The 144,179-nt window shown below is 42.5% G+C and overlaps 2 protein-coding genes and 2 long non-coding RNA genes across 11 annotated transcripts; 3 read left to right on the top strand and 1 right to left on the bottom strand.

Annotated features, from left to right (window-relative positions):
• Positions 1-10,038: 10,038 nt before the first annotated feature.
• LOC134296431 (uncharacterized) lies at positions 10,039-12,245 on the top strand. Its single transcript, XM_062971388.1, has 2 exons — positions 10,039-11,037; positions 11,161-12,245. The coding sequence occupies exons 1-2, from the start codon at positions 10,843-10,845 to the stop codon at positions 12,211-12,213; spliced, it is 1,248 nt and encodes a 415-aa protein (XP_062827458.1). The 5' UTR covers positions 10,039-10,842; the 3' UTR covers positions 12,214-12,245.
• Positions 12,246-30,960: 18,715 nt separating this feature from the next.
• rimklb (ribosomal modification protein rimK like family member B) lies at positions 30,961-85,794 on the bottom strand. Of its 8 annotated transcripts, none has more exons than XR_010003173.1 (9): positions 85,181-85,442; positions 83,269-83,667; positions 79,047-79,267; positions 63,811-64,041; positions 57,354-57,440; positions 47,272-47,475; positions 31,820-42,689; positions 31,426-31,481; positions 30,961-31,153 (listed from the first exon to the last, which is right to left on the bottom strand). XR_010003173.1 is itself a non-coding variant. In XM_016991160.2 (8 exons), the coding sequence occupies exons 4-8, from the start codon at positions 79,219-79,221 to the stop codon at positions 42,226-42,228; spliced, it is 1,161 nt and encodes a 386-aa protein (XP_016846649.1). In that variant the 5' UTR covers positions 79,222-79,267; positions 83,269-83,667; positions 85,181-85,433; positions 85,573-85,794; the 3' UTR covers positions 30,961-42,225. The 8 variants fall into 8 exon arrangements, 2 of the variants coding, with proteins under 2 accessions (XP_016846649.1, XP_062827456.1); XR_010003169.1 differs by having other exon boundaries at positions 35,776-42,689; XR_010003168.1 differs by having other exon boundaries at positions 31,426-42,689.
• A 136-nt stretch (positions 85,795-85,930) lies between these two features.
• On the top strand, positions 85,931-89,164 carry LOC134296430 (uncharacterized). The gene is made up of 2 exons (XR_010003174.1): positions 85,931-86,284; positions 87,988-89,164. It is a non-coding gene; the product is annotated as an uncharacterized LOC134296430 (long non-coding RNA).
• Positions 89,165-117,093: 27,929 nt separating this feature from the next.
• Positions 117,094-143,493, top strand: LOC134296429 (uncharacterized). The gene is made up of 3 exons (XR_010003167.1): positions 117,094-118,306; positions 119,183-119,275; positions 143,246-143,493. It is a non-coding gene; the product is annotated as an uncharacterized LOC134296429 (long non-coding RNA).
• Positions 143,494-144,179: the final 686 nt, after the last annotated feature.

The following is a 144,179-nucleotide window of genomic DNA, read 5'->3' as shown; positions in this document are numbered from 1 at the left end:
GGGGGACCTTGTCTAAGGCCGTACTGAAATCCAGATATGCTACATCTATGGCGTTCTCTGCATCTACCAAGCTCGTAACTCCAACATAAGCAAAACAGCCCTTTTTGTTGTTTTTAATGTCTCTGGCAAGCCAGAGCTCGTTTTGCGCTTTAGCCTTGCGAACCTTTTCTCTACAGGAGTTGGTTATTTGTTTGAATTCTTCTTTGGTGATTTCTCCCTGTTTCCACTTCTTGTGCATGTCTCTTTTGAGTCTTAGCCCAGTTAGAAGTTCTTTGGACATCCATTCTGGCTTCTTTGCACTTCTTTTTTTTCTTCTTTGTACCATAAACTGCAGGAGCACATGGTCACTTGCCCCTAGGGATCCGACCACTTCAACTGCATTGATCTGTTCCTCCACATTGGTTAGGATGAGATTGCCTCTTCTACCTTCTGAACCATAAAATTGTCTGCAAGGCAAGCGAGGAATTTTTTGGACTTTGTACTCTTGTCCAAGTTTGTTTTCCAGCAGATATCAGGATAGTTGAAATCGCCCATGACTACTATGTCTCTTCTTTGTGCCTGTTTGGTCAATTGCTGACAAAAGACTTCATTGATTTCTTCACCCTGGCTCGGAGGTCTGTAGTAGACATCTACGACGAGATCTTTTTGAGTCCCGGTTCCCTTGATTCTTATCCAGATGCTTTCAAGCTGGTTTCCCGGATTGCAGTCTTGCATCTCTTTTGCAACATATGAGTGCTAGTGATGTCTCTGCACATACAGAGAAGCCTAGCAATTATGTAGCGTCCACTGTTTTAAAATATAACATAAATGCTAGGTACTTTTTGGCAGGATATGAAAACAGTAAATCAAGTTCCCGTAGAACCAATAATACTAATTGTGGGAGCCTGCAGTTTCAGAACAATATTTTTATTTCATCAGTACAGTAGAGTCTCGCTTATCCAACCTTCACTTATCCAACATTCTGGATTATCCAACGCAGTCTGCTTCCCACCCAGATCCACAGCTGTTTCTCTAGGCAGCAAGGACGGAACTTTTTACAGATTTAACTTTCGACAATGTTGTTATTGTAAGTTCAATTAATGCAATTCTATCTTTATTTGTAGTCAATTTTTCAGTAGCCAATGTTTTTGTAGTAAATGTTTTCTATACATTGCAATGTTTTGGTGCTAAATTAATAAATACAGTAATTACTACATAACATTACTGTGTGTTGAACTGCTTTTTCTGTCAATTTGTTGTAAAACATAATGTTTTGGTGCTTAATTTGTAAAATCATAACATTTTTTATTTATTTCGTGTCAAAAGCACTGCATAAAACGAAAGCAAATACAGTAGAGTCTCACTTATCCAAGCCAAACGGGCCGGCAGAAGCTTGGATAAGCGAATATCTTGGATAATAAGGAGGGATTAAGGAAAAGCCTATTAAACATCAAATTAGGTTATGATTTTACAAATTAAGCACCAAAACTTCATGTTATACAACAAATTTGACATAAAAAGTAGTTCAATAAGTAGTAATGTTATGTTGTAATTACTGTATTTACGAATTTAGCACCAAAATATCACGATATATTGAAAATATTGACTACAAAAATGCTTGGATTATCCAGAGGCTTGGATAAGCAAGGCTTGGATAAGTGAGACTCTACTGTATAACATAATTTGAGATTTAATCAGGTTTTCCTTAATCCCTGCTTGTAATTCAACATTTTCGCTTATCCAACATTCTGCTGGCCCGTACATACTTTTGGGCCCATTTTATGTTACTGATCAAATTTGAAAGCAACTTTAATTAATTTTAGTACAGGATATCAACATCCATTTACACAACATCCGTTCATTTTACATTTGAAACACTTGTCATTGAAAAATCTTGAGATCTTCTTCACTTCATTGTACAATCAGACCAATGTATGGCTACAGATGGCAAAGATTACTGCCTTGTGCATACGACTGCACACACCCATAGATGAAATTCCAAAGCCTGACAGCTGAAAAAACGTATCCACTTCCTTTCTTCCCCCCTTCGCTTCCACAGGGCCTCTTTTCTCGACTTTCAAGCTTTCCTTGCTTTCGGTCTAAAGTTATGTGACAAATAGAGTCTGCAGCTTAAAAAATCTCTCAACAGTATATCCCATATACAACTTATGTATTCATTTTTGTATGATGCAGGGTGTGTGTATGTTTTCTCATATTTTTTCTGGGTTTCTTCCTGCTTTCTTGTTACTTTTGGTTTTACTTGGATTGTTTTTAATTGGATTTAATTGGCTCGCCTTTCATTATTTGATTGTTGTTGTGCTTCATTATTTTTATTACTTTGAAACACTTTAAAATCCTTTTTGGAGGCTATATAAATGGAAAATAATAATGAATGCTATTTGCTGTGACATAAATCGCTTTGTGTGAGGGCTATCACAGTGAATTACTAATTACTTGGTAAGACGCTAAGTTTAATTATTCTGCTACTCATCCACCTCCAATGTTTTCCCAGACTTCAGACCACTTTAAGAAATGTGATAAAATTGTGTTCACAATTTGCAGGCTATAACAGCAAATTACTGACATTCTAAAACCCCACTTTACACGTCTACAAGAAGCATGACTGCAGCTCTTTCCCAAGTGTTTTCATCTCTAGTTCCATGAGAAAAGTAACACCATTTCCACATGGATGGAAATCTAAAAGATACATGATCTGTGTGGGAGGAATTTCTGGGGTTGCAACCAGTTATAGAAAGCAGATCAAGATGGAATGCCTCAGGCCAAGAGAAACACTGCAGTTCTTTTCACACTGCTAAATTATGACATTTGATCCCATTTTAAGTGCCATAGCTACATCCTATTGAACCTTGGGATTTGTAGTTTGGGGAAGCACTATAACAGATAATTTTAAACACTGTGCAATTACAATCCCTAGAATTTTATAGGATGGTACCCTGGCAGTTACAGGGGTTTGAAAATACTATTCATGTAGTCCCTGAGTTACAAACATCCGACTTACAAATGACTCAGGAAGGGAAATTCACTCATGAAAAAGCTATCACGGGGAAAAGGTGTCTCAACTGAAGCTTTCCCACCAATCCTTGTTTCCACAACAAGCCATTTTTTCCAAAATCCAATGATCACAGAGACAGAAAGTGAGGTGAAATCTGTCTGAACAGGGGCACAGACAGCAAAACAAACACCACAGAGGTGTTAACACTTCCCAGTGCCATTCACAGCTTATATATATGGTTGGAGTTTAACTTAAAAATGTACTTGTTCCGGACTTCCGGTGTGTGCTTGATGGCGGAGAGCTGGGTTCACTGAAAGCTCTGTGGGTGAACTTGCCTTAATAAGCGACTGGGTAGAGCAATCTGCTCCCTCTCCCCCATGGATCTAAGCAGGGAGACAGTGTAACCCACAGCACCACCCGATGGCCTATACAGGGGGGGGGGGTTGCTAAAAGGGGGGTAGCTAAAAAGGTCTGGGAAAAGGTGCGCCAGGGTATGGCGAATCGATTTAAGACGAACCGGGACTGAGTCGCAGCACAATCTCCGGCCACACACATTTTAAAATCAAGAATCAAGACAAGACAAGAAAGACAAGAGAGGGACTCAACCTCAGTGGTAAGAATCTTATATATATACTATTCTCCAAGGAATTCAACTTTTCAGTTTTTCCGGATGGTCCTGCACCACTGAGAAGGCACAGACTAGACTAGATTAAATACGAAAAATAACCAACTCATATTAAATTAGACCAAACAAGCTACCTATCTTCTCTTCATTTCTCCCTAGCTAAACAATCTAATATTTAACAATTATATAACCAAAAAGAAGCCGCGAGAGTATAAAGGGCCTTTTGGGATGGACGCACAAACATGAGAAATGGCGACATAAAGTTGGACTGACCTTGAAGTCGCCATTACTGTAGATAGGAGACACTCAGCCAGCTACCTGAGGCTGACTTTGATAAACAAACTGGACATTGCAGGGGAGTATCTGAGAGGGATTCCCAGCTGAAGGTCACTGCACCTCCAAGTGCCAGGAGGATCTAGCGAGAGCCGGCGAGTGCATGAACAAGTGAGAGGGAAAGATGAGACTCCAAAGCTTTGCGCGAGCAGCGCACTGCCGTGAGAAATCTCGAGGCTTTCAGAAAACTTCAGAGTGATACTGCGAGATTTCGTACAAGATCAGGAAGGGCCAGGGAACATAGATCTATGGATCCACGGACATACACTAAAGGAGGCATATAAACAGAGACAATACGCCACAGCCAAGTTGAAAGGGGTAAAAAAATAATAATTAATAATACAGCTGAGAGGGACAAGAAAGCATTCCAGATAGTGAGCAGTCAGGGAGAAAAGGGGGGAAACGGTTAAAAGCGGATTTGCCAAAGACTGAACAGGCAGCCTTAAACAAGGAATGAGATAAGGTTGAAGACAAAGAAAGGAGGGGGAAAGCACCAAAATAAACAGGGGAGACAGAATGCTATAAGCACACACCTCCAAACACACATAGTTAATCCATAATTTTTAGTTACCTCCCACCTCCTTGGACCTATTATTTTATCCCTTTGAATTTAGATACTATAGTATACTGAATTTTGAAAAAGACCAATTTTTGATTGGAGAGTCCAACTCAGTATCTAATATTTAATATTTAATATCGAAAAGACAATCTCAATGTCTAAAAGTAAAACACAAAGGTTAACAGGGACTGGAAAGTAGCGACATAGACAAAGAAGGAAACTGCCTGAGAACTAATAAAACAATCAACAGGAGAAAGATGGCATACAGATTAAGAAGCAAGAAAGACCTTAAAGAATATAAAGGGCTCCAAAAGAGGGGCTCAATCTCTGAAGACTCACAAACTAAAGACATGATGGAAACAATATTAAAGGAATTACAGAAAATGCTAGAAAAGCAAGATGCCTATCAAAAATTAGCTCAAGAACAGATGCTAGATTTTAAGAGAGAAATTAAAGAAGACTTAAGAGACACGAGACAAGATATAAATACGATAAATCAAGAGTTGAAAGATCTAAAGAATGACAAAAAAGAACATAAAAAAGCACACAAGAAACTTCAAAGAGAGATGAAAGCCCTGGAACTCAAAAGTATAAGGGTAGAAGAAAAACAAGAATGGAGAGAAACTAAAGACCTGGAATATCAACTGAGGTTTAGAAATGTGTAGGAAGACTCAAGAGAGAACATAAAGAAAATAATGATCGAAATTATCTCGAATCTCCTCCAATGTCCAATAGAAGAAGCTGATGATAAGATCGACCGGGTGTATAGAATTAACTCTAACTATGCAAAAAGAAATAAAACCTCCTTGGATGTGATAGTAAATTTTACAAAAGAGACTTTTAGAGACGAAATCCTCAGAATCAATAGCAGTAAACCAACAATGTACAAGGAAAGGAAAATTGATATTTTGAAAGAATTCCCAAACGAAACCATAAACAGAAGAAGAAAATATATGTTCTTGGTAGAGGAACTAAAGAAAAGAAGTATAAGATTTCCTTGGGAAACTTATAAAGAACAGAAATTCTGGATCACATCCGAAGATAAAACAAAGATATTCTACAAAAAATTGAAAAAAGACCTTGATGAACAGGAACTAAGCGGAAAGACAGAACAAGAGGCTAGAAGAAAGAGGAAAAAGGAAATCTTAAACAAATTTCAGAATTAGATTCACATAAAATCATCCTAAAGGAAAAGACAGAACAAAACATACCTGAGAAGACGAGCAACAAGGAAAACTTTGAAGCAATTTATCAAAATCAAAAAGCCAAAATACTGATCAATGGTCGGAACATAGAAAAAATAGAAATCAAGAAGGGAACAAGGCAAGGTTGTCCCTTGTCCCCCCGATATTTATAATGCTCCTAGAAGTCTTACTAAATAAAATGCAAAATAAATATTATTTTATAAAAAATGTACTCATTCCAACTTACATACAAATTCAACTTAAGAACAAACTTACATGTTTGCAACTTGGGGACTGCTTGCAATTGTAAGGTGTGTAAGAAATCATTGTCCCAAATCTTGTGTTGTCTGAAAACGTCAGCAGGAACAGAAATCAATTTATTCACCAATGGTCAAAGTGGATGCTAGAGGATAGCAATTCCCAAATCCAGCATGTATTTCCAGTTATAAGCATGCATATTATATAGAGAATTTACATACTTTTGGGAACATGGAAAACAGAGATTTGGTTTGGTTCTTTGGGGAATTCCATAGTTGTGACCAGAAGAACTCCTTTTTTTGTGCCAGTAGTGACTTGAGAAACTGCAAGCCGCTTCTGGTGTGAGATAATTGGCCGTCTGCAAGGACGTTGCCCAGGGGACGCCCGGATGCTTTGATGTTTATACCATCCTTGTGGGAGGCTTCTCTCATGTCCCCGCATGGAGCTGGAGCTGATAGAGGGAGCTCATCAGCACTCTCCTCGGGTTGGATTTGAACCTGGCAGCCTTCAGGTCAGCAACCCAATCTTCAAGTCACAAGGCTTTAACCCACTACTCCACTGGGGCTACAGAAGAGAAGAACTCCTAAGCCCTGGTGGTGGCTTCAATTTTATTTTAGACGGAGGAAGCAACTTCCTCAAGCAGCAGATTTTGGATGTTATGAAAAAATAGCTGCTATTCTCAGGTGCTTTTACTCAGGTGCTTTTACCACCTGAGTAAGGCATGTTTCTAGCATTTTAGGAGTCATTTGTCTTGACTGAGCTGTGGGGGCACTGTTGGCTTCTGTTTTAGGCAGTAGATTTCCTTCTGCAGTCAGGATTCCCCCAGTATCAAATGCTGAATAAAATCTAGAGGTCTTGACAAAGGAGATCTGGTGAGTTCTCGAATTGCCAAACTCTCCTACAGCCTTCAGTTTACCTCAACAAAATTTGTCTGATTGCAAAACTTCCCTTTCAGTGGTTGATACCAAGAGAAACACCCTCCCCACAAATATCCGACAAGCCCCAACACTTCTGGGTTTCAGAAAGGCTGTGAAAACATGGCTGTGTGCACAAGCTTTTAACGAGTAATATGATAACGTCGACATGGTCCGATTGAAGGCTGAAGCATGAGGTTTTTAGACAAATGGATCTAATTTACTTATGTTTTAATTTTTATAATGTATTTTAATGATGTATTTTTATAGTTTTAATTGATTATATGTACTGTTTTTTGTTTTATTATTATGTTCTTGGCATTAAATGTTGCCAACTGTGTAAGCCGCCCTGAGTCCCCCCGGGTGAGAAGGGCGGGGTATAAATTCTGGAAATAAAATAAATAAATAAATAAACTTGGCAAGAGTCATTGGAAAAAGGGGAACCAGTAGGGTAGGGAAAATAGGAACACCAAATATGGGGACTCCAGCAGATTGAACAAAACTGTTCATCTCTGGGAGATCTTTTTATAATGCCCCCAAGCTCCTCTCTGCCCCCTTGTTAAGTAGTTTATGCTGTCCCCAGCAGATTAAAAAGATTACCAGGAGGCAGTCTCAAAAGTACATGGGACTGAGTTATCAAGATGGTGCACAGACTTTCCTATTTTTAACTAGTCACTGGCTTAATGATTAAAAGTATGAACAGAAGAAACAATTTTGAGTTGTTTCCTGTGCTTTCCCTTCAGAAGGGGAGCAATTCCTGATGACAGAAAAGGCAACTTCCTGGTCATGCAGGAAGAATACATCATGAAATACAGAGGGAATCTGTATGGTATTAGCCACAGACAAGCATTATGGCTTAGGTGGTTGGCTCATAGAAAGCAAAATATCCGCAAGCTGCAATCATAGCAATGTTCTAAACTGGGCTTAGGCTTTATCCAAATACTATGATGAATCTAAAACTTGGGATGGGTGAGCTTACACTGCTCAACTGTCAAATGAAATCTTCCAAAACACAGTAAGCGCAAATGACCCACGATCACAAAAGTTGAAGGCTGTAGGTCATTTGTTCTAGGCAATGTACCAGTTTTTAATTGAGTATTATGATATTCTCACCTGTCAGCATCACAGAGGGCTATCTCACTTGGACGGGAAAGGGAAAAATTATACATGGTCCAAAGGTGCATGATTGTGTTTTACCCTTGCACCATCAAGGGAATCAGATTAATAGAAAACAAGTGACTCCCTTTTGGGTAAGTGAAAATATCAGTGAGGGACTTCCCCACTTTTTCTGATGGTGAACAGCTCATTTTCAAGTCTTCAAAATGAATACGTTGAATCAGCAGACTTTTTTTGGTAAATGACATCTTGCTCAAAAATTACAAGCAGCTCAGACTGTGTTCTGTCAAGTTCTGCCAGTGTCCCCTTTCTCCCTGTACTGGAATGCTACACTTTTTATCTTCTCCTGCCTCCTTCTCTTATAAAACTAGTGGTTCTCATTCATGAGAAAAATAATCTGTATGTTTGGAACCAAGATGACAGGCTACAATGCAAAAGATTTGTTCTGTACCTTTACAAGTATACATGGAACCAAAAGATTAAACTGTTCTGTCATTGTGTACCTATTCCACCCTTAGTTCGTTTATCTGCTGATTTGATGGCACACCTGCAGGAGTGGGTGGACAGATGGTCTGTGGCTGGTCTAAAGGTAATTTTTAGGAGTAAATCTCCACATGGGGGGATTGATAATTTCTTTTGCCTCATAGAAAGCTGTTTGATTAACAGGCCATTACTCCAGACCTGCCCAGAAAGAACTGGACTGACAACCTTCTCATAAAGGTCAGGCAAAGCATCCTGCTTCACCACCGGACAGAGGGTGCAGTTTCCTCATGGCATTGGAGCCAGCACAACACGGACAGGCTCATGTGTTGTGGGAGAAGTGTCCAAGGATGCTCCCACCCCAGTTGGGGCGGAGCCTCCACCAGAAATCACACAACCGGGGTAGAAACATCCTAAGATCCTAAAAGTTTCTTGCCTGATGAGATCCAGAGTCTTTCTGCCAAAATTTGATTGGTGACATAGGCAGATGTAACTCTCGGTTATGGTGTTAAAGATATTTTAAGATAATTGTAAAAGAAGGTATCCATTATCACTTTCCACTGCACCCTGAGCAAAACTACAGCTTGACAGTGCCTTGATACACTTCAGTTAGGACTTCATCCTACAGCTTTAGGGCTCTGTTTCCATGCACTTTGGAAACAGATCCCCACGGATTATGGCACTTCCAGTGGGACTCTGTGAACTTGTTTCCACAGATCATGAAAATTGAGAAAATAGCAGAAAGCGAGGGAAAGACGGACCTCAATGTGGAAAGGACATGGAATGGCTGGCCATCCCAGAAGATGGAAAAAGATGGGTGGGCGTGGGGTAAGATGGTTCCCTCCGCTTTCACCCGCTTTCCCCTGTTGGTGGGATGAGGTCCTCAGTAGCAGTCGAAGGAGGGTGGGTAGAGAATAACTTCTGGCCAAAGATACTGTGGAAATGGGCATGAGGAGAAACTGTGGAAGATAACTTAAAATTTAGTAAAATTGGAAATGTTGGGGAGACAGTAACATTTTTCATGCGCACATAGATAGCAAATTGGGCTCAGCAAATATTGTGGTTTTCCAGTATTCCCACTAGAACTTGCATTCCATACAGCCTACCTGCAGCATACGTGACAGAGGGGGAGTTTTTCTGTTATTGGAACTAGTGGAAAGCTCAACAACAACCCACGTGAAGTGTTATTCCACTGTTGCCTGGGCTTGTCCAACAAGACTCCTGAGCCATGACATTTCACCTTTACTCTGTTTTGGTCCTGCTGGTTCTCTCAAGTCCCTCTCCCCTCCTGTTTTTTTATTCTGTGTTAGTGTACAGACATACAAAGACCTTTCATCCTGAGCCAGTAAGTCTTTGTGCCAGCTAGGGATGAATGGGGAAAAGGGTGCACAAACTTTAAAGACACTGCCCCCCAAACCAGACTTTCTTTTTCTATTTATCCACAGATCTTTTTTGCTTGAAGATGCAGGGAGACTCAACACCACAATATCTGATAATCCTAAAAGTTTTTAGTGGTATTGTAATGGTTTGTAATGGTTACTTCCAGAACTTTAAACTAGTGGGTTGCAAACAATTAATTACAAGTAACCAATACAATTTATAATGGACACTTGTAATTATTCTATCTTTCTAAAAACAAGCAAATACTTATAATAGTCTGATGATGAGTTTATAACCTAACTCCTTTTCCAGTTAAACTGTAACATTGCCACTTACACTCTGTTGAGGTGACAAATTGGACTGGTGGAGTGAATGAACAACAGCCCAGCAATCTACAGCAGGGGTCCTCAAACTTTTTAAGCAGAGGGCTGGTCCACAATCCTTCAAACTATTGAGGGGCCAAATTATCATTTGAAAAAAAAAATACAAACAAATTCCTACGCACACTGCATATGTCTTATTTGTAGTGCAATACAACAATACCAATTAAAGAACAATACAATATTTTAAAATGAAAACAATTTTAACCAACATAAACCTATCAGGATGTCAGGGTGCAATAAAGAACAGCATCATCAAAGCTGGTCTTTTCGCAACCTGACTACAAGAGGACAGAGGAAGGAGACCATTTGGCGGGATAGGCTGATTTATGACAGGGTCTGGTCTTCAAACGTGGGAAAGGACAAAAGGAAAGGGAGGTGTGGATGGAGAAGGAGGAGGGGGGAGGCAACAACCCCATATACTGAGGGGGAAAGCGGAAGAGGGGCAGTAAAAGCTTTTGCAGTCATCTTGGCAAGGCGGATTCAATAAAGTTTTCCATTGCGACCAGTGGTGTGAGCCTATTTTTTGGGTCCTACACCTTCCAGGAACGGACATTAAGCTTTTACTCCCTTTTTTTTTTTCCGGCTCATCCCGTGAGGAAAGGTCTCTCCGGTGAGAGCATGAACCCTGATGGAGGAGAAACCATGAAGGAATTCCTCTTCCTGGAAGAAGAACAGGCGAACCCTCGAGGTGCAGAGGAGTTGAGAGAGGAAAGGAACCCATCGCCCGCGTTGAGCGAAGGGGGGACAGACCCCTCGGACCCGTCGTGGAAGCCGCTGACCTCCACCCAGTTACCCGCAGGCAGGGGAGTGACGGTGAGACGGAAGATCCAGATGGGAGGCGATTGGCAGCGAGACGGAGAGGGAGCCCCGGAGATGAGAAGGATGGAGAGGAGATTAGATGCGATGGAGAAAATGTTTGAAACTTTCTCTCGACAGATGGATCTGATGCAGCGGCAGGTAAACGAGTCCTGGAGGGCGACAGTCGAGCAACGGGAGCAGAGGAGAGGGCTGCCCGGGAGAGGCACTGAACCCCGTCCCTTTGCCGGGGAGGGTCCACAGGACTATGAGGACGAGATGCCTCGGCAGGGGGCATCAGTTTTCCCCACGGGCCTGTCGGGAAGGAGCCAAATGCCTGGGAAGGGAGAATTTCGGGTGAAGTTCAACGGGGACCCCAAACAGCTGTCTTATTTCATTACAAACGTAAGACACTTCATGGAGGATTTTGGGGACCAATTCCCTTCAGAAAGCGCAAAAATCCACACGGTGGGGGCAAACTTGAAAGAAGCAGCTGCAGACTGGCTAATGCAGATGTATGATACTGGTGCCCGGGAGCTAGCCTGCCTGGAGGATTTCCTAAGAGCCCTCCGTGAGAGATTCGAAGACCCTTTGGCAGAGGAGAGGGCGAAGGCCCAACTCAAAAGGATATACCAGGGAGGAAGGACAGTGTCAGAATACGCCCTGGAATTTAAAGCCACAGCGGGGAAGATTAGGGACTGGTCAGACACCACCAAGCTGGAATATTTCAGGGCTGGTTTACGCTCTGAGGTGCTCGAGTGGGCTTTACACAGAGGAAATCCAAGAGACTTGGAGGACTGGATTTTGCTGGCGGGGCGCGTGGAGGTGGACCAACAGCAAATCTCTCGTCGTCCAAGGGAGAGCAACAGAATCAAACCCCCGACAGCAGCAACACGGCGCTTCTCCCCTCGTCGCGGAAGGTCGACCAGCAGGGAGAGGAGAGCAGGGAGGGGGGCCTGCTTTGTTTGCGGCCGCGAGGGACATCGAGCAGCAGAGTGTCCGAAAGGGACAGGCGTGGAGACAAAAGGAGAGAGGCTTCACAGCCAGAAGCCGCCCCACCAGAACTCCAAACTAGCAAAAGGGAAAGCTGCCACGGCAACGGAAACGGCTCTAGCCCCAAGGCAGCTTCAAGCGGAAGAGATGGAGGAAGCGGAGGACCTGGAGTTACCAGGAAACGACCGGGATCTGTTTTGAATGCCCGGAAACAGATCGAACCACCAGAGGGCGACGGGGGTGAGTTGAGAAGAGTAAATTGTGACATTGTGAGAGTCAGAGTGAGGCTGTTGAACCCAGAGACAGGGATCCAGGTAGAGGCAGATGCTATGTTGGACTGTGGGTGCACGAGATGCCTAATTACTCCCGAACTAGCAAACAGGTTGGGGGTGGAGCCAAACCCACTAAAGACACCAGTAGTCTTCGCACAATTGGATGGAACCCCAGCATACGGAGTCCCAGTAACAGAAAAAACAGGGTTTTTAAGAATGACTATGGGTTCTCATGCTGAGACATTGCAATTTGTGATTTCAACAATGGCACATCAGCCAGTCATTTTGGGCGTTCCTTGGCTGAGATGGCAAAACCCTCAGATTGACTGGAAAAGGGAGACATTTACTTTCTGGGATGGAAATTGCAATTTTGAGAGTACCCCGAAAGACATAGAGGTACTGGAGCCAGAGGGGGCGATAGCAGCCACGTCACAGGGGGTACCATTGGAAAGCGTTCCCAGAGTCTACCATGAATTCGCAGAGGTGTTCAGTGAGAAGGAGTGTGACCAGTTGCCCCCTCATAGGAAGACGGACTGTGCAATTGAAATAGACCCCAATGCCAAACTACCTAAGCCAAAACTCTATGCAATGTCGGAACCAGAGAAAAGGGCACTCAGAGAATTTATTGACAAAAATATAGAGAGAGGCTTCATCGAGCCATCTCAGTCCCCCATGGCAGCGCCAGTATTTTTCAGGCCAAAAGCAGACGGCCTAAGATTGGTCGTGGATTATAGAGGTCTTAACGCAATATCCACCACAAACCAATACCCGCTTCCCCTAATGTCAGAGATGTTGGCGCAATTGGGCGAGGCACGCATCTTTACCAAACTGGACTTGCGGGAGGCTTTTTATAGGATTCGAATCAAAGATGAAGACTGTTGGAAAACGGCTTTTAATTGTCACCTTGGGCAGTACCATTTTAAAGTTTTACCTTTTGGCTTGTGCGGAGGTCCAAAGGTGTTCATGCAGTTCATAAATGAGACCTTTCGTGATATGCTATATAAGGGGGTTATTATATATCTCGATGACATTCTTTTGTAAATCACTGTCCGAACACATTAGGCTGACTCGAGAAGTCTTGCGGAGATTAAAGGAGAATCAGCTTTATGCTAAACTCTCCAAGTGTGAATTCCACAAAACGGAGTTAGACTACTTGGGGTTCCGCATCTCCACAAAAGGCATAGCTATGGACCCCGCCAAGGTGCAGGATGTATTGGCGTGGGAGCCTCCAAGGACTCGAAGACAGCTGCAGGGATTTCTAGGCTTTGCAAATTTCTATAGACAGTTCATCAAGGCCTTTGCCAAGCTGTCTCTGCCTTTGACAGAATTACTAAAGACTAAGGGAGTGGGGGAGACTCGTAAGACTAAGACGCCGGGTGCGAAACTGAACTGGACGCCTGAGTGCCAAGAGGCGTTTGAGGAATTAAAAAGGAGGTTCACAAGTCAACCCATATTAGTTCATGCCCAAGGGGACAAACCTTTTGTGGTTCATTGTGATGCATCAGAGGCGGCCTATGGAGCAATACTGTTGCAGGCCGATGATGAGGGTGCTCTAAGACCGTGTGCTTATTTATCAAGAAAGTTCACGGAAACGGAACGGAATTGGCGGGTGTGGGAGAAGGAGGCCTTCGCAGTGAAGTCTGCCCTATCCCATTGGAGGCATTTCTTGGAGGGAACCGAAGCCCAATTTGAGGTATGGACTGATCACAAGAATCTGCAAGCTTTACATACCCCTCAAAGGCTGAATGCAAAACAACTGCGATGGGCACAGTTCTTTAACCGTTTCAATTTTAAGCTGAAGTTCTTTCCGGGGACACAGAACAGGATGGCAGATGCCCTATCTCGAATGCCCGATGCAAACTATTCGGCCCTGGGTGAAGTCGGAACTGTGTTCACGAAAGAACAACTGGGTTTGATGGTGCAGACAAGGGCCACAGCGAAGGAAAAGCCCCCACCTAGTGGTCAACCACACGAACTGTCCCAGGAATTGAGGCTAGCTGCAGATGCAGACCCCTGGCTCCAGTCTCATAGGGATGAACTGTCTCAAACAGGGGGATTGTGGACTCACGGTTCCAAATACTATGTACCGGAGGAACTTCGGGGGAGGGTGCTGGCCCAAGCACACGACTCCAAGCTCGCTGGTCATTTTGGGTTTACAAAAACTCTGAAACTGTTGAATAGACAATTCTGGTGGCCAACCATACGCAAGGATGTAAAGGGTTATTTGCAGGAATGCCCAGTGTGCGCTATGGCAAAACAAAAGGTAGGCAGACCGGAAGGATTGTTGCAATCAGTAGCAGACCCCTCGAGACCGTGGACGGATATAGCTATGGACTTTGTGGTAGACCTGCCCAACAGCAACGGTTTCAACACAATCTGGACTATAATTGACCTGTTCTCCAAACAAGCTCACTTCGTGGCCCTTAAGAAACTTCCTACGGCACCCGAGTTGGCCAAATTGTTTCTGCAACACGTGTTCTGCCTGCACGGGTGTCCCAAGCGGATCATAAGTGACAGGGGCTCTCAGTTCACATCGAGGTTTTGGAAGTCTTTCCTGGGTATTTTAGGAACTGAAAGGGCCCTGAGCACAGCCTTCCATCCAGAAACAGACGGAGCCACCGAACGGGTTCAGAAGACCCTTCAGCAGTTCCTCCATTGCTACAGCACGTACCAGCAAGATCAATGGTCCTCGATGCTACCACTTGCCGAATATTGCATTAACAATTCGGATCACGCGTCCACTGGGGTCTCTCCGTTTAAAGTTGTGAACGGCAGAGATTTTCCGCCATTCCCCGCACTGCAAAAGGAGTTGCCTTCTGACGAGAAGCCAGGGAATTGGGGCGAGAAGATCGCTGCCGCTTGGCCTTCGGTTCAGGAGGCCTTGCGCACCACCAAAGTGGATTACAAGAAATATGCAGATAGAAAGAGAACAGCACCACCGGACTACAAAGTGGGGGAGTTAGTGTACTTGTCGACAAAGCACCTGAAATCCACACAACCATCCCGGAAGCTGAGCCCACGATATGTTGGTCCCTTTCCCATTTCGGCCGTTGTGAACCCAGTGACAGTACGGTTACAATTGCCTCATAGATGGCGCAAGGTGCACCCAGTGTTTCACGTTAGCCTGCTGAAACCAGCGCCAAACACTCACAGATGGAGTAAACCGGGGGCAGATCCGGTCCCCATTATGGTGGGGGCACACACCCATTTTGAAATCAAGGATATCCTAGACTCCAAGAAGTCTCGGGGGAAACTGTACTACTTGGTCCAATGGTCTTCACAGACCTTACACCCGGAATGGGTAGCAGCAGAGCATGTTAAAGCCCCAAAGTTGAGAAAACAGTTTCACACAAAGTTTCCCCATAAACCTGGACCATGATCCCGAAAGGGGGGGGGGGGGTTGGACTCTCTCTCTCCTTCTTCTTTCCTTCTCCTGGCTTATTCTGCTGCTGTTGTTCTTAGATTGTCGGAACTTTGTCTCTCCCCGCAGGGTCGTCGTCCGAAGGGGGGAGTCATGTCAGGGTGCAATAAAGAACAGCATCATCAAAGCTGGTCTTTTCGCAACCTGACTACAAGAGGACAGAGGAAGGAGACCATTTGGCGGGATAGGCTGATTTATGACAGGGTCTGGTCTTCAAACGTGGGAAAGGACAAAAGGAAAGGGAGGTGTGGATGGAGAAGGAGGAGGGGGGAGGCAACAACCCCATATACTGAGGGGAAAAGCGGAAGAGGGGCAGTAAAAGCTTTTGCAGTCATCTTGGCAAGGCGGATTCAATAAAGTTTTCCATTGCGACCAGCGGTGTGAGCCTATTTTTTGGGTCCTACACCTTCCAGGAACGGACACAGGATTTCAATGGGAAGTGTTGGCCTGCTACTGGCCAATGAGATAGGTTAATTAGGATTGTTGTTGTTGTTGTGTGCCGTCAAGTCATTTCAGACTTTGGGTGAGCCTAAGTCTAAAATTATTTATTTATTTATTTATTTACATTTATTTACTACATTTATATCCCACCCTTCTCACCCCGAAGGGGACTCAGAGCAGCTGTATGTACATACATTATTAGCACAATATTAGCATCATATATTACTATATTGAACTATACCACTATACTGTAATATTATATGTAATATATAACATATAATCAACATTATCATATGGTATTATTATTAGTATTATATTGTATAACATAATATTTTTATCAATATTATATGTATATACAATATATTATATTATTAAAACTGACATAAAAATATTATATTATAAAACTGAGGGCGGGGGCCAGGTAAATGACCTTGGAGGGCCGCATCCAGCCCCCGGGCCTTAGTTTGGGGACCCCTGATCTACAGCATTATCTTAGACACAACGATTCCAGTTACAGCAAAAACAAAAACTTGGAATGTAAAGAATTATAACTGCAACACTTAAATAAGGGCCTCATCAGAAAGGGGCAATTTTAGCATCCTAGGATGCTTCCATCTTGTCTTGGGGACAGAGCCAAACACCGGTTATCGCATGATGTTGCCCACTCTGTCTGGCAACAAAGCCAGGCAGGGTCACTTTGCCTGGCCTTTGTGATGAGGTTGTTAATCTGGACACTTGAAAGTATAGTTGTGACTATGAGACCTGTAACTCTAGACCTGGGGTTTCATCTGATATGTGATGATGTACTTTCAAGTCACATGGCTAACTTGTTGAGACAAGTTGTTTGAAATTTAAGGAAACTCTTAAGTAATCCTATCATGGGGTTTTCTTGCAAGATTTGTTCAGATAGGGTTTGCGTTTGCCTTCCACTTACAACTAATATTGTTATTTTTCTTTTTGTTTTTGCTTTCCTGTTTTTATTATACCATAACATTATTGTATGTAGCTGAAATCCCTCTTGAATGTAAATACATGTTTTTAAAATAAAATAAAATAAAACAAAAACAATAGAACAAATGCAGAGAACATGATCAATGCAGTCGAAGTGGTTGGATCCTTAGAGACAAGTGACCACGTGCTCCTGCAGTTTCTATTTGGAGGAAGGCTGAAACTAAGACAAGTCAAACTTGCATTCTTTACTTTAGGAGAACTGACTTCCGAAAAATGAAGGAAATACTAGCGGCATTCTATGGATGCAAATACTAAAGGTTGAGTGGGAGTTTTTCAAGAGTGAAATACTCAAGGAACCATTTCAAACAGTGCCAACAAAGAGAAAAAAAGAAGACAAGTGCAAAGAAGCCAGAATGGATGTCCAAAGAACTTCTAACTGGGCCTAAGACTCAAAAGAGACATACACAAGAAGCAGAAAAGGGGAGAAATCACCAAAGAATTCAAACGAATAACCAACTCCTGTAGGGAAAAGGTTCGCAAGGCTAAAGTGCAAAACAAGCTCAAGCTTGCCAGAGACATTAAAAACAATAAAAAGGGCTTATTTGCTTGCGTTGGTAGAAAAGAAAAAAACAAGGAGGCAATAGGGCTTCTGCGAGAGGAAGATGGGGTAATGCTGACTCTGTGATTCTATGATTCAATGAATCTGTAGCACTATTGTTCGTGTTGTCATAATGCATAAAATACTTACCTTTGAATTGTTTTAGTTATTTTTATTTATCAAAAGGTTTTGAGATTTTTTAAAAAGAAGACACTATTTTCCACTTTGAATTATTTACTGGTGTTACAAGCCATTTATCAATGTTTCCACCTATAATTTTCTTCCAACTCCTCCAGTGTTTTCATCACCTTATTTATGAGCATGGAATTTTCAAAACACATTAGACAAAAAACTTGCATTTTTCCTGATTAATAGTGTGCTGCTTACCTGCTATAGAATCATCTCCCTCCTTTCCTATTACCTGTGAATGTAGGAGATATTATTTGGTGCTCTTGAGTTGAGGATCATTTATTTCCTAGAGGATTCTGTAACCCTATTCATGTGCATATAGATGTACAATACGGGTCCATGGAATGCTGCTCAGTATTTCCTTCATTTTTTGGAAGTCAGCTCTCCCAAAGTCCAGAATGCAGGATTGACTTTTTTTTTTGTTTCGGCCTTCCTTTGTATCGCAAACTGCAGGAGCACATGGTCACTTGCCCCTAAGGATCCGATCACTTCAACTGCATTGATCAGGTCCTCCACATTTGTCAAGAGATCGAGAGTAGCCGGTCCCCTTGTTGCCTCTTCTACCTTCTGGACCATAAAATTGTCTGCAAGGCAAGCAAGCAATTTGTTGGACTTTGTACTCTTGGCCGAGTTTGTTTTCCAGCAGATATCAGGATAGTTGAAATTGCCCATGACTACTACATCTCTTCTTTGGGCCTGTTTGGTCAGCTACTGACAGAAGGCTTCATCAAGTTCTTCACCCTGGTTCGGAGGTCTGTAATAGACACCCACAACAAGATCTTTTTGAGTCCTGGTTCCCTTGATTCTTATCCAGATGCTTTTAAGCTGGTTTCCCAGATTGCAGTCTTGCATCTCTTCTGCAACATAAATGTTTTTGACATATAGGGCTACTTCCCCTCCTCTCCCCTTTGTTCTGTTTCTGTGAAAGAGGTTATAGCCTTCAATGGCTACATTCCAGTAATGGGAGTCATCCCACCACATTAAAAAAAACCCCTCTAAAATCAGGACAATAAAGAACAATACTCTGAAAACAGGAGAAATCCAGACAGTAAACAATTAGGGACAGCTAACACCTCTCAAAAAAAGATTCTCCAAGGCAAGAAGAAAGCAGGCCTTGAAGCCACAGGGCCAATAAATACTAATCAAGGTGATTAATTAGTTCTTTCTCCCACCCTGGACCTTCTACAGATATATAAACCACTTACCTCATAATCTCTGAAGGCCCCAAAGATTGGCCCAGCTTGGGCACCGGGAGGCCCAATGTGAGCACTGGAAGGCCCAGCGTGGGCACTGGGAGGCCCAGCGAAAGCACTCCGGCAAGCGCTGGTTCACCCAATGAGTGCTGGGCTGCCCGGTGCTCGCCGGAGCGCTGGGCGGAAGGGGAAGGCCTCACCAGAAAGGCATTTGGCGGTTTCTCTGCTCTGCAAAGCCCCAAACACCTTCCTGGCAAGAAGGAAGGCACTTGGGGCTTTGCGGAACAGAGAAACGCCATTTCTCTGCTCCCCAAAGCAGCGACCTCAGCTCCTTCCTTGCAGAGGGAGGCGCAACGGCAGAGGCAGGCCGCAGGAGACAGGAGTTGCCTCGATGGCGCCCCCAACAAGATGGCATCACAGGCAACTGCCTAGTTGGCCTGGTGGTTGAACCGCCTCTGTGAGTATCCCTTATCCATACATACCCGTATGTATGTGCATGTGTGTGTGCATGGGATATATATGGAAAATTTTGGATTGTGTATATGTGCAAGATATATATATATATATATATATATATATATATATATATATATATTGCTGTGAGTTTTCCACACTGTATGGACATGTTTATACACACACACACACACAGCTGTATATGGATAAGGGATGCTCAACATACACCATATATAGGTGTGAGGTACATACATACATGGCATATATATAGGCAATTTCAGATTGTGTTTGTATGTGAGAGAGATTACATACACACACACACACACACACGTGTATATGGATGAGGGATGCTCAACGTTCTACATATGAAATCCTTTGTTAACCAGCTTGAATACAATTGAATAGCCTTGCAGCTTTAAAGCTTGGCTGCTTCCCCTCTAAGGTAAACCTTTGTTGACCACCTAGAATTCCATTGAATAGCCTTGCAGCATCAAAGCTTACCTCCTTCAGACTTTAAGTACTGATGGAGTTTCTGGGGGTTAACCAGGCATGATGTAAGTTGTAGTTCACACACAATCTTATTCATTTTGTACATATATACAAGCATAACATATATACCAAATACCACCACTTCCTTGTTACTTTATTTTCCACACCACCACATTTCTCCACAGCAACGTGTAAAGAACAACACTCTGAAAACAGGTCAGTTGCAGACAAGAAACAATCAGGGCCAGCTAACACCTCCCAACAAAGGATTACCCCAGGCAGGAATCAGCCAGGCTTCGAAGCTACAAGGCAGGAAACAATCAGGGCCAGCTAACACCTCCCAACAAAAGATTCCCCCATGCAGGAAGCAGCCAGGCTTTCAGACTACAAGGCCATTAACTGCTAATCAAGGTGGCAAATTGAATATGCCACAGCAACGCGTGGCCAGGCACAGCTAGTATGTGTGTATATATGCAATATTTCAAATTGCTGTATCTCTTATTCTAATCAACCTTTTTTAAATTTTGAAGTTATTATGTTTCATTAATTTTTACCCATTTAATTATTTTCACTAGTTTTTAAAATACAAAAACACATGAAACTAGTCACGTCATTGCACTCTTGCTCTTCCCCCTTCCAGAGCTCTCTTATGTTTACCTTCTTCAAAGCAGCTGTGGGTAATTCCTTACTGTGCAATTTGTCTGCTTGATTTGCTGTTCTGAGACTTAAAGCCCTGTTAGCCGCTATTAGTGTTTCCTGTTATCCACCTGACTCAAGAAGATGCCAAAACGTCTATCAAAGCAACTGGTCTATCAAAGTAACCAGTGCATCTCATTTCTGAAAGTACTGGGTTTAATTATAGAAATGGAAATAAAAAAGTTTCTTGTTAATGTTGGGAGATTTCAGGTAATACTTCAATATGAAAAAAATGTCACAAGGATCTTAAAAAAACAAATTTAGTTAACACAGGAATAAAACCATAAAATCTGGCATTTTCTGAAGCTTTCCTCCCATCTGGAGGCACCTATAAGCTAAGAAGCCCAGGCACTGCACAGCTGGAGATGCAACCCAAGACGTAAGGGGGAAAACAAAGATGCTTGGTCAAAGACAAAGTGAAATAAACAGGGCAAAAGTTCAATCTGAGCTGGAGCAAAGATGAGCCAAAGAAACAGAGGATACCACAGCTGTCTGGTTACATCATCGCATGCCACAGATTACTTGGTTTGGCCAAGATGAAGCAATTTTCCAAAGTTCAGCTAAATCCAACTGAGCCATTTGCACGCCTTTGTGATGGAAGCTGCAGTAGAGCCACATATCTTCTGTCTTTTCAACTTTCTATGAAATCTACTAATTAATTTGAATGGAACAGTTCTCCTGGTGGCCATGTTTACTAGGGGTCCCAAGGGCTTTGGTCCCAAAATGGCACTTTTCCAAGATCATTCTATCAGATGTTTGCATGATTGTAGTAGCAAACTCAACTACAAATAGGTTTTCAACCATTACTATTTGCAGAGGATACGTCTACCAGAAAAGCTTTAACCTATATTTGTGTGTGCGTGCTATGCATTGATTTGAGGTTTGCATAGAAATGTCTTTGGAGAGCATGAACTAGCACCGTAAAATACCATACACACTCGCATATAAGTTGTCCTCATGTTAAGCAGAAGGCCAATCTAGGGGCCAAAAATATGACTTTTGATATGACCAGTGGATAAGTTGAGAGTAAAATTTAGGGCATCTAAACAACAAAGCAAAGGAAAACAATGTCAAAAACTTACAAAATTCCAAGAGGTATAACCTTTTGAGTTCATCATGAAGGCTGAATGGACAAGGAGGGAACTATGGTAAATGGCTGTACGATGTGTAAGGGAGACAACCAGGCAAAGACAGGGCTAAGAAAACACAGATCCATTCTGTAGAGTTAAAACACCAGCCACCCCTGGCCACTGCCATTTCCCCACCTAGGCATTTTAAAAGGCTAGAAGAAGTGCTATAGCAGGCCTCCACAACTTGTCAGCAGTAAGAGGACAAAGTTAGCTTTATTTAAGGTTTGACAACAAATCAGTGAATTGGGGCAACAGTGGAGAGGATTTTGTGTGTGCCCCGTGTGTGTGCGCGTGTGTGAGAGATGCAACTGGTAATAGCAGGGGGGTTGTCTCTGTTCCCCTTTACTCTCTAGAACCCCACAGTGCAATTTGCTTACTAAAGGGACAGTTTAGAGCAGGAGGAAAAAGAAGGATGGAGAGGCGAGAAAGATGACAATGGAAAACTGAAATCCTTAGCATTGCTAAGCGAATGGGTTCGGCTGTCCTTTCTTGACAAGGACACTTGACATGTTTGCCAGCTGCACAGCAACAGATTATCTCTCTGACACACACCTACACACACCTTTTGCATGGCAGGAGGGAAACAGTTTGCTGTGCCACTGGCAGTCCCAATGCTCTTCACACTGTCACTGAAGGCTTGCTGGGCAAAAGAAATGGAAGTCGGTGGCAAATGGGGTTGCCATCCTGCCCAGGCATTTCCATCTTTCCAGTGTCCCATGAAAAGATTGTAGTGGGGCTGTTGGGACTACCAAAGACTGAGCCAGAGCAAAGTGGAGAGTGAAGATCATATAATCATAGAATAGTAGAGTTGGAAGAGACCTCACGGGCCATCCAGTCCAACCCCCAGCAAGAAGCAGGAAATCGCATTCAAAGCACCCTCGACAGATGGCCATCCAGCCTCTGCTTAAAAGCCTCCAAAGAAGGAGCCTCCACCACAGTCCGGGGCAGAGAGTTCCACTGCTGAACAGCTCTCACAGTGAGGAAGTTCTTCCTGATGTTCAGGTGGAATCTCCTTTCCTGTAGTTTGAAGCCATTGTTCCGTCATTTGATGCTGCCGCCGCATCATGCCACCAAAAGCACAGATAGGTGGAGGCAGCCAATTGTGAAAGGGCAACCTTTATACGACTTGGGCTGGCCTAAACCTCCTTGCTTGGTGCAAAGTGGGAGACGCTAGTCATTTCAATGGCTGCTATGCTTTTTAAAAAGTGGAGCTGTGTGTGTGTGTGTGTGTGTGAGGGAAGCAGGGACTTACTGGTCAATCTAGACTGAGGTAGGAATAGATTTTACGGAAGTGCTGCTGGCCAAAGGGGAGAGCAAGTGGAGAGGCAGTGCAGGAGGAGGGAGCTGATCGCTGATTTGGTGGGTGGCAGTCTCCCCACCATCCTAGAAAGACAGGTGGAGGCCAGTTAAGATATGGTTGCTTACCTGTAACCGTGTTTCTTTGAGTGGTCATCTGTGGAATTCACACCTTTGGTATCTCCATGCAGCTGTTTCAAGTGATTTATTGAAAAGCTTTGCTCAGTTGAGGACTCCAGCCCCGCTTCTCCTATTAGCAATAAAGCCAGGCTGCAGGGCTTGAGGCCTTAGTTCCGTACTGCAAAAAGCAGCCGCAACAAGGCATGACGGATGTGGGGAGGAGGGTGGGTTGTGCGAATTCCACAGGTGACCACTTGGAGAAAAACGGTTACAGGTAAGCAACTGTATCTTCTTCTTACATGGTCACTGTGGAATTCGCACCTGTGGTAGACTAACAAGCTGTCGCACGGATGGTGGGCATCATTCTAGTGTGGAAAAAAGAATTACTCTTCCGAAAGCCGCATCTCTCTTGGCGAAGTTGACCAAATAGCCGCACGACAAATATCATCCAAGGGCACTCCATGCAGGAATGCTATTAATGCAGCTAATGCACCTGTAGAATGTGCATGGATCTGAACAGGTAAGTCCAGTCCTGTTATTTGATAGGCCAAATGGATAGTCGAAACTATCCAAACTGCCAATTGAGTGGATACCAGGAGCCCTATGGCATCATTTCGGAACTCAATGAGCAGTCTTGGTGACTTCCGCAACTGATCTGTGCAATGAACATAAAAAGTAAGAGCCCTACGTACATCAAGGAGGTGTAGCGAGTGCTCAAGAGGTGGAGAAGAATTGGGGAATAGAGTTGGAAGCACAATGTCCTGAGACATGTGGAACTGAGATGCAGCCTTAGGTAAAAAAGAACTGTCTGTCTGAAACATGACCTTATCTTTATGAAATTTAAGGTAGGGATCGTCAACCTGAAAGGCTGTAAGCTCGCTGGCATGACGAACGGAGGTAATAGCAACCAGAAAAGCGGTCTTCCAGGACAGGTAACGTATGTCTGAAGTGGCCATAGGTTCAAAAGGCAGTTTAACCAAAGCTGACAAGTTCCAGTTTCCAAGAGGGAGGCATGGGACTGACTTGTGGCCGAAAATGCTTGAAGCCTTACAAGAATCTTTTCACCAGGGAATCCAAAAAAGGAGAATGTAGAGAGTCTTCTTTCTTAAACTTTCTTAAACTTCTTAAAAAGATAAACTTTGAGTGATGACAAGGGTAGTCCAGAGCCAGACAAAGACATTAAAAACTGGAGCAGAACAGGAGTAGGTGCCGACTATGGTTCAACTCCCTGTTGTTGAGCAAACAGAGAAAAATGGTGCCACTTGCAGATATAGGAATGTTTAGTGTTAGGCCGAAGAGCAAGATCCAAAATGTCTTTCACTACCTGAGGGAGAGATGTGGTTGGATTCACCACGCTGTCAAGTGCAAGCGTGTAATTTGGGAATACAGGACTGTGGTGGTTCCCAAAGTCAGTAAATCTGGTCTGAGTGGCAACTGAATGTAGTTGTTGCCTGCCAATTGTAGGAGCGTGGCAAACCACGGTTGGCGGGGCCACCACCGAGTTATAAGAATACAGCTGACCTGCTCTGCTTGAAGACGAGATATCACCCTGGACAAAAGTGGAAGTGGTGGGAAGATGTGCAGGGTCGCTGACGTCCAGTCCAGGAGGAACGCATCTCCCAGACACCCTGGATGTTGCTGATGAGGAAGTTGTGTCCCATAAAACTGGCATTTCATGTTGGAAGGGGAGGCAAAAAGGTCCACTAGGGGAGTCTGCCATGTGCGAAAAAGTGCTTGAGCTTGGTCGGGATGAAGGGACCATTCGTGGTTGGCATAGGTTGTTCAACCGAGACTCTGCAAGTGAATTCTCGTCGCCGGGGACATGGACAGTTATGATCGTGATGCCCCTGGCTACACACCAATCCCAAATTCTGAGAGTAAGAGACACCAGAGCTCAAGACCACGTGCCTCCCTGCTTGTTGATATAAAACACCACAGTCATGTTGTCGATGGTGAGTTGTACAACTTGTACCTGAATTAGATGGCTGAAAGAATGGAGTGCTCTCTCTACTGCTAGAAGTTTTAAGTAGTTGATGTGTTTGGTTCCCTATGCCATAGACCAGGGACCATGACTTGTCAAGTTGCCGAGATGAGCTCCCCAACCAGTCAGGGAAGCACCGGTTGCCAGTAGTATTGAAGGCTTCACAGGGTGAAATGGAAGTCCGATACACAGGTTGGATCAGTGAGTCCACCACTCAAGGGACTGACGTACAGCGAGAGGTATGAGCAAACATTTGCTGGGGCTATTTTGAAAGGAATGAAAGACCCGGATAAACCAGCTCTGAAGTGAGTGAAGATGTAGTCGAACAAAAGGGGTCACTTCCGTAGTAGAAGCCATATGCCTAAACAGGCACTGGATGTTCCTGGCTCAAATGGATGGTTTTAGCATTTGAAGAAGTAATGTACATAAATTCCTGAATCTGTCATCTGGCAGATATGCTCTTGCCCGCCAAGAATCCAAAATTTATTATTTATTTATTTCTATCATTTCTACCCTTCCCTTTTCACCCGAGGGGACTCAGGGCGGCTTACAGACTGGCAATTTATGCCGATACACCATAGTACAATAAAATAAAAATTAAAACAGCTAAAACAATTATAATATACAATATACAAAATTTTAAATAGTGCAAAGTGCTTATGCCATTTGTCCACCAGACCTTGTATAAAAACCTTATTCCAGACCAAGACTTATTCTTTAAATGCTTGCGCGCCTAGCCAGGTCTTCAGTTTCTTTCTGAACCCCAGAAGGGATGGAGCCTGCCTGATGTCACTTTTTGTGTGTGTCAGAAGCAACCTGATGTCACTGGGGAGGGAGTTCCACAGCCAAGGAGCCACCACTGAGAAGGCCCTGTCTCTCATCCCCACCAGCCGCACCTGCGAAGCGGATGGGATCAAGAGCAGGGTCTCCCCAGATGATCTTAAAATTCTCGTAGGCTCATAGGGGGAGATACGTTCAGACAGGTAAGTTGGACCAGAACCATTTAGGGCTTTGTAGGCCAAAACCAGCACTTTGAATTGGGCTCGGTAGCATATCGGCAGCCAGTGGAGCTGGCTTAACAGGGGAGTAGTATGCTCCCTATAAGCCGCCCCAGTTATTAATCTGGCTGCCACCCGTTGTACTAATTGGAGCTTCCAGGACGTTTTCAAAGGCAGCCACACGTAGAGCGCGTTGCAATAATCCAGGTGGGATGTAACCAGAGTGTGGACCACCATAGCCAAGTCAGATTTCCCAAGGTATGGCTGCACAAGTCTTAGTTGTGCGAATGCTCCCCTGGCCACCACTGAAACCTGGGGCTCCAGGTTCAGCAATGAGTCCAGGAGAACACCCAGACTGCGAACCTGTGTCTTCAAGGGGAGTGTGACCCCGTCCAACACAGGCTGTAACCCTATACCCTGTTCGGCCTTACGACTGACCAGGAGGACCTCTGTCTTGTCTGGATTCAATTTCAATTTGATAGCCCTCATCTAGTCTGACACAGCGGCCAGACACTGATGAACTGAGCAGTTTGACACTGTTGGAGATAAGACTTGTCCTTGTTGATAATCAGCCCCAATTTCTGTAGTAACGATAAAGTAAACTGAAAATTGCTTTACAATTGTTCACATGCTTTAGCCAACAGTAACCAGTCATCAATGTAGGGATAAACCACTAAATCGTGCTCTCTAAGGTGAGCTGCCACCACTACTATCACCTTTGTAAACACCCTGGGAGCTGTCGAAATGCCAAAGGGGAGTACACTAAAACAAAAAGCATGGTCGTTAGTAAAAAAAAGGACAAAAATCTATGGTCTCATTGTCTAATTGCAATGTGAAAATAAGCATCCTTAAGATCAATGCTTGCAAACCAAGCATTGCTGGGCAAGAGGGGAAGGATAGTTGCTAACGTCACCATCCAAAAGCGATGGTAAATAATGTATGCATTTAGCCCTCTAAAGTCCAAAATAGGATGGAGTCCCCCATCTTTTTTAGAGATCAAAAATATTTAGAGAAAAAAGAAAAGGGAAAAATCAGTTGAAGAAACAGTAGGTAACTGAAGAGAATGAGCCAAACGAAGAATTAACGATGAGAATGAAGAGGTATAACTGCATTAAAGTGTCGTCGTCGTCATCAGAAGAATCAGAATCTAAATCAGAGTCATTATTTGGTACCTGAGGCACACGAGGGGCAGTAAAGTTACTAAATGGGTTAGATTGAACAAAAGGGCCCCCAAAATTATGAGAAAAATAGGGAGGAGCTGGGGGATGAGGCAATTAATACCAGCCACCTTGATGGGTGGCTGGCCAAACAGAATGGGAAGGAACAAAGGGAGGCATACTTGCAGTTTGCTGAACCAAACCATGAGGTACTGCTCAAGGCGGCCGGGGGGGGGGGAGGCAACCAGAGGGACTCTCCAATTACTCATCCTCTAGCAGCTGAGCTCGTGCAGGTGGCGTGGCTGCCAGAAGTTTGCTCTCCTCAGTGGGAGGCAGAAGCATGGCAGGGAGCAGCCTGCCCCCTGCCTGCTCAGGCAAATGGGGTGGTGAGAGGATAGGAGGCTCCAAGGTCCGTGCGCCCGCTGGGAAGGGAATGAAGCACTGCATTGCAAGGCCTTGTCCCGCAGTTGGGACAGAAACCGGAAGACGCTTGGACTTCCGGCAGCATTTGGCTGGTGCTGGCTCCACCCCCTCCTGGGCATCTGCCAGAGGGACGGAAAGCCTTTTTGCTGGTTTCTTCCCTCCCATGGCAGCTGAGGAGGGAGGTGAGTCTCCAGCTGCAAAGGCTGTATCCAAAGGGGCCTGCGCCTCCATAGGCACGATGACATCGCGAGAGGTAGCCGTATGGTTTCCTCGGCAGCACAAAACACAAAGAGGATGGGGGTCTCCCTGGGGCAGCTTTTCCCCCACACCCCATACACTTGAAGGCCGAATTGGCTGCCATACTGACCTTAAATGATAAAGAGAAGTCCAAAGCAAAGTCTAAAGAATAGTCAAGGAGTCCTAGGTTGAATCACATAGAAAAACATCTGATGTTGCTGCTTTCGCGGACAAAAGGAAGTAAGGCCTCAAGTCCTGCAGCCTGGCTTTATTGCTAATAGGGAGGGGCGGGGCTGGAGTCCTCAATTGAGCAAAGCTTTTCAATAAATCATCCCAAACAGCTGCGTGGATGCAGGAGATACCACAGGTGCGAATTCCACAGTGACCACGTAAGAAGAAAACCCTTCGGCAGGCCAGATGCAGCCCACGGGCCGTATGTTGTGCAGGCCTGTGCTGTAGAAACTTAAGTGGAATGACTTGGTACTTTATTAGGTTCTCCTAGGATGGACTAAACTCTTGCCTTTCCCTACTCTACTCAGAGAAGGGGATGGCTCCTTTGTTTTCATGTAAGAGTTAAAGTATAGATCTCACACTGACCCATGGCTAAGTTGGCTTGAAATTTTGACTAAAATATTTAGATCAGTACTTGCGTTTTTGTGGTATGTTAACAGTCACATTAAGTGATATAGCCCATTAGCTAAATTATATGAACCCACTGAGCATGTAGCTTTGCTCTCATTCTATGGCTGATTGTTCCCTAACACTGCCCAAGAATTCTCATATATTCACTCTGCCAGTATAAAAACTTCACTTATGTTGGCTATGGGCCACGCTAGAGAAAACCTGATACTTATGATTCAACTACACTTAAGAGCTATTACCAGGAGGAAAAGGCAAGACCTGGTGGTGGAAATGGGAGTTGTGTTAGACTGCAATGACACTGGTGCCATAGCACTTGGTAAAATTCTCCCTTAAGAGTGGAAGAACTCTCTTAGGCACTAGAGACTTTGTATAGTTCTTTGGCAGTGGGAATCAATTGTTCCAAAATAAGCCAGTAACCTTCTGACTCTTTTAACACTGGTACCCCTTTGCTCAATGTATATTTGGATTTACACAAGAGATGTCTCTTGAATTTAGGCTTTCATTATTGTTCCACAGCATTGCCAGTTTTGGTGTGTTCTGCCAAGAAAAAAATATGCTTTCTTGGCTCAAAAGCCCACTCCCAAAGCCAAGCGACCTGGCCCTATTTTGCTTTGCCTTTCTCTCAAGCAAATTTGTCTGTTCAATTTCATTTGTTCATGAAATTGGCAGATATTTTCTTTTCTCTTTCTCTAGGCCTCACTAGCATTTAAGGGATTTCAGATGCAGATATAACTACACTTGGCTTTATGGACTGCATAGAAATCAAGCTTCCACCCTAAAAATATCTTCCATTAGACTTTTTATTAGTGAGATTGTACCTGACATAATTTGCCCCTTATTAAACTCACTGGGCTGATTTTCTTGGGCGACATATGCAGCCTCCTCTACTGGTTTTGTGACCTGCAAGCTAATGGCCCCCAGTATCTTTTTAGCATGTTTTTTAAAAAAATTCCTGTAACCCTCCAGAACCAGCTTTTTGGGCTAAACAGAATGCAAGCCAAGTCCCCCCACTTCATATTGATGCTGGATGCAACCCTCCCCCCCCCCTGCATCCAGATATAAATCTTTGCAGCTCTAGGTGATATTTTTCTTCTTAATCACACTTTCATTTTAGAGCTATGCCTGTTTTTGTTGTTGGCGTTCCAAGAGTTACCTGGTTGCCTCTGAAAAAGTAATCTTTGCATTGGTGCTTTATACAGGCTAACATGCGTGTTCCACAGTGTACCTCTTTCATTTGGCATCCTCAAAGTCACACTCCTCCCCCATCAGGTTGAGTTCTGTGTAAAAAAGAAGCCTATTTAGAAATGCCCTTTTCAATAAAACTGTTTAAAGTGAGAGCAAGGATGAGCCCACTGCCCCTCTCCCTTTCATCATATCTTCAACACCTGCCTTTGTAGTTCCTATGTTGGAGGGTTCATCCCTGCAGTGACAGGTTTCCTCAACTTAGGTATGGCATCACACTTTTACTGTATTCACTGCAGAGCCTACGTGAATCAAACCAGCTCCCTGGCAGAGGTCTTTAGCCTCAAATATGCAGATGGGTGTGGGGACGAGCAACAGTGATGTGAGAGATTGGATCCAAAGGTCCATTCTCACTCATGAGATATTACTTAAGTGTACATAAGTGAGGTGGGGGGAGGGGTGAAATTCCAGGTAAGGCTAGAAGTGTATCTCTTGCTAGAAATTTCTGGGATAAAAATTTATCTTTGCTGTTTTGCTCGATGCCATACATTTGTCTCAGTGATTTCAACTGTTTTGAATGTGGTAATAGGACCGCTTGCACAACAAATAGTTGTAATTATACATTGCTTTAAATTCCACCATAAGCTGCCCTGAGTTCCATACTGGGAGAAATGTGGGATGAAAATAAAATACCAGAACTAAAAAAAACAGACACATTTTCAATATGTGAAACGCGTGACTTGGGAAACGCCTTAACATTCCACAGCAGGAAGTAGAAAACATACCATTTGGAAGACATGGAGCTATAACAACACTGGGAGGTGGATTTGAGTAAAGACATAGTGGGTCCAACTTGCCTAGCCAACGTGTTTGCCTGCAGTGGGATTTCAGGCAGGGTGAAATAATTACCAATATAGACTGATCTTTCCAACATTGGTGTGATCTCGGGTTGGATTTTTGGAGTTGATACTATAAAAAATAGCAACACAGTAGTCAGTTTGCGCTGTTCTGTTGCTTGCAGTTCTATAGGCCAGAAACATGTTATACAATAGTGTTGTAAGAAAGAGCACACATCCACATAAATTTAAACTTTTCAATTTTATTAAATATCTCTTTCATTAAATGGATGCATTATTATCACTACTGCCATTTCATCTCAGCCTCTTGGGATTGTTCCACCTTCAAGCATTCCCTTCATAACTGAAGAAACCAAAGGAAATGACCAGACCCCTGCCAGGAAGATGATGTTCAGTCTCTTGATGTTTCATAACTCTAAAGAGGCAAGTCAGACAGAAAAATGGTCATGGTAATAAGACTCAGAACTGTGGGAGAAGAAAGGGGTGGGGGCAAGGATGAATACAAGCATCACAAAAACCGCCAGAATACTTGGTTTCTTCATTGGTAGCCACCAGACTCATCAAAGATACTGACTAGCCTTGAAGATGGTCCTTCATTATTGAGGGAGAAAGAGGCACAGTACAGATTATGAGCTCAAATCGATTGGTAAAGCATGCTGCTGCCATTACCCCCCAGCCATGCATTACCTGTCCTGCAGTAAAATAGCTCCAGTCTCTGAGGCTGCTGACCTAGCATCAAAGTCCTGTGGAAATATTTCACAAAAAGGAAAAATATATATAAGCAGTTTCATCAAATCTGAATGGTAATTATTTCCATACCCAAAGCTTGCTTCTGAAATTATCATTTGGAACAAAAACATTTTGCAGCATTCATAGGTCCTTGAGATGGACTATACTATTAGGAAACTGCTGAGGTAAAAACTAGAATTCTGTCACTTTTAAATGCAAGATCAGTAGGTTTATGACAACTGGAAATAAATTATACAAAATTATACAAAACACAAAAAACAGTTTCTTAATGTGAAGTAAAGCATATCCAGAAATCTAGACTCCTCTCCTGCTTTAGAATCACAGAACTTACCTGGCTGCACTCCAGTTGCTCCTCAGCTTAGCTCACTTCTGCTACCACAGCTAGACTGGGAGAGAAGTGCTTGAAATAATAAAAGTACAGGAATGAGGATAATAACTAACTGGGGACTGATTTCCTTTCTTTTGCCCATTCCACATTCCTCAGAACCCTGGCTTTGTATGTCAAAAACATTCTCTTGATTGTCCTTTCTCAACATTTTTGTTTGCATATGTCAAAAGCATAGACTTGTCCTTTCTCAACATTTTGTTTGTCCCATGACAACCAGTTTAATGATTTCACCTTTTGCCAATGAGTTGCCTGGAAAAGCTTCACCCAAAAATGTGTGCTATTTAGTAGGGGGAGGAAGAATGAGTGCAGTATGAGGAATCAAGAGAACCCAGGAAGCAAACTAAATGAGGTCAAAAAGGCACGGAAACAAAGATAACTGAAATGCTATTATCAGAGATGGTATTATTTATTACATTCATAAAATCTTTCCGCTAGGACGGAAGTCAAAGGGGTATGTGGCTTCAACATGTCTCTCATTCAAATACTATTCAATACAGACTTGCTTAGCTCCAGTAAAGTGCCCGCATTTAACCTTTAAAGACTTGTACACAGAAGATCACAAAAAGTTAACGGGTATAAAATAATGAGGAATTTGACAAAAAAAGCATCATATAGAAATGTGTATTTCAGAAAGTATGCAGTGTGAGCAGGACAGAAAATTTCACATTTAAATCGTTCAGTTGCCCATCTTTAACTTAGCAGGAGGAAAATGTCTGAAATGTGTTCTTGCAACCTAGAATGAAATAATGAAGAGTCACTTTACTTTTAAATCTATCAGGGATGAGCTTTTCTAACCACATCAGATTCTTTATGTGACATCTTTTTAGGGGGCTATAGCTCAGAGAGTAGCTGCTTATAGGAGACCAAATATGAATACCTGGCGACTCCTTTTGGGGGGCATTTTCTACAATGATTCTACTCCTATCTAACATACCAGTTCCAAGGATTTCTGTTCAGCTCCATGGCTTTCAAGCTCTGGAGTGCCACAGGGTTCTACCTTATTTCTCTCCCTTCAATGCTTCCTGAGTGATGCCATTGAGGCTTTAGCATCGAGTGCCATCAGTATGCTAGTGACACTCAGCTCTATTTTATGTCATCAATTAGCTAGGGCTATGCAGGATCTGACCCAGTGCCTGGATTCTATAATGGGTTGGAGGAAGGCCAGTAAACTGACTATCAATAAGAGGAGGCCCTGTGGGTTGGTGGCTCTTGAGTCTAAGAAATGGGCAAACAACCTGTCCTGAATGAGGTTGCACTCTGCTTGAAGGAACATTCAATAAATCAGGTTTAAAAGAACACTGAACTTCAGGATGGATAAAAAGGTTTCATCAGACTAATAATAAGAAAACTTTATTTATATACTTTTCTATCTCCCCAAAGGGACTCAGGGTAGTGAAGGAAAAGGGTAAGTTGTAGTGCATGAACTGGATGCTATTATAGAATCATAGAACAATAGAGTTGGAAAAGACCACATGAGCCATCTAGTCCAACCCCTTGCCTTGCCATGCAAGAAAAGCACAAAGTACACTTGAAAGATGGCCATCCAGCTTCTGTATACAAGCTTCCAAGGAAGGAGCTTCTACCACACTCTGAGGTAGAGAGTTCCACTGCTGAACAGCTCGTATGGTCAGCAAGTTCTTTCTAATGTTCAGGTGGAATTTCCTTTCCTGAATGTGTAATCTCCTTTCCTGTACTAACAGAAAACTTCCACTGACACCAATGGTCTCCCCACTACCTCACTCAGAAGCCAATCTGTTGCATGGAGAAGGGCAAGGAGGATGGAGATATCCAGAAACTACATCTAGTTTGCAAATTGTTGGTTTACCAGTTATATGAAACAAAATTGTCACATTCCAAATGGTTTTGGCAGAAAATAATTTTTCCTTTATTATCTTCATCTCAAAATTGCATCCCAAATTAGCTATATCCTGTGGGCAGGTGGATATGCCCTGTATTTACATTGCAGCAGTTGTTTAATCACACCAGCATTCCTATACTTGTGTACATGGATCTGTGTATGTTTTTATATTTGCCCTTAAAAGTGTTATTTCCTTGTCAAGCTTTTGTTTACAATTTGAAAAGAGAGATGCAAGTATTTAATTAATTTGGGTTCTACCTTGCTCCTGAAACCAGGCTCAATGGGGATTTTCGAAAGAATAAAACAAATGGCAAATGTATTAGTGAACATTTTAACATGACAATTTAAACCCCTCTCCCGTCCCAGCCCAATCATTCTTTAGCATTGCTCCAAAGGTTGTTGGACCCATGGAGTTCCTGCTCTTATAAACTGTGTGCCCATCTTGCAACCTGGAAAGAAAGAGGAATATTGTAGATAAAATAAAACATAAAGCAGTACAGACATCCACAGAGCAAGCAACTGTGGCAGGTCCACCCTCTTGAATCCTCCAAGAGAGTACAAAACGCTTCGTGAAAATCCCCCGTAAAATAACAGAATTCCATTTCAGTTTCTGAAAAGGCAGGCACTGTACCAACAGTGCAGGGAGCCTTGTGACCAATTTAAAAGATAGGCCACTGCTCTTAGGGGCTTTCAATAGAGGCAGGCTTGGGAATTTGGAACTTTCAAGGGCAACAGAAACAACTTTGGAGACCAAACTTTGCTCACCTATCACACGCCTACCTAAAAATGAGTAACAGGATCTCTTCTAAGGTGCTCCAATACATTACATGCATTGTGATCAAAGAACTCAAGTGAAGTTACACAATAAACTGCACAGGGCTGTGCTGTCATAAGATTTTTAGAACCATTAAGAGCAAATAATTTCTACCTGAAGACTTGTTCTCTGAAGCATATTCATAATTTCGTTATATCTCACAACCTGACCTAAGGCATGCTAATCAACAATGAAGAGCTGGAGAACCACACTGTGCTTTTCAGAGGATCAACACCAATCTTAGCTCAGTTTATCTTAGACGATGTAAAGAAATTTCAAGGGGTACCTTGTTCTAATCATAAATATAGTCAGGCTCATATATGTCTCAGCATCACTAAATTGCTTTCACTAACCTATATTTTCCAGGAGTGAAATCAATCCTTTTTAATATCATAGCATCCATTTATCTAAATGAAAACTAAACGAAATATACAAGGATGTCTTCAAATGACAGACTATGGCCAGACCATTTCTAAGACGTATTTTTCTTATGGTAGAGACTCTTAAAAATAGTTAAAATCTTGGTGGATTGACTCTGATGTGGTATCATGCAGTAACTATAATTAGCCAGTAATTAAAAACCCTCTTGTAGCAATTGTTTGCACATCTACTAGTTTTCAATGTGTGCCATGCTTGGTGTTTCAAGGGATAATAGTATAATTATCTGTATGAAAAATCAGAGAACCAAGAAAAAGTAAAAATTAACAAGTGTTGAAACCACACATACTTCTCATTTTCCAGTTAATGAAAGATTCTTCCCAATGAGCTCTATTTTGTTCACTAAGCATTGCTCTCCATAAGTGAGTTGTCAGGGGTGGGGTAATGGTCTGATGGTGCCAAATCTTCCTTGGAATTTTTGAGAATCTGGGCCACAAGGTCAAATTACTCATTTTGTTTATATTTATATTCAAATTTCTCATATATATATATTTTACCTCAAAGCAAATGAGATGTGCTTTTTGGAGGAAAAGTAACCCTCTAATGAATTAAAGGAAGTAATAGCATTTTTGGTATGGAAGTGTTTCATATATTTAGAACAAGAAAGTGGTGGCTAATACAAAGCAAGAGTGGGATGAACTGCTTAGTACAGTTCCTTGATGAATAAGTGTCACAACATTAATGAACAGCTCTCCATAGTGGCTTTTAGTCAGCATTCAAGATTAAACGGTTAGGTGATGTTAAAACATCCATTATGGTGGATAAGAATTGACCAAGAATCAGACTCACCAAGCAGATTGACAAGTCAGGGAAGCTGCCTCTCATCTTTGCACGTTACATCAGCTAATGTTTTGGAATCCATCTCTCCCCACATGGCAGCATTCTCAGTTCACGGGTGCCCATCTGCATTAGTATCTTCTTCTGCTGCCACCTACCAGTTTTATTACTCTGTTGCAGCACAAGGGTATATAGAGAAGTTCTTGTTCAGCTCACAAAAATTGATACAATGGGGATCCTTTTAAGGCACCAAGGTTTATTCCAAGATTTTCCCCTGCATCCTCCCCCATACCCATAACAAAAGCAGTGGACAGAAGAAAACTGAGTCTTTTGGAAGTCATCCATGTGGATAGAGCTATATGGATAAAGGAGTGATTACATACGAAGATTCAAATGCCCTCAGGTATCTCTATGACATTTCAGCAGGAAAAAATGTGCAACAATGTTGGCTGAACTGAATTAATCTAATTTTGAATGTAGTACTTCTAGTGGGCTATTTAATTCTGTCTTCTGCTCAGGTACATAGACATGAGCCAAGAAGAATAAAAGACCAAACAAGCTGTCTGAATGCACAGGTCTCACAGCCATAATCCTTTGGTAGTTGTGGTGATGGGGAGTGACAAAAACACATAAACAAAAAAAACCCATCCTTTGTTTTCAAAACTGCTAAAGGATTCCTTTACAATATTTCTCAAAGTATCCGCTGCTTCAGTACCACGTTCCTCCCTCTTAACCAGACTAAACACAAAGTCTGGCACCAGAAACAATAGAAGATGTCACCTTTACAGATGTAAAGAAAGAAGAACACTGTATCCAGAGCTAGTCACATGGCTATACCAAAAAGGGAGGGGGAATGTGAGAGATCTCACTAAGGATTACTTTCTTCAATTGCCAGCTCACAAGAGATTTATCAAATTAACAGCAGCACAACATTTTACCTTTTTAGTCTATTTGCAAGCCAAAAAAGATTTCACCAGTCTCCATGAAGTAGAAAAATGATTAGTGGGAAAAGGGAACCAAGACATAGAGTCCCCCACCAGCAGAATTAATGCAGATGTTTTTGCCCTTTTAAACATGTTATGCCTGTGTTGTGTACAGAGGAAAATTACAACAGAGATGACTGCACCTAAGCAACTCCCTCACCAGATGAATCAAACCAAATGTTTTACCCTTTTTTGACAATACTGTATATGTGGTTACATATAGAGGCAAATCACAAGGGGGAGTGGTGCATTTGGTGAAAGACTTGCAAAATTGATCATTTCTTCAAAAAGCATCAAGTACCATTTGGTATAGCAGTCAATGCACAGATATCAACACAAAGAAGCCTTGCCAGTGATTTGAAGAAAAAAATCTCCCTTTAGTATATCGGAGAAAGAATTTTGCTTTGTTTTAAAATATATCCCCATTAACAATTTTAAAACTTAATATTGCATTAAACTAGCTGAGGAACGTTTTTGCTCAAGATAGAACACGAAACAGAAAACAATTTTAGGCTTAACAACATGCTAGAATAATGATCTTTTGCGGCATTATGAATACTTAAAATAATTTGGGAATTTTTATCTGAAGCATTTGTGGTTCCCCATGAATTCTTTCAACTTAGTTCTTGTATTTCTACATAAAACTCTCTGCTAATACACTGTTTTCTAGGCATAATCTTAGTCACCAAAATATTATTTGCAAAGTACTATGCTAGGCAGCAGGTTAGAAATTCCTCAAATATGCTCACCTTCACAATCTTGACAAAGAAACCACCATACTCCAACCTGTCCAACTGTATCTTTTATATACATTTTTACACCTAGTTTTTCATACCTGTTATTAATTGATGTCGATTAGTTTTGTGCTGTGCCCCTGGAAAGCACCAAAGCCCTGTAGAAACTTAAGCCAAGAGTGTATATTTTGAGTGCGGGCGGGATAAATGAAAAGGGGGAGAGAGGAACAGAGAAGAGTGGAGATGGTAGTATTTATGGAATTACATACCATCCCTTCACCCCTTTCTAATAATACATGCAGTTTAATTTCATCCTTGCCATGAACACATTTGAATATATGAATCTAGAAGTTTTATTAAAACCTGACTCTAGCAGAACAAAAAAACACACACACAAAAGAGGGAAAGGGGGTCAATGTACTTCCTAAGACTCTTTATTTCAATAAAGCAGTCTTATTAAGATCAGAGAAGAGAAGAAATTAAAGTTAGAAAACACGGGATGATCAAAAGAGCTGAAAGTTACCTGCCAACAGGTCGGTACTGGATGCCACCAATCTGCTGCGTTTACTGTTTTACCACAGGGGGGAAAAGTTTAGGGAAGAACATTCTCAAGGATTTTTCACAAGGTTTCTCTCTTGCCATCAGAAAGGGGAGAAGGGAAGTTTTTCTCTGGATTGTTTGACTTTTTTTGACTCCTGAAAAGTTTTGCAAAGAACAGCAAGAAAGTGTGAATTGTTAGAAAAATATGAAAAAGGGGATAGCAGTATATTCACATATTAGAACAGTTTTCATTAAGTTACAAACTCCCATGGCCCCAAAACATCAATTTATTAGCAGTGCATTAAACAAATAAAAGACATTAAACTGAAAACTGTAACATGAGCTATGGAATGTTCGAACAGTGATCCATACCACCATCAGAGCATCCCAGAAATCACCCTTCAAGGTCAGAGAAATTCAAATAAAAAACAGAAAACAAAAGAGAAAAAGTAATGTTTGTTATAAATCCTACAATACTTTAGAAATTCCAAGAACAGTGAAAAATTAAAAATAAAAGAGACAGTAGCAGCAGAGGTTACCTGTCCGAGCACCTACAATTCCATAGAGAGAACAGGAGTGGGTCGTGAGTCTCACACCAGCCAAATAGCTCAAAAACCTTCTCAAAAAGAGTGAGCCATGAGAAAGAATTGTACATGTTGATACACATTTCAAAGTTTAAGCCCATACACATTTAACCAACTTGGGCTCTTTTCATCTGGAAGGCTTATAAGTTTAAAATAAGTCATCCTATACGAGGAGTCTACTGAGTGTCCAGTGCAGCAGTAGTGTCTTTTTTAAAAAAGCATAGCAGGTCCAGAGCACTCTTCATCGTAGATCTTCTGTGTGATCCATTGCTGGGAAAAGTCAGTATGATACAATCACACAATTTGGACATGGAGTGCAAACCAACAACAGAAGTAGTCCAGGACCATGCTGTCTTTTCCATCATGTATTACTGATTATCTATCACAATATTCCAGAATGGCAGGAAGATTTATAAATGTTTTAAACACATTACACCATTAAAGATCTGAAAATATACAAAGCTATAAACACAATCTGCAATTCTGTACAATACAAAATTCATATATATCATAATTTGAACTGCAAAATTTGTCATATATATATATAAAAAAGATACATGGAACTCGATCAAGCTCCATCATTATCCCAACCCTGAGGAGCAGCTTCCAGTGTAATGATGTGTTCCAGCACTGCTTGTGGTGGCACTATGGTTTCTGGCTTAACAATGGTTTATTTCAACATAATGTTCCAAACGGTGGTGAGCAATGTTGCTTCGTAATGTATGTGAGTGAAGCCAATATTGTTGGGGACATGGCAACGTACAGCACTACTGTGCATGGAAGCTATATTCTGTTTAAGAGAACAATATTTTCCTTACCTATCACAGTCCTCATGTTTTAAAAACTTTCTTCCACAACATGATTCAACAATAGCTACAACTGGGAAAGTAAGAGAGATCTATTATCCCTGTATGGTATCTTCTGTGAACTTTTGGTAAGAATTGGCAGCTTCTGCTTACATAAAATGTGAGTCTAATCTTCACCCACAGATTATCCAATCTTTTTAAAAACACAATCAGTGATCATCTCATGAGAAACAGATAAACCAAAGTATGAAAAGGATTTCACGTTTTGTTGTTTTTCAGTAAGTGGTTGTTTACTTTTTAAAAATCATTCATTGCAGTATAATGCTGTAAAATAATTCTAGGAACTGGGTGTGGGAGTCTGAAGTAGAAATGACAGTTGCCAAAATCTGTTTTGTTTCACCTATGTATTAACATAATATAGCCCAAAATTAGAACTGTCAGGGTTATCAGCTCCTTCTTCGACTGAATTTGTGTGGCTTTTGTGTGTGTTTTGCTAAAACAGGGTTATTTGTTTGTTGACACTCCTAAAGGATGCTCAGTGTTTAATCATGGTAAAAAATATCCAGCTGGATTTTCATGGAAACTTGTATTTAAGACACACATGTAGTTAGCAGATAGCTGAAGCACCACCAAATCATCCTTTGCATCTTACACTTTTTCCTTCACCAGCTAATGCCAACATTCAGCCTTCGGTTGGATTTTAATAATGATAGTAATAATAGTATTTTTACTTTTACAAAAAAAACCCTGCAATTACACTTTTAAACAAAAAGCTGTACAAATAGGCATAATCAAACCTTCGTGAGAACAGGTTAACATTTTTCTGTTTATTGTCTCCTGACGTCTTTGCATAGTGTCCACACGCTGTGTATACTTAAAATCCAAGTGAGAGCAAGATAGCCAGAGGGAAGAAGAGGCCAGAGGGATGAAGCTCAGAGCCTTGGAGGGCAGGAGAGACATGCCGCCCTGAAGCCTCCACATAAAAGCAGCACTGCAGATACAAGCTGCTCGCCTTTCAAAAACTTTTCATGAACCATTTTCTGTTGCAAATGTTTTAATTGGTGGTGTTTGGTTGCTGTTTCTAAAATAATAGCATTTGTGTTTATATTTCTCTATCATGTCAATGCTGTATATACCCCAAAGAAAACAAAGAGTGAGAAATGGGTGAGGAGGAGGAAGATGAGGCCATTAAAACAGACCCAAAGCTCCTGTTTTGATTCTTTTATCAAATTTAATAAGAAAATGCACAGCCAGAAGTATCAGGTCAGGTGGGGTTTGGGAAAGGAGATCATCAGGCATTCTGGAAAAAAGAGTGACGAACTGGACAGACAAAACCAATGACAAAACAAAGCAAAATACAGACACATACATAAGGGCCTGAGATCCACATATCTGTGGCCTTAAATTATTATCCCATTCTGGCTGGGCCTTGAGGGCAAAGTATTGTGTGTTTGTTTTCCCAAAACCAAAAACTGTGTATTTCTCTTCAGGATTTATCTTTAAAAAATCAGGCTACTTCAGATTTTAATATGTTGTATAAAGAAAGTTACTAATAAAAGTAGTAATATTTAATCCAAAGTAATTTTGCAATTTGCAATCACTTCAACCCTCCTCCACACCCCCTCCCACATTATTCTAGGTAATAGGATTTTTTTTTTGTTCTTTGGAAAGTGTCTACTTTTTGCTGCTGTTGCTGTTAAATAGTGGTAATGTTAAACAATATGGGCATTTTCAAGTTTAGCCAATATTGAAGATGCAAGCATGGAAGAAAGAAGTGTTGGATGAGTATGTATTAAAAATGAAACAGAAACATAGTATTTATCTTGCAAAAAAGACTAGAACACTAACAAATACAAGTCAATGCACATTTGTTTTAAACTAGTGTTATTCTTTTTCACGTTGGATTTAACATTATTTTGTACACCAAAAGTTAACAGTGCTGTTTATCTTTGCCTTTTGTGCAAAAGAAAACATGCCACTTCTGCCATTAATGAGCTAAGATGGAAGGAAATGTATACACATCTTCTCCAGCCCCCCCGCAACCCAGAATTAAAAATTGTTTTAAAAATCCACACACAGTAGCATTTGCTTTAAATATGCATGTATGGACACAACCCCAGCTATTAATACTGAAATGGCAGAAGTTGCAGGTTTGTCTCAAAACCTCATGCTGAACAAACAGATGCTGCAGTTGGTTAAACTGCCCAAGGGCAAGACTTATGTGGCCGATATGAGCTGTTTCTCAAGGATGCAAGTTCTTACTTATTTCAGATGGGAAATTATGATATTTAGAACCTCTGCTGAAACAAGAATTGACTTCCCCAACATCTCTCAACGCCTATAGGACAAAAAGGGGGTGTATAAAGTAACCAGGCGGACTGAGCTCCAATGAGGTGAGGGGATGGTTGCAGATATATTAATTCATAGATGATTTTGGAGAAGTAAACTTTCCAAACTGCAAAATCACCTATCAAGCTAAAATACATCCCCGTGAACATGCTCTGCAATGGGTTTAAATATCAAAGTGGCATCCTTAATGAAAACAAGATTTTAATTACCCCCCCCCCCCAAATGTTTTTATAACAGGGCAACACCAATTGGAAATTGGTTGTCAAAAGTATCAAGTAAATATATGTTCTGCAAGATTAATAAGTAGCATAAAGCAGCATTCACAGAACATGCGTGCTTTAATTTTTATCCCCAGGCTAACACCCTCCCCTCACCTCCATAGAGCTGCTTCTGATAAACAGCACTACAAGTTGGTTGTTTAAAAAAAAAGTACAAGAAAGTTGGTCATATTTATTTACATGTGGCATCACTCCACTAGGAGTTTAATCTCATTGGCTATTAGCTGGTTCATGTTGAATATGCCCCCTGGAAGCTTGGTGAGCAACTCTCTCTCTGTGGTCTCAGGGTCACTGTCGACAGAGCTGGAGCTGGCACTCATATTGTCGACAGTGGCGCTAGCTGGAGGGCCCAGCTCTGGCTCACTTGTCTCACTAGCCGTGGACACCACAGAGAGCAAGGACATGCGTCGTGTCAAGCGACCGGGGGGAAGAAGGGAAGCGGCATAGTCCGCTATGATACCAGCTACGTCAAGATTACAAGCCTTGTCAAAGGCAATGAAACCTACATTTGCATTGGCCTCACAGACGTAGAACGAGCCATCATCCTTCATTAGGAGGTCGATGCCACATACGTCCATCCCCAAAATGTTAGACACTTGGATCGCCAGTTGCTTGCCTTGTTCACTCAGTGAGCACATCATTCCTATGCCACCTGACAACAAAAAAAAGAGTTTTAAAAAATTAGGATTATGATTACTCCCCTCCCCCTCCCGTTCAGTTACTGAACTATAGAAGGACTGGGTATTTGCTACAGAGGGTCACATTGCACAACTGTAACTGTAGTTTTTCAGTGGTCATATGTGAATCTGCACCTGTGAAGTGAAATTTTCAGAACCCACTAGAACAGGCATGGGTAGACCGAGGCCTGTGGGCCAGACGTGTTCCCTTGGGCTCTTTCCTCCTGCCCTCACCAGCCCCTGTTTCCCCAGGCTGAGAGTAGAGCTGGGGGAGAGACGCGCATGGTGAGACCTCTCCGGGGCCCTTGTCAGCCGCATCTCCTTCTCCTCTCAGCCTGGAGACATAGCGGGCTGCTGTGTTCCCAGGCTAATAGGACCCCCCCCCCCCCAATACCAAAAATGTTTCCCCAAGCCTGCTCTAGAAACATTACACAAAAGTTTTGGTGGTAACCCTGAAAATCCTTGGGTGCTTTGTCCCTTTGTTTCTCATCTAAATGCTCAGTTCCATGGATGTTGAAGCAGCAGTGTTTAAGGATCTAAGAAGAAGCAGGACACATAGAATGGCTACAGACATGGATTTAAGGATATTTTCTGGACAGTTTGTAAGTCAGGTGGATGGATGAAACTATCTATTTTAAGAAATCCTGCAAAGAGAAGGCAGGTCCTCCTGTCACTTGGAAGAATACAGCACTTCAGTCCACACCGAAGGCAAATCTGACATCAAAGAAATGAAGGGCCCACTTCATGTCTGAAGTAGGTTTCTTCATCAGTCCAGGCAACATAACCTCATGACTGATGTGGAAAGACAAAATCACCTTGGGTATGAAAATCTAGTTTGAGAACCACCTTATCCTGATGAAACCAAAGGTAGGGTTGATCTACTGAGGGCGCACAGCTCACCTGCTCTCCTGGCAGACAGAATTGCCACTAAAAAGGTGTATTCCAGGAAAGTAAGAAAAAATCACAAGATGCTATCAATTCATGGGGCTATCTGAATAGTTGTACAGCACAATCACTAAACAACATTGATGTGTTACTTGGGAGACAGGCAATTGAAGCTTCTTGTAACCTTTGAGGAATTTCTTGACCATGGGGTGCTGAAAGATGATGGCTTTCTGATAATGAGGAAATTAGCTAAAATAGTCAAACAGCATTTGATGGAAGAGAACAAAAGACAGATTTCTATCCAAAACAGGGGGAAGAAAATGAAGCACAAGATGGACTCATGCCTGAACGAGGGGGAAAAGGAAGTAAGTATCTTCAGTTTTTACACAGGAGTATAGCAAATAGGATCTAAGTCACAATGCCCTGCTGGATGGCATCAGGGAGTGAAGCTAGAGAAACATCTTCCAAGCACTCAACTTGAAAGTGTCCATCCTCACTTCTCACCTGGCCATCATGAACTGTGAAGTCTGGATGGTATGGAAGCTTGATATGGTTGCCTTTGAACAGATGCCATGGGGGGCAAACCACTATTACCTGGGCTACCATGATGTGATCTAATGTACCTCGTCTCTTCAAATTTTGGATATTATACTGGTGATGCAAGGAAACAGAGAAATGTTGTATGCAAGGCAGCCTCCCCAATTAAAAAGCAAAGCATTATTGTGTACATTATTTCTCCACAAGCCCTCAAACAAAACATTTGACATTTGACACTAAGCATTCTAGGGGGCAAAGAGGGGATCCACTTTTGGACTGCCTCACATACTGAATAATATGCAAGATTGAGGCCTCTAATAAGAGTGACTTTGATAATGACCTTATTCTGCAGAAGATTTCAAAGATGTGAAATACTTTCTCTGCTTGAAATAGTAATCATCCACAAGCCTCCTATACTAGTTATTTGTTATATATAAATGTGATTGCTGATTATATTGTATGTATATACTAGCTTGGGGACCCGGCGGCATTGTTTGTTTTGGGATGTTAGGTAATAGTAGAGTCTCACTTATCCAACATTCTGGATTATCCAACGCATTTTTGTAATCGATGTTTTCAATACATCATGATATTTTGGTGCTAAATTTGTAAATACAGTAATTACTACATAGCATTACTGTCTAACAACTCTATGTTGTTAGAAGCTGTGGGAGGGACTACAGACCATATGACCCTTAGTTATGAAATATAGTTATATTAGTTATGAAATATAATTTTCTTTTCTCTTTATCAGAGAGGGCAGTCTATTTCCTCTGTGTGGACTCTGAGTGAGATGCTTCAACCACAACATAATTTGATTTTGGATGGTAGAACAACCATTCAGAGCCAGACTGCAAAAACTGATATAGATAATTGATCCTTTTTAAGGTAGGTTGTATAGTATCTATGAGTGAATTTCAATTTAAGTATTTATTGTGTCAGAAGGAAATTGAGAATACAGCTATAATGTATTGAAAACCTACAAACAAAGTAAAAAAACTTGGCTGTTGTTATTCATTCATTCAGTCGTTTCAAACTCTTCGTGACCTCATTCATGGACCAGTCCATTTGGCAGCAACAGTGCCTCTGACACTGAATAGAAGACGGATGGGGGACATGGACAGGCAGGTCTATCAGTCTCTTCCTTGGAAGGACAGTGTAGAAAGAGCTGCTGTCGCTGCACAGATTACAGGTAGCTGCAACTGTGACTCTTCTAATCTTGTGTCCAAATTGTTTGTGACCCCCACCACTCACTTATGTGACCCCATTTGGGATCATGACCCCAAGTTTAAGAAACCTCGATCTAGAAGACAAAGAGGAAGTTCAGAAGAAAAATGATGTTAGCAACGTTTGCAACAAGGCGAGTGATGCCATGAAGGTGGATGAGGCAATCAGAAGACTCAGAGGGAAAAAGGGAATGTCTAATTTGAATGTGGGGGAACAATGAACAAAATTCACATCTATTGGGACCAAAGTCTTTTGTGTAGCCCTGATTTGACTGTCAAGGGCTAAAAACCTGTTCTGAGAAAGCTGATGAGCAGATGATGATTTCACTTGAAAATTCTCCATCATCTCTTTTTTTCTTGTCGGGCCTTTTTCACTCCTGTGCAGAACAGCTTATTGTCAAAGGCAACTCAGGCTGGATGTTAGCACCAGGAGAAGCTGCTGATATGGATGAGATTGTTTAGTAGAATAGTGTTTAGAGGCATCTGTCATTGAATCTGTCAGGGATCCCATCTCCTGTAAACATCTTTTAAATGTCAAATGAGCAGAAAATCCAGATGTATTTAGTGTTGGAGAGGATTGAGGACTGGTCAATACAGAAGCAGATGAAAAAACACTTAGCAGATATCAACAAGGCCTGCTTATATAAAAAGCATCTTGAATCTGAAAATCAATTATTCTGTGCTTGAGGGGTGAAAGTTTGGCAATGAACACAAGATCCGATATTATGACCTTTTCTTAGGTACAAAGGCACTAGTAATAGCCATCGCATGCAAAGATCTTAGACTTGCAAGTAGTGCACATTAAATGGATCCAGAAGCAGCCACATATCACTGAAAGAAGAGAAATTTTAGCAGACAAGCAACAATCTGAGTCAAATGGAGCCAAGATAAACATCCAACCAAATCATAGTCTGAGGGAAAATACCAATCCCAAAACGATAGAAATTTTAAAAAAACCATAGGGCCAGAACCAAAGATCCAACCCAAAAATCAAGTGTGCTTCATCCCCACAAGAGAATGGGGCTCCTAAGTATGGATGGAGTTACAAGTCCAAAACCTGATGTAAAAGCTATAGAAGATTCCAAACAACACACTGTACAGATACAGATAACACATTTGTGTGAGTCACAGAGACCACAAAGAACTGCTGAATGACAGTGTAGTATTCAAGCTTGTCACAAGGAAATACCTTGCAGGGCTGAATCAAAACAACGGAGGACATCCAAATGACAGGAGAATCCAATTCTTACTACTTCAAATCAAGTAATTTACAGAAAAACTTTCATGGGAAGAAAGATTAAAGGATGTTAAGGAAATGTAACTATACTATCTTTCAAAAAATAAAGAACTCACATTGGGGTCAGCAACTCTAATATCTGAGAGACAAAGCAAAGGAGTAAATGAAACAAAGCAAGCACATGAAAACATGATTGGATCATCCAACCAAAATGGATAGTGTTAATCCTGGACATGAGATCCATAAAAAAGACAAAGATGATAAAAATATGGATCGTTTTAAAAGGTTTTTTTTTTCCTAGACAAAATAACTAACGTTGGGCAGCTTATTACCAGTCACCCACCGGTAGTAGCAGGTGTATTTTCAACAGCCCTAGAAAATGATGATTGAACCACAGGGAGTTGCATTACTACTTGTTTATAATGTGAAAATTAAAACAATCTAAATTAAAGGAAGTCCACTAGATTGCTTTGTCAACAACACTGTACTCCCGTTTCTTTCAAACATGTTTATGTCTTCAGCTGTATCATTTTTTCCTTCTCTACTACAAAACATTTTGTTTATCAGTAACAGAACTTCATATGAAACTCCTATCACTTGAATTAGTGGTACCACAAACACTCCTTTGTGAACTCTAAATCCAACCAAGCGTATGCACATAAAAATTCTTACCAAGTGAGCAATTGCTTTGCATTCTACCATCTGTTGAACAACGCAGCATAGTACCCACTACACGGCCTCCTACCACGATGACTCGCACATCTTTGCCATGAGATTCCTGGACGTATTTTTGGAATAGGTAAGGGGCCTCATGACGAATAAGGTGGCTCAAGTCTGCCAAATGGTGCTTGTCTCTTGCCAGAAACACAGCTTTACCTGCATGAAGAGAAAAAGGCGAGAGAGGATTAGGGATTGTTCGCATCTTTGTAAAATTTATTTACTTATTTACAACGTTTATACCCCGCCCTTCTCACCCGAGGAGACTCAGGGTGAGAAGGATGGAAAAAGCAGTGCAGCTATAAAATCTCATTCTCAATGCTTGCATACACTTGGGCAGCACTGACGTATGAATGAAAATAACATTTTCAAAGCACTTTGCACATTTAGTGCTATAAAAATATTAAAATTTGAAAAAAATTTACCTTAAAGCAAACTCACAATTTCCAACGCTTATTCCAGTTCTCAACTCCCTCAGTATAGGTCTGTCAGTATCCTTCAATCTTGGCCTGTATCATTCCGTGCTATTCTAGTAGTACTAGGTTGCAAGAGAGTTTTGCAACAGGTTTTGGGTTCTCTAAATACACAAAACAGAGGGCTGCACTAATCACAGTCCAAAGATGACAAGAGATTCCAAGGTGCTGTGTATTACTAAGTGATGAACCAAATATAAACCCAATTCAGCAGTAATTGCCAGTTACAAAATCTTAGTACAATGGAACAATGGAAAATATTTAAAATTCCTGCCAAAATATGAAATCTACAGTATAAATATTTTAACAATCCTTTATAGTTTTATTAAAATATCATTTAGATGTAAATTTCATGTAACTGAATACTGCATCTAGAAATGTACCATTTGCAATATTAATTGTAATTTAAACCATTCATGGCAGTCCTAAGGTAAGAGGATTGCATATATCAGAGGTATGTCTATACAGTAAGGCCTTGTAATTATGTGCTTCTGGGGAAAGCAACCCTCATTATCCCTTTTCCCTACTCTTTCCCCACTTACGCTTTAATGGAGACATTTAATCTGTTTCTGTGGAATTGATGAAAAAAAACCTGGTACAATAAAAGCCAGGCCTTTTACTGATTGGTAAGTAATTCTTTTTAAAACCTTTACACCAGGGAATTTAATGTATCCGCCCTGTATTTCAATGAAACCATATTCCAAAAGGCTTAAATGTTAAACCTATGTTTCCTTATAGATAACTACCCAATGAAGAGTTATTCATCAGAAGTAAGAAGGCATAAAACATAGCCCTTGTAGATTTTCCCTTTAATGACTTTTAGCAAAAGCTATTTGGGAAGGTGGTAGCATTACTCTATTGTTATGCTTAGCTACTGTGTCATCTCTTATGGAAGTCAATGCACTCCTTCTGAGAGGTTTCATAAATCAAAAATAAGACTTGTGAAAGAATGCTATTTGGTAAATTTAGCTGACAAGACAAGGTTGCTCTTGGTAAGAATTTTGTTTGACAGGAGGATGGACAGATATTCATAAAGTAATGAACAGCTCCAGTCCTGAATAAAGACGTTTTCTAAATAATTCCAAACTTGGCCAATGATTAAGCAAAATATTGTGCAAGAGGTATGACAAGGTGGTAAAAAGATCTGCCTAGGGTATGGAACGAGGGCGTGAGAACTCTGGAACCAAGCATCATGTACGGATGGAGGCATCTTTTCAACGGAGAGAGATTGCATCATGTCTTGTCTTCCAGAACATGTATGCATACTAGTGAAATCCTTTAGGCATTGCATCAGTTGTACAAGTGCAGTGTCAAAGAAAGAACAGATGACTGGATGCTACCTTGCTTGCTGATTTTATGAGATGTAATGTTCTCACCAAATGGATTGTGCATCCTTATAGAATGGATTCACCTGCTTTGAAGTCTTGATGACATTTCTAAAGCACTGCTATGCTTTTGTCTCACTTCATATGACATTTATTGAGGCTGGCAAAGTAGCTGCAATAAGCTCCCTATGCAACAATTGATCATCCATGCTGGCCACCAAAAACATTCTCTGCTGTCAAAAAGATGTTCTCTTTAAAAGTTATGCTGGAAAAACCACCAACAAAGTGAATCCTATACCCACAATGGGAGACAGAGCTTTGGGTGAGGTTGGTTGCAGCTCCCATACGGAACAATGGCTATCATGAAGCCCATGAGAAGCACTTTGTGTTCCTCAGTTCAAAAGGATGTAAACCAAGACTACTACTCCTGTGTGCATCTTGACACTCCCACATCTTTCACATGTTGTTGGGAAGCTAATTTCTATTCCATTGATCTTTTGAAACCCAGGCCGTTTTGTATTTGTACTGTGTCCAAGATAAGGGCTGTGCTTTTTATTTACATATCCAACCCCTATTTTTAAAAAAGAGGATACAGCTTAAAATAAAGCAAAAGCTAAGTCTCATTCAAAACCAAATCATAAAGAAGATAAAAGAGTGGGTGTCTTGTGATGATGCTTCTATACTATACTGTGGTTTTCTCTTTAAGCCAGGTCTGTGAGAGTATATACAAATATTACTTGTGGGAATGTGTCAGAACCCTGCTACTAGAGCCTGGATGTGGCTCTGAGTTTCAGGGTCACTGACATTGATAAGACACCTGCGTCCCAGGACTCGGAGGAGAAACGGCTGATGGACTTGGCGGGGAATTTGCGCGGGGTTTTACTGAGCGGGAAGAGACTGTTCAAATGAGGGGGAGGGTATATAAAGGAGGGTTGGCCGGAGCCTCCCATTCTTGGCTTTTCTGATGTTCATGTTTCCTACAGTAAAAGTTTCTGGTGATATCACAGAGAGTCTTGTGTGTTCATTCAGGAGCGGCTGTGGTGAGCTGACACTAAGCCAAGAATACGGACACCATCCCGCTGTAGCGGTGAGGTGTAACATGCAAGTGGAGGATGAAGAGCTCTTGGGCGCCGGAGGAGGAAGGTCGGAAAGGGCCACTCCCGAGACGGACGCTGAGTTCCACCAGCTGGCGGCCCTGGCGTCATCCACCGCTTATGCCCAGCCAAATGGGGTAACCCAGAGGCGCGGAGTGGTGCGGGGAGATAGCACCGGAGGAGAGGAAGGTTCACCTTCCCCAGGCCCGCAAAAGATGGTGTTTCTGGAGGAGAGGATGTCGGCGATGGAGACCACCCTGGCAGTGATGTCGAGGGCGATGGAGCGCCTGGCGGTTTTGGCGGAGCCGGAGCGAGGAAGGGAACTCCGGGCTAGCTCAATGTGGGACGTGAGCATGGGAAGCAGCCAGGGCTTTGCAGACCTCCCAGCACCGAAGGGAAGGGAAATGCGAAAGGAGCCCGGTGCCCGGCCCAAGATCCAAACGAGCCTGACGCGGGTGGAGGAGAGTGACGACGAAGGGGAAAAGCCTCCGAGAATCCCGGCTACGCTCCCAACTGAGACCCTGGTGCCCCTGGCGAATGCCGGGCGTGGCACAGGACAAAGGGAAGCAGCAGCGGGGCCCACTGGCCCGCAAGGGGGCTTGCGACGGGCGGAGGATTGGGGATTGCCACCACAGGGACCCCTACCGAGACGAGAGGAACTAAGGATCGAGTTTGGGGGAGAGTCCTCTGAACTGGATTTTTTCCTGACCACGGTGAGGGGCTATATGGAGGACAATGCCCACACTTTCAGAACGGAATCCAGCCGGGTACGGGCCATTGGTGCAGTGTTGAAGAGGGGAGCGGCCAGCTGGTACGTTCAACTACACGCGCGGCGCGACCCATGTCTGGGGTCACTCCGACGCTTTATGGGGGCCCTGGAGACCCGTTTCCGAGATCCACTGGAGCAGATCCGGGCGAGGGAGGAGTTGAAGACCGTCTCCCAGGGGCAGAGGTCGGTATCTGAGTATGCGGAGGAGTTCCAATGCCTCGCTGAAAAGGTGCCGGAATGGTCTGCAGTGACAAAGATAGAACTCTTCAAAGAGGGGCTCAGGCGGGAGATCCTCTCCTGGGCGGTGCATCGTGATGAGCCTGACACACTGCGCGGATGGATTCAGCTGGCGGGGCGCGTCGAGACATCGCTGGCCCAGGCGAGGAGGCACCGAGGAGGGCTACAGCAGCGGCCGCAGATGAAAGAGGGGAGCCGGAAGGAGGGATCAACCCCAGCCGGGAGGAGAACGGAGCCGCCAGGGAACGTGAGCACCAGCAGGAGGGGCTGCTTCGTGTGCGGCCGTTTGGGCCACAGGGCTGCCGAGTGCTGGCAGAGAAAAGGGGAAGGCGGAGGCCCGCCCAAACCAAGAGCCGTGGCAGGGAAACGCGCCGAGGAAGAACCACCGATGAGGCACCACTCGGGGGGGTTGGTAAGTCAGGACAAAGCCATGATAGTGGTCCCCATTCAGCTGGAAAGTGGCAGCAAACAAGCAACCTGCAAAGCATTTGTGGATTGTGGATGTTCCAGGAACATCATCTCCCCTGAATTAGCCGAGGGATTGGGATGCGAAAGAACGAACCTAGAATCCCCAATAGCTTTTTCGCAGTTGGACGGATCCACAGCATCGGGATCATTAGCTAAGTACAGTGCCGAAGATGTAAAGTGTAAGATAGGGAGTTGGGAAGGAAAGGTGTCATTTGTGATATCACAAATAGCCAGCTATAATGTTATACTAGGCATGCCATGGCTGGGGCAGGCCAACCCGCAAATCAACTGGGAGGATAAGAGCATGATCTTCAGGATGAAGTTGGAAGAAGGGAGCCAGGAAGTGGAGAGAGAGCCGGGGAAAAGGGGGGAGGAAGACTCTATCAGGATAGCAGAACTGGCAGATAAATTACCCCCAGAGTATCGGGATTTTGTGGACGTATTTGATGAGAAGGAAGCAGACAGTTTCCCACCGAAGCGGAGAGTTGAAGTGAAGATAGAGCTAGTCCCAGGAGCAGAGCTTCCTAAGGCAAAAATATACCCAATGTCGGCTAGGGAAAAGGAGGAACTGAGAAAATACATTGATAAAAACCTAGCGAGGGGTTTCATAGAGCCTTCAAATTCCCCTCTAGGGGCGCCTGTGTTGTTCAGGCGCAAAAAGGACCAAACGCTGAGGCTCTGCATTGACTACAGGGGCCTGAATGCAATCAGTTCTGGAAATAAATACCCCCTACCTTTAGTGAAGGACTTGATCGCCCAGTTATCGGAGGGACAGATATTCACTAAATTGGACTTAATTGAAGCATACCATAAATTGCAGATTAAACCAGAGGACAGGTGGAAGACGGCCTTCTCCTGTGCATTCGGATTATTCAATTATCGTGTGCTCCCTTTCGGTTTGTGCGGCGGAGGCGCCGCGTTCATGCAATTAATCAACGAAGTGTTGCATCCATTGTTGTACAAGGGAGTCTTTGTTTTTTTAGATGACATATTGTTAGTATCTCGGACTAAGGAGCAACACGTAGAACTAGTCAGGGAAGTCCTGCAAAAGTTGAGAGAAGCAAAACTGTATGCGAAGCTTGCCAAGTGCGAGTTCAATAAAGACCAGATAGACTTTCTGGGGTATAGGATTTCCTCCCAGGGAGTGGCGATGGACCCTGCGAAGGTAGAAGACGTGAGGGGGTGGGAAGCCCCCAAAACACGGAAGCAGCTGCAATCCTTCCTAGGGTTCGCAAACTTCTATAGAACATTTATCAAGGACTTTGCGCGCCTCACTTTGCCATTAACGGATTTGTTAAAGACTAAAGGTAGGGGAGAAACAGCCAAAGTGAAGGCCCCAGGGGCCAAACTGACCTGGACAATAGAATGCCAGGAAGCTTTCGAAGCCCTTAAAAAGCGTTTTACGGAGGAGCCTGTCCTACAGCACCCTGATATGTCTAAAGCCTTTGTATTACATTGCGATGCGTCAGACCGGGCATATGGGGCAGTTCTGCTACAGAAAGACGAGGGGGGGAACCTGAAGCCATGTGGCTATCTGTCAAAAAAGTTTAGTGATACAGAAAAAAACTGGCCGATTTGGGAGAGAGAAGCCTTAGCGATTCTAAAAGCACTAGAGTGCTGGAGACACTTCCTGGAAGGAAGTGGAACACCGTTTGAGGTGTGGACTGACCATAGAAATTTACAGTATCTAAGATCCCCTCGTAAACTATCAGCGAAGCAAATTAGATGGGCCCAATATTTCAGCCGTTTTGATTTCAGACTCAGATTCTTCCAGGGGAAACATAATATACTCGCTGACGCTCTCTCTCGGATGCCTCAGCACGGGGGAGGAATTCAGGAATCTGAAGGGAGTATTTTTCTTGATAAGCAATGGGGCCTGGCAGTACTAACTCGAGCACAAGCGGCCAAAGAAAACAAACGTACTGCCATTTCCACGGGGGGAGGAGAAATATGGGAGGAAGAGTTGAAGCGAGCGTATGGAATGGACAAATGGTTACAAACAAACAAAGAAAAGGGAGAATTGTGTGGGGATTTGGTGTTTGTAAATAAAAAATTGTATATTCCTGAATGTTTAAGACGAGAAATGTTAAGGAAGTACCATGATAACAAGGGTGCGGGTCATCTAGGCCCCACCAGGACTATTAAACTGTTGGCCAAACAATGCTGGTGGCCCGGAATGAGGAAAGACGCCAGGGGGTACGTCACGCAGTGTGAATTATGCGCAGAGGGAAAAACACCACCGGGGAAGCCCCAGGGGCTATTGCAGAAGGTGGTAGAGCCCATGAGGCCATGGGAATGCGTAGCCATGGATTTTGTAGGCGAACTACCCCCCAGCAGAGGCCACAGATACATTTGGACAATATTGGACTTATTCTCAAAACAGGCACACTTTGTGGCTCTGCCAAAACTTCCTTCAGCTGAAAAACTTGCTGATTTGTATGTGAAGCACGTATATCGCCTACATGGGTGTCCCGACAAGATAATTAGTGACCGGGGAGTCCAATTTACTGCAAAATTTTGGGGAAAATTCTTACAGCTGTTAGGAGCAGAAAGGAACCTGAGCTCGGCCTTTCATCCCGCGACCAACGGGGGGGTCGAACGTACCCAACAGACACTGTGCCAATTCTTAAGGATGTACACCAATTATAGACAGGATGATTGGGCGGACCTTCTTCCGTTTGCTGAGATGGCTTTTAACGGGGCCGTACATTCGGCCACAGGTCGTGCCCCATTCGAAATAGTATACGGACAGGAGGTGGCACCTTTCCCCAGGCTACCCGAGTGGAAGGAAGGGGAGGGCCAGACCGACGAGGAATGGCCGGCCAAAATCAAGCAAGGGTGGCGAATCGTGGTAGAGGCATTGCGGGAAACACAAAAGAAGTACAAGCTCTTTGCGGATCGTAGGCGCCGAGAGGGGGACAAATTGGGCGAAGGAGATCTGGTTTGGCTGAGCACAAAAAACCTGAAATTGGGGTTCCCATCCAAGAAATTGGCTCCACGCTATATAGGGCCATTCAGGGTAGCAAAAAGAATAAACGAAGTGACCTATGAGCTGAGGCTACCAAAGGACCTAGGAAAGGTACACCCGGTATTCCATTGCAGCCTGTTAAAAAGGTATAAAGGAACTCTGGACAGCGGAGAACAATAGTTGTGTTTAATCTTTTCCTTCCAGGACGAAGGGGAGGAGGACGCCATGTCAGAACCCTGCTACTAGAGCCTGGATGTGGCTCTGAGTTTCAGGGTCACTGACATTGATAAGACACCTGCGTCCCAGGACTCGGAGGAGAAACGGCTGATGGACTTGGCGGGGAATTTGCGCGGGGTTTTACTGAGCGGGAAGAGACTGTTCAAATGAGGGGGAGGGTATATAAAGGAGGGTTGGCCGGAGCCTCCCATTCTTGGCTTTTCTGATGTTCATGTTTCCTACAGTAAAAGTTTCTGGTGATATCACAGAGAGTCTTGTGTGTTCATTCAGGAGCGGCTGTGGTGAGCTGACAGGAATGTATCAGGTCCTTCTTAAACAATTTTTCCAATGGTCCAGAAACAAGTGGTGGCCATTTACCAAATGTAAGTTCCTCAGCATTCAGGACAGTGAGCAACCCAGCATGCCTGCTGGACTGTAAAGTTAAAGCCTTAGCAAATCTAGCTCTCTGTAGCACTCATGGCTTGCATCTTTAGGTCTCTTAACAAGTAGAAAGTTTGCAGTAAAAGATCTGCCTTTCAATAAGAAAGGTCTTCTTAGCTAAAAAAGAATCACCAAATTCTCATAAGCTTAAAGCCATGTTTGCAGTATAAACACCAATGCTATTTCCATCCCCAGCTGTTAAAGAGGTCAAAATCATCAGCTTACAAAGCAACTCCAGTCATCTTCTAGCGCAGTGGTTTCCCAACCTTTGGTCCTCCAGGTCCCACAATTCCTAACAGCTAGTAAACTGGCTGAGATTTCTGAGAGGTGAAGTCCAAAACAACTGTAGGATCAAAGGTTGAAAACCACTGTTCTAGAGAGGTGTTTTCATCCCCTAGACGCCTTTAAAAGAAAGCATAAATCCTTAAGCACAAAAACGAACTGCTTCCACTGTGCAGCGACTACACAACAAATACCTGAGATACGAGTTCAAGACTGGGTCAGTTTCTGCTGATTGCAGATTGGAACTGTATCCAGGGACCGAGTATCCATGGCTAGACAGCTGAAGACAGTGGGTTTTTTTTTAAATAAAGTAATCCAGTGAGATGGACTGATGCACTGCAGATAATGAAGAGTATATTCCGGTTTTGGGCCCTGCATGTGATATACTATGCAGCACATTATCTGGCTTGTTCTGCACTTTCTGATTCGTTTTTTTTAATGCACTGCTTCTGGTTTGATGTGTGATGAAGTGTGCTTTTAACATGTACATTTTGTGGATGTTTCACTCTGGAGCCAACTAATTTTAAAAACACTATTTTAAAGACTTCTGAAATATCTACACAGCATAATTTAACCTTATATTGCTTGAACAATATGTTAATTTGCTTAAAATTATTAGGTTGTTCAAATACTACCTGCCAATTTGAGAGAATCAAAGAGATCATAATCATTTTAATTTTTATTTAACAAAAGAAAATAGTATGGCATATCAAGGAGATGTATGAACTAGAGAAGAAGGGATAGAGGCAAGTCATTTCTAGATACTATTATAAGCAATTCCAAGTTGCACTATCTGCCTGATCCTTGTTCAAGTTTACTGGAAAACAGAGAGAGGAAAGTTAAAGGAGATAAAATGATCAATTAATCAATATTTTACCAGTAATTCGAACAGTAGTGGTGAGAAGCTGAAGAAACAATTAGGTTATACTATATCATAAAACTACTCAGATTTGGAGGAAACTACACATAGTGGCATTATGACAGGATTAGAAGTTTCATGTTCTGTTTGATATCAAAGGAGTATGAGTAACTTATTCGCTCCCATTTTATTTTGTATTAACCAATGTTGTTTTTGTTGGTACATGTGACAAGCTATGTCTTATTTTGCATCAAATGACTGAATATAAATGGATCACGTAAAAAACAACATTTAAACTCTAAAGTGAAATGTTATTGATCCTTTCAGCCAAATGTAATATTTTTGGCTAGTTGAAGAAATACAATATTTTAACTTCTCTTACTATTAGAACAATTCAAACTGCCAAACACAATTACGGTGGGCAATCCATAGTCACTGGTGTTTGGTTCCAGGACCCCTTGTGGATACCAAAATCTGTGGATGCTCAAGACCCATTATATACAATGGTTTGGTAAAATAGCATCTCTAATATAAAATGTCAAAATCAAAGTTTGCTTTTGGGGTTGTATTTATTTATTTAGGCAATATTTTCAGCCATGGATGGGGGATTCCATGTACATATAATGGATATGAAAAACCGATCATTTGTGATTTTTTTTCTGGATATGTATCTTAACTATATAAACTACAGGCCAATAAATATAGAAGAGCTTAGTAAGGAAATTTATGTGAGCAAGGAGTGACATTTCTACTTCCTGTAACAACTCACATCATTTTGGGGTAAGACTAAATTTAAATTATGTGTATATCAGGCTAGTTTGCTCTCCAAAACAGCCAGAATACTCTGGATAAAGAACAATTGTTATACAGAACTCTAGCAATTACAAACAGATTTTTATACCAACCTCTATGACCACGTGTGTTCTTGACAACCATGGGAAATTCCAGCACTTCGGCTTCATCAATCATTTTGGCAAAATTTTCATGACCTCCTGGTAATAAAAAATAATTACAACATTGTTATCCTAGGGACCAAGCACCGCAAGTACTCTGTTAGTCCTATTCAGCAACAGCTAGTTCAAAGGCCAAAACAAGGATTAAGGAAAATAGTATGGAATTTCATTGATTCATTATCATTCCATATTTCAAATTTCATTTCTTTCATTCTTCGAAATTTTCAGAAAGTGGCAACATTCTACCTCCTGTTTTCTATCCCTTTAAATATTCCCAAAATGTTATGACTGCTTGTTATGACTCAGCACTGAATGACAACTGAAAAGTCTTTTACATTTGGAAGCCTAAAATCCTTATGAACTATAGCTGCAGACTCATTTTTAATATTACGGTATATATATTACCTGTATCCCAAAACTACCTGGATTTATACTAATATCACTAAATTTAAAAAGTTCTTTTTTCCACTCCCTTTTTTATAACTTTAAAAGCAACACATAAGAGAGCCCACTTCTATTTTCCCATCATACTTTACCCTCAGAAATCTTAATGGGAGTGCCTCACCAAACCCTTTCTTATTTTCAAGTTCTTTAAAAAAGTTTCAGTATGAGTTGTGGTAGTCTCACTTTTTTTGCATTTAAGAAGGGCCAAAGATTCTGCATCCTCAATATCAAGTGTGGAGCTAGGCTCCAGAGCAATGGAAGGTGTGACATGACTGGGCAACAGTATAGCCTTCCAAACCATTTTGAATGATTAATGTCATGGTGATGAATTTCATTGAAAAGTATCAATGTAGTCTTCTTCACATAACTTCTCTGTTCAAGGAAGATAAGTGAGAGCAGGAAGAATCAAGAAATTGATTTCTTGATTTTTCCTGCACCGAAACATTACCAACAGCCAAATGCACTGCTGATTTCTGAGGCGTTTTTCAAAGTTTCTTGATCTATTGTGAATGCCCCCCACCTCGCTGCCCATTTTTCTTTGCTTCTGACATTCCTCATCAATGTGCAATTTCAAATTGAAATTCAACAAGGTATCCTGTATCTCAATCAAAAGCACTCTGTTAAATTGTGAGGCCTCAATCACGATGTTCGAGTTATGGCTGCCACAAATAGACAAATATGCAGACATTGTATTATTACAAACATCAAAGAAGGCTTTCCGTTTTTTACTTTGGTATATTGTTGTTATTTTAGGATGGAGGGTGGGTTAATACTTCTGTCACCAATTTAAAATAGCCCTTTAGCCAAGTCAGCACATGCACAGCTTCATCTACCTTGAAAAGAAATACAGCTGGGAATCACAGCACGGATGACACTTCTCTCGTAAGAAGAGAAGAAGCGTTAGTTCATTAATCCTCAATGAACTAACCTAGCAGTTCACCCATTACTAAAAAGCAAAATGGCTATAAGTCACCTTTATTTCTCCTCATATTATCTGAGTTTTTGAGTCAAAACAAAGACTGCAGGAGCCTCAGCCCTGGTTTGAATAGTAAATTCTACTTCTAGAAATGTGGTTCCCCTCATTTAGGATTTACTTTACTTTTAAAAAATTGGATAGCACTAGAAGTAACTAGCCTGCAAAATTGGTGTGTGTAAATGGGACACAAATGGAAAAATATGGACCTTGTAAGACTAAATTGCTTAAATGCCACGGTGTTAAAAACAGAGCTCACCATTCTTGTCTGAGTTTCTGAAACTGATCCTGCAGGTCAAAACAGAATCAACAAGCACATCGATGTATCAGTTTGTGCCCATTCCCACCTGCTCAAGTTCTGCAGGATTTAAAGGATTGCATGCAAACTTAATGTAAGCAAGATCTTACACCCTAAACTTCTCCACACCCTATTGCTATTCTGGGGACACGTGGAGTTTGGGACTACAATGTATACGCAAGTTGCCCTTTCCTAATCTCAGGCTAGATTTAGTATTTCAGTTATTTTTGCATTAGTATCAACGTTTCTTTCACACTGTTATATTCGATGGTTAGAATATCACTTCAAAACAAAAACAAAATACCTTATAGTCTTCTATTCTCATACAATTGGTTTGTCAAAGATTTTGTTAATTTTAAAAAAATATAACACCCACATATGTTGACAATTTTTACCACAAATATGGATATGGAATTAATTTTATTCTTGCATTTATTTCTTTGTATACTTGATGACAAGCTCAGTAAACCTTCATCTACTTCTCATGCAGCTTTTGTTTTTTAAATATTCTTATCAAATAGAAAGGCTTCAGCATTCTAAAGGGTTGTAAAATAAAAGTAATTACCAGAAATAAGAATCAGACATTTTGCAGACTTTGGTGTATTTTTATATTCAAACTAGCTGTGTCCTACCATGCGTTGCTGTGGCAAAGTGTGGTGGTATGGGGGGGAAAAGTACTGAGTAACTGGTGGTAGTTAGTATATGTTATTAAGCTTGTGGATATACAATATTTCTGGTTGTTCCTTTTTTTAATCTGTTGGAGGCAAGTATGAATGCTGCAATTAGCCAGAATTATTAGCATGTAATGGCCTTTCAGTTTCAAAGCCTGGCTGCTTCCTCCTGGACAAATCTTTTATTGGGAGATGTTAGCTGACCCTGATTGTTTCATATCTGGAATTCCCCTGTTTTCAGAGTGTTGTTCAACAAAAAAAATTCTAGGTTTATTTGATTGATTGAAAGACATAAATTTGATGAGTATGTCTTTTGTGGCCAAATTTGGTGTGATTTGGTTCAGTGGTTTTGTTGTTTACTCCATGGGAAAAACGCACATTACATTTTTATATACAGTAGAGTCTCACTTATCCAACATAAACGGGCCGGCAGAATGTTGGATAAGCGAATATGTTGGATAATAAGGAGGCATTAAGGAAAAGCCTATTAAAACATCAAATTAGGTTATGATTTTACAAATTAAGCACCAAAACATCATGTTATACAACAAATTGGACAGAAAAAGAAGTTCAATACGCAGTAATGCTATGTAGTAATTACTGTATTTATGAATTTAGCATCAAAATATCACAATGTATTGAAAACATTGACTACAAAAATGCGTTGGATAATCCAGAATGTTGGATAAGCGAGTGTTGGATAAGTGAGACTCTACTGTATATAGATGTATATAGGAACATGCAAAATATATATGTAACTAGCTATGTCCGGCCACACGTTGCTATGGCACAGTCCTAAGGGGGGGGGGGGTTACCTGGCATTCAAGGTGGCCAAAAATCGAGTCCCCAGGTATGAAGCAGCCAGGCTTTGAAGATCCAAAGATATTCAATGGTATTCAAGTTGGCCAACAATGGAGCCCCCTAGGTATGAATCATTCAGGGTTTGAAGCTGCAAGGGTATTTAATAGTATTCAAGTTGGATAACAATGGAATCCCCTGTATGAAGTAGCCAGGCTTGGCCAACAATGGAATCCCCTAGGTATGAATCAGTCAGGCTTTGAAGCTGGAAAGTTATTCAACGGTATTCAAGTTGCCCATAAAATCCCACACTATCTGTTTTGAACTGGATTAAGGGGGCCAGGAAGACATCATTCCACTATGTCTCCTGTGTCAATATTAACAATATCATAATATATAATACAGCAGAGTCTCACTTATCCAACATGGAGCCCCCAGATGGCGTAGTGGACTAAGTGACTTGAAGGTTGGGTTGATGACCTGAAAGCTGCCAGGTTCGAATCCCACCCGGGGAGAGCGTGGATGAGCTCCCTCTATCAGCTCCAGCTCCATAAGGGGACATGAGAGAAGCCTCCCACAAGGATGGTAAAAACATCAAAACATCCGGGCGTCCCCTGGGCAACGTCCTTGCAGACGGCCAATTCTCTCACTCCAGAAGCAACTCAAATTGCTCCTGACACGAAAAAAAAAAAAACTTATCCAACATAAACGGGCTGGCAGAATGTTGGATAAGCAAATATGTTGGATAAGAAGGGATTAAGGAAAAGCCTATTAAACATCAAATTAGGTTATGATTTTACAAATTAAGCACCAAAAGGGTTGTTCTATGTTTTCCACGCTGTATGGCTAAGTCTGGAACATGGCCATACAGCCCGGAAAACATACAACAACCCTGTGATCCCGGCCATGAAAGCCTTCGACAACACATAAGCTCAAATTTGTTGTTATACAATTTGTTGTTATTTGTTATACAACAAATTTGACAGAAAAAGTAGCTCAATACGCAGTAATGCTATGTAGCAATTACTGTATTTACGAATTTAGCACCAAAATATCACAATGTATTGAAAACATTGACTACAAAAACATTGACTACTAAAAGGCACACTGCGTTGGATAATTCAGAATGTTGGATAAGTGAATGTTGGATAAGTGAGACTCTACCATACTCATATTATGATATACTAATAATATAATGTATTATATATACATATAACATTGATAATAATATTATAATGTAATACAATATAATAATACACTATTATAATTGTATATTTATATGACATAATATTACAATATAGTAATTTATAATGCTTATATTGTGCTATGTTAATAATATATTGTATGTACACATCACTTGTAAGCCACCCTTTGGGGTGAGAAGGGCAGGATATAAATGTTGCTAATAATAATAATAATAATAATAATAATTAATAATATAATATAATATAATAATTATAATAATAATAATAATAATAATAATTATTATTATTATTATTATTATTATTATTATTATTATTGGGTGCCATCCCAAAAGATCTCAGCCGGCATTTGGAAACAATAGACATTTGACAAAATTACAATCTGCCAACTGCAAAAGGCCACCTTACTGGGATCTACGCGCATCATCCGAAAATATATCACAGTCCTAGACACTTGGGAAGTGTTCGACTTGTGATTTTGTGATACGAAATCCAGCATATCTATCTTGTTTACTATGTCTTAGAATAAATAATAATAATAATAATAACAACAACAACAACAACAACAACTGTATGGCAGTGTGGACTCAGAGAACCCAATTCAAAGCAGATATTGTAGATTATCTGCCTTTACTGTGAGTGACCACCTGGTCAAAAACACCACAACAACAACAACAACAACAACAACAATAATAATAATCATCATCATCTTCATCATTATTCCTGCCTGAGACAATTCTTTGTTGATTGTTTCTTGTCTGGAATTCCAGTTTTCAGAGTGTTGTTCTTTATTTACTGACCTGATGTTTTTTAATGCTTGGAGCCAGGTTTTGTGGGAGCCAGTGGGAGTTTTGTGGAAGGGCGCTGAGTGGAGCCGGAGCGGTGAGGGTGAGGGCGGAGGAGAGCACTCAGTGGCCTGGCCTCGCAAAAGTCTCCCCATGCGAGCGCTCGGCAGCCAGATCTGGCTCTCAGCATGGAGCAGCAGCAGTGCCTCCTTGTCATCCTGCTTCTCTCTCCTCCACCACCTCCTCCTCCACACTGTTGTTTCAGGCCCGGGTGCTGGAGGACTTGCCCAACCTGGCTGAATATGCCTCCATTAACTGGCCACAGATGCCCACAGATATGGAGAAGGAAGAGTGCTGAAGGTGGGCAGGGTAAGCAGGAGATTTCTTGAACACGTAGAGAGTGTTGTTGTGTTTTTTTTGGGGGGGGGGGGATTTTTCTGGTCTTGTCTGTTTTCTTTCCCTTTTTTTAAAATGGTAACTCCCTGGAAAGTGATGAGTATTGTGGCCAAATTTGGTGTGATTTGGTCCAGTGGTTTTGTTGTTAACTTGGTCCTAATTATCCACATTACATTTAGATAGATAGATAGATAGATAGATAGATAGATAGATAGATAGATAGATAGATAGATAGATTCTATACATAATCCTGAGAAGAGTAATGATTTCAACCTGCTTTCCTGAATCTGTTATTCTCTAGGATCGTTTGGCTACTGCCCCCACTTGGTAGGGTGAGAGCTGTATTCCCACCCATCAAATGAGGAATGCTGCTTTCTAAACAAAGTGTCTCACTCATTTTGCGCCACTCTGAGTCCCCTTTGGGGTGAGAAGGGAGGAATATAAATACAACAAATAAATCAATAAATTTTGTGGTCAAGTCTCCTCTATTGTCAAGCAAGCAGATATAATGTTTGTCTCAGTGGAATGTATGAATTGTAGTACGTCCTGTTTTTCTTGGTCTTACATGACATGAAAAATGGGAGATATTGATTAATTCACAATTTACCAGGCAGCAAATGTTGGAATGGCAGCTTAAATCATTACTACACTCCAAGGACTGTGAGAAGTGGTGTATTTGTCTTCAAATGAACAAAATAACATGTAATGTATCAATAATTAAACCGTACATGATTTCTAGTTTTTGAAAAATCCTTCAGGATACCATTTCCTGAACTTCCCAGAGTCTTAGTAAGATGGACACTTACTATGGAACATCATTTTCTTTTAATTCAATGACTTACCATAGGAAAAAGTGTCTGGAAGAGGTACACCATGTCCAGCCAGCTCTTGGAAAGTCCAGAATTTGTTGACACAATTGAGTATGGCTTGGGGGCGGTTCATTAGACGGCAACCCATCTTCTCTAGATGGCGAAGAACTGTAATGTCACTGTCACTTTGGACCCATGGTGTTGGCACACGAACAACCACTACCTGTGGATAAGCTGTGATGAGTTCCCCATTGACTCGGAGACCTGTAACAAAGAGAGAACAGGATGGCAATCTGATGTAAACCAGACCAAAATCCCAAAAGGAAGTACAAAAAGAAACACTACTTCTTCAGTTCATCTTCCCATTAGTAAATACGGTATTTATTCAGCTCTCATGCACGTGAATAGTCCAAACCAACATTTTTTACATGTAAAATTCTCATTATTCTGAGAGTCCCAAGTGAGGTAGCCATCTCATCTGAGGTCATCAAATTTCTAATCCACCAAAAGGACAGATTATCAAACTTCTCAGAAAAACAAGTCCAAAAAGCTGAAGTCTTTCAAACTTATTAATGTGATGTTTCAGGAACACCCTAAATAAGAGAAAATATTAAAGACAAGATAGAAAGGCATCTCAGTTTCTAACCTCTGGATCTCAGTTGAACTTTACATTATTAAATTCTTGCCTCTGAGTGGAAAGCATGGATTGGCTTGTAGTCTAAGGTGACCAATTTTCACATTTACATATAAAATAAGTTATAACCAAGCTGAACTTGTTGCCAAAGTTGATACAAGTCTAGCTGAGTTAAAACTGGTAATGGCATGTTCAATGTAATGGATACCTTTCCACTTGTTCTTGCCTTTAGTGACTTCTAAAATTACTCTTTACAACAGGGCATAATTATATGATGCACAGACTAGGCAGTGGTGAGATCCGTGTTAAAAAGATGTAATCCATCATACGAGATAATTTTCAACATCCCACTGAAATGGACTACTTGAAATTATCCAATATTCAATGTGAGGTGAGAAACTGTTTAGTAGCTTCAGGTCTGGTTATGGGGCAAAGATTACTTTGATCATGAAGGTAAGGACAGGTTGCTTACCTGTAACCGTGTTTCTTCGAGTGTACTCTGTGAATTCACACTAATGGAGAGACTGCACCTGCGCAGGCTCCAACGGATACTCTTCCAAGCTAAAGTTTGAAATTTGGCGGTAACCCCGCCCCTCTCCCCAGAGGGTATAAGAGGCGCCCTCCGCGCTCACTCCCCAGTTCCTACGCCGCAAAGGCGACGAGAAAGGGAGAGGTTTGCACGTGGGGAAGGAAGGGCGGGATTGTGTGAATTCACATAGTACACTCGAAGAAACACAGTTACAGGTAAGCAACCTGTCCTTTTTATTCGTGTACTCTGTGAATGCACACTAATGGAGACTAGCAAGCTGAGGTATAGGCAGGTGGGACATAGCAAACCCGACAACGAGTTGAGTGTCCAAACAACACCTTTATTTAAGCACAAGGTCGAAAGGCAAGTGCAATGGCAAAAAGCACAACAACATACAGTGCAGAACATATCCTAGCCATTAGGATTCAGAAAGTAAGGCAATCACAACATTGCATGTGAGCAATAGTCAGTAGGAATGACAGAGGTAAGTATATATCAGTTTCCCTGAATGCAGGTACTGGGAGGTAGAAGTATCGAGGAAAAAACCACAGTGTAATGGGTAAGTATAGTACACAAGCTCTAGATTGAAAAACAACCGACATATCATGTCAATACACCTTGAGTGACATAAATGAACTTGGAAAGAAAGCATGAAAACTGGCTTTGAGTAAAGCAAAGAACGTTAGGAAAGGCAGGAGGAAAGGATGGACCTGGCGAAGGCCGAGTCCCTGAGGTTCTTTGAGTCCATCCTGTAGTGTGAAACGAAGGTGGATGGGGTAGACCAGGTAGCCACTCGACAGATGGAGTCGAGAGGGATGCCCCGCAGGAAGGCAGTAGAAGTAGAAAGACCTCTCGTCGATCTAGGGCGAATCGAAGGGGAGGGCGGGCATTTAGCCAGCTGGTAGGCCAGTTCAATAGCCTGAGCAATCCAGTGTGAAAGTCTTTGAGAAGAAAGTGGTTCGCCCAGCTTATGGGTAGCATAAGCCACAAAAAGTCTAGGTGACTTACGTATGTCTTTAGTTCTGTCTCTGTAGAAGAGGAGAGCTCTTCTGACATCCAGGAGATGAAGTTTCCGTTCCAAGGCAGAAGAAGGGTTAGGAAAGAAAGCAGGAAGTATTATATCCTGGTTAAGGTGGAAGGCGGAGACCACCTTAGGCAGGAAGGTGATGTCCGGGTGAAGAACGGCCCTGTCGTGGTGGAAACAGAGGTAGGGCTCGTCCACCCGAAGGGCAGCCAACTCCGACGGTCTGCACACGGAGGTGATGGCAACTAGAAAGGCAGTCTTCCAAGAGAGAAGGTGAAGGTCGGCAAAGGCCATGGGTTCAAAGGGAGCTGAAGCCAGTTGAGAAAGGACGAGTTCAAGGCTCCACCCAGGGGTCGGAGGTTGAACTGGAGGTCGGAGATTGTTGTAACCTCGAAGAAAAGTCTTAATGAGGTTGTTAGAGAAAAGAGAAGGTTGTCCTTGATGTTGGAAATGCCAGGAGAGAGCAGCGAGATAGGATTTCATCGAGGCCAGAGAGAGTTGACGATCCGCAAGAGAAAGTAGGAAGTCCAGAACTAGCGGGATCGAAGTGGAGGAGGGATCGACGTCTCGGTCCCGAAGAAAGGTTTGAAATTTAGCAAGCTTGTAGGCGTAGGCCCTTGACGTAGCCGGCTTATGAGCAGCAGGGAGGATCGCCTGCAGGTCCGGGTGGAGAGAATTTATGGAAGTATCCTCCAAGCCGTTAGGTGTAGAGAGGGAACGTCGGGGTGGAGCACTTGTCCCCTCTGCGAAGAAAGAAGATGAGGGAGAGTCGGGAGAGTGCGAGGAGACCCCGCGCACATGTGGAATAGAGTTGGGTACCACGGTTGGCGTGGCCATGCAGGATCAATCAGGATGGCCGATGTCGGCGTTAGATAGAGTCTCTCTATCACCCTCGAAATCAGAGGGAAGGGAGGAAAGAGATAGACGGGTTCGAGAGTCCAGTCGAGAAGAAATGCGTCTCCGAGACAGCCCAGAATCGAGTTTGGAGGGAGTCTCGCTCCGAAGCGAGGAAGTTGAGAGTTCGAGGGGGAGGCAAAGAGATCTAGGGCTGGCCAACCCCAGTCGTCGAAGACGGCTTGCAGGACTTCGGGATCGAGACGCCACTCGTGGGGGAGGTCGTTATTCTGCTTAGAGAGTCCGCTAGCGTGTTTTGGGCACCCGGTAGGTGAACCGCCGAGAGGGTTATGTGTCTCGCTATGCACCATAGCCAGATGTCCACTGAGAGAGCCATGAGCTTCCTCGAGCCCGTACCTCCTTGTTTGTTGATGTAGTACATGGCTACTACGTTGTCTGTCTGGATTAGAACAGTCTTGTGGGGAAGAAAGCGAGGAAACGCTCGGAGAGCTTTGAAGATTGATAATAGTTCTAGAAAGTTTATGTGGTGAGACTTCTCTTGGGCGGACCAAAGGTCCCTGACAGTGAGGTTCGACATGTGCGCTCCCCACGCAAAATTGGAGGCGTCGGTCGTGATGGTGACTGACGGAAGTGGGGAATGGAAGGGAAGTCCCACACAAACGTTCTCCGGGTCCTGCCACCAACGAAGGGAGAGGCGAACTTGGTCCGGTACCGTGAGAAACATCGAGCTGGAGTGCCGATGGGGTTTGAAAGAGTCTATGAGCCATCTTTGAAGAGGTCTGAGACGCAGCCTGGCAAAAGGGGTGACCATGACCGTGGAAGCCATATGACCCAGGAGGACCTGGACAGAGTGGACTCGAACCCTGCGGTTGCGGAGGAGGAGGAGAAGGTGTTGCTGAAGGGCTAGGAACCTGTCCTTCGGCAGGGAGGCAGTTTCCGCGAGGGAGTTGAAGAGAGCCCCGATGAAGCGGATTTCTGTGGCCGGGAGGAGCTGGGATTTTTCGGAGTTTAACTGAAGGCCCAGCCGTTGTAGAAGAGAGAGGGTTTGAGAGACGTGGGTTTGAAGGGACGAGGGATCGGATGAGACAATCATCCAATCGTCCAGATAGGGGAAGATCATTATGCCCTGTTTTCTTAGATGTGCTGCCACAACGGCCACCACCTTCGTGAAGACGAGGCCGTAACGAGGCCGAAGGTACCAACGACGTGACTTTTGCCGAGGCAGAAAAGGCACTTAGCGTGGCCGTCGGAATCTGGAATTTTAGCAGCACATTGAGTGCACCGCTTGAAGCGCGTAGTCGACATAGGAACGAAGAGTCCGAAGTGAGCTTTGCGGCGGAAAAAAAGGAACTGGAGAGCGAGCGCGGAGGGCGCCTTATATACCCTCTGGGGAGAGGGGTGGGGTTACTGCTAAATTTCAAACTTTAGCTTGGAAGAGTATCCGTTGGATCCTGCGCAGGTGCAGTCTCTCCATTAGTGTGCATTCACAGAGTACACGAAGAAAAAATAAAAATGACACTTAATCCAGACAAAATAAACAATGTGATTGTGAGCTGGGCAGTGCAGAGAAAAGAAGGACTGAGACTACTGGATGGGATTGTGCTGCACTGAAAAACTCAAGTTTGCTGTTTGGGTTTATTTTTGGATTCAGCCCTGCATTTTCAGCAATATCTACATGATTAAAGCTCCAGTTCCTTGAGATATTTGATCTGGCTAACACTAACATATTATGCTTACATACTTAGACTATCCAGCTGAATCTTTTGAAAAATCGTTAAGAAGACTTTATGGAGACCTCCTTCAATATTATTTAACGATCCCTGTATAAATGCCACTTTTGAACCTCAGACCTTATTTATCTCTAAGGTAGCATTTATAAACAGTAGCTGCTGCTGGCCCATTTTGAAACTGCTGAAGTGACAGGAAAGCCAGGCCGCTACAGCTGCATTCTCACACTACTCCCTTTCTCTTCTGAACAAACAGAAATGGGAATATGTCTGCCACTTAGAAGCTACACCAACTTTCATCTGGTAGAAGAAATAAAGGGAAAATAAAGAGAATATTGCTATCTGTTATGTCAGGAACACCCCTCCAATAAAGGTGAATAGTTAAAAGTCTACTTATTGCTTTACATAATTTTAATGTATTTTTCTTGATTTCTATCATACAGCCTGACAAGAGTCAGGATGGTGAAGTAATCTGAATATTGAACTACAGCTCTGTAGACCAGAGTTCAAAACTACTCAGCCATGGAAGCCTACTGAATAACCTTCAGTAAACTACATTCTCTCAGCTTCAGAGGATGCCAAGAAAATTCTGTAATAGTTTTATCTTAGGATAGCCATAAATTGGAAATGATTTCAAGGCACATAATACCCCAATATCTCATAATGCAGAATTATACTAAACAATTAATAAAAAAAACTTCTTAATCTTATGGGAGAGGACAGAGCAAGAGGAAATAGAAAATAACCTGTTTTGGCATTTTTCTTATGCCTTATGAAGTGCTTTCCTCAGTCAGAAGATGTGAGACAAGAGAAATGGCAAACATCTTTTTATTATGAACAATTTTCCCTCTAAGATACTTTCCAGCAATGGAAAAAGTGCATAAAAACATGCAGTCTTCTCTTTTTAAATTTTTTTCTGTTCTTACGCTGGATTATGAGTTCCAATAAAATCGTACTTGCTGCGAGGCAAGAAAACTTTGGAATGCCCCTCCTCTTGATATCTTAGCAACTTGAAAAAACGTACAGATAAAAGGAACAATTCCTGAAATGATTATTGCCTCTCCCACTATATTGGAAAATTGTTGTTTCTCCTGTTTTCTTGTCACTCTGGATAAATGACAGAACTCACTTTGCAGTAAAGATAAAAGGCCCTACATGCAGCTTATGATCCTCTTTGTTGTGCCCATCCAGAGATTTTTCAACCTCCTGTTTAAAAACAGACTATCAAGCCAATCCATATGCTGCCTCTTGCTAAATCCTATATTCCAATAATTTTACAAAAGAAGCTTTAAAAGGCAGACACTGCTGCAGCACACTTCATTAGTTACAAGAAAACACTGTCGCATTGCAGCTGATGTGCTTATAAGCAGCTGTGGCTACAGACAGTGATGGAGATTATTTCAAAGCAAATTTCCAAGCACTCTAACAATACAAAATATGACATTAAATGAAAACATTTTAAGGGTGCACAATGGGAACTCATAGTCATGAATCATGCTAACCCTCTATTCTGCCTTTGTCAGACTACACTTGGAATACTGTATCCAGTTTTGGGTACCGCAATTGAAAGGAGATGTTGACAAGCTGGAAGGTGTCCAGAGGAGGGCGACTAAAATGATCAAGCCCTATGAGGAGCGGCTTAAAGAGCTGGGCGCGTTTAGCCTGCAGAAGAGAAGGCTGAGAGGAAACACGATGGCCATGTATAAATATGAGAGGGGAAATCATAGGGAGGAGGAAGCAGGCTTGTTTTCTGCTGCCCGGGAGACTAGGACATGGAACAACGGCTTCAAACTACAGGAAAGGAAATTCCACCTGAAGATTATGAAGAACTTCCTATCTGTGAGAGCTGTTTGGTAGTGGAACTCTCTGCCCCAGAGTGTGGTGGAGGCTCCTCCTTTGGAGGCTTTTAAGCAGAGGCTGAATGGCAATCTGTCAGGGGTGCTTTGAATACGATTTTCCTGCTTCTTGGTAGGGGGTTGGACTGGATGGCCCACGAGATCTCTTCCAACTCCGATTTTATCATTTCTACTTTAAATGACTGAATGCTTTTAAAGCACTTCTTTAAAAGAGAAAAATGCTATCAGCTCCTTGCTACTTATGGCCTTTTATTGGTAATAAAACAGGCTGGGCTATTGAGGCCAAAACTTCATTTTTGTTAGCCGGTCATAACCCCACTCTGACAACAAAAGTGGCCCTGTATTTGTTTAAAGCTGCTAAAAGGATATCAGAGTACATAGATCAGATTGGGGTGCAGTGCAGGGGAGATGAGGATAGTTGATGCATAGATCTTTAGCTAAAGTACAATGGCATCAAGCAGGCAGATACCTGTATATCTGTATTTTATTTTAAGTGAACCAGATGTATGTTGTATGTTGTTTTTGTATTGTCTGTCTTTGATAAGGCCAACTGGCTAATCAATAAATTGTTGTTGTTATCAACTCCTTGCAGCTTCGCAATAAGTTTGAGAGACCTTTCTGCATAGGGTAAGAGTTGGAAAGACAGCCTATGGGAGGAGAAATTTCTCACTTCCTATCTTCCACTGACATGTCTGCTCTATTTTGACAGCAGGGGTACACTAACTGGATACAACATATGTGATTTTGTTAAGATTTGTGTGGTTAGTCTGCACTAGTGTTGTGCATTTGTATAGAATTGCTGTTCGTTTTTAGTTTCATTTGTTTTGTCTCATGAGGCGCTTGTTGAGAGCTAGGGAAGGGGGCGGGGCCTCTTCCCAAGAGCGCGAGACAGGGCTGAGCCTCTGTATACCTCCCCTGAGGTGCTTGTTAGAACACGGGGGTGGGTATAGAGGTCCAGCCCCGTCAGGCACTTGGGAAGAGGCCCCGCCCACTGTTCCTGGCAGGCACCGCAGGACAGGGATAGAAGCTCAGCCCTGCCTCAGAGCTCGTAACTCCGTCCATCCCAGCCCTGGCCGCCCATTTGTGGCCCTGCCCACCTCCTCTCGCAGCCCTGCATCTTGGACTAGGGGAGAGGCTCAGCCCCGCCCTCTTGAGCAGGAGCCATGCCCACCCCTCTAAGCCACGCCCCCCTTTCCAGGGGGCACTAAGTCATATTTTTTCTAGAAAGGGGGCGGTAGGCCAAGTAAGCTTGGGAACCACTGTTCTACAGGATGGCCCTATGGCATGCTATTTTAATGTAATCTTGTCAAATTCAGTTTCAGGTAGCCACAAATTCAAGAAGGATTTCAACAAGGAACATAACTCTCACAGATATGGGGGCCTTACTGTATATACTGCCTCCATTAACATTCTGGCACATTTGTCTGAGAGTAGTGTTATATGTTTCTTTGGGCTGAGTGGGAAGCAATATGTCACTACAATGGTATACCTCGTTTCTTTCTCCTTCAAAACTTTCCCAAATATCAGCAATGCTTTTATTCTCAGAATCATCAGTTTTGATAAGAGTCACATACATTTTTCACATGTAGAGCTATTGGTCTTCTCTTAGTGTTGAGACATTCCTACTGCACAATGTACTCCACTTGCTTTCTCCCATTCATGATTCTCATGCCAACTAATCAGATTCTACTTACTATCCTGGATCAGATTATAAGATCACCTTACTTTCTGCTTCCCAAACACCATACTTTACCATATAGTCCACAAAGATGTTTAAAATATAGACACAAGTGTTCCATTCTCCTAGATGTAGGGAAACAGTCACCCGAACATTACCAGTCTGTGAAGACCACATGTTCAAAGCCAAATTGTTCAATGTAAATCAACCTATTTCACAATTTGGGAACCAAAGCAGCTCACTGAGTAGGTTGAAACAAATATTTAGTTAATTTAGTTAATCTGTACTCCTCCCTGTTGGCTTGCAAAGGATCAAAGCTGGATTTTGCAATACAAAAGCAAAAACACAATTAATCATGAATAATATGTTTAAACTCCAGGAATAGTATAGACTTCTACTTGATAAAGTGTTATCCAGGCTTCAAATCCCTCAAGGACATACGTCTCTATCTTGTGTATGCTTTGAGGAGCGGCAAGACTAGAGAGTAAAGCACCCTCCCCCATTCTCTACTTTTGTTGTCAATTGTAAGCCATCTCTCTTCTGTTGAGGTAACATTTATTTATTCATAGGGCTTTTCTGCCCACTCTTATCAGCATCAAATTCTATGAGATGTTTATGTATACACATACACCCTCACAAACAATGTAAACATATGTGGCATAGACTGAGCCTCATGCAACAAAGGCACCTCATCACAGCAATCAGAGTAGCCACAAAAGACCTACCAAAGCACCAGCAATAGCAGGCATGACCACAGTAAGTTTTAATTGCAAGCAAAATGAGACTGAACTCAAGGGTGGATGTGCTTTCATTCAAGAAAATTTCAAACCATTGTAAAGATTTATATAACAAATGAATTCTAAACAAAATCTATTTGAGGAATTTATTTTAATATTCCACCTACCATCTATCTCAGAGATCTGGGTTTGTCAACAAATGAGCAGGTTATTTTTTATCGTATCAGAAGCAAACTGAGGATACAGTTGTAATGTATTTAAAACACAAAGTTAAAATCTTTGCATTATACTAAATGTCCTTTGACCAGTAGCTGGCCACTTGGGAGTGCCTCTGGTGCTGCTATTAGAAGGTCCTCCATTGTGCATATGGCAGGATTCAGACTGCCTTGAAATAGGCAGTCTGTGGTTTGCTCTTCTCCACACTTGCATGTTGTGGACTCCACTTTGTGGCCCATTTCTTAAGGTTGGCTCTGCATCTCGTGGTGTCAGAGTGCAACCTGTTCAGCGCATTTCAAGTTGCCCAGTCTTCTGTGTGCCCAGAAGAGTGTGTCTCATTTGGTATCAGCCATGAATTGAGGTTCTGGGTTTTAGCCTTTCACTTTTGGACTCTTGCTTACTCAGGAGTAGATCTTAGAAAACTATTCCTTGATTTAAGGCGTTGGCGTGCTGGCTAATATCTGAACAGGGGATGGGCTGGAGATATCACTGCCTAGGTCCTTTCATTGCAGGCTGCTACTTCTTGGCAGATGTCAGGTAGTGCAATACTGGCTAAACAGTATCACTTCTCCAGTGATGTAGGGCATTGACATCCTGTGATAATGCAGCATGTCATTAAGAACCACATCCACTGTTTTAACGTGGTGAGATGCGTGGTGAGACACTGGGAATGCGTACTCAGCAGCAGAGTACCAAAGAACAAGGGCAGATATCTTCAGTGTATCTGGTTGTGATCCCCAGGTTGTGCCAGTCAGCTTTCGTATGATATTGTTTCTATCACCCTCTCTTTGCTTGACATTCAAGCAATGCTTCTTGTAAGTCAGAGCACGGTCCAGGGTAACTACCAAGGATTTTGGTGTGCTACAATGAACAGGTGGCCATTTGTAAAGAACATTTATTCAGGGTGCTGGCGCTAGCAGCTTTTTATATCTGAACCATACACTTCTAGGAATAGGTTGTCTATTCTTTCTAATCATCATCATAATTGTGGCTTTAAAAAAATCTGTCTGATGATTAAATAGTGTGCCTATATTGGTATCCAGGCTATGGAATTCTCTTTTTTTTCTTTTCTTTTTTTTTGCAAAATTTCCTAATTACATCTATTGGAATGCAGCTTAGGAAAATTCTAAATTGGGTAGTGATAACCCAGTAACAGGTGACTATACTTGATACTATTGATAAATCTTAAGGATTTCCCTTCAGCTATTAATACTTCCAAGTTTTTTCGCCATTTTGAAAACTTTGCCTTTCCTTCATCAGAAGAACTGATGAAGAAACACAACCTACAAACTATCCACAGACCCACTAAGAAAATCCAACAAATGCTACTTTCAGTGAAGGTCAGGAGGGATCCTTTCACCTCTGCAGTATTCTACTGTATACCATACAGCTATGGACAAGTCTACATAGGGACCTCTAAATTCTGAGAAACAAATTGATAAATTGGACATTCCCTGTAGATTTAATTGGTATTTCCTGGACATGTTTAGAGCTAATATTTTTGATTTAACGTAATTTATTTTGAGTCCTGTATATGTCTGAAACTTTTTCAAAATCAACAGCAGTTGCCCTAAACATTGTTTTTGATTTAATACAATAAAATAGTTATTTTATGTGCAACATTTTTATTTTTTATGATTTGAATTTTAATATTTTTCTTATTAATTCTGCTAATGGTTCTATTGCAAGAACAGAAATAATATGAGAGAGCGGACAGTCTTGCAGGGTTTCTTTCAGTGGTTCCCAGACTTTAAGACCACTAAAGCAAAAATTGGATGCATCATGGAGATCCATCAAGTCCAATCACATATAAAGAAATAAAACTGATTTTAAATAACTAACATTTACATTTTTTATTTTGTGTTCCCTTGCCTTCTCATGAGGAGCCAGTGATGGAGTTTCCCTCCCCCACCTTCACTGACCTGCTTGCTTTAGTTGCCTCCTCCTTGCAATCCAGCCTGCGAACAGGGCTTCTTTCGTCTCAAAAGCAGGTAAGGAAGCAAGGATCCAATGCCACCATTCCTGCTCCCTCCCTTTACCCAGTGTTGAACCCTTTCTTCCTTACTTGTTCTTGAGGAGGCTGCTGCCAGAGCCCCATTTGCAATCTCTTCCTTGTTACCAGCTCTCCGTAGCCTAGGCCTGAAAATGGGGCTCTGTCAGCCGTTGCTTCAAGCCCAGGCAAACAAGGAAGGCTTCAATCAACACTGCCATACTCCCCCTCCTGCACCATCCTTTGTCTGATGTTAGAGCCTTTCTTCCTTGCTGGTCTTCCTTTCTTCCTTGCTGGGGGTTGGATTGCAAGGAGGAGACTGCAAAGGCTGGCAGCTGCATTCTCAAGAGCATGTAAGGAAGGGTCCACCCCACCATCTCCCCATCCCCAAGAACTCAACTAGACAACAAAGTAGGGCTCTGGAAGTAACAGACACAAAATGACAATGCTAAGGAAACTAGTCAATATGGGTTGAGTCATGTAGAACACTGTTTCCAACCATTAACTGTATAGTCAATTAATGCTTGAGATATGACAATGTTTGGATGAGGGCTAAAAAATTGGAGCTAAATTCTGGTAACATAAAATACTGTGGATTAATGATTCCCAAATAAGAGAAATCTGTTTGAAGTCTTGTGGGTATTCCTACATTCAGCCTTAGGGGCACATAATGTACATAGCCAGCCAGCTTACCACTACAACCACTGTAGGCAAATAATAATTCAACTATAGTAGTAACTTCCTAGCTGGCTCCTATAAAGTGTTATAAATGGGGCTATCCTCAAAGACTTTGTAATTTCAAACTAGTGAAGAATGATTCAGCAAACTACTGTCTGTCAAGTTTGTGCCGCACCAAATTTGAAATAACTCACTAGCTACTTTGCTTTCTGGTTCAACTGAGTGGACAGTCCTAATCTCCTTAAATCAGTGGTTATCAACCTGTGGGTCCCCAGATATTTTGGCTTTCAACTCCCAGAAATCCTAATAGCTGGTAAACTGGCTGGGATTTCTGGGAGTTGTAGGCCAAAACACCTGGGGACCCATGGACTGAGAACCACTGTCTTAAATAGTTGCCCTGTAACACAGTTCTTATTTTTTAAGACTTAAAATGTTGTTACATTATCATTTCTAATCACAGCTTAAGGAATGTGACACACAAAATGCTTATTCCTGAACCAATTATGATGATGATGATCAGCATCATCTTTATTTATACCCCACCTTTCTCCCCAGGAGGACTCAAGGTAGCTAACACGCCACACTAGACAAGTTTTAAAAGTGCAATGTAAAAGTTAAAAAACAATTAAATAGTAACCATATGGTAAAAGTAGAATTAAAATACAATAAATACATTAAAATGGCCTTTAAAACTCACATTCATCCCCAATTTCACCTAATCTCCCTCTGGACTAAGTTCCCAGAACATGTTGAGCTTCCCTTATATCAAAATGATAGGCCACACTCACCAAAGATATTGAAAGCGTCTGAGGTTGGCTCACCCTGCCAATATGAATGGCAATAACTTAAAATAATAAAAAACTAGTGCCAAAACAGAAGACCATGATGGCAGAGGACTGGCTATTTATAAGTGTTTGTGTGTGGGGGAGAGATTTATATTGTTCATTTCTCACAAAAATGGCATTTAAGTGGCTCGCCATATATACTAAATTAAAAAACAATCAAAAGCAATACAAAATATCAATTCTTAATAGGTAAAGGAACAGCTTCAACACAGGAAAATACACAAGTAAAAATAAAGAGTTTAAAAATCAATCACTAGAGAAAATGTAGCACTTGACTGGTAGCAACTCCATCAGCAATCAGTTGGCAAAAGCCTTTGTAATTTTTAAAGCATTTACCAGATGGAGAAAGGACAAAAGGAAAAAGTTCCACTCTAGCTTTCTCTGAAATCCTCTAGCCACTGAGTGGGAGGCAGCCAACCAGACAAAGCACCATCATGTCTTGTCCAGCTGCTGTTGAGAGCCCCTCCCACTATCATCAACTGCCATTCTGCTGGCTGTTGAGTGGGAGGCAGTCAGTCAGACACAGCTCCATCGTGTTCTATTTATTACATCTTATTTATATGTAGAGTGTGAGACTGAGGGCAAATTAACATTTTAGAAGATGCTCTGAGTGTCTTTGTGGCTGAAAAGCCTGGGAAAGGCCAAGGAAAAATCCCTCCCTCATATTTCTTTGTATCAAATACATGTTGTTAGCAACATGATTACAGCTACCCCACCCAATGAAACTATTTATCAAAATTAACAGATTTTAGAAATTTAAAATAGCTGTTTCTTTCAACTCTAAATCAACTTTTTCTAAGTACAGACAGAGGGACAAAAGCATATGCCCAAAAGCATATGTGTTTTAACTTGTGTTGTTGGGCCTGTCCCCATGTGAGCCGCACTGGGTCTCTTTGGGGAGATGGATGCAGGATACAAAAATGAAATTATTATTATTATTATTATTATTGTTTATAAAAGCAACACTCTTGAGATAGTGAACAGCACTAGAACACATCTTACTACTATCAGCTGAATAAACTCACATTCCTCATCAGGCAAAAATCAAGCATCAATGATCATCACTAGCTAGCTACAGTATTTGGCAAATGTAGTATTAAGCTATCATACAGACAAGTATTCTGTTACTCTTCAGGACAGGGAGGACACGCCAGGATGTTGGGGAGCCTTAATGTTGTTGAACATTTCTTCTTTGAACACATACTCAGAATCTACGGAGTAGGAAGAAAGTACTATGTTCCCCATAACCATGTGACAAGGCAAATCTCACATTTAAGTTCAATAATCCAATTAGAAGCAGTTAACACTGATCCCAAGTGTTTAGCCTGAATCACTCTATCAATGTCTTGGATAATTAAGATTAAAAGGCAAAGGTATATGAAATTAATGGGTTTGGCTACCCATCCAAGTAAAATTACATATGCTGTACACCTTCCAAGCAAAATCCAAATGGAGATGAAATGGAACTTCAAATGGAACTTCAGTGCATTATTTGGGTCTCTTCTTAGACAGCACAAGTTATCTGTGCTAAGTTGTAAATAAGTTTTCATTTGTTCAGCTGTACTAAAATTTCTTTTAGGAAACGAACTTGTGAAGTGGATGAGAATGGGTGTTTATGTTCTTGATATTACATGACAGAAAGAAGATTTTTGTTCTAGTTGGCTAAGGAAGACATAGCCACATGAAATAAAGAAGGTCTGATAAGTTAACCTAACCAAGAATTAATGTACTTCAGTTAGACTCATATTTTGTCCACAATGCTGTAGAAATAAAGCAAAAATCTATTCAAATCTTTACATTACAACTCAAACTGCGTATTTTAATAATGCAGTATATGACTCAAATGCATGATACAATATGGTACAAATTTGCAGTGTCAGAAGTGAGTGATGGCAAAAATCAAATGTGATACTGGATAGTCCAGCTGTATTTTGCTTCTTGCTTTTATTCTAATTGCCGCCCAGAAATATTCACAAAAAGAACAAAGTATTTTTTCTAAGGCAAGACTAAGCAACAATAATCAACTATCCCTACATCCATACAAATATTACCCTGTTTCCCCTAAAATAAGACATCCCCAGAAAATAAGACCTAGTAGAGGTTTTGCTAAATTGATAAATATAAGGCCTCCCCGAAAGTAAGACCTAGCAAAGTTTTTGTTTGGAAGCATGCCCGCCGAACAGAACACCAGAGCATGCAGGATCGGTAAATGTACGTACCATAAAGTGTTGTACATGGAAATATTGGTAGTAACAAGAAATTCTTGATAGGATTCACAGTTTGTCTGGTTATGCTGGTTTATGATGACAACTACTGTACAGTATATAATAAATGTTCATTTTTTTGTTCAACAATAAATGTGAATTCTTCTTCGTGGAAATATAAGACATCCCCTGAAAATAAGACCTAGAGCATCTTTGGGAGCAAAAATTAATATAAGACACTGTCTTATTTTGGGCGAAACATGGTATCACTTATTCCGTACCATCTTTATTCTTACCCAAGTTTCCTTGCTCAATGGTCAAGACTACTTCATCTATCACCAAGGCTCGGAACTCCAGATCCTCTTCACAACACTTGGCTTTTAGAGCCCGCAAGATTTCTTGTTGAGGATAGTCTTCTCTGATACGACGATCTGTTAAGAACCAGATCCTAGGAGCAATCGAGCTACACATCTTGAACGAGTCCCCACAGATGTTAGGTCTCCTTTGAAGCAAATGCCTAAAATGGTTTTTAAAAAATAATTAGTATATATGCATGTGGTATGTCCAATTTTTCATTCCTACCCTATAGTGGAAAATCCTGAAAATTATATGCAAAGGCCTATCTCTGAGTTCTATTCCCAGTTCATGTGACAACCCATACAACACAAAACTGACTGGCTTATTTTAAGGTGCTCAGGTTTGTATCTTGTATGACAATCTGTCACACTGACATGAAATTTGACAATATTGGTATAATTATTGGGAGAATAATCATGCTGAATATGAGAAAATTCCATTGCAAAACAGTTGCAAAACTCTCCCTGGGAAGAGAAAAGACGGGATATAAATAAACATAATAATAATGATCAAGCAAGAGAAATGTGTATCTTTAATACTGAGTAGTGAAGATCACTTATTTTGCCCGCCCCAAACAACACTGTTCTTAACATTTGAATAGTGTTAAAATTTAAAACATATGCGCTTTTCACTAATGGGGCAAAATCCATTGCCTATTCCTAATATTCTGGCTGTAAGTTCTCATTTTTATTTAATGCAAGGAACCTAAAGGTAAGTTACAGTTTATTTGATGGCTGGACTGTGCCCAGGTGAAGCATGTCTCTCATATGATACAGTCCTAATCACAGACCATACAGCACTCATCATAGCCAAGGATGGTAGCAGCTGAGAAGAATCATCCTATGTATATATGTGTTGGAAAATGGGGAACTGCAGCAAATGCTCACAGAAAAGAGGTACCTGTGGCAGGGAGAGAGCCCTGATGCCACATGTAGTACATGAGCACATGAATATACATTTCTCTCCTGTGTCTTGGAGAATGTTCTACATTTAAAAATATTTTCCACATGCCTATGTGACCATGAACTTTATACTATGAATTCACTTATAGCCTATGGTTTGGCTTGCTCTGTGTGATCTCCTCCTAATCTGTTTTGAAATCTTTGCCACAGATCCACTTGGGCTGCTGAGTTCCATAGCAATTGTGAAAACACTGCTATTACAGGGCACTGTTTCAGTTTTACTCATCCTCTTTTGTTGCACTATTGAACAAATAAAGACGACAAAGAAAAATCCATTGGGAATAATACCCACAAGTCTACATTATCATGACAATGCATGCAATATATTTTGACTTTTTAAAGTTATAGTGCAAGTACAAATTTTATTCACAGATCTTCAATTTACCATACTTTCTAAACAACTAAGAGGAGTCCATGTCCTTCAGGGAATTTCATCCAGTTCTTATGACCTTAGCTACTGTATCGATGAAGCCATCTTACCAATTTTGTTAAGGCCACTAGAAAGTGCTTCCTCAAAATATTGCATAACTATACCTCATTCTGACACCGTGACCCTGTACTTAGAATGATCACAAGCATTTCAAACCTAGTCTGTTCAAGTTTAAACCAGTTTTAAATATTAGGAAAGGGTACCTTTCTGAATGCATACTTAATGCTACTATCTGGGAAGTCATTTTGCATCAATTCCATTCACTTTAGAGACAGTTTAAAAAAAGATATGGGGACCAAGCTCAGACTTCCTTAAAAGATAAATGCACACCTTAACCTTAATATAGTGCAGATCCTGCTGTTAAGGATACCTACCCAAGATGATACAATCCCATAAAAGGATTAAGTATTCCATATTCCATTTACCTGTACAATGATTCCTCCCCAACACTCATCAACAATGTAACAGGTAAGCTAGGAATTCAAATCAGAATTACTTGAAAGTTTGCAGCCAGTAAGTTTTGGTTATCCTGGGATGAAATACACGAGGGTGTTCTTGCTATGTGTTGCATAAATTATTACTTAAGTGGAGGACAATATTTCTGAAGAGGAAAGTGAATGAGTCCCCTCGTGGAGAAGGGCGGGGTATAAATGCATGTAATAAATAAATAAATAAAATGTGAGCACACCAATGAAAAAACAGCTACCAAGCCAAAGCTCACACCACAAATAGCAGATCTAAAATGCCACATTGTTTGCTACCACCGACTAACCTGGAACACTTCTGGTATATTCTTGTGTTTATTAAGGCAGCTGTGGGAAGGTATCTTGCACTCAATACCCTATCAGAAAAATACTAATATCTTAATAATTATAAACTCTTCCCCTTTTGGGCAAGGTGATTGAGATGGCAGTTGCCCTCCAATGTGCCTTAGATAACACACACTTCCTTGACCCATTTTAAACTGTCTTCAAAACAAGAATATGGAATTGAGACTGCTATGGTTGCTTTACTGGATTATCTGCATCTTAACACTGACGAGCATCGTGTCCCCGTTTGTGCTTTTAGATCTCTCAATTGCATTCAGGAACAAGAACATCCAAGCAAGGATATTACATTCATACTAAAATCATGTCACTGCTTGCCAGTTTGTTTCTGGACAAAGATGCCAGGTAACCTACAGGATTGTCTTCTCCCATATAACCAACCCTGGACAGAGATCTTCTGGGGGACGTGAAAAAGCAACTGGCCAGAACCCAACTGGCAACTGTCACCCAGAGGCCCTTTTCATCAACTGCATCAAGACTGTGAAATGACTTGCTGGAAGAGATACACCAGCTAAACAAGTTGTCAAAATTTAAGACACAGATAAAGACTACCAAATCAAAATTTTAATTACGAATTTTAGCTTTACATTTTATTAGTATTGGTGTTTTAATCTTTGTTCTATGTATTTTAAATAGCATTGTGTTTTATCTGTGTGCTTTACTCATGTTGTACAAAGCCTTGAGCCATGAGGAGAGGCATGAAACAAAAAGATTATCATTTAGCAAACAGCCATACTGACTGTCCTAAGACTGCTTTTTATATTTGTAATCTTTTTTTTCCTTATAAGCAGAGTACCTCATATCCGGAATTCCAAAATACTCCAAAACCTGAAAATATTCACATGGGTGGCTGTGATGACATCCTTGCTTTCTGACTGTTCAATGTACACAAACTTTGTTTCATGCACAAAGTTATTTAAAATATTGTATAAAATTATATTTCGGCTATGGGTGTAAGGTGTACAATTTTGTGTTTATAATTTAGTTCCTCTCCAAGATATCTCATTATGTACATGTGTCATATAAAGGTATTCCAAAACACTTTTTGTCCCAAGCATTTCGGAAAAGAAATAAACTAAAGTGTGATTTTAATACCCCAAACCACACCTCACATTATGCTGCCATTTTAAAAGTATGCTCTATGCTCAGTAAAGCTCACTGGTTCAATGTTCTGAAACATCCATTTTAAAATCACCTTGAACCAAGCAAGCATTAACACAAATAAGATAAACAAAACAATAACTGCATAGTCTGTCAACCTTTTCTCCTTCCATACCCCATGACAGAAAACCACTGCAGCCAGGTGATCTTTGAAAGCATTACATTTCCCCCACTCACTTCACTTTATGTTTGCAAAGACTGCCAGTCTGGCACGAAAGAAATATTTCACTGCCCACTTGACCAACTGCAGGAATGCAAAACAGTCCTTATGTCACTTCCCTGTTGTATTCTCAGATCTTATATGAGAAAACCCTGCTAATTTTTTTCACTCTGCTGCAGGTACATTACTACTATGTTTCAACTAAGGCCATCTCAGTCTGCATTACTGTGAAAAATCAAAATCATTACACATCTAATACATTTTCATTCGTTATGTTGTGGTACTCATTTTGTAAGTGCCAGCTATTTGTGTATCTACAATGTATATCCTCAATCCTAAAATGAAAGCATTGAGTAAATACAAGTGCACCTCTCACATACATGTATGGACAAACAGGCACATATCCCTGCACCCCTCTAAACCTCACACTTTCTGGCCATGCCTCTTCACTAGATAATGGAGGTTTATTTATTTATGAGAAAACACAAGTGGCTAAATAATTTTTGACCAAAAACGGGCAACAGCAACCACAATGTCTGCAGCTTTCCACAATTCTTACTCTGGAGGTGGGGAACGTGCAGTGAGCCTGTGAATAAGTAAATAATAGTACTCTTAACTTACCACACTTGGGAGCTGGGGGAAAGCAAGTGTGATGCTTCAATCCCCCTGTAGAAAAAGGTATTTCTGGAACCCTCTTTTTTGCCTCCTTTACCAATATCTGGGCATGCAATCAAGTCCTCTCTGCACCTTCTGGGTCTTCAACAGTGATCTAGCTGCAGAGACTCCAAAGAAGGAAGGTGACATATGAATTGCAGTCTTCTTGTACCCCAACTGATCAATGTCCAATATCTGCTGTCCTGAAGAATACAATAAATTGGCCAGGAAGATTACTATTCTTGCTCTTTCCAAGGAAGTGAAGATTGGGGAGAAAGCAGTATCTCAAAGACTGAAAATTCAAAGCACTGAAAATGTGTGTTTCTACTTCTTCAGCACAAAGGCTGCACCTGGCATCACCAATACCTAAGAAAAGGAAATCCAGGATAAGTTACTGCACTTAAGACACACCTGGAAAAAAGAAATCATATAATTAAACATAACAAAAAAACAACAATATATTTAAAACGTTCAATGCGTCCTTGTGCAGCTGAAGCCAAAGGCCATCTTACACTAAGGCAACTTCATAGAGAAAAGGAGCGACTGTATTTAAATACATCTTGTGTAAGTCTTGAATACAAACACAATGGAAGATGGAGAGAACACGTTGGTTTCCGTTTCAGGGACCTTCTGACAGCCATATAACACAGAATATCAAGCCAGAAAAATCCCACAATATCTGATTTGAATTGGAATATATGGCAGTGTAGGTTCAGATAACAGTTCAAAGCAGATATTGTGGGATTTTCTGCCTTGATTTTTTGGGGCCCTTTCCACATAGCTTAATAAAATCCCACATTTTCTGCTTTGAACTGAAATATAGGGCAGTGTGGACTCAGAAAACCCAGTTCAAAGCAGATATTGTGGGATTTTCTGCCTTGATATTCTGGGTTATATGGCTGTGTGAAAGGGCTCTCTGTTAAAATGGGCTTGAAAACATGGGATTGTGAATTAGAATCCCCAACCCTGGATCCAAGGATAAGACAAACTACAAAACCCCAGAAGAGAACAGTCATTGTTTCAAGACACGTTTTGCTGACACTACAACAAAACACGATGTTCACACAAAAGCCTTGCAAGAGTGCAGCAACAGACGAGATCATATTACTGTAATTATGTTTCTATGTCTCTATCCATTTTAATGTAATTTTACTTCATGTTTGTGTTTTTATGCCTAAGGCACTGCACAATTGTCCTTTGAGTTCCTCTCGGGGTAGAGAAAGGCGGGATATAAATATGGTAGTCTCACTTATCCAACATAAATAGGCCGGCAGAATGTTGGATAAGCGAATATGTTGGATAATAAGGAGGCATTAAGGAAAAGCCTATTAAACATCAAATTAGGTTATGGTTTTACAAATTAAGCACCAAAGCATCATGTTATACAACAAATTTGGCATAAAAAGTAGATCAATATGCAGTAATGCTATGTAGTCATTACTGTATTTACGAATTTAGCACCAAAATATCACGATGTATTGAAAACATTGACTACAAAAATGCGTTGGATAATCCAGAACGTTGGATAAGTGAGACTCTACTGTAAATAAATGTGTGTCACACACACACACACACACACAAATGTCTCGTCTGTTGTTGCACACACAGCGAAACCCAGATAACGTCGAGGGAGGCAGGGCTTTGTTTTAAGACCACGCATGGCAGAAAGAGCTCGAAACACAGCAGCTTCCCACACGGTGGCTATTTTTTTTTTTGCACGTCCTTTGCACAAGCAGATGCGCCCAGACAAAGAATACGGAAAGAAAGCGGGCACGTGCGCCGCCAAGCCCCCGTCTTGGAGGCAGGAAAGGGAAGCAAAGGAAGGGGAGGGGGGGGGAGACCCCTAGCCCTTAGGGCGGCGTTGAGGCGAGTCACGAACCTGGTGGCTCTTCCCGTCTCCTCCTCTTCCACGCCGGATTTCGGAAGGAAGCTATGGCGGGCTGCCCTTGATTATGATGAGGAACGTTCGCCGAACGACACGCAGGATGTTAACGTGAGGGAAGACCGCGCAGCCGAAGGACAATGGGGGCGAGGCGTTGGGGGGAAAGATGGCTCTCCGCGCCCTGCAGGTGAGGGGGCTACACCGGAGAACCCCCTCCCTCTGTTATTTCCCAAGCAGTTTCTTCCCCCTCCTCAAAAAAAAAAAAAAAAGACCGGGAAATTTCTGAGCTTGGAAATAATAATGAGAGAGTAACCCAAAAAGGCCAGCTCCGTCCCGCCCTCCAGGCGCTCCCCCCCCCCCCCCGCAACGAGCCAAGCAGCTGAGCTTACTATGCTCCCTGGGAAGAGAGAAGGAGGGGCGCCTTCGAGGCCCCGGGGAGCCGCCTTTGCTCCAGGGAGGGAGGCCGGCAGCCTCGAGGCTGTTCCGCAGAGCGAGCCTCCCTCCCCACTCCTCGCCTCCGCGTGCCTTTCGCCTCGACAAAACAGACGCCGCGGAAACCGCCACGGACTAACTGAGTGGCCGGAGAAGATGGATGGATGGATGGGAAGGGAAGGAAGGGAGGAATCGGAAGACGCGGCGAGCTAGCGGGAGCGCGCTGTGGGCGGAGGGAAGGAGGGAGGGGCGGGCGTGCGCGCGCACTCCAGCTCGTGAGGGGTCGGGAGGCTGAGGAGGCGCCGCCTTGCGCCCCCCCCCCCCCCGCGCGCTCTCAAGGAAGCCCCCTCCCCTTCCTCCAGCCAATCCCACGCAAGCAGCGAAGAGAGCGCGCAGGCGCCTCGCGCTTCATGCCCCGCCCTCCCTCCTGCCTCTGAGGGCGCCCCTCGCTGTGGGGGGAGGGGGCACGCGCGCGCGCTTTGCCTGCCTGCCTGTGAAGGACGAAAGGCAAGCGAACGCCTCGAGCCGCCCGGCAACCGTCGCCTGCCTCCTTGCCCGCCTCAGGGTGGGGCGGTTTTATGGAGAGGCTTTCCCCCTCAAAGGATGCGTGGAAGCGGACGTTTAGACTCCGCGCCCCTCAAAGGCACAGGACGAGTCCAAAGCCCGCCTGTATGGAACTTAAGCGTAACCCCCCCAGCGCCTTCGCCCCGCCTGACGATGCTTCTGAGGGGGGAAAACGGCTGGGTTGTTCCCTCCACAGCTGTTCTAGTGGTTCATAATTTGGGCCATAGGGAGTTACATACACACGGCCATAGCCAGAAAAAAAATTCGGAGGGGGGGGGGGTGAAACTTTAGCGAATCATGAAGAGTAGTTCCATAACGCAAAATAATTTAGAATTCAGGCTCTATGGACAAACTTCAATGGACACTCATGGGGATTTGGTTAATCATTTAAAATTCATGAGTAAACCAGGTTGTTTTAAAAACCTGAAAATTTTCGGGGGAGGGGTTGAACCCCTAACACCCCCCCCCCCTTTGACTACAGTCCTTTACAAACATACGTACATATGTACACCCCCAGATGGCGTAGTGGACTAAGTGACTAAGGTTGGGTTGCTGACCTGAAGGCTGCCAGGTTCAAATCCCACCTGGGGAGAGTGCGGATAAGCTCCCTCTATCAGCTCCAGCTCTATGCGGGGGACATGAGAGAAGCCTCCCACAAGGATGGTAAAAACATCCGGGCGTCCCCTGGGCAACGTCCTTGCAGATGGCTAGTTCTCTCACTCCAGAAGCGACTCAAGCTGCTCCTGACAAGAAAAAAAAAACCTCATATACACACATTTTTTTCTTCACCAGAAGGAAATCTGCAAGTCTTAGGTTGGCATCTAGACAGGTTAGGTGGTCTGGTTTTAGGAAGCCCCCTTTTGTTCCTTTTGGCAGGTCTAGGAGAGAACTTGAGGAGGTCCCATGGTCGACTTCTCTTAAAGGGACTTCATATAGCTCGAGTTCTTCCCTAACTCTTAAAACAAGAGTGCCAAAAGGAACAAAAAGAGCCAATATACAATCTCCCCTCCCTGCTTAGGATGTAACCAGCGAAGGTGCCAAGTGATTTTCAAATAATGTATTGTCGAAGGCTTTCATGGCCAGAATCACTGGGTTGTGAGTTTTCCGGGTTGTATGGCCATGTTCTAGCAGCATTTTCTCCTGATATCTCGCCCACATCTATAGCAGGCATCCTCAGAGGTTGTGACATGTATTGGTAACCAGGCAAGTGGAGGTTATATATGTTCCTGTGGAATGATGTCCATGGTGGGTGAAAGAAGTCTTGTCTGTTGGAGGCAAGTGTGAATGTCTCTGAATGCAGCATTTTGGAAGATGATCATACCCGGCCACAAGAGATCGCCTATAATAATGACCAGTGTGATTTAAAAAAAAAAATTCAAAGGAGACTGACGTTCATTGAGACAGCTGTGCCTTATGGTCTTGTACATCAGCCAACTTCACTTGTTAATTTATCTGAAAACCGGGTTGCTGTGAGTTTTCCAGGCAGTATAGCCATGTTCCCAAAGCATTTTCTCCTGACATTTCACCCCCATCTATGGCAGGATTCCTCAGATATAAGGAAAAGTACTCTGAAGTCAGGGGAATTCCAGACATGAGGCAGGGGGTTCCCCGGGTCAGGAGGTGGCCATGCTTTGAAGCTGTGGGGCTTTTCAGTGCTGATCAAAGTTATTTCTGTTAAGACATTTCTATAGTACTCCATAGTGCTCTATAAAGTACCTAAGTGGCACATCTGGGAGGCTCTCAAAGGTGTGTGGTCTGCTTAAGAAAACAAATCTTATTTCTTAGAGATGTTTTTTTTTTCTCCACAGATGAGGATATCTCTGATTGGTCCGCATGATTGAGAGTGACCAGAAGAGACACTTTTATAATATGAGAACAAAATACCATATTCCAAGATGGCAAGTCAGAATAAAAAGATTTACACCAAAAAAGAACTAGAATCAGGCAAATCATCATATATTGGTAATACACAAAACCAACAAGTTAAAGAACTGAAATGACAATTGCATGGGGATTTCAAGTGATGCAAGCCACCAGAGAATGAAGGTGAGGTGTTCAGTAAAAAAGTTATCTTTTTTGAGCCACATCAAGCTGTGATGAGAAAGCTTCCATGTTCCCCCAGAGGCACAAGAATGAAAACAACTGGTAGTGGTATCCACATCAAAAATTACACTATATCTTCAGATGCCATCTTTGGTTGTAATCTTTTGTTGAAGGAAGGGGGTGAGACTCGACAGAAAAAGGTCTACAGTAGTTCCTGTTCTAAAAATAAACCATGACTTTCCCCTGCAAAACTCTGTTGTGATAAAAACTATTTCTCTTTCTCAAGTTGACAGATGGATTGGAACATTGTAATTAGTCCCCATCTTACCAAATAAAGAGGATATTTTCAGCTGCAGCCAGAACCTAATGTAAGGAGTTTCCAAAGGGCTCCTCATACTACTAGTTAGTGTGGACTATGCAAACCAACAAAAATTCTTTTGTTAGAATCTCTGTTGGAAACAAGCCATCATGGTTGAGTAATAATCTGTGTGCAACACCAACTGCCTTTCCAAAAACAAAAATCATGGAAAATTACAGATTTTTTTAGATTTGCATCTATATTATGGAGTTATGTAATCGTAACCAATACTTGAGGTGTTCCTGTTTTTATTGTTTATTTTAATGATTGAATTTTGTTTTTTTAACATTTTGGCTGTGTGAAGAAATTTCTTCCCAAACATTGTAGTCCAAGATTTCCTGAATAGTGATTTGAATCAGAGCAGTCAAGATAAAGAAGGAAGACGGTATCGACTTAGAATCCACCGAATCATTGCTTCCAATTCAAAAAAGGATATTGTCTCTATATATTTGTAAATGTTGGTCATTGATTTATTGTGAAGCATTTGTGTCAGCTATTGAATTGACTCTTTGAATAACTTGACACTTCAACTGGAGGTTTAAAGAATAAATATGGAAAATAAAAGGCAGAGTTTCTTAGATGAATACATGTCATTACTCATATGAGAATATGGATGTGCCTAGGGCAGCTGACATTCTTAGCTGACTTTCACTGGGAGAAAAATAACAATTTCATCACTGTTTCACAGTATGAGAAAATTTGGCAAGTTGTATAGCGTTGATTGTTTTTATTTCTTCAACAAAACCCAACTTTTCACTAAAAGTACACAGAATCTGCTCTGTACTTTTCTCTATTAAACTAGACTATGCCTTTCCTGTGTCATTAAAATCTAGCAATTGTGTGGCAACATACTATAATTTGCTAATTGTAAATATTGGACATGGGTCACTTCCTCAAACTACCATTTTAAAATATGATCAGCTTTAGTAGCGCCTCATTCCTCCTAGCATCATCTAATTTTGGCTCACTTCTTTACAAAAATACCCTTATCAGCATCTGAAAATAATCAATTTTGCCATAACATTCAGGTGATTATTCCATAAGTGTATTCCTCTAGATATTTGGATTCTAAATAATTCCTCTGTACACAAATTTGAGTCTCATAACTCGTGATTATCTTTCAATTATTTACTACAAATATATGGTTCTGTACTCTAATATATGGTTTTAACAAACTGACATCTTACAAAATGGTTAGATGGGCTTCTATGATCCCAGCTGTTGTCATATGTTTGAAAGACAGCAGGTTGGAACTTGTTCTCTATAGGCATAGAACTATATACTGTATAAAAATGTTGAATTTACCTGCGGAAAATCTCCCTTCTCTGAATTGTTCCTTCTTTAGGTTTCCAAATGTAAATCTGCCTTTCCTATAAACATTTGGCAACACATGAGATAACTGGTTGAGGAGACAATTGGAAGTATAGAAAAGACAGGCAAAGAAAGGTTTCTGTTTCTTCTTAGGCGATCCCTCGTAGTTCGAGGATGATGGTCCTCCATTTCTTGGAAGACGCCTGTGCATGATTTTTTTTTAATGTGTGGAGGTCGGTGCACGGCCGGTCAACACACAGTCTTCACAGATCCCAGCAGTGGTGTGATTAACATAACGAGAGTGGCTTCTCAGTCTGTTGCAGCCTTCTTCCGCCTTCACAGCCGTTGTAACATGTACCATGTTATCCTCCACCTGCTCTGCCATTGAGGTCTTTGGGTCTTCGGATTGTTTTTGGCCTGGATCCTCCCCTGTGGCCACTCCTGGGAGTGTGTGATTCCCGTGGTTGTGCCCGCAGGTTCATTGGAACACGCAAGCCCCCTCACCACGTCAAGGTGACAATCCATCGAGGGGGACCTGGGTGAAGCAGCTATAATGGTATTTCAATCCATATTTGATGCCATTTGTAGTTTCTCCCAGCCTGAAACATTATTTGCTGTGTAAGGACTAATTTCAGCATATAATTTCTAACTCAGCATTGCCCCATTATGTGATTATTTATTTTTAAAATTGATAGGTCTTGTGCTTAAACAACAAAAGAGGTTTTAACAAAAAAGATTTCGAGCTAATTTAAAGAAATATGGAATAGGCATGTGCGATCCATGAAAAAAATGGTTCAATACTTGCTTCGAAAGTAGGGGGCTCTGGCGCTTCGTTTCTAAAGTCATTTCCGAATTTTGAAGCAAAAAAATGCAAAACTTTCCAAAACTTCAAAAGCTTCGTATGTACTTTGTTAGTGGCAGATGCGCATCGCATAAAGGAAAACATTATCGTCAATAGGGAAAATTGAGGGGCCTCTCTCTCCCTCATTTTTTTTAGCTATCCTAATGAAATTTGCTACAGTGGTAGAACACAAAAACCACTGTTAGCTCACTAAATCTAAGAATGTTTGACTTATCCTCAGATTTTTGGCAAATTTTCAAAGTTTTTATAAAAAACATTTTTTAATAATAACAAAAATCTGTTCCTGGTTTGAAAGTGTTATTTCCTGTTTCCTTGGGTTGTCTTTACTTTGAAAGTCATTGTTCCACTTCAGAAACTTTGTTTTTGTGGCTGAAAATTTGTTAAATTGATGGACAGTGTTCCAGGAAATCATAGTGTGCTATCATAGCACCATGTCCGTTGCGCAAAGACAACGTTTGGGCAGTGTAATAAAATTTTGCCATGTTTCTATGACAGAACCAATTAGGAGATGACATTTATCACCCAGGAACAGAAATCATAGTACACCATCAAATCACTCCTGACAGATGGCCATCAGCCTCTGAATAAGGAAATCTGTTCCTGGTTTGAAACTGTTTCATTGGGTTTTCTGGGGCTGAGAGTGTGTGACTTGCCCAAGATCACCCAGTGAGTTTCCATGGCTGAGTGGGGAATGAAGCCATAATCATTGTCCAACTCTCAAACCACTACACTACACCATGCTATCCCAAAAAGGGGCCACTGTTTCTTCCTATGAAGCTTTTTTTTTTTATGAATGCTCCCATGAGAAAATGTATTAAGGATGTGGGTGAACTACAATTCCCAAAGTCTTGGGTCAACCCTCCCAAAAAAACACCAGGATTCACAGCTGGCCATATTGGATCTGTGTGCCAAGCTTGGTCCAGATCAATCACTTTTCTTCTTATCTCAGATTATATGGCAGTAGGGACTCATATAATCCAGTTTAAATCAAATAATCTGGGATCAGATCCTGAGAATTAGGGCAGTGTAGATTTGCCTGAGTCCCCTTCCACACTGCTGTTATATGCCAGCATCTGATCCCAGAATATCTGCTTTGAACTGGATTATATAAGTCTACACTGCCAGATAATCTGGGATAAGAAGATAATCTAGGAGTGGGTTTCTTCCTACGCTCAGGAGTGGATGGGTCTTACACATGTCGCATACACACTAATATAGAGTTGATTTTAAAAGGAATACTACTAAAACATAGATTTAAAATGCAACCTTTTCCCTTCCCAGAATGATAATATCTAGCGGACAAAACTACAGGCCCAACCTCGAAATTTGACAACACAACCCATCATCCACGCCTCTAGGTTGATACAACAAAAAGAAAAGAAAAATAAAGTCCTAATTAGAGGGAGAGGGATAATTGTTTTTATCCAATTGCTGCCAGTTAGAAGGCTAAGCTCTGCCCACTTGGTCTCCTAGCAACCCACTCAGCCCAGGGGACAGGTAGACCTAGGCCTCATTTAGGCCTCTTCCACACATTATCTAATTTGCACTGGATTATATGGCAGTGTAGATTCAAGGCCCTTCCACACAGCTATATAACCCATTTATAATCTTATATTATCTGCTTTGCACTGGATTATCTTGACTCCACACTGCCATATAATACACTTCAGTGTGCATTTTATACAGCTGTGAAGAAGGGGCCTCATATAATCCAGTTCTAAGCAGATAATATAGAGTCTCACTTATCCAACATAAGGCCAGCAGAACGTTGGATGAGTCAATATGTTGGATAATAAGGGATTCAGGAAAAGCTGATTAAATATCAAATTAGGTAATCATTATACAAATTAAGCACCAAAACATCATGTTATACAACAAATTTGACAGAAAAAGTAGTTCCATGTGCAGTAATTACTGTATTTACAAATTTACCACCAAAATATCACAATGAATTTAAAACACTGACTACAAAAACATTGATTACTAAAAGGCAGACTGCGTTGGATAATCCAGAACATTGGATAAGCAAATGTTGGATAAGTGAAATTCTACTTTAATATGAAATAATTACTGCGATAGAATAATACAGAACAATATAATCTCTAAAACAGTAAATAAAGAGCAACATTCTGAAAGCAGGGAAATTGGAAATTCCACAAAGGAAACAATCATGGCCAGCTAACACCTCCCAAGAAAGGATTCTTCCAGAAAGGAAACTGAGAAGGGAGTGAAGCACTGTGTATTACCAAAGTCATTATTATTATTATTATTATTATTATTATTATTATTATTATTAGTATTAGTATTATTGTGTTGCGGTGAACCATGAAAATGAATACAATCTGGCTGCAAGTATTCAAAAACACTAAAATCAGACTATATAAAAATTACTGTGGTATAATAAAATAGAACAATACAATCTCTAAAATCAGAACACTAAATAAAGAACAACACTGAAAACGGGAATTCCACACAGGAAACAATCAGGGCCAGCTAACACCTCCCAACAAAGTATTCCCACCATCAAAGTCTGGCAAATCCTCTGTTTTCTCAGGGCCACAGACAGTACAAGCACATAAAATATCACAAACACCACTCTGAAAACAAGGGAATTCCAGACAGGAAACAATCAGGGCCAGCTAACACCTCCCAACAAAAAATTCACTCAGGCAGGAAACAGCCAGGCTTTAAAGCTGCAAGGCCATTACATGCTAATCATTTCCCACAATTGCAGCATTCATACTTGCCTTCAACAAGACAAAAAAAAACCCAATCAGAAATATTGTATATTCACAACCTTTAGGAAATAATATCCCCTGATGGCACAGCGTGTTAAAGCGCTTCTGGACCAAAAGGTTTGAATTGGGGGAGTGGAGAGAGCCCCCACTGTTAGCCCCAGCTTCTGCCAACCCAGAAGTTCAAAAACATGCAAATGTGAGTGCATCAATAGGTACCGCTCTGGCGGGAAGGTAAAGGCGCTCCATGCAGTCATCCCACATGACCTTGGAGGAGTCTACGGACAACACCGGCTCTTTGGCTTAGACATGGAGATGAGCACCAACCCCCAGAATCAGACACAACTGGACTTAATGTCAGGGGAAAACCTTTACCCTTTACCTTAACTACCAACAATTTCTCAATACTTTATTTCCCATACCACCATACTTCGCCATAGCAACGCGTGGCCGGGCACAGCTAGTATATATATAAAATGTGAGTCCCTTTCCATCTCAAATCTAGAGAGAAAAGTGTGTTGCCAATAATAATAATAATAATAATAATAATAATAATAATAATAATAATAATAATAATACCCCTCGCAGGTGCCACCTTGATGTGGTGGGGGGGGGCTTAACCACTCCAATGATGACTGAGGGCTGTGCTGGCGGTAGTGTAACTACCAGCAGGTCCAACCAAGCCAGAGAGGCCTCAGCTGAGGAGTGGAACCAAGTGCACCTGACCTATTAGCATTATGGAGAATCAAATCAAAACGAAGTCTATACTGGCTCGGTCGTCGCCCAGGATAAAAAGGACCGTGGTGGATGCTGCTGATTCTGGACATCCATCGACAAGTGAGCTACGGATCAAAATACAAATGAACAGTCACAGAAGCGGCAAAAATATACAATGCCAGAAAACCGCACACTTATGAAATGCTACTACAAATCTGAACCTCAAAGGCGTGGCATCAACTGTGGAAACAAGAGTACCCTGACTCACAGATAACAGAACATCGACTGGCTGACCAACAAAGATTCATAATCAGAAACAAAGTGTTCAGTGAAGTTGAACTTGAAGAAATCCAGAAAATTTGCAAAGTAAATTACCATCAGACCACAGCACAGACAGCAGCAGAGACTCCAGCAACACTTGGAATGGTGGAACAGATTGAACCAGAAGAAAGTGTGGAGCTTTTGCAAGAATTTGAAGAACCGGCACTTGAAACACCTGTTGAACCACCAGGAACCTTGACAGCAAGACAACAAGAGCTCAAGGATAAGATCACAGCTCATGCTGCAGCAAATGCAATAAGAAAGCGGCTCCCAACTCTAAAAACAGTGCCCAAGAGACACCTGGCGCCTCTCATGGAAGATGTAAATACAGTACTCTCCACTGTCCAAATAACATCAATTGAACAAACAAACCAGTATGCCTACAGTGAGCAGTGACAGTAACAGAAGAGCTTGGGCTCCTACAACCAAGGCAACCCCAAAGAAAATCGACTGGAAAACCAAAGTGGAAGGTCAGGCTAGAGTTGAAAATCAAAAAGCTTAGATCAGATGCAAGTAATATGAAAAATATGAAAGAGAAGAAACTGAAGAATGACAAAATCAAGCAATACCTGATCAGAAAGTACTGGCTGAACACCAGAAAAATTGAAGAAGCTTTGGAAATTGTGAAAGAACAAATTACAGCAACAGCCAGAAAAATTGAAAGATATGAAGCCAGAATCATCCAGTACAGACAAAATCAACTGTTTCAATCAGACCAAAGACGGTTCTACCAGAGTCTGAACCAAACAACAGACACAGTAACCATAAAGCCAGAGAAAACTGCAACAACGAAGTTCTAGGCTTGGTTGTTGTGCATGCCTTCAAGCTCCCATTTTGGAGGGCCAGCTTTGTGCTATTGTTGAGTCAAGATGAGCTTGACTCAACAATAGCACAATACCACTTTCAGGCTGGTGGAGGAGATGGGTTGAGCATTTCCCTTAACATAGTCCCAGCCTGTATGACCAAAACCAGAGTCACAAGTTGCAATCCCATTGCACCTAATCACTGATTAGGAAATAGGGCAAAGTTGGGTGGTAAATGCTTCTAACTATTGAGAAACCTTCCTGGTATATAACCCAATTTATACTAGATGACCATTTCCTCCTGGTGACCTTTGGCTGTTGCCAAGTTTCTCTTTGAGGTAGTCAGGATAAGACAACTTCCTATATTAGACACAGATTGAAAGTTGCCTTGTATATATTTCCAGTGTTTTTACCCATGTTCATACGCATCTGGAAGTGCACTCGTTTATGTATCTGCTGTTCATTTCTTCTGCTGAGCAAATTGGGTCTTTGGACTAATAAAGATTGTTGTTGTTAAAGAAGAAGGAAGATGTATTACTTCCCACTCCTTAGAAACATTTGTCTATTTTAGGGGAGACAGCAACGAGGGGCTTGATGCAGTTCTGGCACAAAACACAGAGAAAGAGAAAAATTGGGGAAAGGTAGCTGAAGAGAGAAGATTCAAACTTCCAAACTGTACATGGCATTCTCACTACAGAACAGGATCCATAAGGGGTTGGTGAAAAGGGCAGCTCAGCAGTATGTTCTAAATAATGCATTTGAACATATTTAGTGTACTGTGCAGTTTAGCCTTAAAATCACAAAATACATGAAAAAAAATTGAGGCAATGCAGATTTGTGGAAATCAGCCAGGATCTTTCTATGCATTTTAATGTGATCAATTACGTCAGACAATATTTTTGGTTGGCAACAAACATTCTTGCTCCTGCCTCTGACGCAACTGGGCAAAAAAGGCGGGTGAGGGAACAGAATGGAATGCTGACTAGGGTCAGAATTTAGTCCAGCAGTGCAACATTCCTGACATTCAGAAACCCTGGAAAAGCATCACTTGGGGCTTTGCTCTCAAAGACATCACTTCGTAATTTGACCAGGGAATACGTGTTTGTGGACAGGACTGCTGTTATCTGGCTCAAGAAGTTCTATCCTGGTGAACATCAGAAGATAAAATGTAACGTTAATTTCAGGTGACATGGTTGGAGGCACTGTTAAGGGTGACAAGAGCAGGAAATGAACTTATGAGGCACATGTTGGGTAGCTCTCCCTGCGTACACACATCACTGAGATAAGAGCTGCACTAACAGGAATGCTCTGGTGCAGTACCTGCTAATTCCGATGAGCCAGGGGAAAAAAATGCTGCAGAGATAAAAGAGAAAAAACCTCCTAAGAAGATACTGCTTCCCTTCCACCATGCAGAGTGATGCAGCTAATCTGCCTGGCAGCAACAGGATGAGGCACAAAGTGTCCTGATGCTCAGGGCAAAACCACCCACAAATTGTATAAAAACTTTAGAGACCTTTTCATCCATCTTCTACCGCATGAATGCCCAGAGACCCTAGGATAATGGCAAGAGTGACCTGGCTGGTGTAGGCACACCCCAAGGAAATAGATGGTGGTGCACCCAAGCCAGGGCTCTTCATCCCTGTCTGTGGTCCAGAAGGCTACTGTCAATGTGTGGAGCAGTGGTGTCAAACTTGTAACCAGTGCCAGATGTACCATTGTGCTTAGATGTGCTTAAGTATAGGGACCCATTGGCCTGGTGGGGGGAAGACATGGATTTTGCTTAGGTAGTGCAATTCTAAATTTGAAGGTGTTCTGTTTTGGAACGTTTCCAGACATAATGATAAGAGTTGATAAGTCTATGTGAGTGTGCCACAAAACAGGCATTGTAAGCCTACCGGGCCTCCCTCCTTCAGTGCCCAAGTCAGGAGCCTCTTGTCAGTGTTGCCTCCAAAAAATCCTGCAAATCTCTTGAGAAGACAGGAGGACAAATGTCAGTGTCCGAATACCTGATCACTGTCTCCCAAAGCAGAACTCCCAACTTAAGAACGGAAAACGTAATGTTGGTGGACAGGACAAGAGATGGGCTTAAAGCTAACCTTAAAAACTTGCATAGACACTGAGAACTGGGAAACCCTGGCTCTTGAGCATTCCTACTGGAGGTCAGCTGTTAGCAACAGTGCTGTGGACTTCAAAGAGGCACGAATGGAGGGCAAAAGGGAGAAAAGTATCAAGAGGTACCTTCCACCTGGTAACCAATGTCCTCACTATGGAAGAACATGCAGGTCTAGAATGGTTCTCTACAGTCACCTACGGATCCACCCCCTCAATGGATTGTCACCTTGACACGGTGAGGGGGCTTGTGTGTTCCAATGAACCTGCGGGCACAACCACGGGAGTCACACACTCCCAGGAGTGGCCACAGGGGAGGATCCAGACCAAAGACCTCAACAGCGGAGCAGATGGAGGATAACATGGTACATGTTACAACGGCTGTGAAGGCGGAAGAAGGCTGCAACAGACTGAGAAGCCACTCTCATTGTGTTATCACACCACTGCTGGGACCTCAATCTGTGAAGACTGTGTGTTGACCGGCCGTGCACCGACCTCCACACATTAAAAAAAAAATCATGCACAGGCGTCTTCCAAGAAATGGAGGACCATCATCCTCGAAATACGAGGGATCGCCTAAGTAAGTAAAGTATGGACCCACCACCAAGACCATACACTTGGAAGGCAATAATGCTCAGACAGCAGGGATCACCAATGATTTTATTTATTTTCGTGTCAGGAGCCAAGTTGCTTCTGGTGTAAGATAAATGGCTTTCTACAAGGATGTTGCCCAGGGTATTTTTTTATGGGAGGCTTCTCTCATGTCCCCCTAAGCTAGGGCTGACAGACAAGAGCTCACCCCGCTCCCCGGACTCAAACCTCTGATCTTTTGGTCAGCAGACTTGCTGGGCTCTATCGCCAATGACGATAATGATGAATCAACTAGCCTAGTAGGCTGCATCCAAATGCTGTTTTATGTTTTAAAATTCAAAATAATCTTTATTTGCAAATTTTATTATATACAGATAAAAACTGGGGGCTTCGGGGTAGGGAGGTGGGAGAGAAAGGTGGGGAATGTGGGAATGGTAGGGGGGGTGACGGGGTGTGCAGGGAGGGTAGGTGGAGGGTGTATATTTCCGGGTCTGTTCCGGAGGTTAAAAGAACCTTTCCCCCCCCCCCCCCCCCACCTTTTCATCTTCTTGTAAGGTTTCTTCATTTGGTTCTTCTCTGGTTCCAGTCGGATTGTTTTTTCTTGGTTAGTTCTTCTCAATGAGTTATTTATTTATTTATTTACAGCATTTATATTCCGCCCTTCTCACCCCGAAGGGGATTCAGGGCGGATCACATTACACATACAGTAGAGTCTCACTTATCCAACATAAACGGGCCAGCAGAATGTTGGATAAGCGAATATGTTGGATAATAAGGAGGCATTAAGGAAAAGCCTATTAAACATCAAATTAGGTTATGATTTTACAAATGAAGCACCAAAACATCATGTTAGACAACAAATTTGGCAGAAAAAGTAGTTCAATACGCAGTAATGCTATGTAGTAATTACTGTATTGATGAATTTAGCACCAAAATATCACGATATATTGAAAACATTGACTACAAAAATGCGTTGGATAATCCAGAATGTTGGATAAGCGAGTGTTGGATAAGTGAGACTCTGCTGTATAGGCAAACATTCAATGCCTTTTAACATAGAACAAAGACAAGACAAACATAGGCTCCGAGCGGGCCTCGAACTCATGACCTCCTGGTCAGTGATTCATTGCAGCTGGTTGCAGCTGGCTTGCTCTCCAGCCTGCGCCATAGTTTGCTTTGAATTTTAAAATCTTTCTACTTTATTCCAATTGGTTTCCTTTCTTGGTCTTCCTTGTTGTTTTATGTTTTAATATGATAATGGGTTTAAATTGTACAGTAGAGTCTCACTTATCCAAGCTAAACGGGCCGGCAGAAGCTTGGATAAGCGAATATCTTGGATAATACGGAGGGATTAAGGAAAAGCCTATTAAACATCAAATTAGGTTATGATTTTACAAACTAAGCCCCAAAACATCATGTTATGCAACAAATTTGATAGAAAAAGTAGTTCAATACACAGTAATGTTATGTTGTAATTACTGTATTTACAAATGTAGCACCAAAATATCACAATATATTGAAAACATTGACTACAAAAATGCATTGGATAATTCAGAATGTTGGATTAGCGAGTGTTGGATAAGTGAGACTCTACTGTATAGGCAAACATTCAATGCCTTTTAACATAGAACAAAGACAAGACAAACATACCCTGTTTCCCCTAAAATAAGACATCCCCAGAAAATAAGACCTAGTAGGGGTTTTGCTGAATTGCTAAATATAAGGCTTCCCCCGAAAGTAAGACCTAGCAAAGTTTTTGTTTGGAAGCATGCCTGCCAAACAGAACATTACAGCATGCAGGATCGGTAAACATACATACCATAGATTGTTATACATGGAAATAATGGTAGTAACAAGAAATTCTTGATAGGATTCACAGTTTGTCTGGTTATGCTGGTTTGTGATGACAACTACTGTACAGTATATATAATCAATGTTCATTTTTTTGTTCAACAATAAATGTGAATTCTTCTTTATGAAAAATAAGACATCCCCTGAAAATAAGACCTAGCGCATCTTTGGGAGCAAAAATTAATATAAGACACGGTCTTATTTTCGGGGAAACACGGTAGGCTCCGAGCGGGCCTCAAACTCATGACCTCCTGGTCAGAGTGATTCATTGCAGCTGGTTGCAGCTGGCTTGCTCTCCAGCCTGCGCCATAGTTTGCTTTGAATTTTAAAATCTTTCTACTTTATTCCAATCGGTTTCCTTTCTTGGTCTTCCTTGTTGTTTTATGTTTTAATATGATAATGGTTTTAAATTGTATTTATACGTTTATTTTTTCTATTATTTTATGTTTTTTATTTGCTTTGTATAATGAAGCATTGAATTTTTGCCTAAATGTATGTTGTATGCCACTCTGAGTCACCTATGAGGTGAGAAGAGCGGGATAGAACTGAAGTTAATAAATAATAATAATAATAATAATTATTATTATTATTATCCTGAATCCAGAGCTGCTTGCAGCTCTCCAGGTGTTTTGGACTTCAGCTGCCAGAATTCCTGGCCATTGGAAAAAGCTGGCTAAGGCATCTGGGAGTTGGGAGGCCCGAGCATCTGGAGGACCAGAGCTTATGTCTCCCCCCCCCCACCCCCCTTTCCATGGCGGAATTGATGGCGCCATTGCATGATGGCATGATGGTATGCGAAGAGGGCGCGAGATCCTTGGATTGGCCTCGCCTGGAATCCAGGAACCCCTGTATCCCAGCCGTGCCTCAGGAACCGAGGCGGCGAAGGAGAAGGCGCTGCCGCCGGAGGAGAGAGAGGACGCGCGGGGCGTGCGAGATAGCCAGGCAGCGAAGAAGCGTTCTCTCTCTTTCTCCCTCCGCCCCTCGCCCAGCTGGCGCGAGCCTTTGCGCAGGCTTCCCCTTTCTCCTGGTCCCAGCCAGCTAGAACCGGCCTCTGCAGCAGCAACAGCACCACCAACGCGGCGCTTTCGTCAGCTGCTCCTGCGGCGGAGGCGGCTGCGGGACGAAGCGGCGGCACGTTCCGCCTGCCTGCCTTTGTTGCCGCCCCGCCCCTCTTCAAGCCCCCTCTCCTCAGGAAAAGGAGGGGGGAGCGGCGTCTGCTAGAAGAGTCAGAGGAAGTCGAGGGGGGCGGGGGGAGGCGAGGCTGGGGAAAGCGCAGCATGTCGAAGCCGCTTTGTCTGCGCCTCGGCTGAAGCGCGTGAGCTCGGGCTTGGAAGGCGGGAAACAGATCCGGCCGCAGGAAAGCAACCACCGCGGCTGAGGAGAGGGCGCATCAGTGCAGTTTGGGTGAAGGCTGGGAGTCAGTGGGATCTCTGGAGACTTATGCTGCAGTCAGCCCTCCACATTGGCTGAGGTTGGAAGCTCAGGACCCCCAGGAATTTTGTTATCTACTAGCATAAGGCCCCGGGTGAAGTGTTTTCTTATGCTTTTTATACAAAACCACAATAGTTTCGAAAATGTATGAGGATTTTTTTCCGTGCCAGGTGCGACTTGAGAAAGCTACATGCGTGGGTGAACTACAATTCCCAACTTCATGGCTCAGTTCCCTCCCAGCCCTGCCACTATTCAAAGTTGGTCATGCGGGTTCTGTGTGCCAATTTTGGTTGAGATCCATCATGGGTGGGAGTGGAAGTGGGGGCCATCTTGAAAAATACATACAGTAGGGTCTCGCTTATCCAACATAAACGGGCTGGCAGAACGTTGGATAAGTGAAAATGTTGGATAATAAAGAGGGATTAAGGAAGAGCCTAATAATTGCAAAATTACGTTATGATTTTACAAATTAGGCAGCAAAACATCATATTTTACAACAAGTCTGCCACTTGTTTTGGAGCCTGGCGGCACTTTTGTTGTTGGGTGTGTTGGCGCTCTGCGCGTTGCTGCCTAGAGAAATAGCCGTGGATCCGGGCGGGAGGCAGACTGCGTTGGATAATACAGAACGTTGGATGAGCGAAGGTTGTATAAGCAAACAAACAGACATAAATACAAAAGTTGACTTATTATATAGAGAGATAATATCTACTAATAATAGGTGCCCCAGTGGTGAAGTGTGTTAAAGCGCTGAGCTGCTGAACTTGCAGACTGAAAGGTCCCAAGTTCAAACCCTGGGAGCGGCGTGAGCAGCCGCTGTTAGCTCCAGCTCCTGCCAACCTAGCAGTTCGAAAACATGCCAATGTGAGTAGATCAATAGGTACTGCTCCGGCGGGAAGGTAACGGTGCTCCATGCAGTCATGCCGGCCACATGACCTTGGAGGTGTCTACAGAAAACGCCGGCTCTTCGACTTAGAAATGGAGATGAGCACCAACCCCCAGAGTCAGACATGACTGGACTTAACATCAGGGGAAACCTTTACCTTTTTATATAATACAAGCCAAAAGATGTCTGTATGTAGTTTCCAAGATAGCTCCCCCTTTCAAAGAGTCCAAAAAGTGGCAGACTAAAACCCGGAATCTCAAGCCATGGCTAATACCGAATGAGAGACTCCCTCCTGGGCACACAGAAGACTGGGCGACTTGGAAGGCGCTGAACAGACTGCGCTCTGTCACCATGAGATGCAGAGCCAACTTTAAGAAATGGGCCACAAAGTAGAGTCCACGACATGCAAGTGTGGAGAAGAGCAAACCACAGACCACTTACTACAATGCAGCCTGAGCTCTGCCACAATGGAGGACCTTCTTATAGCAACACTAGAGGCATTCCAAGTGGCCAGCTACTGGTCAAAAGACATTTAGTATAATGCCAAGTTTTTAACTTTCTGTTTTTAAATACATTACAACTGTACTCTTGGTGAACTTCTGATACGATAAATAAATAGAGAGCTCGCCAATGATGGATCTGGACCAAACCATAATATTAAAAAGTAAACAATGATTTTTTTCTAATGTTTATCCTTACCAAATATCTAACCTCATTGGTTACCTAAGTTAGTGTGTGTGTATTACTGAAGAACGTATTTCAGAAAATCCCTAGGTCCTCTCAGCCAAAACTACCATATTTTTTAAATTGTAAGACACCATTGATTGTAAGAGGCACCGTCATTTCAGTAACACCATCACCACCGAAATGACATAAGATATACTTGCAATTCTAAGATGCACCCCAGTTTTAGAGATGTTTAAATAGGGAGAAAGGTGCATTTCAGAATTGAAGGAATACAGCAAAAACAACTTTCAACAGTGAGAAATGTACGGTACAGCACTTAGGCAGAAAAAATTATGTATTGTATTAGAAACGAACCGAGGGTACAATTGTAATGTATTTAAAACACAAACAAAGTTAAAAACCTGGCATTATACCAAGTTTATACCTTTGACCAGTAGCTAGTCACTTGGAGTGCCCCTTTTGTTGTTATAAGAAGGTCCTCCATTGTGCATGTGGCAGGGCTCAGGCTGCATTGTAGTAAGTGGTCTGTGGTTTGCTCTTCTCCACGCTTGCATGTCGTGGACTCTACTTTGTGGCCCATTTCTTAAAGTTGGCGCTGCATCTTGTGGTGTGAGAGCGCAGTCTGTTCAGCGCCTTCCAAGTTGCCTAGTCTTCTGTGTGCCCAGTATTAGCCATGGCTTGAGGTTCCAGGTTTTAGCCTGCCACTTTTGAACTCTCGCTTGCTGAAGCGTTCCTGCGAGTGTCTCTGTAGATCTTAGAAAACCTTTTCTTGATTGAAGGCGTTGGCGTGCTGGCTGATATCCAAACAGGATGGGCCAGAGATGTTGCTTCCTTGGTCCTTTCATTACTGGCTGCTACTTCTCAGCGGATACCACCTTCTCAGGTGGTGCTATACCACAGTATAATTTCTCCAGTGGTATCGAGCGTAGGCATTCTATGATAATATGGCATGTCTCATTAAGAGCCACAGCCACTGTTTTAACGTGGTGAGATGTGTTCCACACTGGGCATGCGTACTCAGCAGCAGAGTAGCCAGGTGCAAGGGCAGATGTCTTCACTGTGTCTGGTTGTGATCCCCAGGTTGTGCCAGTCAGTTTTTTCTAGCGCCCACTTTTTGCTTGATATTCAAGCAGTGCTTCTTGTGAGTCAGAGCACGGTCCCGCGTAACCCCCAGGTATTTTGGTGTGCTGCAGTGCTCCGGTGGGATTCCTTCCCAGGTCATCCTCAGAGCTCAAGATACTTGTCTGTTCATAAGGTGAAAAGCACACGCCTTTAAAAAGAAAAAATGAAATGCACACACATAGGACAGATGACACTTGTCTTGACAACAGTCCATGTAAAAGGGATCTAGGTGTTTTAGTAGACCACAAGCTGAACAGGAGTCAACTGCTACAAAAGCCAATATGATTCTAGGCTGCATCATTAGGAGCACAGTGTCTACATGGGGGAAGTCATAGTCCCACTTATTCTGTTCTGCTCAGACCTTATCTGGAATATTGTGTTCAGTTCTGGGCATCACCAACCTCCTTATATTAACAACCTGGAATGGATCCAGAGAAAGGCAACCAAGTGATCAAAGGTTTTGAAGCCAAGCTCTCTGAAGAGCTGGGTATGTTTAGCTTGGAGAAAAGGCTGAAAGGAGACATAACTGCCACCAAGTCTTCTTTGGAGGTCTTTCAGCAGAAGCTGGATCACCATCTGTTGGGAGTGCTTTGACTATGTTCCTGCATAGCAGAATGGGGTTGGGATGGATGGTCCTTCTGGTCTCTTCCAACTCTAGAATTCTGTGATTCTATGAAATCTATGGTCAACCTCTGCTGATAGTTGACCATAGATTCACGCTAAAAGGCATAGAGTTTTCTATAGAGAATACTTTAATCAAGTCCACAGATAAGTAAATCAGCAAAAGTCAAACCTATTAATGTGGAGGCCTGATTGAATCGAGTCTGTAGGGTGTTCAATTAAGTGGAAAAGGTTAAAGATTAACAGCAAAACAAAGGAAGGTGTTTTTGTTTTCCTTTTTTTTACAGCGCCTGTAGTGGGAGTGGAATTTATTGCGGCAAGATGCAACAACCTCCAGTTTGAATGGTTTAATCTCAGATTAGGATCAGTGTGTTGTACTTGCTTTGAAGATTGGACAATGACCCTGGAGTTTGAATCCCTCTTCAGCCATAAAAACTCTGGATGACTTTAGGGAAGTTACAGCTCTGCTGCAGAAAACCACATGATAGGTTTGTCTTAGGGTCACTGTAAGTGGGAAAGAACTTGAACACACAAGCAGCAGAAACAAGTATCTTGGACAAAGTGGTGTAGTGGCTTAGGTTTTGAGCTAGAAGTCTGAGAAGTTGGGCTCAAGTCCCTGATGATTCATAGAAACCCTCAGGGTGGCTTCAGAGAAAGGTATGGGCAACCTTCCACCCAAACAAATTACTAAGAAAGCCCCCTGAAAGAATATTAAGGCAACAGATGTCTCTTGAGGCCCATCTACAGACTATTCAAAGCTGGCTCCAGACAACAAACACTTTGAAAAGTGCATGAGAAAAAAATCTCATGCATCTTAATGCTCTGGTTTGTGTAATCATCCAGTCAGAAACTGGTTCCAAGATTTCCTTTTTAATCATCTGCACAGTTAAACAATTTTTTTCAATACAGTAGAGTCTTGCTTATCCAACCTTCGCTTATCAAATCTTCTGGATTATCCAACACAGTTTGCCTCCTGCCCAGATCCACATCTGTTTCTCTAGGTAGCAAGAACTGAACTTTTTACAGATTTAACTTCCGACAACGTTATTACTGTAAGTTCATTTTATTCAATTCTGTCTTTATTTGTAGTCCATTTTTAGTAGTCAATGTTTTGTAGTCAATGTTTTCAATACATTGTGATGTTTTGGTGCTAAATTTGTAAATACAGTAATTACTACATAACATTACCATGTATTGAACTGCTTTTTCTGTCAATTTGTTGTAAAAACATGATGTTTTGGTGCTTAATTTGTAAAATCTTAAGGTAATTTGACATTTAATAGGCTTTTCCTTAATCCTGCCTTATGATCCAACATTTTCTCTTATCCAACATTCTGCCGGCCCATTTATGTTGGATAAGCGAGACTCTACTGTACCCGTTTGAAATTACAGTACTGTCGCACCCCTAGGATGCATAGGCACCTTGAAACCACACTGGAGCCCAGAATATAAGCAATCAAGCTGTTTATTGGAGATTGTAAGTATGCATAAGCAAATAAAGTTCAGAGTCAATAGAATGGATAAATCCACAAAGCAGTATACTTAACAGTCTGTAAGCAGGAGTCCAAGGAAATTACTCAAGGTTGTAGTCCAAACTGGAACTGGTACTTAGTCCCACAAGACGTAACAAGTGTAGTCCATACAGGATTCAATTCCAAGGCATGAAATAATCAGGAAACCACAAGGAGCAAGGCTGGAGTACAAGATCAAACTCCAAATATAGTCCAAGGTAATAGTAATGCACATGGCAAGGACACAGGAGAAATCAACTGGATTCCAAGGTAAACAAGGCAAGAACTTGGCTTGAAAGTACGGCATACAAGAACACGGAGGCACAGATCTTTCTCTCTTGAATTGCAAAGTTGACACCTCTGCCGAGCAGAGAAAGCACCAAGTATTTAAGGAGAATTCAAGGCTATTATTCCATGGGAGAACTTTCTCTCATGGGAAAACTACTCATTAGTGTGCTTCAGAAACAGACGTTTACTCCTGCGTAAACATTCGTGTTGTCTTCTTCCCTGAGTAAACACCTCCCTCCTGTCAAATACATCATTCTCCTTCAGACTAGCATGTCCATCTGGCAGCTGTTGAACTGGCCTTGACAGAGAATAGGAATGTGGTTCAGAATGCCTGCTTGCAGCCATCTCGTCTCCAATTCCAGAATCCTCCGCTGGAACATGCCAAACATACACATATAGGTCAGTCCTCCTCTGCATATTCAACAATTTATTCAACATACACATATATAATAAAACAACATATACTTAAAATCGCATAATTAAAACATATCAATCTTAAAATAATTAATTAAAATCGCAATCCAAAGGCATATTCCTGGAGCCATTCCAGTTGTCAATTGCATTGTTCCATGTTGCACTGAGAGATCATTATTGCACTGAGAATCATTGTCCAAAGGCTTGGTTTTCTGTGAATACTATTTGTAGGCCAGTTGGCTTCTAGAAATTTCACATACATTGGCTTGACATGCAGAAGTGCTTTTGCCTTTAGATGTCCACTGTTTAAGAGTCAAGAGTTCTGGATAGAGTAAGGCCTGTTCTTCTGAGAGGTAAGTGCTTTGGTGTGAACCAAATCATGCCATAGACTTCCAGAGCATTGCACTCTCTCATTTCAACAGCAAAATTGGGCTGTTAATCAGCTCACAAAATTGCTGGAGGGCAAAGCAAGTCTGAACTGTAAAGTACTTTGTAGAATTTGTGAAGAACTGGTGACTAAGAACAGAACAGAAGCATTTCCCCCTTTTTTCCTGAAGTGCATAAATAACTTAGGGTGTGCATTTTTTTGTTAGTCGTAAGTTGCATCAAATTAACTAAATTTGTTAACTTACGATGCGATATCCAACACGTGGGCGTTGCCGCGCCAAAAGTGTAAGAATTGAAACTTTTCTTTTGCATTTTGTAAATCTTGGAAGACTCCCAAAGTCAGTTTCATTTTCAGGGCAAGGAAGCAAAGCAAAGCCAAAAAGGCTGCCTTATCTCTTTAAATTAATGGCCTCTCACCATTAGGAGAGGGAAGCAGCAGGGAGAAAGCAGAGTTTGCTGAGAAAAAAGCATAGAATTCTGGGGAATTAGTTTGGGAAGGTGAGGAGCCCTATGGCACAGAATTCAAAAGGCCCCGCCCTAAACTACATTTTCCAGAGTTCTGCTCAGCATCAGAAAGCCCCAATCAGAATAGAGGAGAGCTATTTTCCCTCCATAGCAGCAGCCAGCCAGAATTCCAAGAAATTGTTGAATCTTCAAAGAAGAGGACCGATTGATACTTCTAGTAAGTAAACCTCTGCTGGGTTGCTAAGAAATCCCTAAATGGAAATTCTATTGTTTAATATGGGAGACATTCTATGAGTTTATTGTGGCTTTAAAAAAAAACAAATGTTTTTGTCAAAATTTTAAAAACATCCCTAAAATCAGGAGATGTATGAATATTTCTGAAAGTTGGGGGGAATAATCCCCTATTATCTTGTGTCATTGTATAGAAAATTCAAGGAGATAATTCTTGTAGTTTTTAAAGTTGTTTATAAAAACTGAAAATTCCCCAATAATCCATGGATAAGTGAAATGTTCTGAAACTTGATAGGCTAACAGTGATAAATATGTTCTACCATTGTAGCAAGTTTCACCCCAATAACTGTAAAATTGAGAGAGAGGAGCCCTTGAAGTTTCCCCACTTGAACAATTACTGTAACGAAAAAAATAAGGAAATTTCATTACACCCATTATCGTAATGAAATTTTCACTATACTTTAAAAAACCTTTAGAAATGAAATGCCAGCACCCCCTAATTTTGTAACGACTTTTCAAACATTTTAAATCAATTGCACATGCCTAAAATCACATAAATAAAAGCAAGGGGAAAAGAACCCAAAGTAAATTGTTTAAATTGTAGGTGAATTCCAGTTCCAAAGTTGTAATTAAAATTTAAAATATGCAGTTTTTCATAAGCAAGCATTAATTCTAACCAATGATCCCAGACTGACATTTACAATTGGACAAAAATTAATAAAGGTTCAGAATTAACCAAATACTCTGTTTCACCATTGCCTCACCACAAACTACTTCCAGTGGAACAATGCATTCTATGAACAGAAAGATGGAGTAGACATGGGGAGCCCTAGTCTCAGGCAAATTTCTACATGGAATACGTTGAAAAACAAGCCCTGGAAACAGCACCAGAAAAAGCCCACTATATGGTTCAGATTTGTTGATGACACCTTCACCATTTGGAGCCATGGAGAAGAACTAAACAAGTTCCTGGAGCATCTCAACAGCATCCACCCAAACATCCAGCTCACCATAGAAAAAGAAATTTAAAGAAAACTCATTTCTAGATGCTCTTGTCATCCGCAAATCTAATCAACAATTGGGCCACACAGTTTACAGAAAACCTACACACACCAATAGATACCCTGGTTAAAGCCTTGTGACTTGAAGGTTGGGTTGCTGACCTGAAGACTGCCAGGTTCGAATCCCATCTGGTGAGAGCTCCCTCTATCAGCTCCAGCTCCATGCGGGGGCATGAGAGAAGCCTCCCTCAAGGATGGTAAAAACGTCAAAACATCCGGGCGTCCCCTGGGCAACATCCTTGCAGACGGCCAATTCTCTCACAGCAGAAGCGACTCAGGTTGCTCCTGACATGAGGAAAAACCCCATAAAAACTCCAACCATCGCCCAAGTCAAAAAAGAAGCACAATTAAAACCCTGGCAGACTGTGCAAAAAAAATCTGTAAACCCCACCTCCAAGATGAACTGAACCACCTAAACTGGGCTCTAAGGGCCAATTGATACTCCACCACAGACATCAGAAGAGCTGCAAGGCCAAGAACAAGCCACGAGACAAAGACCCACCCAGAAGAAAAGTGTTCTTACCATACATCAAGGGAACCACTGACCGCATAGGGAAACTGATGAAGAAATACAACATACAAATTATCTACAGACCCACTAAGAAAATCCAACAAATACTACGTTCAGCGAAGGATAAGAGGGATCCTCTCACCTCTGCAGGAATCTACTATATACCATGCAGCTGTGGGCAAGTCTGTATAGGGACCACCAAATGCAGTATTGCCCAGACATGAAAGGCACTGCAGACTAACTCACCAGAGAAGTCAGCCGTAGCAGAACACTTGATGAACCAACCTGGACATAGCATACTATTTGAGAACGCAGAAATGCTGGACCAGTCTAACAACCACCATGTCAGACTACCAATTGACAGCTACTGAAATCCACAAGCATGTGGATAATTTCAACAGAAAGGAGGAATTGAAAATGAACAAAATCTGGCTACCAGTATTAAAAAAACTCTAAAACCAGGACAGTAAATAAAAAACAACACTTTGAAAACATGGGAATTCCAGACATTAAACAATCAGGGCCAATTAACACCTCCCAACAAAGGATTCCAAGAAACAGTGGATTTTACTTCTGAGTTGGTTTATCAGGCTGTAAATCAGAGATGGGGAAACTTTGATAATTCAGGTATTTTAGGATATAGTTCCCACAAAGCCTTTTCTTTGTTCATTAATCTGGGACTTCGGAGGGTCAAAGGTTCCTCTACCCCGCATAAAAGAAGGCATAATATATTTATTTATACCCCGCTTTATCTCCCCCGAAGGGGACCCAAAGCGGCTTGAGTTATCCTTGAACCAACATGGAAGGAACTTCTTGTTGCTATTAGTTTGTTCACAAGGACTATTACTTGTCCTGCAGCTTTCATGCTATTTCCCATTTCCATGTATGGTGGTGGAAGCTGAACTGTGAGAAAAGCTGAGAGGAAGAGAATGAGCTCATTTGAAATGTGCTAAAGGGGAAAATCTGGAGATTGCACAGATTGCTAAAAAAGACAAATTAGTCTAAGAGCAAATCAAGCCTGGACTCTCCCCTAGAATCTAAGATGGCCCAACTGAGCCATCTTAAGTCAACATGACTCATTAGGAAAGATGATAATGCTTGGTCATGTGGAAGGCAGTAGGAAAAGAGCAAGATGGTGAATATAGATTCACATTGGCTCTCGGTTGATGAAAAATGAGCAGGGTTGCTGATAACTGGTAAGGAAAACTCCCAAAATAGCAGAGCATCCAAAAATACAAACAGGTGCATCAAATTGTTTAGTTGAGCATTCAGCTCACAGCAAGCAGAGTGTAAAGTGTTTGTGGCCAAAAAAGAATTTAGAGCTTAGGAGGCAAAAATGCAGAGTTTAATCTTTAAAATTACAAAAGGTTTATTTATAAAAATAATAACTACATTTGTTAATAGCAAAGAACTGGGTCTGAGCTACTCTCAAACTCCATCTCTTCTAGGGGTTAAAAGAGAGGGAAAAATCTCCAAGCACTACATCTCTCCTGACACATACAAGCAGAGAGAAGTCTCAATACACAGATGTAAAAAGCAGAAGTCTGAAACCAGGGCCGGCCCCACCATAAAGGCCAGTGACGCCGCCGCCTCGGGCGCAGGTCCCGGGGGGCGCCGTCAGGCTGGGAGGGAGGCGGGGCACCGCTCTGACGGTGCCCCGCCGCCCGACCAGTGCGCCCTGGCCTTGTGGCTCCCTCTTTCGCCGCCCGGGGAGGGGAGGAGGGATCGCCTCCTCCCCTCCCCGGGCGGCGAAGCCTGCTTCTTTCGCCACCCGGGGAGGGGAGGAGGCGATCCCTCCTCCCCTCCCCGGGCGGCGAAGCCTCCCTCTTTCCAACCCTGGCCCCGCCTTCCACCCAGCGTGCCCTGGCCCCGCCTCCCACGCAGCGCGGGAGGCGGGGCCAGGGCACGCTGGTTGGGAGGCGGGGCCAGGGCGCAGGAGGCGGGGCCGGCGGGGGGCGCTTTTCAGCGCCCCCGCTTAATATTTAAATTTATCTCCGACCGGCCCTGTCTGAAACAAAGGTATGCATCTGAAAAATATCTATTCTACATAACCAATCAGAATGAGAGCAGAAAGAGAGAGAACAAAACAAATAGATATATGTCAGCTGTCATTCAGGAGTTGGTGGGGGGATTCCCTCAGCCTATTCTAAAGCTAACTAACTGTTCCTCATGGAGGACAGCAATATGGGGTTGAATTCCAATTATAACAAGATGATTCAGAGATCTCTTATAGGATTGCTATAAATCAGGAAAGACTTGACAGCTATAAATAATAACAATACCAAGAGTAATGGACACATTAGTAAACTATATCTTAGGGTCTCATTCTAAAGGACTTTTACAAAAAGAAACAAATGCACCCCAATTACTAGGTTTTAAATTCCAGTAATGTGATGGGGCCTCTTTAACTTAATGTGTCAATGTGTCCTTCTGCCTGTTTTCCTCATCCACTTTTGTGTCTTCCTTTTCTCTATTCGTTTTTCCATCTTTGACCCTCCTTTCTAGCTTTGCATTACAAGTATCCAATATGATTGCTGAAGGCAGACTGGTATTGCATCACTGTTTCTTGCAGCAAATAATACATAAAATATGCAGTGCATATTTTAAAGTAGGGCTTCTTAAACTTTTTACTTGCAACCCCTTTTTGCCTAAGAATTTTTTGTGTGACCTCAGGTATATAGATATATAAAATAGCTATAAAAATCAAACATTTATTGATAATAAATCAGCATTTGCGAGGCTTGCTAAATCGATTTTCCTTTTTGTGGAATACAGCTGAAGCATTTACTGCAGTGTCCACTGTAAATCCTGCATGATGTTGTTAACAGTTTTGTGTAAATGGGTGTCATTCAGAAAATGTTTACTGTTGCCATTTTTTTCAGTGGAGCTAAGGGAACCCCAGCAGTTTAAGAAGCAATGCTTTAAAACACTTTATATTTATATATATTTGGTAATCCTGATTGAACTGGGTGTCACAACAAAGGTATCTCCTGAGTCAGAGCCCCCGGTGGCACAGTGGATTAAACCAGTGGTTCCCAAACTTATTTGGCCTACCAACCCCTTTCCAGAAAAAATATTACTCAGCACCCCCTGGAAATTATTTTTTTTTAATTTTAATAGCAATTAAACAGAAAGATAAATGTATTAATGTTTCTACCTTTTTTTATAAAATATAGTAAAGAAAGGTGTAAATTAGAAACATTGAAGTTTGAAATTATGAAACTATTTTTTGAACTCAGAATAGAAAGGTAATACAAAAAAAGTTAAAACATTCAAAATCATCTTAATGAGAAGGATGAACCTGGTATGCTGCTACCAATTTAGTAATCCCCGGCTCTATTTTCGTCAGCAGTAATCTTAAATCACTGCGATTGACTATTTGCAATCAGTTTCTTTTTTGTTTGTTTGTTAATAAATTGGTTACCGCACTGAATCCACATTCCACTAAATATGATGAAGGAATGCAATTAAGAACTTTTGAATTACAGCCCATATTTCAGGATAAGCCGTAGGAATCTCTTTTTGCAGCCAGTAGCTGCTTTTGAATTTAAATTTCAATTAATCATTTGTAGTTACTTCCATCAGTTCTTCTTGTAACTGTGGAGATTCTTCTGTGTTTGCACTTGAAAAAGGATCCAAAATCCAAACAGGTATGTTCATTTTCAAAATATCATCAAATCCATGCCTCACAGCCTCTGAGGATGCCTGCCATAGATGTGGGCGAAACGTCAGGAGAGAAATACTTCTGGAACATGGCCACACAGCCCGAAAGACATTCAACAACCCTGTGATCCCGGTCATGAAAGCCTTCGACAACACATCATCAAATTGTTGATTAAAATCTGAATGGAGAGCATCCAAGTGCTCACAATAAGGAAGTATGTCTTCATCTTTTTTTTCTGCTCCTGATAAATTTGGGAACTGGCTGAATTCCTCTCATCCAAAATTTCATCTGTACAGAAGAAATTTTGTCACAAATGCAGAAATAACAGATTTTGTTTTTCTGAAATTCAGTTCATCACCTTGAAGCTGTAGATTGCTTTCATTAAATTTTTGAAACAAGTTGGTCAAGTAAGCAATGTCACTTTTGGATTGAATTAAATTGGATCGTAAAGCATCATTTTTACCTTTCAAGAACTCCTGCACCGAGTTAAACAGCTTATAAAACCTATCTAAATAGGCACCCTTTGACAACCAACGAATTTCTGTATGAAGCAGCAAACGATTAAATTCTTCATCGTTTTCAATACAAAGCTGATTAAATAATCTGTCATTCAATGATTTGCTTCTGATTGTGTTGATAGCTTTAATTACATATTGTAATTAATTATGTAGGCGTGCACTTAAAATTTTGGCAAATAGATGTTGACGATGGATGATACAGAGTACTGTGAATGCATTCAGCACCTCCTTTTTTAAATATGCAAGAAAACCCCTGTAGTGCCCTACCATCGCTGGAGCACCATCTGTGGCTACTGATAAGATATTACTCAGAGGTATTTTTTTTCTTTAAAAAACTCATCCAATGCATGAAATATTGATTCTCCTTTAGTATCAGTTTGCAAATATTTAGCAAATAACAATTATTAGCAAATTTGTTCTTCCTTTGTGAACACACATATGCTAAAAGTAAAGCTTCATTTCCTAACAAAGTTGCTCATCAAGTTGAATAGAAAACTGAGATGTTTTTAAATAGCCACACAATTAATCTTCAACATCTTGACCCATTTCATCAACTCTTCTTTGCATAGCATTATTGCTCAACGAAATTTTCTTGATAATTTCAGAAGCTGGCTTGTGTAGCATAGTACGTATTACCTCACTTATAGCCGGTATAATTAGTTCTTCACCAATAGTATCATGTTATACAACACATTTGACAGAAAAAGTAGTTCAATAGGCAGTAATGCTACGTAGTAATTACTGTATTTATGTATTTAGCACCAAAATATCACGATGTATTAAAAACATTGACTACAAAAATGCGTTGGATAATCCAAAACGTTGGATAAGTGAATGTTGGATAAATGAGACTCTACTGTATTACTATTGTTGTTGTAAAGATAGGTGCATTATATATATTCTGTGTATGTTTCCTATACACTGAAACATCTAGATAATGGCCAATATTTTGTCTGCTACAGAAAATGAGAGCCTCCTCTTTGGGGTCTTGCAGGGTCATTTTGGCCACATTCTACTGGCTTTTTTTTTGCTGTTTTTTTTGTTTGCTTTTTTTGTTTTGCAATTTTCTGTCCACAATAAATTCTGTCTCTTTCCTGCATCCTATATGCTCTTATATCCCCCTCCTTTCATGTTGCTGAACAATGTGCTTCCAAGAGTTGGGGAAATCTGAATGTTCATCTGAGTGTTCTACCCGGGCATAGGTAATGTATACCATTCATGAACTTTCTATCAATTGCCTAGGAAGAGAAACACTTTGATTTAACAATGTAGAGTCCCTACTTCTGTTATGGTTGACCTGACACATGGCACACTTTTTCTGAACATAAAATTGGTGAAGGGAGACTTATCTTGAGGGAATCATGGCTTTCCTCAATTATTTTCTCCATTTATATCCTTCAGCCAAATAACCTTAGTTGCAGAAATAAGTGTACGCAAAAAATATATGAGAGAAGCCTTTCCTGTCATCCCATTTCCTACCATTCGGAAAGGACAAATATGTTTGCCGGGAATGTGAGCAGAGACTCTCTCTGCACCTTCCTTCTGTTTCAGCCTGTGCTATTGCTGGAAGTGAAGAGAATGAGATGCCTTGCCGAGAGAAGTAGGTCAATGTGTAGATGGCAGCTGCTTCTGATGCAGTCTGATGCTAGGAGGAAGGGGGGTGTTGCAGGAAGGAGAAGGGAATGGCGGGGAGGGATGGGGCACCATCTTGCAAGAGAGACTTCAGCAGCAGGAGGGAAATGTGGAGGTTTGCTAGTAGCATTGGAGGGTGGTGACGCTTTCTGAAGCCGTATTGTATAAATGCCAGGCACCCCCCTGTTTCCCTTGCCCTTCGTTCTCCCCTCCCCCACGTGTTTCCTCTATCTGGGCGATACTTTGGGATTGAGGAAAGCCCTGTTACAGTTACAAGACTGCTTTGCTACTGCCAGAAGAATGTAGAATGCACTTGCTTTCTTGCACAGCATGTATGATGGAAAATCAGCATGGAACAGATGTAAGGCATGAGAGACTGGAAATTAAGATTTTTTTTTTTTCATATCAGGAGCGACTTGAGAAACTGCAAATGAAGATGGCAAGGAAAGAAAGAATGAGCGTGGAGATTTTCAAAAACCCAGAGGGCAGGCGGAAGCATGGGTGGAAAAGAAAAGGCAGAAAGAAAGCAAACTACAATAGAGTATCGCATATCCAACATTCGCTTATCCAACGTTCTGGATTATCCAGCGTAATCTGCCTCTCGCCCGGATCCACAGCTGTTTGTCCAGCAGTAACCCACAGTGGGCCAACACGCCCAACAACAACACAAGTGCAGCCCCGCTCCCAAACAAGTGGCAGACTTGTTGTAAAACATGATGTTTTGGTGTTTGATTTGTAAAATCATAACATAATTTGACGTTTAATAGGCTTTTCCTTAATCTCTCCTTATTGTCCAACATTTTTGCTTATCCAATGTTCTGCCGGCCCATTTATTTATTTATTTATTTATTTATATCATTTCTACCCTGCCCTTCTCACCCGCAGGGACTCAGGGCGGCTTACAGACTGGCAATTTATGCCAATACACCATAGGTAAAGGTAAAGGTTTTCCTCTGACATTAAGTCCAGTCATGTCTGACTCTGGGGGTTGGTGCTCATCTCCATTTCTAAGCCAAAGAGCCGGCGTTGTCCGTAGACACCTCCAAGGTCATGTGGCCGGCATGACTGCATGGAGCACCGTTACCTTCCCGCTGGAGCGGTACCTATTGAGCTACTCACATTGGCATGTTTTCGAACTGCTAGGTTGGCAGGAGCTGGAGCTAACAGCTGCCGCTCCTGGGGCTTGAACCTGGGACCTTTCGGTCTCCAGCTCAGTGCTTTAACGCACTCCGCCACTGGGGCTCTATAGTACACCATAGTACAATAAAATAAACACCATAGTACAATAAAATAAACATTAAAACAGTTAAAACAATTATAATATACAATATACAAAATTTAAAGTAGTGCAAAGTGCTTATGTCATTCATCCACCAGACCTTGTACAAAAACCTTTATTCCAGACCAAGTCGAAGCCAGTAAAGACTTATTCATTTATGTTGGATAAGTGAGACTCTGCTGTATTTGAATGAAGGGTGCAGGGGGCAGTGGATAAATGAAAGAAGATCTAGATTGTGGGGAAGAGAGGGAAGACAAAATGGAGAACAGTGGCTTCAGAACAGAAAATGCACATGGTGCAAATAAATTTGCAAATGGTGCAAATAAATGTTATCCAAGCATTTCACCATTTTACGGTGGTGAAACAAGGAAGCAGTCCAAAACGTACTACAGAGAGCACAATGTTTGAATGTACAAATTCTCTTGAAACCAGTTAGCCAATTCAGTCTTATAGGATTTTCTGTTCTTCTGGTTCTGTCAAGGATGGCTTCCTCATCCAACTGTCTTCCTGGACAGTTCCTTTTGCTCTTTGCGCCACACTCTCTCGTCACTCAACCAGCTCTGCTAGTTCTGACCTGAAGGTTGCCCTTTCCCCCCTTTCTGTATTGCCTAATGATCCCAAGATGATTGACAGTGACCATCTTTTAACCTTTTGCACATTTTTACATGATTTCCCAATGTGCGGCTGCTCAGCCGAAGTGTTGGCTGGTGCAACAAGAGTTACCATTTTGTTTCCACCCTACCCTCAACACCCGCTCATGTTCCTTTTGTCTGGCTTCTCTGCTGCTTTTTCCCCTCTATTGCTGCACATTCTCCTGACATGATTGCAGAAGAACAAGTTTAAAAACTCTGCCTTTTGGGTTCCTTTCCCCTCTCAAATCCCAGCTAGAGACAGAGTGGTGGTGCCTGCAGACACACACACAGAAGACGGCATACAGTCTTCATCTGTTTCTGTCTTTCCCTCTCTCCTTCCCACTCTGATGTTGTCAGCCTTTCTTCTCCTCCTCCTGTCCCCGCCCCAGCCTTTTCTTTCTGCAGTGCTCCCAGCCTTTACTGCAGTGTAATCCATCACTCACAGGGCATGGAGGGTGGCTAGAGGGAAAGTCACTATTCACTTGCCCGGTAAATTCTCAAAATGTAGCCAGTTGTTCACTTGGCTTTTAAATTTTTGAATTTATTTGGTTCCATTGTTTCGAAAGAGGGGTTAGCGGTGGGGGGGGGGGGGGATGTTCCTGCTAACATTCCAGCAAAGGTGACTGAAAGGAAACCAAGGAGACAAGGGAGAGCTAAAGGCAGCAAGGAGGAACACAGATGGAAACTGGGAGAAAGATCAAGAGAGGCAAAGAATGGGGGTGAGGAGGGGGAATAGAGGGGAGCGGGGCTGAAAAGAAAGGAAAGCCATCATGAAAATAAAATTTAAAAAGCCAAAACGGGATTCGACAAGCACAGAAAGGAAAATGGAAGGGAAACATGTGAATTATAGTGAGCATACATGATGAGAAGATACACAAAATGACCGATTTAATTAGGAACACAGTCGAAAAAAATTAAAAGAAAGGAGAAAGGAAGGAAGAAACTAGTAGTTACATTTTGGCATTTAAATATTTTCTCTAGTTCTCATGCTACAACAACAATGCTATTGTTCAAATGCCAGATATAGAAGCTAGTTACTGTGGACTGCTGAGAGATTTCCAGGACATTGTCTACAACAAGGAATTTGTAGTAAGTTAAATTAATTTAAAAATTAATTAAAATACATTTGTTTGTTTGTTTTGTGTCAAAAGCATTGCTTTATTTATTTATTTTCTATATTTGTATGCCACCCTTCTCAACCCCAAAGGGGACTCAGTTTTGGCAACAATTCAGTGCCCTCGATAAAAATAGGATGAAACATCAAAATTGACCCTCCTCCGATAAAACATTAAACATTATTAAACACATCACATAAAATAACATACTGTGTTTCTCCGAAAATAAGACAGTGTCTTATATTAATTTTTGCTCCCAAAGATGCTCTAGGTCTTATTTTCAGGGGATGTCTTATTTTTCCATGAAGAAGAATTCACATTTATTGTTGAACCAAAAAAAAAATGAACATTTATTATATACTGTACAGTAGTTGTCATCACAAAACAGCATAACCAGACAAACTGTGAATCCTATCAAGAATTTATTGTTACTACCATTATTTCCATGTACAACACTCTGGTATGTACATTTACTGATCCTGCATGCTCTGGTATTCGGTTCAGCGAGCATGCTTCTAAACAAAAACTTAGCTTGGTCTTACTTTCAGGGGAGGCCTTATATTTAGCAATTCAGCAAAACCTCTACTAGGTCTTATTTTCTGGGGATGTCTTATTTTAGGGGAAACAGGGTATATCATACAAAGACTTAGCCATCATCAGTAAACAGTCCTGGGTCATTGCACTTTAAACTTTCACTTTCACTTTAAATATTCCTATGATGGGCCGAATGCCTGGTTTTTAGCTGTCTCCTAAAGGTTGGGAGGGAGGGGGGCGACTTGATCTCAATCGGGAGGGACTTCCACAGCCGTGGGGCCATCACTGAGAAGCCTCTGTTCCTTGTCCCCACTAGCTGCACCTGTGAGGCCGGAGGGATCGAGAGCAGGACCTCCTCGGAAGATCTTAATCTACGAACTGGTTCATAGAGGGAGATATGTTTGGACAGGTAATTTGGACCAGAGCTCTTCAAGGCTTTATAGGCTAAAGCCAGCACTTTGAATTGTTCTCGGTAGCTAATAGGCAGCCAGTGGAGCTGCCGCAACAGGGGGATTGTATGCTCCCTGTGTGACGCCCCAGTTAACAACATAGCTGAAGCACATTGGACTATTTATAGCTTCCGAACAATTTTCATAGGATGCATTGCAGTAATCTGAATAAGTATAAAACTGGCAAAATAGAGGGAACACAAGCAGCTAAATAATTTGTGACCAAAAACGGGCAACAACAATCACATTGTCTGTAGCTTTAAACAGTTTTTCTTCTGTGCATGAGGCAGGGCATTGTGGGCAAGCATAAAGATGCTGAGTTGTTTATTCTCCACTGTTGTACAAGGTGGAGGATTCCTCTAGGTAGTGCCATTTTGCCAGGTTGTCTTTTGATCTGCCAACTCCACTTCTGAGTCTGTTCAGGGATTAAAATACATGAATAAAATACATTAATAAATAGTGTTGCTGATGTGTTGTCGAAGGCTTTCATGGCCGGAATCACAGCCAACTGACATGAGTTATTTCTCCCATCCTGGACCTACCAAGTCACCTTGTCTGTCTCCTGAGAAATCTGTATAAAGACCAAGTAGCCACAGTAAGAACAGATCACGGAACAACAGACTGGTTCAAGAAAGGAGTGCGGCAGGGCTGTATACTCTCACCCTACTTATTCAACTTGTATGCAGAACACATCATGCGACATGCGGGGCTTGAGGAATCCAAGACCTGAGTTAAAATTGCTGGAAGAAACATTAACAACCTTAGGTATGCAGATGATACCACTCTGATGGCCGAAAGTGAGGAAGAGCTGAGGAGTCTTATCACCAGGGTGAAAGAAGAAAGTGCAAAAGCTGGGTTGCAGTTAAACGTCAAGAAAACCAAGATCATGGCAACCAGACCAATTGACAACTGGCAAATAGAGGGATAAAACGTGGAGGCAGTGACAGACTCTATATTTCTAGGCGCGTAGATCACTGCAGATGCAGACTGCAGCCAGGAAATCAGAAGACGTTTACTTCTTGGGAGGAGAGCAATGGCCAACCTTGACAAAATAGTGAAGAGCAGACACATCACACTGGCAACAAAGGTCCACATAGTCAAAGCAATGGTATTCCCCATAGTAACCTATGGATGCGAGAGCTGGACCATAAGGAAGGCTGAGCGAAGGAAGATAGACGCTTTTGAACTCTGGTGCTGGAGGAAAATCTTGAGAGTGCCTTGGACCGCAAGAAGATCCTACCAGTCCATCCTCCAGGAAATAATGCCCGGCTGCTCACTGGTGGGAAGGATATTAGGGGCAAAGTTGAAGTGTTTTGGCCACATCATGAGAAGACAGGAAAGCTTGGAAAAGATCACGATGCTGGGGAAAATGGAAGGAAAAAGGAAGAGAGGCCGACCAAGGGCAAGATGGATGGACGGTATCCTTGAAGTGACTGGGTTGACCTTGAAGGAACTGGGGGCAGTGACGGCCGACAGGGAGCTCTGGCGTGGACTGGTCCATGAGGTCACGAAGAGTCGGAGACGACTAAACGACTGAGCAGCATGACCTTCCACAGATATATAAACCTTTCTTTCTTAGTTTTTCCCATATACCCCACAACCTCTGAGGATGCCTGCCATAGATGTGGGCGTTTTATCAGGAGAGAATACTTCTGGAACATGGCCATACAGCCTGGAAAACAATCCTGTGATTCCGGGCATGAAAGCCTTCGACAACACATGGAACACCTCTACAGGGAGAAATTGTTCCAAGACACACAGAGATTGTCCCACTTTACTATTCTTTAGCTAGACTTTCTACCTATATGGGGCTGCCTTTGAAGATGGCCCAAAAACTGCTACTGGTGCAAAGGTCAGCGGCCAGGTTGCTAACAGGAGCTAGCTACAGGGAGCACACAATGCCTCTCCTGAAGCAACTCCACTGGCTGCCAATTTTCTTCCAGTCCCAATTCAAAGTGCAGTTTATGACCTACAAAGCCTTTAATAGTTCGGGTCCTGCTTATCTTCGCAATTGTATCTCTCCCTACAAACCAGCACATGCTCAGATCTGCCAGGAGGCCCTTCTCTCACTCCCACCTCCATCACAAACATGGTTGGTGGGGATAAGGAAGAGGGCCTTCTCGGTGGTGGCCCCCCAGCTCTGAAACTCTCTCCCCAGGGAGATCAGACTGGCACCTACCCTGTCCACCTTTCGCAAAGACCTAAAGACATGGATGTTTCAATGTGCTTTTGAACAATAGGTCGTAATTTATCACTGCCCAGTCCGAATTGTTTACTGTCCTGATTTTCAGCACTTTACTCCCACTCCTGACTATTGTCCTGTTTTGCACATGCTCTGCCCCTCCCTTGCAAATGTTAATAGTCCAATTGTTCTGTTTTGATGCTTGTTGATGTATTTTATGACTTTTTATTCTGTCACTTAATTGTTTTAATTATTCTGTTGTTGTGTTTTTAATTTTTATATCTGTTACTTGGTTTTCTTGGCTTGGTCGCCATGTAAGCCACCTCGAGTCCCTTATTTAAGAATTTAATTATATTATTAATATTATTATTAGTTCTGAAATTTATCTTTAGATTTGAATTATTTTATTTGGCTGCAGGAAAAGATAGTGTGCAAATACAGTAAATAAATGATGAACTCGTATAGGAGTAAAGTAGGTAAAAGGTAAAGGTTTTCCCCTGATGTTAAGTCCAGTCGTGACTAATTCTGGGGGTTGGTGCTCATCTCCATTTCTAAGCCGAAGAGCCGGCATTGTCAGTAGACACCTCCAAGGTCATGTGGCATGACTGCATGGAGCGCTGTTACCTTCCCACCGGAGCAGTACCTATTTATCTGCTCACATTTGCATATTTTCGAACTGCTAGGTTGGCAGGAGCTGGGGCTAACAGCGGGTGCTCATTCCGCTCCCGGGATTTGAACCTAGGACCTTTCGGTCTGCAAGTTCAGCAGTTCAGCGCTTTAACACACTGCGCCACCACCAGGGGCCCGAGCATTCAGTAACAATTAGACAAATACCAGTCCATTTTGTCTTTTCTGTGTTCTTCATTATTGCTTATTCATAAGAAAACCTGAATTAAGTTATACAGGTAGTTCATGCCCGACTTACAAACGACTCACAATTAAGAATGGTGCTGAGATGAGAAAGTGAAGAAGGGAAATCCACTCCTCAAAGAGTTATTATAGGAAAAAGAGCCAGCACTGAAAAACTTGTCCAAACTGGTCCTGCAGCAGCAGAACAGAAACAGTATCAAAATCAGTCCCCAGGTATTTTGCAGGCTGAGGCTTCATGCACTTCATTTTCCAGTTAACACACATACATCACAGTGCCTTTGCAAACCATGACAGTCTATGGCAGGAATTTTAATAAAAGCATACTGGAGAAAACCTGAAATTGTTGCTGTATTGGTATCCACCCCTTTTCTGCAGACAGTGGCTTCCTGGGTGGGGAATTGGGTCTTGGTCTAGGAAAATGGTGACAATAGTTGTTGATTGAGTGGAATAGACCTTGCTTGGGTGATGTGATTTCCTGGTTCCTCTTGATGGGACAATGGGGAGCTGGGCACTGATGATGAGCTTTCAAATCACCTTGGATGATATTTATTATGTCTCTATCAGCTGATTTATCTTCCAATCTATTGTGCTCAGTCTGATTATTTGCCTGTGCCTTACTAGTGACCTGGGGCTATTGTGAGTTAGTGAAAAGGAGAGAAGTGAGGCTTCCCAGCGGAGGGTTTCTTGTTACTGATGTTAAGCAATGGGTATTGGGAGATCATCACTCCTAGCCCCATTTTTGGGAATCTGACTTTTAGGGTCTGGGCTTTCAGGCAACAGCAGGAAGAGGAGGAGGAGGAACGAGAGAAGGAAGAGCAAGATTTCATGGTTTATAAAATAGTTTTCAACATCTGAGCTGCTGTTTCTCTTGTGGTTGAAAGCCTTTCAAAACCATTGATTTCAATTCCCTTTCCCACTGTGTCAGAGCATGCCACAACCATAAACCTCTTCCAAAGTGATTGCTTTGCAGATATGAAAGAAGAAACTCCAAGAGAAGACTTCACTAATCTGAAGCCTTTAAAATGTGTTGGGCTACAGCTATGATTTTTCCCAACTTTGCTATCCTGGATGATGGAAATTTAACATTTCTGAAAAGTGTTGAGTTGGAGAAGATTGCATCAGAATATAAATTAATGCAGCTGCATTACATCCAACCTAGACAAAAAAAAGTTGAAGCAGGCATAGTATTGCTCTTACCTGCACTTAGCACCATACACTACGGTAGATTTTATTTTGAGCATCCTGTCCTAGGCTTCGTTTTGCACAGATATCTGGGTCAGTTTTACAGAATAAATGTGTACTTGTTTAGCCATTACAGTAACGGAACATAAGGGTCTAGTATTAGAAGTAATTCACTCCTTCCTTTTGCTGAGAACAAGCTATTAAGAGTGGGGGAGAAAGTGGACATCCTCATTCCAGAAATGTTCAGTCTGTGGTCTGCAGCACTAAAGCTGCTTTCTTGCTGTAATCCTTTTCACAAACTGTTGTGTCACTGCATCTTGCAACACTGCCTGTTATGAACAAGAATGTGGGACTCCGGCTAGAAATGGCTTTCCAAAGACTATCCAATCAATTCAGATTAAAATGGCCAGCTTCAGTATTAATAGGTCAGTCACTTTACTCCTGGTGGTGGTGCAGTGTGTTAAAGCGCTGAGCTGCTGAACTTGCAGACCGAAAGGTCCTAGGTTCAAATCCCGGGAGCGGAATGAGCACCCGCTGTTAGCCCCAGCTCCTGCCAACCTAGCAGTTCGAAAACATGCAAATGTGAGTAGATAAATAGGCACTGCTCCGATGAGAAGGTAACGGCGCTCCATGCAGTCATGCTGGCCACATGACCTTGGAGGTGTCTATGGACAATGCCGGCTCTTCGGTTTAGAAATGGAGATGAGCACCAACCCCCAGAGTCGGTCACGACTGGACTTAACACCAGGGGAAAAACTTTACCTTTACCTACTGAATGCTCATAGACACAAAATTAAAACTTTTAATTTTGGACAAAACATTAAATTATTATCATAATTAATGACAAAACATCCCTGGACTACATTGGGTCACTACTGTTTTTTTTGTTTTGTTTTTTTTTTAAGTTGAGGTTTCCAGGAGACTACTGCAAAGTAACAGAGATCCTGGGTCCAGCCAGTAACCTGAGAAATTAAGGACTAGTGTTCTAAATGCTGAAACATAATGCTGGAGTGGAATCAAGTTTTTTTATCAGATTAAGAAGGCTTATTCTCCTTCCACTGGAGTTCAGTTCACAATCAATAGCTTTCCCCCCTTACTCTGAACAGCTTGAGTAATATCACGAAAGTGCAAAATTGTGCAATAAATATAATATAAATAAATAAATATATTTATTAATAATAAAATATAACCTTCAAGTCCTGAAATTTCAAAGAAAGTTCATAGTACAGTAGAGTCTCACTTATCCAATCTAAACAGACCGGCAGAAGCTTGGATAAGTGAATATCTTGGATAATAAAGAGGGATTAAGGAAAAGCTTATTAAACATCAAATTAGGTTATGATTTTGCAAATTAAGCACCAAAACATCATGTTATACAACAAATTTGACAGAAAAAGTAGTTCAATACGCAGTAATGTTATGTTGTAATTACTGCATTTACAAATTTAGCACCAAAATATCACAATATATTGAAAACATTGACTATAAAAATGACTTGGATAATCTAGAACCTTGGATAAGCGAGGCTTGGATAAGTGAGACTCTACTGTATTTCCTTAGGCACAGACCAATTAGCATTTAGGACTTTATTGCCCAAAGTTACTATCCCATGTCATTCCCGCAATCAAAGATAGCAGCAACTTACTAATATGTTGACACTCGTTATTGTAACTTTCTGAGCATTACGCTACTGCGACGCTTTGCAGATCTGTACTACAGCAGCCAAATTCCATTGTCCTACTGCTCCAAAAGTTAAAATAAACTCTTTTTTATTATTTTACTAAAATAACAAATTTGTAATTGCAACAAAGTTTAGGATATAAATAATAATAAATTTAATTTGCTCACTTACAGGGAAAGGAGTGGGAAAAGTGGGAGAATAGGACAATTCCATCTCCTGACATTACTTCTGGGCCAACACCAGGAAGCTGCAACATCTTGATACAATCAAGTTATTAACAAGTTTTGCCCATTAATAGAAGTGGACAGGTTTGTCACAGAGAGGTGGCACACGACAATGTGAAATAGGAACCTTTACCATAGGTCCTGCTTCTTTGCTGGTTCGCCACCTTCATGTGATAAAGTCCTTAGAGTTAAAGGCATAGTCACAGGAAAGAAAATGTATGTTAAATGGATGAAAGCGCAGTCTAAAAGATGCAAATAAGTCACATTAACACATATAAAGGGTGGGGAGTAAAAATGAAGTCTCTTGTATTGATAATGTTCTGAATCGTTTTTTTGTAAACTGTGTCAGAAGTGACTTGAGAACATACTACAAGTTGCTTCTGGTGTGAGAGAACTATCCGTTGCCCAGGGGACGCCTGGATGTGTTACCATTCTGCTGGGAGGCTTCTCCCATGTCCCTCTTGAATGGGTTAAAAAAAAAACAGGCTTTTCTTGAACCCATTCTGGCTGTTCATGATTGTGAATTGCAGTCCAAAAATGCAACTATTTTAGACTTGAAATCCTTTAAAATGCCAATTTTGAAACCCCTAAACTTACTGTATATTGTCAGAACCCTGCTACTAGAGCCTGTATGTGGCTCTGAGTTTCAGGGTCACTGACATTGATAAGACACCTGCGTCTCAGGACTCGGAGAAGAAACGGCTGCTGGACTTGGCGGGGAATTTGCGCGGGGTTTTACTGAGCGGGAAGAGACTTTTCAAATGAGGGGGAGGGTATATAAAGGATGGTTGGCCGGAGTCTCCCATTCTTGGCTTTTCGGATGTTTATGTTTCCTGCAGTAAAGTTTCTGGTGATATCACAGAGAGTCTCGTGTGTTCATTCAGGAGCGGCTGTGGTGAGCTGACACTAAGCCAAGAATATAGACACCATCCCGCCGTAGCGGTGAGGTGTAACATGCAAGTGGAGGATGAAGAACTCTTGGGCGCAGGAGGAGGAAGGTCGGGAAGGGCCACTCCCGAGCCGGACGCTGAGTTCCACCAGCTGGCGGCCCTGGCGTCATCCACCGCTTATGCCCAGCCAAATGGGGTAACCCAGAGGCGTGGAGTGGTGCAGGGAGACAGCACCGGAGGAGAGGAAGGTTCACCTTCCCCAGGCCCACAAAGGATGGTGTTTCTGGAGGAGAGGATGTCGGCGATGGAGACCACCCTGGCAGTAATGTCGAGGGCGATGGAGCGCCTGGCGTTTTTGGCGGAGCCAGAGAGAGGAAGGGAACTTCGGGCTGGCTCAATGTGGGACGTGAGCGTGGGAAGCAGCCAGGGCTTTGCAGACCTCCCAGCACCGAAGGGAAGGGAAATGCGAAAGGAGCCCGGCGCCCGGCCCAAGACCCAAACAAGCCTGACGCGGGTGGAGGAGAGTGACGACGAAGGGGAAAAGCCTCCGAGAATCCCGGCTACACTCCCAGCTGAGACCCTAGTGCCCCTGGCGAATGCCGGGCGTGGCACAGGGCCAAGAGAAACGGCAGCGGGGCCCACTGGTCCGCAAGGGGGCTTGCGACGGGCGGAGAATTGGGGATTGCCACCACAGGGACCCCTACCGAGACGAGAGGAACTAAGGATCGAGTTTGGGGGAGAGTCCTCTGAACTGGATTTTTTCCTTACCACGGTGAGGGGCTATATGGAGGACAATGCTCACACTTTTAGAACGGAATCCAGCCGGATACGGGCCATTGGCGCAGTGTTGAAGAGGGGAGCGGCTAGCTGGTACGTTCAGCTGCACGCGCGGCGCGACCCATGTCTGGGGTCAGTCCGACGCTTTATGGGGGCCCTGGAGACCCGTTTCCGAGATCCATTGGAGCAGATCCGGGCGAGGGAGAATTTGAAGACCGTCTCCCAGGGGCAGAGGTCGGTATCTGAGTATGCGGAGGAATTCCAATGCCTCGCCGAAAAGGTGCCGGAATGGTCTGCAGTGACAAAGATGGAACTCTTCAAAGAGGGGCTCAGGCGGGAGATCCTCTCCTGGGCGGTGCATCGTGATGAGCCTGACACACTGCGCGGATGGATTCAGCTGGCGGGGCGCGTCGAGACATCGCTGGCCCAGGCGAGGAGGCACCGAGGAGCGCTACAGAAACGGCCGCAGATGAAAGAGGGGAGCCGGAAGGAGGGATCAGCCCCAGCCGGGAGGAGAGCGGAGCCGACAGGGAACGTGAGCGCCAGCAGGAGTGGCTGCTTTGTGTGCGGCCGGTTGGGCCACAGAGCTGCCGAGTGCTGGCAGAGAAAAGGGGAAAGCGGAGGCCAGCCCAAACCAAGAGCCGTGGCAGGAAAACGCGCCGAGGAAGAAACACCGATGAGGCACCATTCGGGGGGGTTGGTAAGTCAGGACAAAGCTATGATAGTGGTCCCCATTCAGCTTGAAAATGGCAGCAAACAAGCAACCTGCAAAGCGTTTGTGGATTGTGGATGTTCCAGGAACATCATTTCCCCTGAATTAGCCGAGGGATTAAGATGCGAAAGGACGAACCTAGAATCCCCAATAGCATTTTCGCAGTTGGACGGATCCACAGCATCAGGATCGTTAGCTAGGTACAGTGCCGAAGATGTAAAGTGTAAGATAGGGAGTTGGGAAGGAAAGGTGTCATTTGTGATATCACAAATAGCCAGCTATAATGTTATACTAGGCATGCCGTGGCTGGGGCAGGCCAACCCGCAAATCAACTGGGAGGATAAGAGCATGGTTTTCGGGATGAGTTTGGAAGAAGGGAGCCAGGAAGTTGAGAGGGAGCCGGGGAAAAGGGGGGAGGAAGACTCTATCAGAATAGCAGAACTGGCAGATAAATTACCCCCAGAGTATCGGGATTTTGTGGACGTGTTTGACGAGAAGGAAGCAGACAATTTCCCACCGAAGCGGAGAGTTGAAGTGAAAATAGAGCTAGTCCCAGGAGCAGAGCTTCCCAAGGCAAAGATATACCCGATGTCGGCTAGGGAAAAGGAGGAACTGAGAAAGTACATTGATAAAAACCTAGCGAGAGGTTTCATAGAACCTTCGAACTCCCCTTTAGGGGCACCTGTGTTGTTTAGGCTGTCACGACCCAGGCGGCAGAGGCACCAATAACCATACACAGAGGCCAGAATCTAACTAATATCTTTATTGAAGGAATATATAAAGTTAATAAAAACAAGTATAGAAAATAGTCCAGAATTAGACCCTTCAGGAAAGGTCAGAATTAGTCCAAAAAAGCAATGTCCAATAAGAAATATTAAGGTCCAAAGTTGTAATCCAATAACCGAAACACTCACTTTGCCAAGCAAAGTGAGGGGAGATGACAAGGTCCTTTAGTCCATAAAACTTGAGCGTGGCTAGGAAATAACTTGATACTTGAAACAAGGCTTGAACGTGGAACAAGGTAACTAAGAACAAGAACAAGGTCCGTGGAATAACTTGGTAAAATCCGTGAAACAAGGCAAGGATTAGTCCTGGGAAACAAGGCAAAGTCCGTAGGTAAACAAGGCTGGGAAGCAAGGCGAAGGCTGGATAACAAGGCAAGGCTTGAGCTGAAGCGAGGCTTGAATCGGAGCGCGCTGTCCAGACACAACTCGCTCCGTAGGCTGACGAATTGACTCCGCGCAGTTGCTACGCGGGCAAAACACCTATATAGAGTCCAACTTTCTCACCAAAGCGGTTCTCTGGGAATCAGAAACGAAAGCTAAACTCTGAGACCAGATGTTAAACTCCTTAAAGATTCTCACGAGAACCAATGTTAATTGGCAACATTCTTAGCTGCTATCCTCGCACTCCTGCGCGAAGCTGAATCCAAACTTCTCTGTTGTTTACAAAACTCCCGGCGCAAGAACACGGGAGAAGTAGGCTCTGGGGTTGTTTGACATACTTCTGGGGCACAACTTTCTTGCAGGTGCAAGGTTTCCAGATCTGCCTGGGAAGGATCTGGCTGAGAGGAATCCAGTTCAGACTGGGAAGGTAAAAAACCCAAGTTTTCATCTTCATCAGGGATTACAATGTCCTGAGCAGGACTACAAGGCCCATGGTTCATCACACTATCCCCCTCCTCAGGGCCCCTCCCAAACTGGGGTCCTCTCCCCGAGGCGCGAGGTCGCGGTTTGGTGGGATAGGTCAGATGGAAGCGACGGGTTAGATCAGGAGCATGGACTGTGGAGGCGTCTTCCCAAGAGCGTTCCTCAGGCCCAAAACCCACCCAGTCAATGAGATATTGTAGGCGGCGGCGATGAAAGCGAGAATCCAAAATGTCCTCAACCTCGAACTCCTCCTCCCCATTCATCAAAACAGGAGGGGGGGCCGGTTGGTCTGTATCAGGACGCACACCATCCGCCGGAAGGAGCAGGGAACGGTGAAACACTGGGTGAATGCGCATTGAACGCGGAAGTTGGAGTTTGAAAGTCACGGGGTTTAATTGCGCCACCACTGGATAGGGGCCAATGAAGCGGGCATCTAACTTCCGGCATGGGCGGTGGGAGGGCAGGAAGCGAGTGGACAGAAAAACCCGATCTCCTACCTTGATTACGGGGCCCGGCTGGCGGTGTTTGTCAGCGTGGCGTTTATAGTCCTCCTTGGCTTGGTCCAGTTGCTGGAGCAAAAGTTGTTGCACCGCTGTGAGTTCCTGCAGCCAATCCTCTGCTGCGGGAACTTCTGAAGTTTCAATGACAGGGGGAAAGAAACGTGGATGGAAACCGTAGTTTGCAAAGAACGGCGTTTCTTTTGTAGAAGCTTGAACTCCATTATTGTAGGCAAACTCAGACAGTGGTAACAGAGAAGCCCAATTGTCCTGTTGGTAGTTTACATAACAGCGAAGATACTGCTCCAAAGTGGCATTGGTGCGCTCCGTTTGCCCATCTGTTTGGGGATGATGAGCTGAAGATAAGCGAGAGTCTATGCCCAGTAGTTTTTGTAGTGCCTTCCAAAAACGAGAGGTGAATTGAGATCCACGGTCTGTGACTAAACTCTTGGGCAATCCATGTAGTCTGAAAACATGCTGAAGAAATAGATCCGCAGTTTCTTTGGCCGTGGGGAGGCCTTCGCAGGGAATGAAATGGGCTAACTTGGTGAATAGGTCCACCACCACTAAGATCGTGGTGAATCCACAGGAAGGTGGTAGGTCAGTGATGAAATCCGCGGAAATTATTTCCCATGGGCGAGATGGGGTAGGAAGGGGGTGTAAAAGCCCTGAGGGCTTCTCCCTTCGTATCTTGGAGCGCTGGCATACTGGGCAGGTGTTGACATATTTTTCCACATCCTTGCGGATCTTGGGCCACCAAAAATCTCTTAGGATCAAATGCATGGTTTTAAATAGTCCGAAGTGTCCTGCTGGTTTGCAGTCATGACACAGACGAAGCGTTTTTTCCCTGCCCGGTCCGGGTGGGATATAAACATGATTTCTATAGCAGAGCAGCCCATCTTTAAGCGAAAAGGGAAAATGCAGACCTTGGCGAAGTTGGTCCTGCGCCCAGGCATCTGCTTGCTGACTAGCCCTGATTTCTTGAGCACAGATGGGTCCTGGAGTAGGAGAAGTTGAACCAATGGGACTGGATTTGGTGTTCCCCACAGTGAGCGTGGCAAAGTTCTCAGGTTGTAGCAGTTGGGATTCAAAGGTCTCCTTGCGTCCTGCAGCGTATTCCGGTTTACGTGACAGGGCGTCTGCTTGCTTGGTTTGAGCTGGGGTCACATAATGGATCTGGAAGTTGAAACGTTCAAAGAATAAAGCCCAACGTTGCTGCCTCTGATTTAGTTTGCGGGCAGTTCTTAGATGTTCTAGATTACGATGATCAGTGTGGACTTCAATGGGGAATTTGGCCCCTTCTAGCCAATGTCTCCAAGTTTCAAAGGCTGCCTTTATGGCCAGTAGTTCTTTTTCCCAAATGGTGTAATTCCTCTCTGGTGTGGTTAGTTGACGAGAATAAAAGGCACAGGGATGGAGGTGATCTCCCCCCGGTTGTAAGAGTACAGCCCCAATTGCCACATCAGAGGCGTCCGCTTGCACCACAAAAGGGGTTCCAGGATTTGGGTGCTGTAGAATTGGCTGGGAGGTGAATAGTTTCTTCAGTTGCTGGAACCCTTTCTCTGCTTGATCAGTCCAGCGGAAAGGCTGCTTTCCACGGATGCAGCTAGTGATGGGGTCGGACCAGCGGGCAAAATCTGGAATGAACTTGCGGTAGTAGTTCGCGAACCCCAAGAAACGCTGCACCTCTTTCTTGTTAGTTGGCGCCCGCCATTCCAATACTGCTGAAACTTTGGCTGGATCCATGGAAAGCCCTAGAGGCGAGATGCGGTAGCCAAGGAAATCTACCTCTTGTAGATCAAAAGCGCATTTTTCTAGCTTGGCATAAAGTCCATGATCCCGCAATCGTTGCAACACCATTTTGACGTGGTTCTCATGTTCTGATTGTGATCTGGAAAACACCAAAAAATCGTCCAGGTAGATTATCAAGAATCTGTCTAGATAGTCCTGAAAAATATCGTTGACAAAATGCTGGAACGTTGCGGGAGCTCCGCATAAACCGAAATTCATAACTCGGGACTCGAATAATCCGAATTTAGTCTGGAAGGCGGTCTTCCACTCGTCCCCTTCTCTGATGCGAACTAGATTATAAGCCCCCCGAAGATCCAGCTTGGTGTAGACCTTGGCTCCTCGAAGTCGGTCCAGTAGATCCGAGATTAAGGGCAGGGGATAGCTGTTCCGCTTGGTGATATTGTTCAATGCTCTGTAGTCCACCACCAAGCGTAATTCCCCTGACTTCTTCTTCACAAACATCACTGGGGAGGCGGCTGGGGATTGAGAGGGTCTGATGAACCCCTTGCGAAGGTTTGTCTCTAAGAATTCCCTGAGAGCTTCTTGCTCTGGTTCAGTCAGGGAGTAGAGATGCCCTCGCGGGATCGGGGCCCCCTCCACCAAGTCAATGGCACAGTCATAAGGTCTATGTGGGGGTAATTTTTCGGCTTCTTTCTCATTGAATACATCCCAATACTCGGAGTACTTCTTTGGCAAGGTGATGATGGGCTCGGAGTCTGTGGCATGGCATACCTTGGCTACGAGGCAATGGTTTTGGCAGTACGGTGAAGCAAACTGCAGTTCTCTGTTGGACCAGGAGATGTTAGGGTCGTGGAGTGTCAGCCATGGAATTCCCAAAATCACAGGGAAATGGGGAACCTCGGTAACAAAGAAGGAAATCTCTTCCATATGTTCCCTTATCCACATCCTGGTGGGTTCCGACCACTGGCTTACGGGGCCCGTCTTGAGGGGACGGCCGTCTATGGCTTGCACCACACGGGCATTCTTGAAATCATGATATTGTAATCCCAGAGAGTCGGCATACTCTCTATCGATGAAATTGTTGGTAGCTCCAGAGTCTATCATGGCGTGGATCATGACGGGTCCCCTTTTTGCTGACCATAATGTGACCACGAGAAGGAACAGGACCCCGGTTGGCGGCTCTTGGATGGATTTTTTGACCGGGTTGGCGAGCCTCTCTACACCCGGTCGTTGGCTTCCCCCGCCGGCTGTGTGCCAGTCGGCTCAGACGCCTTCGACTCCGTGGAGGACGCCGCCGCAAGACGGGCGGCAGGCTTCCCTTTGGCTGGGCACTCTCTGGCGAAATGGCCCCCGTTCCCGCAGTACCAGCAGAGGTTCAAGCGTTGACGACGGGCCTTCTCGGCGGCATCTAGTCTGGGACGCACATTGCCCAACTGCATCGGCACCTCCTCGCCTCCTCTGGGGTATGGGGTTGGCGGCGGGGGTCTCCACACCGGACGTGGCTGGACACTGGCGGGAGCGGGGGGTTTTGCCCCGGCTCTACCGCCCTGGCCTCGAACCCATTGTTTCCTGTTGGCAATCATGACTTCAGCCCGTAAACATTGATCAATGAGTGCCTCGAGGGTCTGGGGAGGATCCACCTTGGAGATTTCTTCCAGCATTTCAATGTTGAGACCCTCCCGAAATTGTCCTCTGAGGGCTACATCGTTCCAGCCGGTGTTGTGGGCCAGCACGCGGAACTCGGCTATGTACTGAGACATGGGTCTGTCTCCTTGAAGGAGGCGCCGGAGTTTGTGACCGGCTGCCTCCAAATTGTCCTCGATTCCCCAGGTCTCCTTAAGGTGATCCAAGAAGCGTTGTGCTGAATTTAGGTGGGGGGAGGCTTGATCAAACAGGGCCGTCGCCCAGCTAGCCGCTGGTCCATCTAGAAGACTGTAGACCCACGCCACCTTGATGTCTTCTTGGGGAAACTCGGCATCACGGGCCTCTAGATAAGCTTGACATTGGCGGCGGAAAACATGAACCTTAGCAGCTTCTCCAGAAAACTTGGTAGGCAACGCCATGGCCGGGAGGCGAACTCCGCGCTCCCTCAACCCTTTTATTTCTCCATCCTGCGCGTTGAGTCTGTCACGGATGCGGTCCACTTCGTCCTTGCTGATGGTGTAGCTGAGCGGCTGTCCAGCCGGCGCGGCTCCGGTAGACATCCTGGCCTCGGTTAGTTGGTGCTTATGGGGGGCGGAGTCAAACTGTCACGACCCAGGCGGCAGAGGCACCAATAACCATACACAGAGGCCAGAATCTAACTAATATCTTTATTGAAGGAATATATAAAGTTAATAAAAACAAGTATAGAAAATAGTCCAGAATTAGACCCTTCAGGAAAGGTCAGAATTAGTCCAAAAAAGCAATGTCCAATAAGAAATATTAAGGTCCAAAGTTGTAATCCAATAACCGAAACACTCACTTTGCCAAGCAAAGTGAGGGGAGATGACAAGGTCCTTTAGTCCATAAAACTTGAGCGTGGCTAGGAAATAACTTGATACTTGAAACAAGGCTTGAACGTGGAACAAGGTAACTAAGAACAAGAACAAGGTCCGTGGAATAACTTGGTAAAATCCGTGAAACAAGGCAAGGATTAGTCCTGGGAAACAAGGCAAAGTCCGTAGGTAAACAAGGCTGGGAAGCAAGGCGAAGGCTGGATAACAAGGCAAGGCTTGAGCTGAAGCGAGGCTTGAATCGGAGCGCGCTGTCCAGACACAACTCGCTCCGTAGGCTGACGAATTGACTCCGCGCAGTTGCTACGCGGGCAAAACACCTATATAGAGTCCAACTTTCTCACCAAAGCGGTTCTCTGGGAATCAGAAACGAAAGCTAAACTCTGAGACCAGATGTTAAACTCCTTAAAGATTCTCACGAGAACCAATGTTAATTGGCAACATTCTTAGCTGCTATCCTCGCACTCCTGCGCGAAGCTGAATCCAAACTTCTCTGTTGTTTACAAAACTCCCGGCGCAAGAACACGGGAGAAGTAGGCTCTGGGGTTGTTTGACATACTTCTGGGGCACAACTTTCTTGCAGGTGCAAGGTTTCCAGATCTGCCTGGGAAGGATCTGGCTGAGAGGAATCCAGTTCAGACTGGGAAGGTAAAAAACCCAAGTTTTCATCTTCATCAGGGATTACAATGTCCTGAGCAGGACTACAAGGCCCATGGTTCATCACAGGCGGAAAAAGGACCAAACGCTGAGGCTCTGCATTGACTACAGGGGCCTGAATGCAATCAGTACTGTAAATAAATACCCTCTACCCTTAGTGAAGGACTTGATCGCCCAGTTATCGGAGGGACAGATATTCACTAAATTGGATTTAATTGAGGCTTACCATAAATTGCAGATCAAACCAGAGGACAGGTGGAAGACGGCCTTCTCCTGCGCCTTCGGATTATTCAATTATTGTGTGCTCCCATTCGGTTTATGCGGGGGAGGGGCCGCGTTCATGCAATTAATCAACGAAGTGTTGCATCCATTATTGTACAAGGGAGTCTTTATTTTTTTAGATGACATATTGATAATGTCTCGGACCAAGGAGCAACACGTAGAACTAGTCAGGGAAGTCCTACAAAAGTTGAGGGAAGCGAAGCTGTATGCGAAGCTTGCCAAGTGCGAGTTCAATAAAGACCAGATAGACTTTCTGGGGTATAGGATTTCCTCCCAGGGAGTGGCGATGGACCCTGCGAAGGTGGAAGACGTAAGGGGGTGGGAAGCCCCCAGAACACGGAAGCAGCTGCAATCCTTCCTGGGGTTCGCAAACTTCTATAGAACATTTATCAAGGACTTTGCGCGCCTCACTTTGCCATTAACGGATTTGTTAAAGACTAAAGGCAGGGGAGAAACAGCCAAAGTGAAGGCCCCAGGGGCCAAACTGACCTGGACAATAGAATGCCAGGAAGCTTTCGAAGCCCTAAAAAAGCGTTTTACCGAGGAGCCTGTCCTACAGCACCCTGATATGTCTAAGGCCTTTGTACTACATTGCGATGCGTCAGACCGGGCATATGGGGCAGTTCTGCTGCAGAAAGACGAGGGGGGGAACCTGAAGCCATGTGGCTATCTGTCGAAAAAGTTTAGCGATACAGAAAAAAACTGGCCGATTTGGGAGAGAGAAGCCTTAGCGATTCTGAAAGCACTAGCGTGCTGGAGACACTTTCTGGAAGGAAGTGGAACACCGTTTGAGGTGCGGCCCGTTCAGGGTAGCGAAAAGAATAAACGAAGTGACCTATGAGCTGAAGCTACCCAAGGACCTAGGGAAGGTACACCCGGTATTCCATTGCAGCCTGTTAAAAAAGTATAAAGGAACTCTGGACAGCGGAGAACAATAGTTGTGTTTAATCTTTTCCTTCCAGGACGAAGGGGAGGAGGACGCCATGTCAGAACCCTGCTACTAGAGCCTGTATGTGGCTCTGAGTTTCAGGGTCACTGACATTGATAAGACACCTGCGTCTCAGGACTCGGAGAAGAAACGGCTGCTGGACTTGGCGGGGAATTTGCGCGGGGTTTTACTGAGCGGGAAGAGACTTTTCAAATGAGGGGGAGGGTATATAAAGGATGGTTGGCCGGAGTCTCCCATTCTTGGCTTTTCGGATGTTTATGTTTCCTGCAGTAAAGTTTCTGGTGATATCACAGAGAGTCTCGTGTGTTCATTCAGGAGCGGCTGTGGTGAGCTGACAGTATATACTTGAATATAAGCCTAGTTTTTCAGACCTTTTTTAGGACTGAAAAAGCCCACCCCGGCTTATACTCGAGTGAGGGTCCTGATTGGCTTATATTCGGGTCGGGTTATACTCAAGTATATATGGTACATTTATTATTTTTCTCTATTACATTGTTATTTTACTCTATTAATTTGTATTATTGCATTTATTATTTTACTCTAATATTATGGTTACCATTACATTTATTTTACTCTATTTTTATCATTATTAATACATTTATTATTTCACTCTGATCTTATTATTATATTTATTATTTTACTCTATTTATTATTACATTTGTTATTTTACTCTTATTAATTTGTATTATTACATTTATTATTTTACTCTATTATTATTGTTACTATTACATTTATTTTACTCTATTTTTATAATTATTAATACATTTATTATTTCACTCTGATCTTATTATTATTATATTTATTATTTTACTCTCTTTATTATTATATTTGTTATTTTACTATATTTTAATATTATTATTACATTTATTATTTTACTCTATTATTATTAAAAGGACAGGTAAGCACATTTACATTGAAGAAGATGAGAATAATGATTTAATCAGAGTTGGACAGTGTGATCTTAAATTACAATTTTATGTAAATATTCAAAAACATTTAACCTACCGATGCCTCAATTAATGTAATTTTATTGGTATCTATTTTTATTTCTGAAATTTACTGCGCTCGGCTTATTCTGGAGTCAATGTTTTCCCAGTTTTTTGTGGTAAAATTAGGTGCCTCGGCTTATATTCGGGTCGGCTTATACTTGAGTATATACGGTACATATGGAAAACATACAAGATGGGAGAAATCGAAGGCTCTTGCTTAATACCACCACTAACATATGGCAGGTGGTTATATTGTAGTAGGCTGTTTAATGTGCATGTCCCTGGTTCATATTCCAGGGCCCAAATATGATTCCAGATTTGTGACTATTGATTACAATTGCTTCTTTCTTCTTTCCCAGAAACTCTCTAAAGTCTGACACTTGATGTCTCACAGATCGGCATCAGTTCCAAGGTTACCACTTTGAGAAACACTGGTCAGGGATCCTGACATGAAACCTTTGAATGTTGGGATTTCTTAACTTAGAATTTTCCTTATTGGAAGCTAGACTTCTTTCATAAAAAGAAGCAAGCAATGTAAATGGAGGTTGATTGAAAATGTGCCTTGTTTTTGTTGTAATGATGCAGCGCCTTCCAGTGTTTGCTGTGGGTAATTACATCATTTTGTACATTTTAGTCAAGATAATATGACTATCTAACATCAGCGTTGTGTAGTGGCTTGAGCATTGGTTTGTGATTTGGGGTTTAAATTCCTACTTGGTCATAGAAATCCACTGGATAGGCTTGAGTACATCACACTCTCTCAGCCTCAGAGGAAGGCAATGGCAAACCATCTGTTCTGTCAAGAAAAGCCTTGGGGTTGCCATAAGTCAAAAATGACTTTAAAGCATGCCACAATACCAGTGCTCATACAAAGACCGAAATACCCTGAAGATACCCAATTTTGCTTTATCTTGGAAGCTAAGTAGGATCAGGCCTGGTTAGTGCCTGGAACATCCAATAATATCAGGTGGTAGACTATATTATAGGAAGACAATGGCAAACCTCCCTATGAAATTTCTTGCCTAAGTTAACCTATGACATGCATGGGGTTTACAATCACTTGAAGGCACAAGCACATATAGTGGACATATATTTCTTCATGAGTAATCTTCTGAGAACCACATATAAGTGATGGACAGGACCAAAACCAAATACAATAACCTCCAACCCCCCTTTACACATATCCAACAAACATTGATAATGATTTCTATAGACCTCACAAACCTTTGGAAAGTTAATGATAGGGATTATCCTCAAATTTGCAGGAAGATTATGTGGGCTGTACTCCAAAATAATTTTATAAAATAACCATTCTTTCACGCAACATACACACATACTTACAAATGTACAGCAGACTTCAAGGGCTTTGTTAAGGTTGTTAAAAAGCTTCCCATTGGAACCAAGAGAATTTTACTCAGCCCTGCCCATGGTGGAGAGTACCTGAAGGGAGATACACCATCCCCTTTCTACCGTAAAATTCCCATTTTGTAACAATTGTGCTTTGGAAGGGGAATCTTCCCTTTGACTGGAGTAGCAGATGTTTTTAAAAAGCTTAACTTCAAATTACATAGATATGTCGTTATCTGTTCTTTAGAAATCTCTTCCTTCTTATGTAGCTCCCTAAACAAAGAGAATTACTGAACAATGATGTAATAACTTTTGAAATAGATAATGCAATTGAAAAACTTAAAAACAACAAAGCCCCGGGACCAGATGGTTTGACCGCCATCTTTTATAAAAAGCTTAACTTCAACGAGGAGTACAAGGAAAGGGGACAGATAGTTTTTTGGGAAGGACAAGTGGGCTATACACCTAGCCCTTAGGCTTCTGGTTCCCATCTCTGCTGTGTAGCGGTTCTTCATTGCCTCCTGATACTTCCATGATTTTCTTTAGGGCCCTTTCAGATCCCACAATTAAAGCACTATGGACCTCTTCATATGCAGCATCGGAATCGTTGAGTATTGCTGCAGATACTTGGTGTGTCATGGGGACCTGTTGCCCCATACCATACTGGTTTCCCCCTACGTCATCACACGGGGGGGGGGGGGGGGGGAGCCGGCTCAACCCATCTTTCTCTATGGAAAGAAGGGAAGCCTCCCATCATGCGCCACCAGATATTTTTCAGCAGTGGCAGGGTTTTCTTCTGCACTTTTGCCACGGAGCCGACTCAGCAGTACTTTTCCAATGTGTGATGGGAGCCAGTGGGCAGCCAATTTTTCAGCCCGTGTAAAGAGGTCCTATGATTCCACTTTAACTGTCATGGTTCCATCCTATGTAGATTGGTGAGAAGCACTAGAATAGTGGTTCTCAACCTGGGGCCCTCAGATGCTTTTGGCCTACAACTCCCAGAAATCCCAGCCAGTTTACAAGCTGTTAGGATTTCTGGGAGTTGAAGGCCAAACACATCTGAGGTCCCCAGGTTGAGGACCACCACACTAGAGGAATTATCTGACTGATAATCTTAAATGCCCTTCTCTAAATTGCCAATACTGGGATTCCCTAATATGAACTTGTCAGTGTTCGTCCAACGTGCCAAGCTCTACTTTTTGGGGTCCCAGTTTTGGATTAGCAGTTAAAAGTAGGATCAGCAATTAAAAGTGGGATCATACTGTTATAACTGTGTAATTTGAATGGGCCCATGGTCTTTTTGCCTTAATGCCTCTCTAATGCAGATTGTGTAGTGGGAGGTCATACTGACATACATAGGTAAATGTTTCCCCTTGACATTAAAACTGTCGTGTCCGACTCTGTGGGGTGCTCATCTCCATTTCTAAGCTGAAGACACCTCCAAGGTCATGTGTCCAGCATGGAGCGCCGTTACCTTCCCGCCGAAACGGTACCTATTGATCTACTCACATTTGCATGTTTTCAAACTGCTAGGTTGGCAGAAGCTGGGGCTAACAGCAGGAGCTCATCCCACCTACTGGATTCGAACCGCTGACCTTTCGGTCAGCAAGTTCAGCAGCTCAGCGGTTTAACCCTCTGTGCCACCAGAGGCTCCACCGACATATACATTGATATGTAATACAAAATATTATTTTTATCCTAATCTAACCTAAGCATATGTCCTATCACATCCTAAAATGGGTAATCCAATCCTATGCTTGTTTCTTCAGATGGAAAAAAACTAGTTTTCATTGATTTAATATTCTTTAGATTAACATTTTCAAATTGTTTCAAATTATTTGAATTGATTTTAGCTCTACATCACCCTATGATTTTAAAAAACACAAATATAATGTATTAATAGAACTGAGCAGGGTCCAATTACAAACAAATTGCTGTATGTTGCACAGTATCCTATGAGCACCAAAAAGGCAGATCAACCTTACTTGATCCCGTTATAAAAAAACTCCAATGTCTCTTGACTAACAAATGAGGGGGGGAAACTCTTTATTTTTGGCATTAAGTTAATAGCGAAAACTAACTTAGATGGTTTTAATTAGTTAACCCCTACCCCTGGGGGTAAAATCTGCTGGAAAAGAGTTGCAGGGAAGAAAGCAGGCCCCAAGATGGTTTTGGTGAGGAGGTAGCTGCTGCTTCTAGTATGCCTCTCCAGGGATGAAGGCTGGAGAAAGCAGTGAACAGTATTTCTCTGTTCCAGTATTTGTTTTATATCCGAGTCTTTGGATGTAAGATTGCTTGCAAGATGATTTGAAACAGGGCTAGCTAAAACCAACAGTAAGTTATAATGGGTTTTCTGTGTATTTTCCGAGCTGTATGGACACATCTATGGCAGGTATATACCTCACAACCTCTGAGGATGCCTGCCATAGATGGGGGCAAAACATCAGGAGATAATACTTCTCGAACATGGCCATAGGTAAAGGTAAAGGTTTCCCCTGACGTTAAGTCCAGTCATGTCTGACTCCGGGGGTTGGTGCTCATCTCCATTTCTAAGCCAAAGAGCCGGCGTTGTCCGTAGACACCTCCAAGGTCATGTGGCTGGCATGACTCCATGGAGCGTGTTACCTTCCCGCCGGAGCGATACTTATTGATCTACTCACATTGGCATGTTTTTGAACTGCTAGGTTGGCAGAAGCTGGAGCAACAGCGGGCGCTCACTCCGCTCCCAGGATTTGAACCTGGGACCTTTCGGTCTGCAAGTTCAGCAGCTCAGCGCTTTAACGCACTTCGCCACCGGGGCTCCCATACAGCCCGGAAAACACACAACCCTGTGATTCCGACCATTTAAGTCTCCAACAACACAGTAAGTTATAATGTTAAAGCACAATTAAAGAGTACCTCACATGAAAAAGGATTCAAAAGCATGTAGTGGTGGGGAATAAATGAAGTGAACAAAATACTCTCCATTTCTCAGCAGCTGCCAGTTGCTTACTACAAATATTGTTGTTGTTGAGCCAAGACACCCTCCTCCACAAAAGTTCCACAATGTCAAAGCTGCTGGAGGTTCTGGCAGGACGCAGCAGCAACTGCACTGTGAACTCTATCAAAGCAAAACCCTTGGTAAATATAAAAAAATTATATTTTTTGTGCAACTTGTATTACTTGTGTCCTCTACCAATTTCTAAATTTATAAACTTGTATCAGCCTAGCTGTTCAAAAACATGCAAATGTGAATAGACCAATAGGTACTGCTCCGCCGGGAAGGTAACTGCGCTCCATACAGTCATGTTGGTCACGTGACTTTGGAGGTGTCTACGGACAAGGCCAGCAATTTGGCTTAGAAATGGAGATGAACACCAACCTCCAGAGTTGGACACGACTAGACTTAATATCAAGGGAAAACCTTTACCTATCAAATGTATCCTGAAGGCATCTGCTGTCCCTTTGTCCCGTTTGCATAAGCTCCTGGGAACTGAGATCACTACATACCGTGTTTCCCTAAAAATAAGACAGTGTCTTATATTAATTTTTTGCTCCCAAAGATGTGCTAGGCCTTATTTTCAAGGGATGTCTTACTTTTCCATGAAGAAGAATTCACATTTATTGTTGAACAAAAAAATGAACATTTATTATATACTGTACAGTAGTTGTCATTACAAACCAGCATAACCAGACAAACTGTGAATCCTATCAAGAAGTTCTTGTTACTACCATTATTTCCATGTACAACTAGTATGTACATTTACCAATCCTGCATGCTCTGGTGTTCTGTTTGTCAGGCCTGCTTCCAAACAAAAACTTTGCTAGGTCTTACTCTCGGGGGAGGCCTTATATTTAGCAATTCAGCAAAACTTCTACTAGGTCTTATTTTTCGGGGATGTCTTATTTTCGGGGAAACAGGGTAATTACCAGAAGGTCCTTCTAGCGATCTCTCAAATCAGATAATATCAAACCCTTTGTGCATGTATGCAAGACAGATGATCCTTTTTGTCACCAAGATGAATTTAAGATGTTTTTCCTGTTTAACTAAGGCTCATCATTCTCACATAAAATACTAGCTGTGCCCGGCCACGCGTTGCTGTGGCGAAGTATGGTGGTATAGGAAATAAAGTATTGAGGAACTGGTGGTAGTTAAGGTAAAGGGTAAAGGTTTTACCTTACATTAAGTCCATTATAAATGGGTTATATAGCTGTGTGGAAGGGCCTTGAGTCTACACTGCAATATAATCCAGTTAAAATCAGATAATCTGTATTTTATAGGCAGTGTGGAAGAGGCCTAAGTGAGGCCTAACTCTGCCTGTCCCCTGGGCTGAGTGGGTTGCTAGGAGACCAAGTGGGCTGAGCTTAGCCTTCTAACTGGCAGCAATTGGATAAAAACAATTATTCCTATCCCTCTCAGAACTTTATTTTTCTTTTCTTTTTGTTGTATGAACATAGAGGCATGGATGAAGGGTTGTGCTGCCAAGTTTAGTGTTTCTGGGATGTGTAGTTTTGTTGTTTTGTCCTAGGTCAAAATTTCATTACCCTTTTATATATATAGAAGGCAAAACAAATATGAATACATTAGTCTTCTGAATAGGCGGCCAAGCCCTTGGTTATTTGGGATTGTCACCTTTTCTCCTTTGGATCGTGCACCTTTGTCTCAATGGAGCTGGACACTTAACGTCAATCAAGGAATCATCTGCATACTCCCATCAGCACTTCCTTTTGTTTTGTGCCCTCCATGTGGATGTTTTTGCAATGGACTGAACCTTTTAACCCTCCAATAATCAACAGTTCTCCTTCTCTCCTGTAGGGATCTCCTTACAGTGACATCTCCTGTTAGTGACATCAGGGAAACCTCCGGCCAATCCTTGCGTGGATCTTAGCCAGTATGGTTCTTCAGCCAATCAGAAAGAGGCAAAGGAAGTCTGAATATCTATCAGAACTGCATAAAATGTCTTGTATATTTCTGTGAATTTATGCTTGTACATTTTGAGTATGCTTCTGGTACTTGCATCCCTTTTGGCCAAACTGTAATAAAACTCTGTAGTTTGCCTTCAACTCAGTGCTTCTTCTCTGGTCTGGGTGATCTGATTTAGTGGAAGTTCACCAGAGGTAGTCCTAGCTGAAATCTCTAAACTGGGGCAATGGGGAGAAGGGAGCAGTTGCCTAACCTCCCTTAGAAGATACTGCCATCAAATCCCTGAGGGTTAGAAGAGGTCTGGCAATGCTTTATGGCAGAAGTATCAAACTTGTGGCCCTCCAGGTGTTTGGGACTTCAGCTCCTAGAAGCCCTAGTGAGCTTGTCCAGTGGTCAGGAATTCTGAGAGTTGAAGTCCAAAACACCTGGAGGGTCATAAGTTTGACACCTCTGCTTTATGACCATATTTCCCACATTTGTTCTCACCAGATGATGAATATTTCACTTAAGAAGCCAGAGCTCCCAACATTTGAAATGAAAACATTATGTGATCTTATTGGGCTTGGGCAAAGCTTGGAAAATTTGCTTTTTGGATTGCAGCTTTCACAGGACAACATCACATTAGTGGTTTAAAGTGGGCGATCCTGTTTTTGTCGGCGTGGGGGTCAGGGTGCGTGCAGGGTGGGTTTCTTCAAACTCCATCAATCATCTTCTCCAGCACCCTGATGAATTGGTTGCAATCGTCTTCCACACCAATTCCTCTGTTCAATGTCAGACCCAAACACATCAGTAGTCTGAAGTCCAAACATTTATTCAATATCTATAA

Source organism: Anolis carolinensis, chromosome 2 (assembly GCF_035594765.1).
Source record: "Anolis carolinensis isolate JA03-04 chromosome 2, rAnoCar3.1.pri, whole genome shotgun sequence".
Taxonomy (NCBI): Eukaryota; Metazoa; Chordata; class Lepidosauria; order Squamata; family Dactyloidae; genus Anolis; species Anolis carolinensis.
This window is presented reverse-complemented; position numbering and strand designations above follow the sequence as displayed.

Bases quoted from the DNA above. Each gene is read 5' to 3' on its own strand.
- LOC134296431 (XM_062971388.1), top strand. From the start codon at position 10,843: ATGAACCCTGATGGAGGAGAAACCATGAAGGAATTCCTCTTCCTGGAA. The intron at 11,038-11,160 runs GTGAGACGGAAG...TTCTCTCGACAG, and splicing joins CCGCAGGCAGGGGAGTGACG to ATGGATCTGATGCAGCGGCA.
- rimklb (XM_016991160.2), bottom strand. From the start codon at position 79,221: ATGTGTAGCTCGATTGCTCCTAGGATCTGGTTCTTAACAGATCGTCGT. The intron at 57,441-63,810 runs GTAAGTCATTGA...TTTTATTACCAG, and splicing joins TCCAGACACTTTTTCCTATG to GAGGTCATGAAAATTTTGCC. The intron at 42,690-47,271 runs GTAAGAATTTTT...TTTTGTTGTCAG, and splicing joins GCAAAGCAATTGCTCACTTG to GTGGCATAGGAATGATGTGC.